At 41.1% G+C, this 144,179-nt stretch overlaps 1 protein-coding gene across 1 annotated transcript; it reads right to left on the bottom strand.

Moving 5' to 3' along the window:
* Positions 1–36,997: 36,997 nt before the first annotated feature.
* KLHL14 (kelch like family member 14) lies at positions 36,998–136,421 on the bottom strand. The gene is made up of 9 exons (XM_045781888.2): positions 135,944–136,421; positions 132,970–133,962; positions 105,871–105,992; positions 59,402–59,491; positions 51,818–51,896; positions 44,662–44,852; positions 44,422–44,580; positions 41,495–41,652; positions 36,998–39,144 (listed from the first exon to the last, which is right to left on the bottom strand). The coding sequence occupies exons 2-9, from the start codon at positions 133,917–133,919 to the stop codon at positions 39,004–39,006; spliced, it is 1,890 nt and encodes a 629-aa protein (XP_045637844.1). The 5' UTR covers positions 133,920–133,962; positions 135,944–136,421; the 3' UTR covers positions 36,998–39,003.
* Positions 136,422–144,179: the final 7,758 nt, after the last annotated feature.

Raw genomic sequence — 144,179 nt, 5'->3', positions numbered from 1 at the left:
CTATAGAATAGATAACATCTAAGGAAGGACTGGGTGAGAATGACTGGTTGAAGCTCTCATAGGTGTATTCCAGACCCCCAGTGCTAGATGTGGGGGCGCCCAGACCCCTGGCATTGGGGAATAAGGAACTGCTGATGGACACCTGGACCTTGCCTCCTTCTGACCATTTCCTGGATGCCAGAGTGGCATGTGCACCAGACCACAATGGTCAATAAAAACCCCCAGACTCTGAACAAAGATGAGATTGTCCTTTCCAAGTCTCTCAGACACTCCGTCTGTATCTTTTTCTTTATCTTCAGTGCACTGCTTTCACCTCCTGCTAGCTCGCGTTTGATTTCCATCTTGCGTGAAGCCAAGGACCCTCTTCGTTGGTCCTCCAGGATGCCATCTGGGTCCTCGGACCCCACCTGCCTGCATCAACTCCACCTGGATTTATCCTTTTAGTAAATGCTTGCTTTTTATATAATAATAGCCTTTTACTTGGCTGCTGCACATTTTTCTCGTTCATAGATTCTTTTGTCAGTTTATTCATCCCAATTTAATGGTATTCATCACATTTGATTTGTCATATGTGGTTCAGTATATTATTAATATAAACAGATTAGTGACCATTGTTGGTCACTAGAATGACAAACTGGGTTTATTCTTTTGGTCAGTTGATAGGTGTACAGTGGCTGCCTAGAGAGCTAGGTTGAGATTGATCTTGACGGCATCTGTGCTCTGTGGGGAAGAATGCCACCCTCAGTTATGTCTATGTTGGGCCTTGCAGAGGAACATGGCTGCAAGAGAGTCCTGCACTAGTCGACTGTGTTTGCCTAATCTTGCTGAGTTTTAATTTCCTAATCTGTAAAATCGTAATAAAATGACTACTTCATGGGGTTTTGATAATGAAATGAGTTAATACATGTAAAGAGCATGGGTCATAATAGATATCCCATAAAAGAGGCCATTACAAACGAACTGCTGGCATTTGGGATGGGAGACTTGGAAGAACCATTGTCAAAAATATTTGGGGGGTGCCTGGGTGGCTCAGTCAGTTGAGCATCTGCCTTTGGCTCGGGTCGTGATCCCAGGGTCGTGGGATCAAGCCCCACATGGGGCTCCCTGCTCAGTGGGGAGCCTGCTTCTCCCTCTCCTTCCCCCATGCTCATGTGCTCTCTCTTTCTCTCTCTCCCTTTCACAAATAAACAAATCTTTAAAAAAATATTTGAAGATGGATGAGAAGATGAAAATTTTTTGTGTGATAAGTGAATCAGGGCCAAAGGCTAAATATTATACAAAGGGGAATCACACTAATACAAGGAAGAACCTTCTAAGAAGCAAACCTAGACAAGCAATGTAATGGGTTTCTGTGTGAGGTAGTGAGTTTCCTAACCCAGAACGTATTCAAATGATTCCCACTTTAGATGGGAGGTTGGAGTCTATGACATCAGGAATTCCTCAAATTCAATTATACTGTGAATTCACCCCAGTGACTTTTGGAAAATCACCCTCTCTGTTCCTATTTTACATTATCCCCCGTGATGACCCATATTTCAAAGGACTTAGATTTTCATAGGGACTCATGGGATTTAAGAGATTACCATCAGGAAAACTCATCAATCCTAGTGTTCAAAAATCAACAAACAGAATGAAAGGACAGCAGATATCCATTTCTTTTCTTTGTTTTAAACGGAGTAATAGGTGCTTTCCTTACCCAAGGGCTCAGGCACTGAATATACCCATTTAAACAGTCGAAGGTTGACACTACTAACAAGAGGACATTCTGAAAAAGCACATCAGGACATGGCAATTGAGTCCAGCAGCCCCAGGAAGAAGCACATTACTGTGGCTGGATGTTTCTGGTACAGTGATCAGCAGTGAAATGATTAACAGTGTTGGCATTTAAGTGATCATAATTAGGTTTCAAAGTTAACAGCCCATTGAGATAAATAGTGGAAGTTCACACCTCTCTCAGTGCTATTGTTTATCAGACTGTCAAGTTGCAAGTTCAGGAAGACAACATTAATGTGGCTTTGGACACTAATTGCCCAGAGCCAAGTTACATCCACCTGGGAGGGTCCTGTGGGTATTTGTTCAACTAAAATGTCAGAGAATATGCAGAGCTGGGATTCTGCATTACCTAACAGCACACGACACTGCACTGATATTTCAACGCAGAGAAGGCGAATGATACGGGAATATGTTTGGTATACATCTCCTGGCCTCATAATCCACTTGCCTCAGTTTACCCTCTCAAATGGCAATGAAACTGCTCACTGGACAAAATGGCTTCTGACAGGGATAAAAAAATTAAGTGATTTAAACAACAGCAACAAAGAACTCTTTGCGCCTCTGACTTAGATTTCATAACTCCTGTTATTATCCTAAAGGACTGATATGCACATTCCGTCAATAGAAGAGCATTGAGAGCATAATTAAATTAATTTTAATAGAATTATGAATTATTTGTTCACAGTTAAGTTTACACGCATGATTGCACGCTGCCTGATGCTCAGTAAGGGTGGAGATTGTATAGTTTCAGTTTGCAAATTATTGATTTTTTTTTCAAAGACATTCAATAATTAAAGGCAGCAAAAATGGAGAAAAAGAACTAAGCTTTAAAAAAGAATATGTTGCAACATTAGAGTAGGGGTTGTCTTTTCATGAAGTTTCTTAAAAAAATGAAGACATTGGCGGTTTGTTAATACAATCCACATGAATATAGTTACTGAACATCACTAAAAGCTGGCGCCATCAAGCAAACTGAAGGAAAACTGAATGTTAGGACTTCCCATGTCTTACCTTGTCACACTGAACAGTTTTTCTTTGCTTTGGTTTTTTTTCATCCCTCGACCCTTCAGGTTAGAGAATGTGGCATTCTCTTTAACAAGGAGTGTGACCTGGGGGCTTAACAGTGGCCACGGAAAGATGAGGGGCCCCAAGGCCCCAAGGTGTGAAAGGGCAGGAGAAGAGGAAAAGAGAGGCATCAGAGAAGAATGGAAAAGAAACACAGAAGCAAGCCAACAGGGGAAGGAATGAAGAGCAGCTGAGGCGATAACTAGGTGCGTATCATCAGTGACCTCAGGAGCCAGGACCATTGTTTCCTTACATCTCAATGAGAAACAGATGTCTAGCTTCTGCTTCTTTGAAGGTGTTCTGCCTTGGGAACAGCTTCATGAAAGAATTATACCAGAAAGAAATGGCTGTAATCTTTCTGAAAGAGTAGGAGGTATTTCCATCTCTTACTGTTGAATTTTCCAACTGGCATACCCTGATGCTTAAGGTTCTGAAGCCAAGGAGTAGAGGTTACTTCACAGACCTCTGAATCTGGATGGACTGGAGGGCAGACCCAATCAGTGGAGTTCAGCCTCTAGTGACTGGGGAAAAAAATAAAAATAAAAAATAAATTTAAAAAATATTGTGTTTTATTGTTATGTAAATAAGAGTAAACTCCCTGAGGCCAAGCACTGTGCCTTATTGATTTTAATATCCTCGGTTTAAGCTCAAAGCCTGGAACATAGACTTTTTTTTTTTTTTGGAAGAGAGAGAGAATGCACAAGTGGGAAGGGGCGGGGTCAGAAGAAGAGAATCTTAAGCAGGGTCCACGATGAGGGGCTTGATCTCATGACCCTAAGACCGTGATCTGAGCCAAAATCAAGAGTTGGATTTCATCTGACTGAGCCACCCAGGCGCCCATATAGACTTTTTTTTAAGGGTAAATGCAGAATTTGTGGTGGACACTTTATTTTTTTTTAATGATTTTTTATTATATTATGTTAGTCACCATACAGTACATCCCCGGTTTCTGATGTAAAGCTCGATGATTCATTAGTTGCATATAACACCCAGTGCACCATGCAATACGTGCCCTCCTTACTACCCATCACTGGTCTATCCCATTCCCCCACCCCCTCCCCTCTGAGGCCCTCAGTTTGTTTCTCATAGTCCATAGTCTCTCATGTTTCATTCCCCCTTCTGATTACCCCCCTTTCTTTATCCCTTTCTTCCCCTACCGATCATCCTAGTTCTTATGTTCCATAGATGTGAGAAATCATATGATAATTGTCTTTCTCTGCTTGACTTATTTCACTTAGCATTATCTCCTCCAGTGCCGTCCATGTTGTAGCAAATGTTGAGAATTCATTCTTTCTGATAGCTGAGTAATATTCCATTGTATACATGGACCACAACTTCTTGATCCAGTCATCTGTTGAAGGGCATCTCGGCTCCTTTGTGGTGGACACTTTAAAAATACATTAATTCACATCTTTTGTCAGGGGATATTAAAAGCCACTGGATAATTATACTAATAATTTTCATATCACACATTAAAAATCATTCATATTTTTCTAAATCCTTCCATAGGACTTTTAGGTTCTTTTGATCCCTGTTGAACTTCTTGCCATTTGAATGCACGTCAGTGTCAAGAACAGGAAGAAGATGTACCCATAACATAAACCACGATACGATGGTCAATTTTATGTGTTAACTTGGCTAGGCTAGAACCAGTTATTTAACTCAAACACTAATCTGGTGTTGGCATGAACAGTGCTTCATAGAGTGACTAAAATCTATAATCATGTTACTTCAAGTAAGGAAGATTATTTTATATAATGTGGGTGGTTCTAATCATAAAGTGAAAGCTTTAAGAACAGGCTTCCCTAAGAAAGAAGGAACTCCTCCTGTGGATAACGCCATCAGCCCCTGGTAGGGAGCTCCAGCCTGCCCTTTCGGAGGGCCTGCACCCCATTCCAAACTTGCCCAGTCAGCTGCCAAAAGTCACACGTCAATAAATCTCAATGCCGCCAATAAATCTCTTAAAACCCCCCAGCTTTATTGAGATATAATTCACATGCCAAATAATTTACATATTTAAAAGTGTATAATTCAACGGTTTTATTATATTATTTATTATATTATTAATTTTTAAAACTGTGTAAAAGACATATAACAAAATTTGCTGTTTTAATAATTTTTAAGTGTACGATTCAGTGGCATTGACTGCATTCACAATGCCATGCAATCGTCATCACCATTTCTGAAGCTTTTTCATCACTGCTGACAAAACTCTAACCATTAAGCAATAACTTCTCATTCTCCCCTCCTCCAACTCTTGGTAACACCTCATCTACTTTCTGTCCCAGAATAGGCAAACTCATATCTGATAACTAATATCAGTACTTCATTCCCTTTCATGGCTGACTACTATTTCATCATGTGGATACAGCAGGTTTTGTCTAATCCTCTGGTGACGGACATGAGTCGTTCCCATCTTCTAGCTATTGTGCATAATGCGGCAATGCACATCGGCATACAGTGCTCTGCTTGACTCTCTGCTTTCAGTTCCTTTGGGCATATACCTAGGAAGGAAATTGCTGGGTCATATGGTCAATAGAATATATATATATTCGATTGGTTTTCCTTCTCTGGTTGAACCCTGGCTGATGCAAAGGCATGGGATAGGGGAAGAGAGAGAAAGAACCTCACCCATTTGCAGATCTGAAAGTAATCTCTGGTGTATGTGTGCTGTATTTGCTGCAGTTGAAACATCCTATTTTAGATATAGCATTGTTAATACAGTTGAAGCTCTTACAATCCCATTCTTCACTCTTCCATTCCGTACCCCTCCTCTTGGAGGGTAAGGAACATTCTACAGCTGGTGCATACCATTCTGATCCATGTGTACATATTTTCAATATATGTAAATGAACAAACTGCTGAGCATCATATTTTGAGTTTTAGAAATTTACATAAATGACATAATACTTTATCTTTTTTGTAATTTATGTTTTTCACTACTATAATATATTGAACATCCATACAAATTTATACATGTAAATCTGGTTCATTTATTTTAACTTCTGAATAGTATTCCATTGTAAAAATACATCATTATATTTCATACACTTCCTATTGATTCTAGTTTTTCACTATTTCAAATAGTGTAGCAGTGGATCCTTTTGCATGTTTCCTTATAAAAATGTGTAAAAATTTAGGTTGTCATTGAAAATGGAAACTTTCTTCTCTATCTGTGTCTAATCTGATGTTTATGATATCCTTTGGGTTTTTAATTCCGAAGACTACTGTTTTTGAGAAGTTTTATTGGCTCTTTTTTCAAAGGACCTGTTATGTATTTTCCTATCATTTCATTATGATATTTCCCGTACTCTGTATAAAGGCAGCGATACAAAAAAGAAGATAGCTAAGAAAAGAAAGAAGGTAGGGGCGCCTGGCTGGCTCTGTTGGTAGAGCACTTGACTCTCAGTTTCGGGGTTGTTAAGTTTGAGCCCCATGTTGCGTTTAGAGATTACTTAAAAATCAAAATCTATTTTTATTAAGAGCAGATTTTTTTAAAAGATTTTATTTATTTTGCTTGAGACAGAAAGAGAGAGAGATCCCATTTTAACTGCCCCCTTTAAAGGCTGTATCTCTAAATATAGTCATGTTCCAAGGTACTGCGATTTAGGGCTTCAATATATGATTGGGGGGTACAATTCAGCTCATAACAAAAAGGATAATAGTAAAACCTATTGCATATGATTTGGAGGAGAAGAATTGAAAATATATGTATAACTCATTTAGTACAACACCTGGGACCCAATCACCTAGATGAGAAGAAAACCTGAAGGCCTATAAAGGAAGTAGAGAAGAAAACTCAAGATTCACTTTCTGAGTCATTTCTTCTGGAACACATTCCCTGACCAACCTCCTTGCCTGCACGTGGGTCTCTGATTTGCTCCGGTCCTGTCTGCCTAGTTCCATTATGGCACTCCTCCTGGGATTGTCTTCCAATCGATGGAGAGCTCTTCGACTCAGAGATCATGTCTATCTTTATATCATCAACATAAAAGCAGGACACATTGCACAAGCATATTTATTGAATAAATGAATGATTGTCAACGTTTTACTGAGACAACACAGTGACTCATTTCCACCCCCCCACATTATTACAGCAAATGTATACATAAATGAGGATTTAAGAATACTAAAAACTGCTTTGATTCTTGGGTAATTTGAATCTGCTTTTATTCGTTGAAGTTGCTGTTTCAAGTTTCCCCTGTTGAGTAAGGAAAACCTGGTAAGTTTGAGCAGCACGCAATCCACACACGGTTATACTTCCTCAATATTTAGCTAGCTTTCCCTTTCTTTCTCCCACTGCCCTGGAACAAATGCTGAATTTTAATTTTGTGATTTTATATCTAAATTTTAGCTTTAGCCCGTTCATAGTTACAAATATATATTCCCCCCATGCCCACCCCCAAAAAAAGAAACATCAAAACTCAAAACAAGCTCTATGTAAATTTGCTTTCTCAATTTCATGCACCTGAGTTAAATGAGGCTCTTAAGAACGAATGCAGGGGCGCCTGGGTGGCATAGCGGTTAAGCGTCTGCCTTCGGCTCAGGGCGTGATCCTGGCGTTATGGAATCGAGCCCCACATCAGGCTCCTCCGCTATGAGCCTGCTTCTTCCTCCCCCACTCCCCCTGCTTGTATTTCCCCTCTCGCTGGCTGTCTCTATCTCTGTCGAATAAATAAATAAAATCTTTAAAAAAAAAAAAAAAGAACGGTTGCAATTTGGTTAATGTTTTCCTCCTGATGCAGAATTTCAATTTGGAATTGTATTTCTGAAAAGGTGGTACAATTTAGGAGGCTGACTAATGTAGGAGGCCATTTAATATGATGCTTTCTCTATTAAGGAGAGTAGGAGGGCTTCTTCTGGGGTATTAACTATGCCAAAAGTTCACCGAGGTCAGGGAGCAACAAATGTCCTTGACACTAGAAAGGTCTGTTTGGAAATCTGAGAAGTATTGAGAGCCCTAGTTGTTGTTTTTAATGCTGTCAATGGGTGACAGAATGCTAATTAGTCAGATTAACTAAGTGGTTGAGTCATACTGTAACCCTTCTTAAAAAAGAGGCTCCCATTTTGAGATGCTAAATGAGGCCATAAAGGCAGCCAACCATACCATTTTTGAAAGATAAGAGAGTACCAGTGAGGCTGTTAACATAGCAAGCGAATTAAGTTTTGTGAGTGTTGTGTGTGCTTGTGTCTGTATATACCTGTATACATCAATACACATATAGATGGAAGGGCCAGTTTTCATATGTAACAAGCACTTAAATGAACCCTGCAACAAGCTTAGGTTTCAAAGATATTTAATCAGATCAATTTATTCTTTAAGGAAAACATATTCACAATTTTTATTTGAAATAAAAATCCTAAAACTTAAGACTTGAACAATTTTCCTAAAAATTGTGACTTTGGGATTTTCAGCAGAGGGGCCAGAATGGTGAAAGCAGGTTCTGAGGCAGGGCTGGGTCTCAGATATGGGAATTTTAGGGTTTGGCCACACTTTCTTGGGAAGGTTATCTTAGCAAGGATTTCCTAGACATGCTTCAAGAGAATCCAAACTACGTAATTGTGTATTTTACGGCTGTCCCCCCAACTTCTCTCAAGGGCTTCCGTGGTTACCCACCCAAACAAAAGGTCTCCGGCCAGAATTCCCTCTGGAGGGGTTTGGTGGGCAACACTGAGGTAGTGTTCGTTCTCCAGGTGGGACTATGTTTCAGTTCCTCCTACTCCCAGCAAGGTGGGCGGGTTAACAGGACCACCAATGCAGAGTTACTGATGCCTCCTTCCTGGAAAAAAGAGATACACAGGAGAACTTGTGAAAGTGGCGCTTTGAAAGGAAAACGAAGCCAGCGAGTGTTCTCAGTCCTCCCTGTGTACTGACAAGCAACACTGAGAAACAAATGTGTTTGCTTAGGATGACCTCCATATTTCTAGCACCCTCTTGGGAAAGGAAATGCTTTCATTTTTATCAAAAGCAAGTTAGAGAAGAAAAAATCATGGAGCAGGGACACGCGGGTTTTGATGAGAGCAAGACAGCAGTGTGAGCTGCGGGAGGACGTCTTATGGACGTCTCTCCTGAACCCAGGAGACAGAGTGTGGTTGGTGAGTGTCACTTCACTGACCTCCTGATATGACCTGGTGTGGCCTGGAGCATCTGCAAGTTTCCTCTGACAGGAGGAAAACAAGGGCCTGGAGAGAAGATGCACACATGCCCCACACAGATGCAATTGGGAGCTGAAAACAAAACAAAACCCAAAACAAAACCGATTAAATCTGGCTGCTGTACTATGTACTTTCTCGTGCCGTGTTAAGCCATTTGGATTCTGCTGTTGAGTTCACTGGGGTTTGAAGCCAACATGATTTTGAATAAGGGAGTGATATACTCTGATTTTAGAAAGATCGTTCTAGCAGCCAGCAGAGTGAAAAGCTGCAGCAGGGAGCCCCAGGCTGAAGGACCAGTGGGGAGGGAGTTCACGTCTCATAGGTCAGGGGTCTCTGCCCAGCACCTGCCCGTATGCAAAGGGTGAAGCCCATCCCAGCAGCACAGACATTCCTGGGCGCTGCCCTGTCTATGGCATCCGAATCTCTGGGGATAGGGTCCAGGAAACTTCTCACACTCCTTCCAGTAGATTCTTACACACATTCAAGTTCGTGGACGCTTCTGGGGAATTGCTGCGTTCTTCTCTGGTCACCTGCGTGGGTACCCGTACCTATCCCTGCGCTCCTGCTCCAGAGACCCGTACTCTTCAGGGTTAACTTTCCATCCTAATGCAATGAGGGAATGCTTTTCAGCGATCAGGGTTCCACTTGGAAAACCACAACTTCCAGGGAATAAATCAGGCCACCTGGGAATAGTTTAGTCTCTTTACTTGAGAGGAGTGTTTCATCAGCTTTGATTCATCAGAGGATCTGGCCTGCATAGTAATAATCATCATTTCGATGACAACCAGCATTTGTTTAAGGGGGGATGGATGATGGCAGGCTATGGAGGTCTGAAGTGTTGAGCAGCAGTAACTCCTCTCTCTTTGTCTTTGTGGGCTAGGATAATACTAATCATTCTCTTCTTCCTTCCCCTCGGGGCTCTGCCTAGGCAGTAAAAAAGCAGACAGCAGCCCGGTGGGGGTGATTTCAAGGGTACAACAAAGACCTCTAGGAAGGCCTAAAATGCTGCCCTTCTGCTGTTGTTCCTCAGGTACTGGTCACTGTGAAGTTCTAGTACTTTCTTTTATTATTTAAACCCTAGTTACTTAAAATGTGAATTTCCTCTGAGGGGGTTGTAATTTTGGAGTGCCTTTGACTGAATTTGAAGAAGACCCCAAAATATGTATGTCTTTACCTTAACATATACTGTAGTACCAACGTTATATGTATTATGCTAATGCACAAATAACAATGAAAACATAAATGTATATAAATTATATACTTTTAAATAAAATAAGCCAGCTTCATCGATTCCTGCTCTAAAACTGGGAAAATCCATGGATGGGCTCCAAAAATGGTCAGTTAGTCCCCTGAAATTGTATGCAAAATTATAAGCACTTTCCGGAGAGGGGGTTTCAACTCAAAAGATATTACATAATCGCAGGTAAGGGAAAGAAGGATCTACAAATAGGATTTTGTATGGGGAGTACGGGAGAAAGACACAAATGAAAGAAATGAAGTTGTTTAATGAGCAGATAATGTAAGTTAGACACTGTCTCTGAGACTCCAACTTACCTTCTCTCACTTGACTGCTGCGAGTCTCGCTGAGGTAGGCATTACTATCTCTATTTTATAAATAGGCAAACTGCGACTCAGGGAAGTTAGATGATCGCCTAAGGTTTACTCCACAGGCAGGGGATGTATCTGAGATTCGAAGAGAAAGAGCAATGGGCACCTGGAGCTAAAGGGCTTGGAACAGGCGGCTTAGGGACATCACAGAGACACTTCCTGCTGGGTCTCCAAGAAGGAGGAAGCACCGCACTTACCCAAAGCTAACCCCTCCGGGCTTGCCACTGATTCTTCTTCTTCCTGCCTCTTCTGGGACCGTCTCTACCAAGTATCCCCTCCCCTTCAGTCTCTCCTCCTGCATAGTGGTCCCCAATGCAGCTCCTCTCAACATGGAGGGTCAGCGTGGAGCATGGGATGTGTCATTAAAGCAAAGCCAGAATTTCTCTACCCTGTTTCATTCTCTCCTTCCCAACCATGAGCTATTCTCAACCCTCTGCATCTATTTTCTACCCTCTTGCCTGTAAGCAACTTTAGCGTTCCCTATTACAAACAACACCACCACCACCACCACAGCGTCTTGAAACTGACGCATGTCTCTTTCTCTCAGTCTCCCTCGCTTGGATTCTAAAGCACAATTCCATCCCTTTAACTCCGGTGCAGAAACACCATGGAAGTACAAAGCGTACAGTAAGATAATGCGTTGTCTGCCTATCTTCCTCCGTCAGTAGACCGTGAGGATCCGGAGTATGTGCTGTGTTGTCTCTCTGGGCCTGACGGAGTGCTGAGAAGGAAGCATGGTAACACAGGACAGTGAAGGAACGGCTGGATTCTATCGTCGACAATTGCAAATCAAACTCCATACTTTATAAGATGAACAACTACCCTGGTGTGCCCAGAGCGAAGGGGTTTCTCAGGCTGTGGAATTGTTAGTGCCAAGACCGGGCCGCGTTGGTCCCCCTAGGCCTTAACCTGACATTCCAGACCCAGTGCGATCTGGCCCCCAGAAGCTTTTCCAAGCTCAATTTGCAGTACGTCCTCTCAGATATCCTTATGTTTCAGAAAAGAAAACAAAACAAAACATGTCCTTGTCGTTTCCTGAAGGTGGGTCATTTGCTGAACCTGTGATAAGAACGCAGGGCCTCCGCTGAGCAGCGTGAGAAGATGGGGCGCTATTTTGATTGTGTTTCGCTCAGTGTGCAGATGGAGGTCATTTAAGCGGAGCTGACCTGGATTGTACAGAAACAGGTATAGTTGGATGAGGTGGGGGAGTGTGGGATGGTTGAAAAGCAAGAAAGGGATCTGGTGTAGTGCTGGGGTTCTCAAGGTGCGGTTCTTCAACCAGCAACGTCAGCATCACCTGGAAAGTTGGTAGAAATGCAGATTCTCGGGCCCTATCCCAGCCCTACTGAATCAGGCATTCTGGGGGTGCACCTAGAAATCGGGGGGGTTGTTTGTTTTTACAGAGGGAAAGAGAGAGAGAGGGGTGGGGACAGAGGGAAAGGGAGAGAGAGAATGTTAAGCAGGCTCCATGCCCAGTGCGGAGGGGCTCAATCTCACAGCCCTGAGATCATGACCTAGCTGAAATCGAGAATCAGCCGCTTAATGGACTGAGCCACTCAGGCGCCCCAGGATCTGTGTTTTAATAAGCCATCGAGGGGATTGTGATGCACACACAAGTTTGAGGGCCACCGTCTGGTGACACGGACAGCTTACTAAAACTCGAACAACCTGGATTGGAGTGCGGGTTGTCAGGGATTATCAGTGAGACCGTGGGGCCTCTGCTTCTCTCTTAACTGAGGGGGTTGGAAAGGATCATCTCTGAAGTATCATCCTCTTTATGCAAACTTTTTCGTCATGAGTACCCACTGATGTATTAAAGAAGCATTCTTCACGAAATGAAGGCGTTCGTGAAGATGTGAAGGCCAGAACATAATTCCATCGTGCCACATCGGGGCAGGGCTGGGATTCATTCTCATTCTGGCTCCAAGAACCTCTTGGAGAAGAAAGTGGCTGTTCTGTCTCATGTTTGAGGGAATGGAAGTACCTTCTTCCAAAAATCTCTGACTTGCTCTTCTTAGCCTACATGCAACTATAATCCTTTGTCTTACCTTGTGTCAAAACCCTAATTTAATTAACGATTAACAGTCTACCCACTGCGTGCCTGTTGTGCTGGGTGCCATGCTGGCGGGGTGCTGTGAGCTGACTTAGGCCAGTAGAATCATCCACAGTAAGCCTTTTGGGGGAAGATAGTGTAGCCTCTGATAGTGGAAACTTGGGAGGGTTAAGATCTCTTAGATTGGGACAACCATGACATCAGGTTTTAATGACTGCAGGGCTCAGATCGAATTCTGCTGCTTATACAAACGTTTTTTAGCCAGGAGACACAAAAAAGAGTCATATAACCTGTACTGTGAGCTTGATAAAGGCCCAGCTCTAGGTCCCTTCGAGTGCAGCAACAGCTCCTTGCATGGATGGTTCACTAGAGGCAGAGAGGCGGTGATTTAGCGGCAGGATTCAGCTAACATTCCAGCCAGATTCAGAAAAGGAGAAGCCTCTGAGTCAGCAGCTGGACCCAGGACAATTTCTGAATCAAGCCTCAGGCGCCGCTCCTAATTGCACAGGCTGTTGGGCTCGCTGGATTCTCATGCCTGTTCACGCATGAGTGGGAATGCCTGTGCGATACTTCGCTCGATACACACATCTTGATCACCACTCATTTCACCAATGAGAAATCATCGCTCAGATCCATTACTCTAACAAAGAAAGTCTCTGGAGCTGATCGGCCTAGTGCCTCATGTGGAAGCTGAAGTTTCCATTATAGTCTTTCAAATTCCGACCACCCTATTCTCAATTAGGGCACTGGCCTCCCTCCTTGCAGCGAGAGAGAGACTACCTAATAAACCCTGTTGATGGGCAAGTATTTTAAAGTAAAAGCAAATCATAGGTAGCATGCCTGGGAAATACAAAGAAAGGTAAGAACAAATTTCATAATGTGTGAAAATGATGTTAGGTCAGAAATTTCTGGTTGAAGGTTGGTAATCTCCTATGACTCGTCCTTGAGTGTCTCTAAATACTTTGTGCTATCTCCTTGGGTTTTTTCCCTCCATTTTTGCTGCGGTCCTTGAATGCCCCACCCACATCACCCCATAGACACTGACCTTTGTTCTCTGCCTGAGACGATTCTGTCTCAATCCTTTCCTGGCTAACTGCTAGTCATCCTGATAATCCTATCTGAGATATCATCCTAAACAGGGAGATCTGGACTCCCCAGATATCCCAGATTTCCTCCAAGGGCTTCTTCACAGCCTCTGCTAACTGCCTTCTGAACGCTGTATTTGTAAATCCTCTGTTAATTCCTTTGTCCGGGTCCCTAGCTTGGGAGCTCCCTAAGAGCTGGGGCTGGACCTTCTTAACCAACAGGACAGAGCAGAAGGCAGCAGACAGCGCTGTGTGCTCGGTGACATGTGACCTTGAGAAGTTTTCTTGGGAGGGCGATAAGGTTAACCTACAAGAGAATAATGTCCCCAGTGGACAACACAAGGCACGTTACAGTTAGATGCTCCGTGTTGAGGTAGTCTGCAGGTGCCATGAGCAGTTAGGGATAAAAAAATGAAGGTGAGGCTGATAGAAAGTCAATCAAAGACATTTTAGAGATGGGGATCTGAGCCCCTATCCTAAGTCTCCTGGTCCTAAGAGACTGCGATTCACCCTCTAGGCTCCTGGGGACCAGTCCCTGAGGGATTGTGGGGCTCCGACTGACCTCAGAGAGAGCTCTGGGCCTCAGCAGATCTGCACAATGGCGACAAACAGAGGGATGAGGAAGGAATGACAATAGCAGTTACACCAATTAAAATAGAAATGATATCAGCTGGGATCACTCAACCAATTAGCATACAATTTAGTGTAATAAGAAATCAGAGAGAGGGAGAAGGGGAGAGAATGAGAGCAAGAACACATGTGCCTACCAAGAATAAGAGAGAAAGCAAAAGACCGAAACTGCTGGATTTCAACGTGGGGGAGCTCTCTCTCATTTGCCAGCAAGAATTGCACCCAAGAAGGAAGATAACTGCTTCTCTGCCATTTTGGAGCCCAGCATATTATCTTTTGGCGATTTTGACATCTTACTTAGGCCTATGCCAGTCTGATTTTAGGAAGAGTGTACATTATTTACATGAAAACAAATATGAGCATTAGGAGGCATTTTTCCCCTGCGTGCAATTCCTACTAAAGAATTTACATTCTTCTAATTTGCTGCTTTACTGCATCACTTAGTACCCGCCTGAGATGAGCACAATGTCCTCCGTTAGGAAGGTGCTGAGCAAATTTACCCTTTTTGCACTGAATCGTTTGCTCTCCTCCTTGAAGCCACCAAACTCTTACTCACTTGAAATTCCCCCTTTCTAAGCATCCCTTTTGTTTTGTAGGTATCAGCTGGTCCCCCAGTCACGATGCGGGCTTGGGGAGATGCGTGATTTTGACGGGGCATTCTCCGTGTATCGTTGCAGTATTTCTCTCTGATTGAAAACGGCCTTTGCAATAACAAATGCAGAGGCATGTGCTTTATTTATGTTGCAATTGATGAATTCTTTAAAATGGGGATTCTGGTTGTATTTTAGCAACACACAAACGTGGATACCATATGGCGAGCTGCTTCCTGCGGAGTTCGGATAAACATCATGAATAGCATTAATGTAAACCACATGTATTAGCGGTACCCCCCGCCCCTCAGCTCAGCACACTTCCAGACCGAAACTGAACCGGAAAAGTGGGTTAGGAGACCAAACCGTGAACTTCTGTGGTGTCAGGAGACCGTGGTGGGTTTTCCTCGAGGAGAAGGAAGACAAATTTAGAGCACATAGGAACACTAACATCCGTGCTTTTTGCTTATTGCATGTAGAGTTTTACGACTCTGAATGCTCCAAGAGGCAAACTTTGGAGGAAGCTTTTGGTGTGATTGTGGACTTCAGTCACTCACAGGTTCTGTTAAAATTGAGATAAATACAGAAAACCATTGAAGGTTTTTGAGGCACCACAGGCCCGTGCACGGGCAGCCGTGCCCTTCACACTTACCCGAAAACAGTAACTCATTGGCTCAGGAAGAATTTTTGTGTTTGAGGACAGACTGTAGAGGTGACACTGATCTTTCTCAGGACAGAGCAGAGGATGGTGGAGAGCCAGCTGGGTCTCCTGTTAATGGAGACCGATCTTTGTAGCTAAGCTTTATTTTCAAATACCAGCAGGGAGCAAACTTCTCTGCTGTGTTGTTTTTGCTCAACATTTTATGGATCTAATGTGGCTTGGCCAGATTATTATAATCTACAGGGGCTGTACCCATTACTGCAACCTAGTTTTTCTGAAGTTTGAAGTCTTTTCCATTGGGTTTGTTCTTTCCCCGTGTCTGTGTCCTGCTGGGTATATCTCCCACAGATATAGGGAGATGGGAATAGGACATCCCTTGCCCCCCACTTGTCTATTCCTCTCTGCCTTCTTATTTATCGAGTCTCTCTGACGTGCCAGAAGTTGTGTTGCCTGCTTCCCATTGTTCCTGCATTAGCACCATTCTTGCTTTGAATTTCACCTCTTCTGTTGAGTTGCCACAGTGCCCATGGAAAGGAGGACTTCCCATCCCTTTTCTTTTTTTGCCACCTGCCCCCACTTTCCTTTCTCAACACCACGACCTCCCAGGGTCTTGGCGATGCTAAAATCCATGTTGACCAGACTGGCCATGAGTTAACTAATTGTTGATGCTATGTTAAGGGTATGTTGAGGCTTATTATACCATTTTTCTACTTTTATGTAAACTTGAGATTTTTTCATAAGAAAAGTTAAAATAATCCATGTTGATGACCCTTCTGCAAATTTCGGTCTTACAGTTCCTGCATATGATCTTTACCGCCACTTCAGCTACCATGGGCAAGGCCACATGTTGGACTGACTATCTCTCACTCAAGATCTCAGGTCATGAAATTTCCTTATCTGAACTCACTTTCCACCTTCCCTTCTCCCACCCCATTCATTGACTGAATTCATTACTGACCAACATCCAGATCTCACATCCGTTTCACACACTCAGTTCTCAAAATCCATTTGTTTTCATTTTGGCTTTAGTTAAGTTCCTGCCTGGCCTAGGTCCCTTGGATTGGGCAATGAAATTACTCCCGTATCAGCATACTTAATTCCCTATCCACCTGTCTTTATATGGTACCTGTTTTTCCCATCTTCATCCCATGGAAGCCCCACTACACATTTTTTCCCTGTTTACTTGCATAGCAAATAGACCCTAGGCCACATTACCCAAGTCAGTCTATATGCCAGAAAATAACAAACATGCCTTCAGGGAATATCTTATGAACTTTCATCATTCCTTTAACTCACATCCTAGCCATCTAGAGGAGCACGGTCCACTAGAACTTTCTATGGTGATTGAAATGTTCTGTGAATCTCTACTGTTCAAAATGGTAGTCACAAGCCACATGTGCGATGGAGCCTTGAAAGATGACTAAGAAACTGAACTTTAATCTTATTACATTTTCATTGATTTAAATTTAAATAGGCACATGTGGCTAGTAGCCACCGTGCTGGACAGTGCAGCTTTAGAGCTTTGGGACATTGCTCTAATTTCAGCATCATTGTTACTACCTGGAGAGTCTTCCTGCCAAAGTGATATGTTTCCTTCTCTCCATGAGGCCAGCCCTTCTGTATGGTGACTCTTTTCTCCCTTTGTCATCCCTTTGTTGCTGTCCTTGTGGTAGACTGACTTGACACTGGGCACAAAGATGGAAGAGTCTGGGTTGTTCGCCCTCGCTTAACCCCCCTTCTGCCAGTCCATCCTTGATGTTTTATATCAGCACCACATGCCTGGAATTCCATCACTTCTTTCCCTGAACTGGCCTCTGGCCAGTTTCCTTGCTGCCATTTTTGCTCTCTTACAGCCCATTCTTCACCCAACAGATAGAACGAATGCATTAAAATGAAATTCAGAATTCCTCTTCTCCTCTCTTGCCATTTCAGGGACATTACAAGTGCTTTAGCCCAGAATGTTCCTCTTCTGCTTTTTGCAGAGCTAGCTTCTTATCCTTCAACTCTCAGCTTAAATGGTATCTTCTTAGAGTGGTCTTCTCTGTCCAGGCTAAAGAACATCCTCATTTCACGGTCTGTCTCTGGTTTTTTGTTGTTGTCATTGTCGTTGTTTTGTTTTGTCTGCCTTGTTGTTTTTTTTTCCTTTGTAGCATTTGTTACTCTTTTATGTGTTTGTTTAATTATCCTTTCCTATGGAATGTCCAAGATATCAGGTTCTTGCTTCCTTTTCATTGGATTTCTACTATTTAGCATGTAATAGATACTCATAAAGAATTGTCAGATGAATTATTGAATCATTGACATTTTCTGTCTCAGAGAGCATGATAGGCTAGCCTTTTCCTTAACAAAGTCTGGTTGATGGACCAGCAGCATGGCACCACCTGGAATTTTGTTAGGAAGACAAAATTTTGTTGAAAATGTAGACCTACTATATCCGAGTATGAGTCAGAGCAGCCCTGCTTTAGCAGACTGGCTGAGAGAAAAAGTGGGCACCTCTGTGAGCACCCTCTGTGTTCTACCCAGTAATGGTGGTTTCTCTAAGCAAGAGGAATAAGAATTTCTCTCCAACAACAGAAATGTACAGTCTACTGACCATTCCCTGGAAGTGGGGCTACAGTTTCCATGTCTAAGTGTGTTTGCCAGCTGCATGGGCTCATCTGAGCCAGGACTGCCAGAGTGCTGATGAGGGAATCATGGGTTAAAGTCCTGACTTATTATTTACTGGCTGTATAAGGTTGGGCACTACCTCTCTGGGTCTGTTTGACAGGGGCATTAAAAATATAGCCAGGTGGCACATCCAGGCTATGGAATATTATTCAGCACCAAAGAGAAACAAGCTATCAATCCATGAAAAAACATGGAGGAAACTTAACGCTCATTACTAAGTGAAAGAAGCCAACCTGGAAAGGTTCCATATCATATGATTCCAACTATACGACATCCTGGAAAAAGCCAAACAATGGAAAGAGTAAAACGATCCATGATTATTAGTGTTGAGGTGGAGGCAAGGAATGAATACGGGGAGCAGGGAGGATTTTTAGGGTAATTAGAAAACTCCGTATGATGCCATGATGGGTACATGTCATTTGTCCAAACTCACAGACTATACAACACTAAGAGGGAACCATATGTAAACTATGGACTTTGAGCGATGGTGATGTGTCAATGTGGGTTCATCAATTGTAACAAATGTACCACTCTGGTGAGGGGTGTTGATAATGGGGGAGGCTCTGTGGTTTATTGGGTGGGGAGTGAGGACAAGGGATATATGGGAATTATGTGCCTTCCCCTGAATTTTCCTGTGAATCTAAAAGTGCTCTAAAAAATGAAGTGTGAATAATAAACAAACAAACATAGCCAGCATTTATGGAGTGCTTACAATGAACCAGGCACTACACTAAATGCTTTCCTTGAATTCGTACTTCACACTCACAGAGCCCTATTAGATCCCTTTCTGTGATCCTTATGTTGTAGACAGAGATTTGGGGTTTACAGATGCTGAGAATTTTGCACAAGGTCACACAGTCAGTGAATGACTAAGCTGGATGGCTAACCCAGGCCTACCTGTCTGTCCCCTGGTGCTCTGCAGCTCTTGGATGATGGCGCTGGAGGTTCTTGTGATAGCCCAGTGAAATGAAACAGTGTTGATCAATGATTAAGCTCTGTGTAAATGCTGGTGAACATAATTTGGAGCAGGACAACTAACAAGTCCCCCAGCACATGACCGTCTTGTACATATGGTCCCTGGCAGGAAGTGGCTCCCCTATCTGCTGGTGTCCATGGACCTCAGCCCCTGCAGGGGAGGTGCAGCGCAGTGACTGAAGGGATGGTAGCCTTCTCCCTGTGCTAGGGAGAAGATCAAGGTGCGAAGCAATGGGAGAACTGCTGTCCTCCAGGTCCTGCACACGAGCTTGAGATTGGACCCGTGCAGGATTCTGACTGCTCTGTCAATCTGCCCCTTATAAATGGGAGGAGAGAAAACCGGAGTTAGCAACCAAAGTGCTCAGGCCCCTACAACCAAGGTCTCAGATGCTCACTGTGTGTATTCTTGCACTTCTGTCATCTCTGCAAGCAGCATGGGATCAAAAATGTATCCCCTTTTCACACCTGGGGAAACAGAAGTAGAAAGAGGTAAAATCGTTTGCCTGAGGTCATGGACTTCATCATTGCTAGGAGCAAGGACCAGGCATTCAAACATTTCTTTACTCCAAATGCAGAATGTTATCTAATAGATGCTTCTGCAAAAGAAAAAAAAAGGTGGTGTTTCAGTTCTTTTATGCTAAGCTCCATTTCAGCGTTTCTTCTGATGTATGGCCTGAATTCTGCTTCAGTGGGTCTTGTTCAAAACTCATTTCTTTGGTGAACCAGCCTCTAATCTCATATGACCACAGGCTCTCCTTAGACCGAAGCTCCCGGACATGGTCTTTGAAAAATGACATCATAATCCTAAAAAGAAATGAAGGAAATTGAAACCAATCTTTGCGACGCACTATTTTTGTTTGGTTGCTTGTGCTATTTAGATGAAGAGGGTACTGGATAGAGACTATATCTTTTCCATGTTTTATACCATGCTTAATAAGTTCTCAGAATATAATAAATGTTTCACAGGCCAATGAAAAATTCCAAAGCACATAACCTACTGGGAGGTTATAAAATTATTCATGGCTGACACTGATGAGAAGATCAGAGTTTTTACCCTACAGGGAGAAGACACTGTGACACCAAGAGAAGCCAGGAGTTATTCTTGGGAAAACCAGATGTATAGTGCATTTCAATGCAACGTGTTTTCAGAAGGAATGTTAATAAGCATATACAAATGTACATAATAACAAGGTACTAATTTATGTTATCCTGTGATCAAACTATAGTGGGTGCTGGTTATTTATCATGTAATGCACTGATTTTAATATGGATTTTAAAAGAGGACCTTTAAAATGCTATATTGCTGATTAAATGAGATAATATATGTAGAGGACAGCATATGTATATTAACTATTCTGTAAATCTAAATTATTATTCCTAATGATGGAATCATTTCAGTTGCCTGAATAAGTGAATGGGCTTTGTGAAATTACTGGGAAATAAACGTGAAGCAGTTGACAAATACAATTTGAAATGGAACCATCCACACTGTGACAGTTACATGAGGTGTTGGAGATAAGGTTACCTGGAATAAATGGTGGGAGAAAAGATTATCTGGAATAAGAGGGAGGAGAAAGCACTTTAGTAATGTACATGGATGTTTAAAGCCACCATTTTTGAACATTTTCTTCCTTATTTTATCTGTTGTAATATCCTGGTATCGATATTCATTGCAAATGAAACCTTTTACTAATGTGTGTGTATATGTGTATTACTGGAAGGTTTAGTACTTACGTATACTGAAGAAATTTAAGCACAACTATGGTAGAAAGTCAATATACAGAAATTTTGAGGTCAGTGAAGGAGTGGGCACCTGGAGCTACTGGGAAGCAGAGGCTATGAGGCGCTCAAAGCCAGGTCAGTGGTCAAGGCTGGTCAGAGCTAGGTGGCAGCAGAGTGACCTGGAGTAGGATGTGTCCTCAGACAAGAATGGGGCAGAAGGATGGGATCTCAAAGTCTTGTGAAAGAGATTGCTAAATAAATAAATGTGAAGTGCTAGGCACTATGATGATGATGATGTGTTTTGAGTATCTACCAGGTATCTAGTATATATTTTACATGAGATTACATGTACCAAGCATTTTATCTTTTTTTAAGATTTATTTATTTATTTGAGAGAGAGAGAGGGAGAGAGAGAGCATGAGTAGGAGGGGCAGAGGGAGAGAGTGAGAGAATCTTCAGCAGACTCTGAGTTGAGCAGGGAGGTCTACGCAGGGCTCATCTCACGATCTGAGATCATGACCCTAGCTGAAAGCCAGGGTCAAATGCTTAACCAGCTGAGCCACCCAGGTGGCCCCGATGTTTCTTTTTAAAGAGAATGTTTCCATTACATTGCTGGACCTCACAGTCTGCATATGTGAAATATACATTAATAAAATTCACTGCAGGGGCACCTGGATGGCTCAGTGGGTTAAGCAGCTACCTTTGGTTCAGGTCATGATTTCGGAGTCCTGGGATTGAGCCCCGCATAGGGCTCCCTGCTCAGTGGGAAGCCTGCTTCTTCCTTTCCGTCTGCCTCTCCCCCCTCATGCTTTCTCTCTTCCTCTCTCAAATAAATAAATAAAGTCTTAAAAGAATACAATTCACTGCAGCTGGAATTTCAACGTTAGACCCTTTTGGATGGTAAAAGAAGGTTAGACAAAAACTTGCAGATTTGCATCAGTTTATTGCTTAGAATCTACTGTCAGTTTTCTTTCCCAAAGTAATTCACATGCTAAGTAAAAGCAGTTTAATAAAAATTCAGGTTCAACTATATCATCAGTAGACTGGATGACTAAGATGAGAGGCTGACCCAAAACAAGGCAGAAATTTCCAATGAGTCTCTGTTTATTATGTAATTTACAAAGAGTAAGAAGAGCAGAGTCTTTCTGGGGTGTTTTTATTTGGAGATCCAGGGAAGGAGAAAAGGAGATTGTCAATATTTTTCCTGTAGAAGAGTTCCTGTCCCACTAAACACAGAAAAGATTGGTCATTAAACAAGCTTCTTTCTTTCTTTCTTTCTTTCTTTCTTTCTTTCTTTCTTTCTTTCTTTCTTTCTTTCTTTCTTTCTTTCTTTCTTTCTTCCTTCCTTCCTTCCTTCCTTCCTTCCTTCCTTCCTTCCTTCCTTCTTTTTTCTCATGTCTCATGAGTAAGCACAATGCTACAGGAAACAGTGGAAGTTAATGTTGAGATTACCAAAATGGTGAAGAAACTGGTTTTATCTCATAGTCGTGATGACTGGAAGAATGGCCTCTGTCCTGATTCTGCTTACACTTTCTTCTTCTGGGTTCTGTCTCTTTTCTGCACTTAGTACTCCTTGTTTCTCTCCTGCCCTTCCCCCCTTCCTTTTTCCTCCTGATGCAGCTCTGCCTGGCATCCATTTTCATGCTCTCTCAACCCCTTAGCTTCTTGCGGGAAGTAGGATGAGAGATTTTGAACTTCTCTTGGCAGAAAGAAGCATGCTTTCTGAGCACCTTTTCCCACCACTTGACTCAGCAGCTTACTGGGGCTTGTTTTAATATTTTTCACAACCATTGTCATGCAGGTTACACCACTGCATTGCTTCACCAAGTTGGGCTCTGAGCAAAGAGATATATTTTAAAAATGGATATGGTAAGACCTACCCTGGCAAAACAATTTAGCACCAGACTATTTAATATAACACGTATCCTACTGCTATATACAAATGTCTAAATTACATGGTAAGATAATTAGAGATTAAAATTGTGACTTCAAGATAATATGTGCAAAATAAAGTGGAGTAAAGAGTGATTCACTTGAGAGCAGAATTACACCATTACCAGAAAAATTAAATTCTAAACCTTGAGATTCAGTTTTCCCCGGTGGGGTTCATCCTGAGGGCACTAGTTTCTCTTTCAGTCGATTTCTCCTCTTTCCTGTTCAGCGTCCTCTGAGAAATCACTGTCTTCAGGTAGTTTGCTAGCAGGGCCAGTCAAAGTCAGGTGTAGAAATTAGATCATCAAAGATGGGGCTTGTGGGTGGTCTCCCAAATTCTCCTCCTGTGTTCCTTCCAGTACATCATGTCATCTGTAATGTATACTTGGTTTGGAATATAATCAAAAGCTTTAGTCTTCTCCACAGGTGCAAGTATGCACCCACACAGGGACAACAATCTTTTATATACAAATGCACATAGTCCATTACTTCAGGGTATACACAGGTTTACCTTTCTGATTTTTTCACACACACACACACACACACACACACACACACACACACACTGGTTTGTTACCAGGCTTCTCTGTACAGGAGCTATCATGATTGAATTAGGCAAGGAAGGACAGAAAGTCCCAGGTGATCATAAACACTACTTTGAAAACGTGGACAACCCACTTACTATTAAACAGGATTGACAGCAATTATTCAATTATTGGGTTAACTCCCCAAAAGAGGATACCTTATATATTTTCACCTTTGCAGATTAGTTATTTCATTCATGAATTCTTTCTATCAGCTTAATATGCACCAACATAACAGAGCCAACAATTCTCTCAGATAACTTACATTTGGGTTTAGGATGTAATGCCTATAATGCGTATTTCCTATTCTAGTTATACTTTATTTTTGTTGGTGTGAAAATTAGTTTATATTTCTTGAGCACAAATGCTGCTTGAAACTAGAGGAAGGTGGTCCTGGATTGTAGTGAGTGCAATGGGAAAATGAAGTGGATACAAAATTTGCCTCGGACAGAAATTTCCTCTTTTTGTGATGGTGGGAAGGGTACTAAGGAGGACTATAGGAACATTGATAACTTATTTTTTTTTATTACAAAACATGAACTTATTCATCTGATTTTTTAATTATAAGAACATTATTTTTATTATAAAAACTTATTTTTCAACAATTGATTCTTTAATTATAAGAACATTATATTTATTATAAGAACTTATTTTTCAACAATTGATTTTTTATTACAAAAGTAGCACATACCATATAAAAAAGAAATACAAATAAGCACATCTAAAAATTCACCTCAGTTAAAAATACATTGGAGTTAGATTTGCAGTGAAAGATTTTTGCCATGTATTAAGAATAGCTATCCCAGTGGAGGGACTGCTAATATGGTAATTTCATTTTTATGGTTCCTTTGGAGAGAACCAGAAAGTTGCTTTGAAAAAGTGTTGAATTAGCCCTGTGTGGGAGATAACTGGAAAACACCTTTAAAAGAAGAAAAAACAAAACAAAACCAGAAACTATGAAAAACCTAGAAGTGGAGCACTTGGATCGTGTCCCAAATTGTTAAAGCTTTTTTGGTTTAAAGACGCGACCTCGTGATGGTGGACAGCACAGTTCTGGAGCACGCAGCCACATACCGAGCTCTACCAGGGCTTCATCCTCCAACAACAGACTGTGACGCTAGGACAGCAGATCAGCAAACAAATGGACACGTGTATATTTTAAGTCACGATAAAATCTTCAAGATATTTTTGTAAAATATTTCTTTTTTTAAACTTTTTTTAACTTCAATTGGCTTTGGCAACAACTCACCCAAAACTTTCCACTCTTTATTCTATCAAATGGTAAAAAATGCAATCTAATCAACTCCAGGCAGACTTCGCACTCTGGTTTTCTCACACTTTCTGATTTTTGTCAATTAGATGTTTTATGGTGGGATCATTGTAGACTTACCAGGAGTTGTAAGAAATAATGCAGAGAGATCCCGTGTACCCTTTACCCAGTTTCCCGCCAATGGTAACATCTGGCAAAAGTATGATAGAATATCACAACTAGGACACTGACAATATAGTCAGGATGCAGAACATTTCTTCACTGCAAGGACCTCTCATGGTGTCCCTTCCCTCCTTAACCCCTGACAACCACTCATCTATTCTTTGTTCTTTGCCATTTTAAGAATGTTATTTAAATAGATTCACATAGTAAGTAATCTTTTGAGATGGCGTTATTTGCTCAGCCTAATCCAGTGGAGATTTATGCAGATTGTCCCATGTATCAGTAGTTCATTCCTTCTTATTGAGTCCATGTCATGGATATACCACAGCTTATTTAACCTTACCTCCTGTGAGACATTTTGGCGATTTCTAGAACTGGGTTATTATGCATAAAGATGCTGTAAAGATCAAATTTCAATAAAAATAACAAATAAATAACAAATAAAAATAACATAAAAATAACAACAAATGTTAACTTTCACTGAATGCCTAATATATTCTAGGCAGTGTTCTAGAAGCTTAACATGTAACTGACCCAATGTCTTGGTTTGCTTGCTAAACTTGCAGTGGTAAAACTGTAAAGATCCCAGGGCAACTGGGATAGTTGGCCACCCTGTCACATCATTAATTCCAAGCGATCTGTAGAGTAATTTACAGCCATTAAATAATAAAACATTGGGACTTATGAAAATATTGTCCTCAAATAGTAAGAGTACTGAAAAAATTTCATTAGCTGTCCTAAGTACTGCTGAGTCCCCAGGTCTTCACTAAATTCCTTTCAGGGCAGCAAGTTCTTTAAAGGTGCTATTTAAACGACAAAATCTGTATTTTCTCAAACTGTACAATAGGCCAGGATTGCAGAGCACTAAGTTTACTTCTTTACTTGGGAACAGAGTTGCTATTTGTTGAGGTTTCTCAGGGTATTACAGATATTGTCTCATTTAATTCTGACAACAAACTTTTGGAGTAGAAATTACTATTCCCATTTATAGATGAAGAAATTGAGGCTCAAGAGAGTAAAATAATGTACTTTAAGTCACAAATAAGTGACGAGCCCATGAACTATGCCATTGCATTGCCTTTGCCCCTTCTGAGGATATAAAAAGCTGTCTCTCAAAGCGTAGAGAGAGCTGATGTGAAGAGGATGTGTCTAATGCATATGTGCCGGGGTCTTTCCAACCAGAATCCCACCTCCAGGCTTCCCCAGGTGAAGGGAAGATATCGATTATTCTCTGTGGTCCCTCACTCCATGGTGGCATGCATTAGGTTCTCCCAAGGACGCTCTTGCTTTCTGCTCTGGAAGCAGTGTTTTACAGCAGGCGTGGAAGCTTGGGGTAGGAGGTAGGGATCTCAGCTTCTACTCCATCAGACGACTCCAATTTCCATGAATGTCTGAGGGGAGATGAAATGTCTCAGCACCCTCTTGCCTACAAATTCCCTTTGAAGATCTCCCTCTAATTAATTTACAGTCTTTGCTTTCAGAAGTGCTTGAAGGTTACAGTCACTGGATCAGTAAGCCTCCTTCTGAGCAAGTCCTCTGGGGATATGACACTCCACATATAGAAAATGTGGTGCAGCAGCCATAAAAATGAGCCACTCAGATCCTCTGCTGTGGGGAGGCTGTTTGACTGACAGCCCCAGCTGCTGTGCTGTGCTCTGAATCTATTGCTGCGTTTATGCTGGAGCCACACTTCCCACAGATCGCTTCCAGCCGATGACAGACTGTGAGGGAGATGCTAAGACAGGCTTGTTCCTACCAAATGGAGAACTTTCCTGAAGAGTGCTTTTTGCCTCTAGAACTTCGCACTGGCCGTCTTCAAACCTTAGACTTTTGCTGTAGTCTGAGAATCTTCCTGCCCAACTTTCCTTTCTTCCCTCTCTCCTTCACTGGGGTCAGACCTGAATTGCATTCTCAAGGTTCCTGTCTCCATTAGTGCCCTCCCCTTTTCCCTAATGGGCATTTTCCTCATTTCCCTTTCACGTCTACACCTGTCTTGGTGTTTGCTTCTTAGAGAATCTAAACGAACACATGTTTGTGCTTAATACGTACTGTCTTCAGTTTTGAAGACTTAGCCCAAATTTTCATTTGAAACAACAGAAAAAAATCCATTTAATATCGTGCTATATATGCCATGGGTTCAAATTTTAGATTGTTTGATTTAATGCCAGGTATCTGAAACTCAAACTTTTTTGGGGGGAGCAGGTAGATTTGAATCAACAGAATATTTGAAGAACAATCATTTTAGTAGAGATTCCTGGGATAATTTCCCAAGTTTCTAGCTCAGTTTACTTGTATAAATGGAAACCCAACCATAAAGGAAACAGAACAGAAATAGAAGAAGATTGATTTGGGACTCTGAGGCCAGATATGCGGCTCCTAATTTATCTCTTTCTCTTACTAATGATTTTTTTAAAAGATTTTATTTATTTGACAGAGAGAGGGAGACAGCGAGAGAGGGAACACAAGCAGGGGGAGTGGGAGAGGGAGAAACAGGCTCCCAGCAGAGCAGGGAGCCCGATGCAGGGCTGGATCCCAGGACCCTGGGATCATGACCTGAGCTGAAGGCAGACGCTTAACGGCTGAGCCACCCAGGCATCCCACTAATGATGGTCTTGAATACAACCCTTCATCTACGCTTCCTTCATCTGAAAATGTAAAATTAGTCATTACACCCAAGAAAAAAGTATTATTACTCCCATTTTGCAGATGATAAAACTAAGGCTGAGAGAGAAGAATTTAATTTGCCTAAGTTAAGCCAGCTTGGAAACAATGGAATCAAGATTTGGATAGGAAGGTCAGTGGCTACAGCCGTTGCTTTTTTCATCTAGTTAAAACCACATCCAGTGAGCTTTAAGGTGTTTCCAATTATCAACTTTATGGATTTATACACTGAAATTAAAAGATAACACTTTGTCTGAATTCATATTTTAACTGTGCATGGATTTTGTGTTAGCGAACAGCACTACCTTATTGGGCGATTTTGGTTTATTTTTCATTGGCTGCTTTACTGAGCCTCATCAAATGTATTTGCTTTGCAGAGCTGCAGTGGATTAATTCTGAATAAGTAATTTGGAAATGTTTTTATTCATTTCTGTGGAAACCATCTATTTGGATTTTCATATATCAAGATCATAGAGATTTGTCCCAGTCCAATTGCAATCTTAGTTACAGCAGTGCCGGCTTACATATTAAGGGCATAGTTTTGCTCTGATGGCCCTTCAGAAATCTGTAATTGGTGTGGAACACTGACACTAACAGAATGTGTCTTATGAGGTCCTATGAGTTAGGCTTCTGCAGATTAATGGAATCTTTCTTGATGGAACAAGCCCTTTGGAATTTATTAACACTATCTGCCTCTCCCATTAACTACTCACTTCTCATACAATTCATTTGGTCTGCCTCTCCTGGCATTTTGGAGTCAAACCTGAATTTGAGAATCTAACTGGTGTCTGAGGTAATATATACCAGACATATTCCTTGACTTTTTACCCCCTGACAGAGCTTTTTTTTTTGGTTTTGTTTTCATTTGGGGATGAATAAAACTTCTTTATATATTTCCTTTCTACAGAGTAAGTTTCTTTTTATTCTTGGAATATGTCATCCTCCTTTATCTTTACTTTATGCCCTCCAACTCCACCCCCAGTTTTAGGAATTTGGGGGGACATAGTACCTTTTTATCCTAAACATTACTGAGATAGATGTGTTTGTGTATGGGTACATGTTGGAGGACACGCAGTGCAGACCTCCTGAAGACTAGGAACCATGTTTAAAGAAACAGTGCTGTGGCGATGGTTTAAAGATCTAAGAGTCATGTTAGAAATTTAAGCCACAGATATAAATTCTGGGAGAGCTTATAATAAACATCCAAGATCACCTTACTCTGTCTCCCTCCCTGTTTATCTATTAGCTATCTTTTTTCTGTCTCCTTCTTTCTTTCATATTAAATTATTTTTTGTACAAAATCATTTCTTAAAACACTGATTAGTTACAACTGATTAATAATATGTAAAACAACATCTAATGTGCCAAATATTACCAACCCAGAGGTGCTAAGCTTGCCCATTTTGATGAACTTTTAAAATTCTGCTTATGTTTATATTATACCTAGTGGTATTATAGCTACATCAGCTTTCTTTTGGCATATTCTTACATTTAAATTTTGTCTCCTGTAAGCATCATACAATGAGTTTTTAAAAACCAGTCTGACAATCTTATTCTTTTACTTAGAGTATTTAGTCCATTTATCTTTAATGAAATTACTGATATATTTGGTTTTATATCTCCCATAATATTATTTGCTTTTTATTTGATCTGCTTTGTATCCTCTTTTCTCTCCTTTCTTGCTTTTTCTTGAATTAAGTATTTTCATTATACCATTTTTCTCCTATTCATTTGTTAATCTTACATTTTTATTATTCTTTTGATGGTTAACCCAGAGACCACAACACATCACCTTGACTTATTACAAATTATTATTTTACCTCTTCCCTAATACTGCTAGAAACTTAAAACATTTGAACTCTATTTACCACTCCTTCTTATCTTTTGAATTATTCTTGTTATAGAATTTAGTTATTTATGTATTTTAAATTTCACAAGAATTTGCAATTATTTTGTATGGTCAATATTCATTTATAGTTTCCCACATATTTATTCTTTCATATGTATGTATACTTTTTTCCTATTATTTTTTTCTTTCTGTGCCTCATTTGGATATTTTCTATTAATCTTTCTTTCAGTTTACCAATCTTGTGTTCTGCTGTATCTAATTTGTTGTTAATTCCATTCATTGAGTTAATCTAAGATACTGTATTTTTTTTCTTTTTAGTTTTAGAATAGCTATTGGATTCTTTTAAAATTCAGATTTTAATTCTTTGGAGAATTTTCCGTCCTTTCATTTATTTTTCTACTTTTCCTACATTTTATTTGATATATTGATAATAGGTATTTGTTTGCTAACTCAAAAATCTAGATCAGTAGTGTGTTTGTTTTCTCTTTTTGTTCTGTTGATTATAGGTCATATGGTCTTGTATTTTTTCTCCTGTCTAGTAATTTTTGACTGAATGCATGGTTTTGTGTATAAAAGAACTATAGAGGCTCAATATAATTTTATTTGCCATTAGGAAACTTTTCGTCCTAACTCTGTTATTCAGATAGAGTGAGGAGGTGATTAACTCAATTCATTCAGGGATTGAGCTTGGTTGGGGATCATTTCAGGATATCTTAGTCTACCCTTGGTTTGTTCCTATTCCTAGGGCAGTCTCTCCCAGGTTCTTGGCTGAGAGTCTGGTCTTTGTAACCTCAGGCTGAAGTCTGAAGAAGATTCAGCTCTTCCCTCCAGTGGCTTTCAGCTTAATTTTTTTATCTTCTTAACTTGTACAACTTTAAAAACTCACAAATGTCTTAAGGGAATGAGGACTCATATATTTGAAACAGTTCTCTTTACCTGGCAAAGCTTTAATTCCTAAGCACTGTGAGATTATGGATACTTTCTCCTGCCTTCTAGGAGTTTTTGACCTAGTTCACCATTCTCCTGAACAACACCAGAATTCCAAATGTTTCCTTTCAGGGAAAATTGGTTGTGTGTTTAGGATTCCTCAAGTTTTCATTTTGTCACTCTAGTTCTGGATGACAGCTAAAAGTTTGCTGGTTTTCGTTTCCCACAGCACAGATTCTCTGCCTGGGCCAAGGGTGATCAACTTGTGGCCAGGACTTGAAAATGTCCCCAGAGAAAAAAATTACCGGCCATCATCAGCTCACTTCAGAACACTGTTCCCTTCTTTGGAACTTTAGTTCATTTAGTCCCAATTGTTTTTGTGTTCTCTGATGCCTTGCAAAATATTTTTAAAAATTAACTTATTCACTTTTTGTTAGTTGCCACAGTGAACACCTTTTTTTTTGGTAATTTTTATTTTTTATGTTAGTCACCATACAGTACATCCCCAGTTTTTGACGCAATGTTCCATGATTCATTATTTGTGCACAGTGAACATCTTAGCGTGCTGTGGATTACTTCATTCTATCTAAACATGAAAAGATCTTGTCCTCACACTTCTTCATCTTCTTCATCATTATGCCACCATTCTGTACTCGACTCTGGAGATGATTATAATATCTTTTATCTAGCAGTTTTCCATATGAAACCAACTTAGTTGTTATTTACTGTATTTTCAAGAATTACCTTTCAAACATTAATTGAAAAGAAAAAATTCGATTTATTTTCTACTTGTTCTTTAAGACTGACTTTATATACTCCCTCTGCCCTAGCCTTCTCTGATACCCTTGGTTGGACATAAACTCTTCCTTCCAGGAACTCCCACATCACCTTACTCATATGTCTTTATTGCACATATACTTTGCATTATAGTTACCTGTATTTATATTCTTTATAGGGCACATCACAGAGCTTTGTCCACAGTGAAAGGAATAAATGAGCAAAAAACTGACAGCATAATACTGGAGATAACTCTCTGGGATACCAAAAGAGTTATTACCTATTCATCCTCATCATTTGTGAAGAGATCCCCTAAGAAGGAATATTTGTGAATGTTTTCAGAGCTAGAGGCCAGAATTATACCAGTACTATCTCATTTGTGTACTGGGGCAAAGACTTTCATGATAGTAAGGTTTTAATACAACTGAACAAGGGTTTTTGCATTAAAATTTGGCTTTCACAGTCATTAAATAGAGGAAACATGGTTAATATGGCAAAGACTATTAGCTTGCCCACACTTACAGACAGAGGCTATTGTAGAGTTTGTCATATGGATAGGAGTCAGAATTGTCTTTGAGAAAATCCATGTACAGCTTACATTTTCAAGATTATGAGCATAAAATTTCTTTTTTTTTAAAAAAAGATTTTATTTATTTATTCGACAGAGATAGAGACAGCCAGTGAGAGAGGGAACACAAGCAGGGGGAGTGGGAGAGGAAGAAGCAGGCTCATAGCAGAGGAGCCTGATGTGGGGCTCGATCCCACAACGCAGGGATCACGCCCTGAGCTGAAGGCAGACGCTTAACCACTGTGCCACCCAGGCGCCCCAATGAGCATAAAATTTCTGAGTCAGAAATGACTTTGCTACTTCAAAGATTCTAAAACCTCAAAAATCAACCTCTTCCCATATCTTGAGCACAACTATGGGCAAGGCACTGTGGGAAAACACAATATTTCAGACATTATCCATTCTACACCAAGGGGGTTAGTTAAAACAAGGGACAAGTATGTCATATAATGCCATCGATATAATAAAATGTATGATTGTTGCTATATGAACAGTATAGGTAGTAAATATTTTAAGGATTTAAAGGAGATGATGACCACCCTAAGTAAGGCCTATCAGAGATTTGAATTATATTTTCTCATCAGACATGTAGCCTCAAGGGCTTTTGGTTTTGCAGTTCTCTCTTTTTTTTTCTTTTTCTTTCCTTCCTTCCTTCCTCTCTCTTTCTCTCTTTCTTTCTTTTCTTTCCTGTGAGTTAATTTAACATGGCCAATCATGTTGGAAAATAAGTGAATACATTTAATAGGGCATCCTAGCCCAGCTGGTTTTAATAGTATGAATTGCTTTTAAGAAAAACTTGTAAGACAAGTAAAGAACTTCCTGCCAAACTTTATGAATGCCATCTGGCCTGAAGTGGGATGTTGGTGGCCTAGGTCCATTCACAAGGAAAATACAAGTTACCACAACTATTCTGGAAGAGCCTGGAGGTGGGGGGCGGGGGAGCTGCAGCATTTCTCATCAGAAATGTTAAGTGAGGAAGAGGACTGGAGATGAACCGAATAAGCAATATCTCTGGAGAGCCAGAGCTTTTCTGTATTTCAAAGTGTTTGTTATAGTGAAGCAATATTAGCAGTGAGTGGAACTTGAACTGTAGAGAGAAATTGGTGGGAGGAAATCAGAAAGAACACATAAGTCTGAGGATTTTGTGACACCAGCACATAAATCAGAATTTGCCAATGCTTGAATGTTCGTTCAGCACACTATGAAATTACCAAAAATTACTATAAAGACCACCTAGTCACATGGAAACATGCTTGTGAAATGTAAAAAATTTAAGACGTCAAGGTATAAATTCAGTTGCATAGAATGCAAAATGTCAAATGAAAAAAGATGGATAAGATCAGACCCCAAAGATAAAAGTTATTGGGCTGTATGGTAGACTAAAGGTATTTTTCTTTTTCTCCCCTGTATTTCCCTAAGTGGCCATAATTTGATTATATTATGTTGATAATTTAAAAAATAGTACCTTTATTCAATAAATATTTTATGGCATTATTTTTTTTTCAAAGACACATCGTATATTCTCTCTACCCTCAAGGAACCCTGAATCTAGTAAAAGGGTAAGACATAAAATCTCACAAACAGTACGGAATAGATAAAGTAAGAAAGCCATAGTAAGTCAGATGAAAAATATCACACAAGACTGCTGTGATCATGAAGGCTTAATGAAAGCAGTGGAGTTTGAACAGGACCTTGAAGGACATGATTTTAATAGATAGTGTTGAACATGAAATGGCATTCTCTGTGGAGAAAACACACAAGCAAAAGGGCAAAGATGGAAAAGCATAGCTGTGTTTGTGGAAAAGCAAGGATTCACATTGCTCAGTGAACATAGTAGTAAAGAAAAATGTGACCTGGAAGTGAGGCTGAGGCCAGGTTTTAAGGAATCTTGGATGCCAAGGGAAAAGTTAGACTATGTCATAGCATTCCGATAGCTAATCTGTGTATTTCACTTTGGAGTTTACCAGCTTTTTTTTCACATTCTTTATGTGAGATTTTCATGATAATGTTTTGGATAAGAGATTATCACTCCATATACAGATGACAAAACTCAAGTGGGAGAAGCTCAATGACCTCCCAAGGTCACAGAGCAAGTTCCTTTTGCCCACTCTTGCACTTCCCTGTAGTTAATACACACCAACAATGTATTGTAATTGTTCCTTCTCCCCTCCAGCACATCCTCTTCATCTAGGGCAAATGGAGACATTCACTCATTGTTCCTACATGACTTCAAACGGTTGACTTAAGAAGTTTCTTTGTTGGCAGAAGATGGTGGTCAGAGGATGACTTAATTTTAAAGCCTTGGTTCGACTCCTAGCTCCACTACCTATCAGCTGTCTAACCTCATCAAATAGTTTACCTTTTCTGAGCATAAGTGTCCTGACCTTTAATATATGAATAATATTTACCTCATGGAACTGTGCAGAGGAGTAAATGAGAAAACGTGAATAAAATGCCAGCATAATACCTGATTTATAATAAGCATTAAGTCAGTGGAAGTATTATGTTGTTATAATATTGTTGACATAATAACTTTGAATTAATAACTAAATCCTATTTCTTTTATTCCTTTTTTCCTAATTTAGTTCAGTTTTCAAATGTTTCTATTTTTTTTAAAGATTTTATTTATTTATTTGAGGGAGAGAGCACATGAGAGACCACAAATATGGGAGGGGTGGGGTAGGGGGAGGGAGAAGCGGGCTGCCCCAAACGGGGTTCCATCCCAGGACCCATGAGATCATGACCTGAGCCAAAGGCAGACACTTAACCAACTGAGCCCCTAAACACCCCCCCCAAATGTCCTGGATTTGAGTGACTTGATTGGAAGCAAGAAGCCCGCCATCTCTGTAAACGTAGGATGACTTCATCCCTCAGCCAAATGTTCCCCCCAGCCCCGGCCCACCTATGTGTCATTTTGTTGTATATAGGGGATTTGAAAGGCCACAGAGGAAAAGTCAACCTAATAAATAAAAAACAGAAGGGGAGGTTAGAATCAAGACCACTTTACCTGAAGTTATATAATTCTTTGTAGCCTGAGGAGTAGACAGTTCTACATGTTAACTCACTCCAATCATCTTGTTTTTAGCATCGTTAGTGAGCTAGAAGCGCTGAGGTAATGTTACTCCTGCTAATATTAAGAACTGGCATTTACTGAGTCCTTAATATATGCCAAGCAATAAACTAGACTAGAATAAGCCACTCACACTTCAATTTGTAGAAGGCTTTGTTCTTATTCTCATGTTATTGTGTTGCATTCTTGGAGTGTGTTTTTCATATTCATCTGTAGAACTAAACCTTTTGTTATTGCACCAAGCCTGTAAGCTCAACCCATGTGGAATACCTCCATCAAGAACCCCACCCAATACTTGGCCAGTATTTACTGTCTTACCCGGAGCAGCACTATACAGGTACAAACACACAAAGAAAACACACTACTTAGATATTTTCTTTTTATATTGACCTTTCCGCTTCTTCTCATTGCTGTTTTCTTTCTCTTTTTTTCTTTTTCTTTCTCTTTCTTTCTTTCTTTCTTTCTTTTTTCTTTCTTTCTTTCTTTCTTTTTTTCTTTCTTTCTTTCTTTTTCTTTCTTCTTTCAGATTTATTTATTTTAGAGAGAGAGAGAGCATGAGTGCAAGTGGAAGGACAGGGAGAGAATCTCAAGCAGACTCCATGCTGAGCATGGAGCCCATCACAGGGTTCGATCTCCTGACCCTGAGACATGATGTGAATCAAAATCAAGAGTCTGACGCTTAACCGAGGTCTGAGCCACCCAGGTGGCCTGCCGTTTTATTTTCTATCACAGTTTCAACATCCTCTAGGTCAGATGCTTCTGGGAAGTCAGGCTGATCTGTCATGATCTTCCTGTTACCTCGTCTATAGGAACTCAGTCTACCAAGATACCCGCCAGTGTGTTTCCATTGGCTTTGAGATGCTTTGCCAACCTTATTTTAGCTCACTTGCTATTTCATTTAAAATACTTCAACCTAGAGAACCAAGTTTAATAAGAACTCTGGCATTTATAGTGATGCCTTTGGGATATGTTCAATAAATATTTGATACTAATAATGTCGATAATGATGACAATTTGTTAGGTGATGTGTAAGTGTCAAGCAGCTGGAAAAATATAAATTTGGCCCTAATGGGGAGCACAAACACAGATACTAACTTTAGGCCTACAGACACAGCTTAATTAACTAAAAAACCTGGTCCCTATGCTCACTCTCCCAGTTTTTGCCTGAATAGTTAGGGAGTAAAAGTAGGCAGTTCCTTGGGATTAGGAAAAAGACACGTTTTTGCTTAACTGCCCGTGCCACCTGGTCAGTACTACAGGTTTTGGGGATTCAGGGCCTTTGGAAGAAGCCCTGCAACAACTCGCCAGTCAGCTCAGGAGAAGATGGTAACGGAAGCTACCACAGAGAGCAGGCATGGAAGGCTGGAGACCCAGTAGAAGAACACGGAAACCCCCTTGCTTTTGCTTTCATGGAATGCTAGGAGGGATCAAACGGTCCTTTAATTGTGAGTTTAATCATCAGTAAAGGTCCATTTGGCCGGGAAAAGTTAGTAAATTCTTTCCAGCTTGCAGGCTTCAGGAAATAGCTTCCAACCCTTCATAGCTCTTTTCCCAGAAGGTTGCCAACTTCTACCTTCAGCTACATGCCTCAGTATTCCCTACCGTCTCCCACAGCCTCTTTCCTGCCCCTGCACTTCCTTTTCAGATTTTAAAAAGAAAATACAATTCAATGTATTAATGTTTTAAGAGCATTGATCTAATTAAGTGCGTGATTCACTTATTCTTTAGAAAGTGTGCAAGTACTGTTTAATACCTATGGTGCTTCTAATAATCTACATATTTAATTATTAGATCTTAGTTAACTTATGCCTCATCACAGCCCTCTTGCAGGGGATAAATCTGATTCTACTCATGATTTTTTTAAAATTCCTTTTTTTTAAAGTCAGCTCCACACCCAACGTGGGGTTTGAACTCACGACCCCAAGATCAATAGTTGCATGCTACAATGACTGAGCCATCCAGGCGCTCCTCTACTTGTAACTTTGAACTCACAACATTTCTTTCAGAAGCATTCCATAATTTTTTGCATCGTTCATACCATATGAATTTACCTATTGCCAGGAAGCTAAATAAACTTGCAAAGCGCATCAGCAGAGTAACAATATTTAGGCCCTTCCATATTGTAAACCTGTGAACAATTCACCACAGAGATTTATACGTGTGACTTATAGGTAGGAATAGGAGACAGTTGAATTAGTACATAAAGTTTTTATTTAAAGTTTTCCCCTTCCAAGCAAGCTTCATTTACACATTCTAATACTGTACAAAATTTACAATTTCTGTGACTTCTGTACTCACTTTTCATTTCTAATAGTTTGTGCCTTTCTGAAATACAGAAAGCTTTACTTATAGTTCTCATAAATGCTCTTATTTATTTTGGCTAGAAATAAAAAATAAATGAAGAACAAGCCTAAGGAAGGCGAATCTCCTCGTCTAAACTGGGACTTTCAGAAGAAATGGTAGCAGTTGGCGATCAAAGGTTCTGAAGCCGACCTTGTTCTCTTCAGGACGCCAGCTAGGACAGTGCCCTGCAAAGCACCGTCACTTTTTCTTGCCTTCTCTATATCATAGGTTTTCAAGGAAAAAGAAATGAAAGTTGATTGCACTGGAGATATATGTATATATATATATTTATATATATTTTTTTACAACGGATCCTTTGGATCTGAACATACAAATAAATACAAAAACAACAAAGATTGCACTTTACTGTAGAAACGGCATTAGATTCCAGCACACCCATCTAGCTTGACATGCTCCACGGTGAAAGCTTATCACCAAGGCATTTTTAATCTGTGGCTTCCCCACATTGTTGTTTCGAACGACACATTTGTTGGGGGATTCAACAACACCTCTGGCTGGTGAAAACTATTTTAGGCTGGTATTTACTCCTAACTGTTGTTGTTCCAGCTCTGAAGGGCTTGACGATCAAATTCATGCTCCTTCCGGTTTTGCTTTGTTGACCGGCAGCACTGAAAAACTATGTCCTGCTCTCCCGACCTTCTGCTCCTAAATTCCTCTTGCTTCTAAAACAGCTAGCAATCGCTCACCTAACTGAGCTCAGGCATCTTTGGTGATAACAAACAAATGTGATGAGTTGGAGAAAAATCAGGGTGAGTCGTGTGCTTTTCTAGAGCCGAATCTAGAGCCATTTCTAGAGCCAAAGGTGAGGAAGAGGGAGAAATATTTGTTAAGAGCTATGATTCATTCCTGTGGCTCTTTTAAGTTGTGTGTCTTAGGGACAGAGAGACAACTGAGATTGTACTTAAAAGAAATTATTCTTTCTTTTCATCCCTGAATTCCTGAAAGCAATCTCCCAGTTTCATTATGGGTTAAGTTTGGGTCAGATGTGTTACCCAACAGAATCTCTTCAATATTGTAAGAGCGACTTTGTCAGTCCTACCTTTTGAAGGAAATGACAGGTGTGTTCACTACCTTTTTATATACTGTAAAAAATGAGAAACCATAAGCCTCTGTGGAATGAACAGTGATGTAATATATTTTGTTTTAATCTTTCGTATAAAATTGAGGACACAGATTATGACCGGCTGGCCTGGAACCTACGGGGCAGAAAGCAATTGCTACAAGAGCCAACATCTTTCTCTTCTCTGATCCCATGAGGTGCTCTAAGGGGCAGAAGGTAAATGGAATGAAGGTCTATAGAAACAAACATGTTCCTCTTTAATCTTATATGATTTTCTATAACCGTGTTGCCTATGGAGTCTGTGAAGTAGCCACAGGTTAGGAATATAGAATCAAGTGGCGATTTCTGTAATGCAGTAGGTATTTTAGCGGGTCAAATTCTGAATCAGTCATGAACACAATATCCCCAAAACTCCAACACAGATCACATGCAGGTAGACTACAGTGCACAATACTGATCGTAGGTCTCTCTGGGGGCGCTCTTCGGTGTTTTATCTTTCTCCTTTTGAGAGTTAAAATCCACGTGAGGAGTTTTTGTAAAGCTGGGACAAGTTCAAACCAGTCTGAAATGGAAGAGTCTGTCACCACAGGAAGTTTTGTGTGATCCGAGTTACAGACACGGTATCTGTCCAAGAACGGGTCTTTTTCTTCTGTAGTTACTTGGAAATATCGTTAGAAACCAAGGGTGGGTTTCGGCAGTTGTACCATTAGAATGCACTGTTCCTAGTATAATCGTGATGTCACCCGTCATTGTCTCCTAGAATGTGATTCTGTTCATTCCAGGGTTTGCTGGTGTTATTTGTTGTAAGGTACACAGGCGGGCAGGATAACCGTCGCACAGGCGGGGCCTGCCAGTGGTTCCGCTACATCTCCTTCCAGTTCCATCCAGGTGCCTTTCTCCGGACAATAGCATATTGTGGATGACTTGTAGGCCCCCTGTAAGGGCAGAGCAGGGGGCATTTAGGGAAGAATGTTCAGAGAAGTGCAATGGCGATCTTACTTATCACATGTACATCGGAAAGAAAACACCAATTCTCGGCTCTTGCTCAAAAGTTCCAAATGAAAGCTGTGGAGTTTAAACTGTTTCATTTGAAGGGAAAATTTGAGATTCACAAGATTTCAAAATCTGTGTGTATGTGTACGTGTGTGTAATTAATAATAAAAGTCAAGTGCCTACAACACCTCAGTGATCAGCAAATCCTTTAAAAGAACTGACCAAAAATTGGATCTTTATCTAGCCAGTTTAAGTGAAAAAAAAACTCATCCTCAATTTTCAAATAATTTCAGTAAATTGGATTTGAGATTGTTGCCTCACTTTTCCATTTTTATTTTACTACTGTAGAGAGAGCTGGCATTCAAAACTAGCTTAAAATAAACTGGAAAAGTGGGCTTGCCAACTTCTTTGCACATTGATTGACTGATTGATTTTCAAGTGGTCACATGAGAAATAAAAAATGTCTTTAATGGTGTTTCCTTTGTCAACGTCTGGGGGTAGTGCTTGTGTAACATTTCCCTCCCAAAACTGGAGGCGTTTGGTTTTTATCATAGGCAAAAATCAAAACTTCCAACCAATCTAGTCATTAGTTTTTGAAAGCGTACTCTTATAATACCAACCCACAACTAAGAAAATATAAAAACAGTCATCATTTAAAAAATGAGTATGTAGACCACACAGCCCTACGTGTCTCCTAATGTGATGTAATTCCAACTACATGGTCACCTCCTCAGGTGTTCTTGACAAAAGAGAAAAAAAAAAAAAAAGAAAGAACAAAAGAAATTTTAAAGAGAAAAAAGCTGAGCTTAATTATTAAGTCCTTATGTCTAACTCTCCATTTTATAGGAAATACAGAAGACAGACTATTTTAAATGACATCACAAGGTAGTCATTAGTCCATTCCAGAATGTCAGCTATTCTCTATGATAACTAACTGATCCTGGTGTTTTGTTTTTTTTCCCCTACAAGTTAATGGTATGGAAGAAGAAGTAGAGTGGGGTAATTTTCCAGATTGCAAGAGATGGATGAGATATAATAACCAAATACAAGTGAGACTGTTGGATCCTAACTTGAACATATCAACTTGAATATACATTTCAATAGGAAACATTTGAATATAGATTAGATACAAAGGAATTATTGTTAATTTTATTGGGTGTGATGATGGTATGTTTACATACATGAATAATTTTTTTTAAAGATAAATCCTGAAGCATTTAGGGCGAAATAATATGATGTCTAGAACTTGCTTCAGACTGCTTCAGACTGCTTCAGCCAAAATTTTTAAAAGAGAGGACAGACGTGGGGCGCCTGGGTGGCACAGCGGTTAAGCGTCTGCCTTCGGCTCAGGGTGTGATCCCGGCGTTATGGGATCGAGCCCCACATCAGGCTCCTCCGCTATGAGCCTGCTTCTTCCTCTCCCACTCCCCCTGCTTGTGTTCCCTCTCTCGCTGGCTGTCTCTCTCTCTGTCAAATAAATAAATAAAATCCTTAAAAAAAAAAAAGAGAGGACAGATAAAGTATGGCCAAATCTTGATGGATGTGGAAGGTGGATGCTGGGTTAACCAGAGTCCAGTGTACTCTCGCTTTCTGTGTGAGCTTGGACATTTTCGTGATAAAGACTGGGCAAAGTGCCAAGCAATGGCCCATTATATATCCTAAAGAGAATTTGTGGATATTTAACAGTTTCTTGTTTTCAGACCTCCCTGGTCAGAAACTTTTCGGACAATTCAAACGATTTGACAAACTATGCAAACAATTTCAACAGAACGTTTGTAAAACCACTTCAGTCTCACTTTTAGTTGGAAAGCCAGAATCACAAAAGCATGGGGATAGGAGAAAAGTGGAGAGCAACCACATTTTGGGATACGGTTGATCAGAAAGCAAGCTAGCTGGACAGCAACCACACTGATTCTTTTTTATTACTTGAAGTAACTTACGGCTTGAATACAAGCATGATACTCTTCAACTTTTTTTTTAAGATTTAATTTAATTAATTAATTTAGTTGAGAGAGAGCAAGAGTGAGAGAGCACAAGCAGAGGAGGGAGCAGCAGAGGAAGAGGGAGAAGCAGGCTCCCCACTGAGCAGGGAGCCTGATGTGGGACTTGATCCCAGGTCCCCGCGATCACGACCTGAGCTGAAGGCAGATGCTTAACTGACTGAGCCACCCAGGCGCCCCCAAGCATGATACTCTTAAAAAGGTTTTTGTGTAGATGGTAACACACATGGGGGGACACACAAGGAACGAACGAAGCAGAAAGAAGGAGGGTGAGGTAAATGTGGACACATACCATACTCCAGCTGTAGCCTCCCACAAGGTAGATGCTGTCATCTAGCACCGCACAGCCAGGACCACTTCGACCCTCCAAGATGGGAGTTTGGAGAATATTCCACTGGTCACCTTTTGGGTCATAGCATTCCACTAGCATTACATCGAGGTGGGAGAAACCTAAGTGACATAGCAAAATGCAACCACATAAGAATAAACTCTCAGTGTCCTGATGCAAGGCTAGGGCTTCTTTTTTAAAAAGCTCTAGAACCAAGAAATAGACAATTGTGTCTTTAAAGAGACAATAGTATAAATTTACTAGTGAAATTGGGAGACATGTTACAGAGACCTCAAACAAGCAAACTCTGGGTATTTCCAATTAATTCAAAGCAAGAATGTCTGACTTGATGTCATTGGTAAACGTTGATTATATGGGGGTAGTTCTTAATTTAAAATGTTTACTAAAACCTTATTAAAAAGGATTAAAATAATGAAAAGCAAGCATTTTATAGAGTGCTTATGATAAGCTGGTTGTCTGCCAAGTGCTTTATGCAGATGAATTCACTTAATTCCCCTCAACCACCCACTGAGATAGTCATGCCATTATGTTCATTTTACAGATGAGAAAACTGAGGGACAGAGAGAGGGAATGACTTGAATAAGTCACACAGCCAGCAAGTAGACAGGCTGAGGTTGAAACTCAGGCAAACAGGCATCGGAGCTCATATTCTTACAGACTAAACTGTACAGCTTTTCCTAAAAGAATATTTAACTCTCTCAAAATGTTTTAATTAACTAAAAACATGGTGTTCAGGATCTTTTACCTTTTTAACACTTTATGTTTATAAACAACTATGATGATGTGAATGGTTTCCAATATCTAGTAAGGATCAAGGTAGAGTAGGGGGTGAACTTCGGCTGAGGGCTTCTCCTCTCACCTCTGATGAAGTTTCTCAGTGGCTGGGGCAGTAAGAAGGTTGCAGAGAACAACTTAAGTTCTTGGACTCCACTGGGGCCCTGCTTTTAATTTAGGAAGTCAAAAATCCATAGGGGGAGAGCATCATGGTCCCCGAGCAGACCAAATCCTTAGTAATATTTTTCTTCTATTTAAATGCATGCAATGGATATTTGCTAGCTGACAATTACAATGCATACACTAACTTAATCAACCTACTGCACTCTTTAAAGTCATTGAGAAGATAGACCAAAAAGTAAAATAATTTTCATTCTGGAGGAGGTGGACAAATTATTTCAGGCCACTAACTTCTTACGTAAAATAAATCACATAGCTTTGGGAATAGTAGAATGAAGGGCTTACTGGAATTTTGTGGTATATTCATTTCCTTTACTATTAAGATTATTGATGATAATATACGTGAATGAGGCAAATACCCAGTTCTGAAGTTCTAGTGCCATCACGGGGGGATACGTATGCCTTCTCTGTGCCCAGTACATATGTTATATACGTCGACTGTAAGCCTCACAAAAACTGCAAGGAAAGGATAATTATCCCTCTTTTATAGACATGAGGTTGAGTGCCTTGAGTAAGACCACAGAGCTGCGAGTGCACAACTGGGACCCAGACCCATACCTCTAAGCCATAATGCCTCCCTGAGCCAACCTAATTTGATGTGTGTGTGTGTTATTTCTCATTTAGGTTTTCATTCCCCAAACCTCTCTGTTCTAGTATAACCTCAAACATTAAGAGTTCCTAGAATGTTTGTCATTATTATGCAAAAGAAATGAGCAGAAATCACATTTTAATGTAGAAAGCTACAAAGTTAATACCGTATACAAATATTTTGATGGAATGGTGTATGGATTGAAATGAAGGAGCACTAGTGAGAGAGAAAAGGAATAAAACGGGAAGCGTTACAAGCAGCGAAGACAATCTCCCACTGAGGAGAGCACGAAGACGAGCAGCTTCGATCAGGATACTGACATTTCGGACCGAATATGGACTTGGACATAGTTACATCAACATTACGCCTGCGTGGTCTTTATTACCTTAGGGGTACATATATATACGAGGAAAACCAGAAAGGAATGTCGACATCTACCCTATTCTTTAGACGGCTGTACTATGGAAAAATAAATGCACACATGGGCCTTAGCTACTACACTCGATGGCCTGTTTCTCGTTTGGTTCAATTCCAAGGATCATGGCAGGTCGGAGCTGGAGGAGATTTCAGAGATCATCTAGACCAGTTTCTTCATTTTCCGGTGAGGAGACTGCGGCCCGAAGCAGTTCGCGACTCTTCTTAACACCAGAGTTCTGTGTCCCTGTCGCACCCTGTGTAGTGCGCATGCGCATAAAATCACACGCGCACAGAAACTACAGGAAGTTGTCATCGACATATAAGGAGAAGGAAAGGAGCCCAAACAAAACCCTAAAAATCCCATGTTTTAAATATTTTTTATTCATAAAGCAAACAAAGAATTCGAGAGTCCTAGAAGGTTTGGTATTCAACTCTTCAAAGAAATAATTCTAAATTTAGACATGAAATTCTACGAAATGTTTTCTTTAAGAAAAATCATGTATTAGCTTCTTTGTGCAGCTGTGACTGAAGTTCTTTATGATTACTACAAAAAACAATTTTCTGGAAAAAATTTATTACTATAACTTTGGTGATAAGGAATAATTTATTTTACTGAATTCGTTGTTACAACAAATTGTTTGTGCTTTTCAGTTATTAATGCTCTCGTTTTTTACTTTCTATTGACATCATTATTCATTTCTTTAATGTGTGTGGTAACTTAAAAATAATCCTATCTGCAGAGGAGCCAAAAAAAAATGCCTGCCCAAGGGTACAGCTAATTTACAGAGTTGGTTTTATTTGGTCAACTGGTTTTTTACTTGGTTAACTATGATTATCTAATGAGAAACCCCCTTAGCAAGAAACATGAGATGCAAATGATATTGTGATCTAAGGAAAAAAAAAAAAAGACCTTTCAAATGATTTCCTCCAATTGCATACAAGCGATCATTCATTACAGCCAAAGTGTGGATGGCGCGTTTGGTGTTCATATCTTGTTTTCGAGCCCAGACATCCATTACAGGGTCATAGCAATATAGCCATGGGACATATTCCCCGTTGTGCACACCCCCTGCGAATTAAACATATACATACAAGTCAAGAAAGTGCCTTGGAACTGAACTTTGTCACCGAAAGTGGAGGAATGACTTGCCTGAAATATATATTTTCCCATTGTGCACCGCTCCTGCGTGAGCTGCCAGAGGCTGTGGCAAAGAGGACACGTAACGCCATTCGTTTGTTTCTAGGTTGTAGCACTCCACGCTGGACAAATAGCCAGTTTCGTTCCTTCCCCCAATAACGTATAAATGTTTGTCCAACCGACATGCATAGAAACTGGCTCGTCTACAAGGAAAATAACAACCCACCATAAATCACAAAAGAAATTCAGTCAGGCAAGGGAGGTCCATCCTGCCTTAGAAAGGGTTGCAGGGATTTGGAAATCACACATAAATCTGAGGCCTTTACAGTAATCGTATGCAATGCTCACTCCGTTAACATTTTGGTATTCAAGTAACAGTAGAGGAGAAATTCACCAACTCTGTTTCAGCTCCTTTTATCTTGCTTTTTTATACACTGTTAAAGTGTTCACTAATGTTTGGGATATTTGGTACCTTGTAAGGATATCACAGCTCAGTAAGACAAAGTGAAAAATGAGGTAGATAATGTAACAATAATAAATTATCTTGACATTCACTTTTTTCATGGTCCTTCAAGGGTCATTGTTCCCAATTTATAAGAGAACTACATCATCAAAATTTTTCTTCAATTATCATTTTTTTTCCTTCCCAGTACTACTGCAAATAGAGAAACTTTTGTGAACTGAAGTTAGTGTTGAAATTTTGCTCTTACATAACCTATTGTAGGAATTTCAGTGATATGGCTTTTGGTGTTGTTTCTTACAAAGCTACAGGATAGTTTTTAGTCTCTTCTCAAGAGAGGCAATTTATCAAATTTTCCCATTATGCCTTCAAAGGCCAAAGACACCAGCTGTGTTGGAAGGACTGGAGACAGGGAGACCAATTCTGAGGCAGACCATAAGATAGGAGTGAGATATTGAGGACCTGAATTAGAGTTTTATGGAAGACATACAAGGGCTGATGCCACAGATTCTTTAAAGGAAGATGTAAGACCTGGGAACTAGTAAGACATGAGAGCTGAGGGAGAACACATGTTCAAAGGGGACTCAAAAATTTGGAGTTAGGATGACTGCGTTGATATGTTGAGCAAGTCCCTGACCCTTTGTTTCTTTTATCTCATTGCTGCTACTGGAATAATATACTTTATGGGGATAACATGTGGTCCAATACTGAATAAGTTCAGTTGGTAAGTGCCAGCCCCTCAGAGAATGTAATTTGTTTGATGAATGTGCGGTCTTCATAAAAATTAGTGCCAAGACTCTTGGGCAATGTGACTAGCAAGATCAAGAGTCCTAGAGGTTTTTTTCAGGAGATTTTCCAAGTCGTGTTTACAAAGTGCCGCCACCTCTGGGAAGCAGTATACAGCAGCTTGATTAAGTTTAGTCTCTGGAACAGATCGCCTGGCTACATGATTTCTTGGATGTGTGACCTTTGACACGTGACTCAATCCCTCTCAGCCTCGGATTGCTCATCTGTAACAGGGGGGTGTTAATGGCACCTTCCTTACGGGGTTATTTGCAAATACATATGTAAAATGCTGTCCTAGTGTCCCGCGTTTGGTTCATGGTTTGGAACCATCAGTTAACATTACCCAGCTAAAACGGTTTTAAAAAATCAGCCATCAAGATGTTTGCAAGGAAACTTTTCCTAGTAATATTTTAAATAACAGTTAAATTCTTTCATGTTTAGTTAGGTGATTTATTACCATATGGGTAATGGTATATGTTATAGATGGTGATGTATTCCGTTTTTTTTTTTCATTTTTTCCAGCTTTCTTGAGGGATAATTGCCAAATAAAATTGTAATATATTTCAAGTTCAACTGCAGTGATTTGATATATGCATACATTGTGGAAGGACTCCCACAATCAAGTGAATTGACACATCCATGACCTCACAGAGCCACTTTTTTTTGGTGAGAACACTTAAGATTTACTCTCTTAGCAAATTTCAGATGTGCAGTACAATATTAACTACAGTCATTGTGTTACACATTAGATACTCGGAACCTTTTCATCTTTTAACTGAGAGTGTATACCTTTGACCAACTTCTCCTCATTTCCCTCATCCCCTAGCAACTAGCAACAACCATTTGTTCTGTTTCTGTAAGTTTGACTTTTTTTTTTTTTTGTAAATTCCACATATAAGTGATACCATGCAATATGTGTCATTCTCTGTTTGGCTTCTGTCACTTTGCAAAATGGCCTTCAATTTCATCCATGTTGTCATAAATGGCAGTATTTCCTTTTTATATGGCTAAATAAGATTCCATTGTACATATACGCCACCTTTTCTTTATCTATTCATCTGTTGATAGACACTTAGGTTGTTTCTATATCTTGGCTATTGTGAATAATGCTGCAATGAACATGGGAGTAGAGATACCCCTTCAAGATGTTGATTTTGTCTTCTTTGCATATAAAATCAGAAGTGGGATTGCTGGATCATATAGTTCAGTGTTTTTTTTTAATAGTCCTGAAACTGTTAGCATCAGTGATCATTTTAGAGCAAAATTCTGGCTCTGTTTGTTTTCTTCTGTATTTTCTTGATGCTTTTGAAAGAAATATGTGCTGTGGAAAATTCAGAAGGATGATGAAGAACAACAATGATGGGGAAAGGAGGAAGGAAAATAAAGAGCAGGTGTGGGATTTCTTAGAGTAAGTCTTGTGAACTGGGCCCTCTGGGTCTTCTGAGGGGTCCAGGAAGCTCTGAAATTACAATACAATTATAACAAAATGTTGCATATACAGGTTTTGCACATGTGCCTTTTTGGAGAAAATGTTTGTTTGGAGAAAGTTATTTGGAAGAAGCTTTTAATCAGATTATCAGAGTAATCATTAATCTAAACATTTTGGGATTTCCTATTACAGAGAAGTAAAAACCCATTTAAATATAATATATGTTAAATATAATATTAGGTTATAAACATTAGGTTAAAAACAGTTGCAAAATTAAGTGCCCACAGATGTCCACTGCTTCCTTCTACTTCTCCAGCCGGATTTCAGTTGTTCTCTCATTGAATATGATGGGTCCCAGTTGTCTTACAAGTGCTTTTACCTTCTGAGTTAAAATGTTTCATTGAAAAGACTGACATGTCTACAAGAAGAGACCGAAGGAACACAGATATTTCTTTGCACCGTGGACACAAGAGTACGTCACTATCCCTCTTCCATATGATGATTCTAAAACAAGTCTTAGAGCCTCTGAAATAATTTTACTAAGGGGCCATGCTTAAATAATTTGAACTACGTAGGCTGTAAGGTGCTGCGTTCTTCTCTGCGCTATATACTGGTCTAGAAGAGAAAATGCCTGTTAGTCATGACAAGTATAAAAACTCTCCATTAAATACGTTTAGATAATGAGGAATAAGAGCAAGATTTCCTCATGGTAGTGTGAACTCCTTTCATCTAGTCTAAATTGTTCTCTCACTTTTTCTGTCCTGGTTCCTTCCTTCCTCAGTGACATTGAGTGAGCCTGTCAGAACTTGCTCTTTTTTTAGCCAAGATTTTCTTAATTTGATGCTTCATGTGTACTCCTGGCTTTATCCACACAGTGTCACTGTTAGGATCTAAATGGGAAAAAAAATCAGTAGGTTTCACTTCCTGACAAAAAGTGTATTTTTATGTAGAAATTCCAATAGTGAAGATTCTGAGCCTCGGACTTACTCCCTTGCATGCCCAAAGTGAGAATTCATGAAATGCATTATAGGAGGACTGGATAGTTAATGGTCTGTCAGCAACTGTGAACATTTGCTCCAGGCTAAAATTTTACCATACCAGGTCTTTCTTGGGAGTGTTCCCTGCCCCTCCTCCCCACATAAAGAACATAGGATTAGGCTATTTGGGGCTTTTTTTTGAAAAGTAAATTCCAGATTACTGAAGATTTTTAAATGGGATTACACTATGTGTTTCAAATTGTTCCTTTCTCCCTCCTCCAGCCCTTCCTGGCCCAACGCCAGAGGCAATATTCAATGTATTGTGATAAGTTAAAAAAGACTACCAGCAACTTCTACAAACATACTTTGAACCCTGCGTGTTGTACAGGTCTTTACTAGTTCTTTCTGACCCTTTGGGTGGTCAATTTATTTCCCAAAGCATGAGACTGAATGACTACAACCTTATCTCGGCTTGAATTCTTGACTTTCACCATCAGGTTAAAAACGGCAACAGATTTTTCAAACAGAATATTGTTTCACATTGTTTCTTGTAAGGATTCTAGAAATGAAATTTCTAAATTTGGAAACAATTTTTTATGTATTTGCTTCTAGCTCTTCTCTTACTTTGTGAAATATAAACTTCATCGTTGGTGCTCTCCAAACTGCTTTTTCTTTTTCATCTTTTTTTTTTTTCTAGACTAGGTAGGGGGTAAGATTTCCATATGAATAATACCCAAAATGTCTATTTTTACTGGAAAAAATGTGAAGTCACCAAAGCATTTCTATTGATCCTAGTTTCAATTTTTAACCTCTTCTTTTCACTAAAAAATCAAATCCTACATCTGAGACCAAAACAACTCAGTAGCATTACCTTTAAATTTATATTTTCCTGCAATCAGTTCATAGGTAGCAGGGATGCAATTCATCAGTTAGTTGAGTAAACCTAGAAGCAGTGTGCCCATCTCCCTGTTGAACTGGGTGGGGGGGGGTATTCTGCACTTTTATTATAACACTCCTTGGGAAGCTATGATTAGATAAGATATCCTAGGAGTCTGTCCAGCCAGCAAGAAGAGTGGGTTACCCCAGAGGTGGTTTTCAACATGTTTCTATTATTCTCAGTTTGGTAATTTCTCAGCATAACCACTTCTCAGCTGTTTGGTAGCCACTAAAGGAAGGAGGGAGGTGGGAGAACTTCTGGTGAGCCTGATTCATGATCTATACAATGCAGAATTAACTCATTCAAATGTTTCCAGAAACTTCTTTTTGGATCTGAAGGGTGTCTCATATATTTTCTTCTTTATTTTTCTTCTTCGTTTAATCACCAATTAAGCCACACCGGTCACTGATCCTACTTGATACTTAGAATAGAGGCTTGGCAATGACAGAAAAATTTCATTTTAAGTTATGGATTGCTGCCTGGATCAACCAACCCATAGGAGATCTGGAGCTAGAAGATTGACTGGGCATTTGTGAGATCTGCCTTTTCCCACTCAGCTCTGTAAGGAGCTCTTTATTTGGTCTATCGAGTTGATTGTTCTAAATCTAAAAGAAAACTTCTCTTACTAGGGACCTGACATGATATACCATAATGACTTAGAAAGAAACGTTAAACAGTCCATCCTGTCAACGGTGGCTGCCGGGTGCCGACAGACCATGGCAGGTCTTTTTATCAGGTCAATGAGCTGCTAAAAATTGTCTAAGTAGGACCCTGCCATGATAGGCCATAGTGCCTCAGAGGAAGTCATTATAGAATATCAAGTAAACAATACACATTTAAAAAAATTACTAATTAGGTTTTGCAGCAATACTTCTCATCCTTAGGGGCTCTACAGTGAGATAATTGACCGCGACGTGAGTTATGCCTCCCAAACCGAAGGCGTGAAGGTTAATTATCGTGGTGTGCAGCCCCCAGCAAAGGGGCCGTGGAGATGAGATGCTGCCACTTCAAACCTATTACTGGTATTTATTTTAAAAATATTTGTTTAAATAAAACTTTCTGGAATGGTTTTGATTAAAGGGTAAAGTGATGCAGCCACAGTAAGGGCAACCAAGAACTAACCCCAAAGGGAGAGAACCAAGGCGCACTGGAGAAAGGCCTCTGGACGCTGCCAGGCACACGGGTGTGCACCAGAGGGGGACGGAGAAGTTTGTCAGTTTTGTTAACTGACCTAGGATCATTTCTCGAGGTCCCTGTGAGCTACACGGTCCTAGAAGTGTCTGTGGTCCTTATATTGTGCCTCATCATTTCCAATGTATAATTTTTAGTTTCCTTAAAGAGGGCTTTACTCTATTTATAGGGAATAGAGCATTTGACACGGAGTTTTCTCCTTGCATTGACGCATACTGCCTTGCCGCAGTAATGCACATTTTTGAATAAATGATATTACCCGAACACTTCCTGTTCACTTGGAATTCATGATTAAGGATCTAAGTTGATCTTAGTGTAATCTAATTGAGTGTTTATAAAAGAGATGTTAAGGTGAAGAGTCATGAGGGAAACAGGAAAGAAAATCATTGCTTCAAAAATTCAGAGCAGAAGAAGAAATAGGTTGCAGCTTATTGCTATTATATTGGATACTTGGCTCAAGAGGGTGCTGAAGTATTATTTGAAAAGAATCAAAAGCTCAAAATTTATTAATATTTTTTCAATGCTTTTATTTATTTATTTGACAGACAGAGCCAGACAGCACAAGCAGGGGTGCAGGGGAATGGCGGAGAGAGAGGGAGAAGCAGGCTCCCTGCTTGGGACCCTGATGCGGGGCTGGATCTCAGGACCCTGGGATCATGACCTGAGCTGAAGGCAGATGCTTAACTGACTGAGTCACCCAGGTGCCCTGAGTGCTCAAAATTTAGCACAAATGGGAATCGGCATGGGCATGTTAAGATGTGGCCTCGTGTAGGTAACAGCAGGAGAGGCAAAATCTGTGTGAATGTAGTAGCTGCTTGTCCCTTGGCAGCTAGGAGATGGGGGTGAGATAAACACCAAATACATCAAAAATGAGATGACAGCTTGCAAAACTATTTTTTTAAAAGCTAACAAAGGACCTGTTCTTGGATGTATGATGGGAGGATAGTTGAGAGGGCAAATGTCAAGGATTTGAGTTAGTGAGACTTGAAAATTTAATACTGCAATTTCCACTTCAAAATGGACACCATTGTAAGGGTGGTGTTTTATATTTCATTCATCGGATTTAAGTCTATTATCACCGAGAAAAGTGGGAGAGGCAGTGCTATTTTAGCTCCAATCGCCAAAAAACCAAAGCAATGTAATAACGGAAGACAAGTCAACAATGTTTTTCTTCCTTCATTAGGACCAATAAATTGACCTATTTTATTATTTTTCTCCATTGAGTTAACAAAGTACTTACTCTAAATTGGCCAGGCCAAACTTTGCATTTTGACTCATATATCTTTCATTGACTCCATTTAGCATAATTTATCACAGAAAACCATTCAGCACCCATGCTTCCTGCAAAGCTGCTACAAATATTTCAGACATAAGAAATGAACACTTACCTTTCTTGCATGGGTGGAAGTTGTATCCAGCTATTAAATCGAGGATCATATCGGCTGACAAAATTTGTACTGTGTTTTCCTGTAAAAATATATTTGAGACATTTAAAACTTCGATTCCTTTGTTGTTTTGCACATTTAATAGTGTTTATAGGATGTCTCTGTTCTCAGGTGTTAACACACAGACGAATTAAGCGCAGGGACTACCTAACACAGTCTGAGAAGCAGTAAGTCAGGGAAAAATAAATGTGCCAGCTCAACGATTTTCTCTTTTTTCTTCTCTTCCCCTCCATTTTTCCTTTTCTTTCTTTTTTCTTTTTTGGAAGGAGTCAGCATAAAACCATATCAGCCATGAGAATAAAAGCAAGTATGTTTATCAAACCAGTTTTGCCGCACAATTAGGGGACAAATTTCTGGGTTTTGGTATTTCTGTGTTTTAAAAGCATGAAGTTATTGTCTGTAAATAATCAGTTCCAGAGACTACCTTGTGTGATATCTCTGGTGAGAGCCCTTTTTTTAATGATCCAGGAACCTCGCAGTGGTTGAGTCAGCTCTCTCCCCGTGGAAATAACAGCGATCACTAGAATAAGAGTTTGCTTTAGGAAATCGGGTTTAGCCTACGCATGTCACGTTAGTTCTGTGTGTGTGTTTGGGGGAAGCACGGTTGCAGGGACATGTGCTGACATGGGAAACAGGAGTCCTCAGAGCCGTTGAACCAGCTTATCCCCTCTGTTGAGCCTTGGAAGCACAGCAATGCCTCCAAGGCATTAAAATGAATCTTATTTTTCATACAAATTGACACCAAAGCAAGAAATGGAAGCAAAAGAGTGCCTTCCGTTTTCTGTGTAGCACCTGAGGTGACGGTTTTCTAAAGCACTTGAAGTTTTAACTCTGAAAGTCTGTTTCTGTTCATATATGTGTAACTAAACATTAAAATACAGGTATCAAACTTCGCCGCAGGAATAAACAGGTGTGTGTGTGTGTGTGTGTGTGTGTGCAGTATGTGTGCACATGCTCACACAGGCGTGTATATCCAACACAATTATTAATTGCATACATATATTTTCAGTATTTATTATATGTCTTATGTGTTCTAGATTCTGAGAATATATTGGTAAACAAGAAAGGAAAAGTCCCAGTTCTTGTAAATGAATAAAGAAATATATATTTTCAAATAGAGATGAATGCTATAAAGAAAAATAAAGCAGGGATTAATGGGGGGAGGTTAATTTAAAAAGGATCATTTCCTGCCTATAGAAGTCTTCTGCCAGCCATGCAAATATCTGCAGAATGAGCCTCTCGCATAGTGGGCCAGTGGGTAGAAAGTCCCTGGGGTTGGCCATGAGTTCAAAACCAGCAAAATGCTGGGGTGACTTGGACAGAAGTCAGAGGCATAATGAGGTCCAAATACCATGCGCCTCGTGGACAGGTATAGGATTGTTCCTTCTAAGAACAGTAGGAAGTCACTGGAAGGTTTTGAATAAATGAGGAACATGACCTAATTTCTCTCTTACAATATCACTCTGGCTGTTTTATGAAGAACAGACTGAAGGGGGCCACTCTGGGAGCAAGGGAGCTGTCAGGAAGCCATTATAACAGTCAAGGCAAGAGCTGATGGTGGCTTGGATGAAGGTGGGGACATTAAGATACGGCCAAGTTTGGGAACTATTCTATGGACACAGCAGATAACATTTTCAAATACACTGAATATTGGTATGAGAAAAAATAAGTAATTAAGGATGGCTGCCAGAGTTTTAGCCTGAGTTAACTAGATGGAAGGTCATAAAATTTGCTGAAGTAGGGGAGACCAGGCAAGAGCAGTTTGGGGGTTGGGAAGAGAAACCATTAGTTCTGTTTTGGACTTAACCTTGAGAGGCCCACAGGATCTCAAAGTGGAAGTGTGTGGTAGGCCACTGGCTAAATGAAGATGCAGATGCAAACTTTAGAGTCTTTGGTCTAGAGATATTATTTAAAATCATAAAATAAAATGAAATTAGGCAGAGGGTATGGACATGGAAGATGATGGGTTCTGGGACTGAGCCTTAGAATACAAAAAGAAAAACCAGCAAAGGAAAGGAATTGTCAGAAATAGGAGGGAAAGCATGATATTTTGGAAGCCATGTCAAAGAGTGCTTCAAAAAGACGAGTGAACAACTGAAAACTGACCAGAGGATTTGGCAACATGGAGGCTGGTGGTGGGCTTGACAAGTGGTGATTCAGTGGACAGGTAGGGGACTCCCCAAGAGAGACGAAGATCTAAGAAAACAGATGCAAGAGGAAGGCAATGCCTCTTAGGACTTTTGCCATAAAAAGGAGAAGATGATAGCTGGAGGATGCAGCATCAAGACAAGGTTTTGTTTGGTCCTTTGGTTGTGTTTTTAAGTCCAGAAGTACTGGAAAGTACTTGAGCAGGCAAGAGGAAATGAGAAATAGGCCTTAGATTGGAGCAGGAACAATAATAGGAGGGAAGAGAAAATATACGGGTAGCAATGGAGGTAAATGGCACTAGACTTGGTAGTGGCAAGATGAAGATTGTGTCTTCTGATTGCTTCTATTCTCAATGAACTATGAAGCAAGGCCATCAGCTGAGAGTGAGGAGGGAGGTTTTGGAGAAAGAGGCATGTGAGGAGAGAGAAAGCATGAGATAGCTAACTTGGAGGGTGGGAGGGAAACCTAGTGGGGTTGGCTAGTAGCCAGTATGGCTCATCAGTAGCCGGTTTTCTCCATCCACATGTAGTCATTCAGGTACAGGGAGGAGGGTGAAGAGTGTTGGGTTTAACCAGGGCCAGGGCTTTACCAGGCAGGTATAATGGAAGGACAGATGGACGCAAGGGCTGTAGGTATATGTGCTAATGTGATTTCAGGGATGAGTGACATAAGGCCAGTGAGGAGGGAAGTAAGGACATCAGAAGATGATAGACAGTGAGAAGGTGGTAGGGTAGAGCGAAGGAGGTGGCATCTCCAGGATGAGTAGATAGCGGCCACATGAAGGGGCAATGGGTGATAAAACCTGACATCCTTTAAAGTGGTGGGTTTTAAGGTTGTGGAGTGACAATAACGACATAGTAGGAAGACACCTGCCTCCAATAATATGAAGTTCTGGGTGAGGTGGGGGAGCAGAACCCAGTGCCCATTAGAGGGGGTGGCTGGGAAAACAGTACTCTCAGAAGAGTGCCAGGTTTTGACTAGAAAAGAATGGAAGTGACCATTCAGAAGGGAGTTTAAGGGTTCTGGGGATTTTGTGGATGTGATACCAGGAGTTCCAAGGACCTTGTGAAAGGGTCTGGATGGTGTGATTGGGTGGTAAGTTAAATTTTATTTGGGGGTATACAGAAAGAGTTCCAAGAGTGAGAATGACCCAAAAGATTTGGATTCCACAAAGGGAGGTTCCAGCTCAAGGAAGGGTTACATCTAGAGTCGGTTTATAAGGGAGTTTTTGTAGAATTTGCAATCATTTCACTCCAGAAAAAAAATATTCTTGATAAAGTTTCAAGCACATAAGTTTTATGAAGGTGAAGGCTGGTAATAGGAGTGTAGAGCATACCTGCCATATGTTAGAATGTTTCTCTGTGAAGTTTGGTTTAGAATTTCCATTTGGAGGAAGACATCTGCCTCCTTTCAGGAATGGGGCAGAGTGCCTTCTGGTAGAAATGAACAATGTTTGCTTTGGTTGTATTGGTAGTGGCCTTCACTTAGGGAAAAGGCTAACAGGGACTGGTGGGATACGGATAGAAGATGAAGAAAGAGTTTCCGGGGGCAGGGTCAATGGTGGGAAAGAGCGGTGAGGACAGAGGACTGGGGAGAGAAAAAGAAGGAAGGCATTCTGGAGTTGGCAAAGGATATGTGGAGGGGATAATGAACCTCAGAAGAAATGAGCGTGGTGGCGAAAGGAAGGTGAGCTGAAAAGGAGTTATTTGTTCCTTCCTTGTGGCTTCTAATGGGACTCTACCAGCAGCTTGAAAGTGGTTGGCCATATGCAATGGGATTTTGGATTACTCCACTCTTTGAATTTCTTCTCATCTTTTCCTAATTCTTTCCCAATTTCTTCTCTTTTTGTGACAATACCCTGTCACCAGACACCATCGTTGACAATTCCTTCCTTAGGTGATAGGTAAAATGCAGCATGGGGTGGCAGTTTTCAGCCATTGGTGAAAGGGAAGAAGGGGGAAGGAAAAGAAGTCTCCTCCAGGCAGTGTTGTTGGGAGTCAATCATCAGTAAGGGACAAATATAAATTGGTTTTCTGTAAGCTGGGGCAGTGACAGAATATATGCATATGTATTAGAATATTATAATGCATTCCTATCACTGATGACATGAAGGGAGTTAATAGGATTTAATATCTATAGCTGACTAGAAAAACAATGTATGTATCCTGTTTAAATTTCCAGTGACTAATATGCATTATGATTTCAAATTTCGGTCTTGTAATCAAGATAATAGATAAATGAGGTTATATTTGTATTTTATGAGTACATACATGTTTTATGAGCATGTATTAAAATTTACAATTTTGTATTTCATTCAAAGACATGCATCTCAGGCATCATTTTCATAAGAACTGAAGCTTAACTTAAAAGAGTTCATCTTTGGAATGGACATATCCAAAGCATTTGAATTCATGGATTTTTCATTTTTCCTCCCTGGTAGCAATGAAATTAAGGTTATATATTATCATAGGATTGCTATTCTTTATAAGTTTTGGTATTAACTGCTTACTTTTTAATTGCATAAGGTATTATAATATGAAAATCCCACATTTTTGAGATGCTTGAGTTCCTGCATGGTTTTCTAAATAAGAAGTGATAAAGAGTTCCTTGGGAATAAGAACCACTTTCCACTGTGATACAATACTGACTTAATTTCACAAGATCAAAGGCAAAAACATGACTGTTATTTAGTATCTAACAAAATACATATGTCTGTGTGAGGGGGAAATGTTATACAATGGGTAAAGACCAAGGCAGACAGATCTAGGGTGGAATCAGCCCATCTTTGTGCAAGTTGTGTGTCCTGGCAAGTTCCTTCACCTCTGCAGGCTTAGACTCCTCATAGTAAAACTAGAAAAATCATGGAACAGGCCTCCCAGGATGGTTGTAAGGATTAAGTCAAATATGCAGGTGAATGCATAGTGAAGTCCTGGGAAATAATTAGTACTCAATAAATACTACTGTCCATGGTAAAAAAGGGCCAGCTATGGTTGACCAGATGGTTGGAATCTGTCTAAGCGATTGTGGTAGAGCTGTGTTTGGTACCTAGCCCAGATACTTTGACCACACTGGTGCTGTGTTCCCCAGGTTGCTCATGGCATGCTGCTCCCTCTCTGCGGACTTGCTCTCAGCTGTACAGGCCATGTCCCTGCCCACCCTCCCCCTGGGCTGGGGGAAGGCCTTAGCCAATGACTGAGTGATTGACTCAGGGGTACAGAAGACTGGCCTGCCTGCCTCCTGATGTGACCAATTCTCCTTTGTTTAGGAGAGCCAAATCAATGGTTCATCAGCATTTGCCCAGACCTATACAAATGACTTCACGTACCAAACACATCAGGGACAGAATGACGCAGCTTTGCAGGTAGGACTCCCACAGCTCTAAAAGGGGGTTTAGTAGAAAAAGAGCTGCCAGGCCCATATTGAGAGTACACGTATAATTAAAGTTTTACTAAAATTCAATTCTGAGCCTCCTAGTAGCTAAAGCAAAAGAGGGGAGACACGTTAAATCACACAAATGCATCAGTGGCAATTGTCCAAAGCACACAATACCTCAGTGCTACGGTCTGGCAAGAATTTGTCACATAGGTCTTCACATGGGGCATGCTGAGAGGTGACAGTGACAGGTGTCCTGAAGTAAATGCAACGCTGTTTCCTATAGTCTTTTCTTGCAGCATATTCATTGAGGGCTTTCAACTGAATTCCTGTTCCTCTCAGGGGCGGGGGGACGCAAACCAGTGAGGTCCAATGGCACAGTTTTATGGGAGTTGGAATTAGCTCAGAGATAAAAGCTCGACTCTCTAGACCAGAGGAAGGAATATGTCCATTACGCTCCTCCCTATCCACCCTCCCCCACCCAATCCCTCAGCTATGCTTGATAAGACACGGAACAGTAAGCAGATGTAGGTTCTTTTGAGGAGGAGGGGGCATAACCCAGGGAGCAGGTTTCCGGTGTTGCTGAAAAGGTCTGTCTCCGAGGAATGGGAAATTCACAGTGTTTTGTGAACACCACGTGATCGCACCGAGCCTGGCATTTTCACAGAGGCCTGCTCCACCTGGGAGGGGAGGCGGGCTAAGAGAGCATAGTCCCCAGAAACAGGACTTCGCAGCTTTCTCTTGTCACATGTTAGTTTTGATCTGGCCTTCAAAAAGACTCTTCTGCAGATTTTTTGCTTAGGTAAACCTGATGGCTGTGCACCGTTCACTTACAAAGGCTCTATTCAGTTCAAATCACTTCGGAGGGAGAACAGGTTAAACAGTAAATGGGGAGTTTACAGTGGATTGTACATCTGCTAGCGTTTTCTGGGGACACGTCAAGTCTGTCATTGCAAAGATACGTTAGAGGAGAGATACTAAATATCCCTTTTGTTCCTGTTCTAAACCTGATTCTACAAAGCTCAGAAACTGTCCCCTTTGGAAGGCTGAAGGAGAGGAACCAGCAAAGCTGCAGGGTTTGAGAGAGAACGTCCCGTTCTCCTCGAAGAAGTGTTCGTGGAGGGTGGCCTGGGTTGTTTTCCTGGAAGATTTTCGAGAGTGAACAGATGTAACAATTTCCTATAATTTGCTTCGGTGCAGATGCTGAAAGAGAGCATTCACAATAAAATATATGCAGAATATGTAATTTCACTTGGATGTTCTGGGGTTTTAAAGTAAAAATGTGTACCTGCAAGCTGTTTTATGGTTTCTCGGTCATAATGATCTCTGTTACACAGAAGGCTACAACCGCAAGTCCTCCTTCATGTGCAAGCCTTCCAAAAATACCTTGATACCTTTGTGTATTCGGCAAGGCACGGTGTTCTCCCTGTGTTGGCTTGGGAAGTGTGTTAAAAGGTTCAATTTCTCGTTGCGATAAATTAATGCAGTAAGCACATCAACAGGGAGGATGGTGGATCGTCTTCGAAAGGAGCCCTTGCAAAAGGTGCAGCCACCTGAATGGGTCTCAAGTGACGAAAGCTGCAAAAGAACCTCAACTAGGCTTATGAGTTATGACCGCAGATAAAGCTTATTTACGGAAACTGCATTGTTGCACTGATAAAACGGGAGAAAAGTGGGGGAGAAGGTGGTGAGAATTCTTAATAGCTGCAGCTTGCTACCTGCCTCTAGGGAGTCTGTGCTTCTGCTCGCGGCGGTCCTCAGGGGATGGATAAGGAGAGGGGCTGGGGCATCACTGCGAAGCCAAATCCCCAGACAGTCAATGAGCGAATGCTCTGCTGCGTACGCCCTCCGCCAGCTCAATGGTTGACCCTCCCTCCAATTGTCAGCCCAATTTACCGACTGTTTCATTTGTCCCTGTGCACAGAAATATATTTTCCACAGTAAATACGAAACGGGCTGCTACCGGCGCCTTCCACAACACACATACTTGTTGAGTTCAATAGTTACCATTGGGGTTCCATTGGTCCTCTCCACCCAGCACAAACAAGAAGTTTTCTACCTCCACGACGCAGTGGTGGGCGCTGTTGTACGGCATAACTGGAATTAAGGGGGGGGGGAGAAAAAGACGCATGAAATTCTCCATCTTAGGACTCGATACCGTGGCTCACTGGTTATTTGCTTCCACGAAAGGGCATAAAATGTGAGAGTAAGTCGGAAGGAAGAAGAGCGCATAAGCAGCAGAGCGGGGCACCCACCCATCCACAGTGGCTCAGCTGTGTGTTCCCAGCAATTTCAAACCCAACCCCTTTTGACTAATTTTACATAATGTTATTCCGCAAATTAGTCAAGAACAACCTGTCATGCTGCTTTCAATTCTTAAGTTCTCCTTACCTGCCTGATGATGGGGATTGCATTCTAAAGCAAGGACTGAAACTCCCAAATGGTCAGGGCTGGGGTTACTTCTTGGAAGAAATAACCCTGCATACACTTGGAGCCATGAAGATGCTCTGCCCAGACTTGGTTTGCTGGCAATCTTTCCATAAACAGACTCGGGGTGCTTGGGAGCTTTCTATTCCACAGCAATGAGCAAGCTGAATTTCCATACAGTTTTAAGTTTTTAAATTAAGGTCCTGCTGATTTAATGCCTTCTCCAAATGTATACGCTTAATCTCCTGTACAATGTCATTAGCAGCACAATCACACATTTTCTATCTATCTGCTTAGGAGCTCTTCTGGAACAAAGATAAAAACTGTCAGGAACATCACAAATATCCACTCTCTTGGTCTCGTGCCCCCCCACCACACCCCTCCCCCCGCCCCCGTCTCTGGCCCCAGTGTGCTGGCTGCGAGGAGGGCGTGTTCTTCAGAAACCCACCAAAGCCAGGTTTCTCTGTATTTGTCTGTTCTCATTTACATTTTCTTTCGGGGACACGCACAGTGAGACGAGGACAGCCCTGTCACCCCATGTGCAGTGCAGTGCTGGTCTCTGCTATTATCATATCATATGGCAAATGTAAACTCACACAGAATTAGTTATCATATCACATGCGGTGGTTTGGACCCAGTGACACCAGTAGGAAAAATGATGTCCTTGTTCAGCTCATCATATGGGCACCTTAAATCTAGGTGAGGACAAATGGGGAGGCGATGTGCATGTTCAGGCAGGGAACTTATTGCTTGACACGGATCAACAGAGCACTTAAGAAACCAGTGCAGTGGGAAATCAATATGAGTCAGGGCCAGCTCTTACTTTGTGCTCTTTTGCCAATGCCAAAAGAGAGAGAGCCTATCTTATACCCAACTTATTTTGGATGAGATAGATCTCTCATTTCATTTTGCTTTTCCTATCTTTTATTTTTCTCAGGATGCACTTATGCTGGCTAAGATATGTAAATACGATGAATAAGGAACAGGCATAGCCTTGAAATCTATAACACGGCTTCCGAAAAGAGCAAATCAGATCATTTAAGCTTCTTACTAAAGGATTTAGGAGTTTGGGTTTATTTTATTAGTTAGTTATTTTTTACTATGAATATTCATTGTTTTTGAACTTCCATCTGTAATGTCAGGAGGCCTTGGTACAGAAACCCCTGATTTCTGTGATGATGTGGACATTGGATGTGGATTTCTGTGGTCCATTAATTAGGTCACTGACTTAGGGGGTCATGTTGGGGATGTCCCTTTGCCCCTCCACCCTCAGTTATCTCTTTGGAAAACGCTTTTTAACAATACAGCTCTGCAAAGCTACCATATAGTTTCTCAGAATCCACTGGGGCAGAATATATGTTGAGTTTGCTGACCAGCTAAGATGGTATAGGTTTTGAACATTAAAAAAAAAAAATTAATCATTATTGTTTAGATTAGGATGCTAGTTCCAAAATAGCAAACAGAAGACGATGCTACTCAGACGTGATGTGTACTGTGCCTGTTGTGAACAGCCCGGTGCTACTCGGGTCATCATGGTGTCATCTGGGCAGTGTAAGCTCACGGCATCGATTGTCATCTACGTGCCTCTATTCACGTGGGATGTGAGCGTGAGAACAGAGGCCCTGGATGATAACTGACTTACGTTATGACTGCCACTCTTTCGATATTTAAATTCTTGGCCAGCCCAGGGCCCAAGCCTTATAAATAATGAAAACCTATATTATCATCTTTTTAACTAGAAGTCCAGTTTGATAATAAAGCACAATCTCTGAAAATATAACAACACTTGCGTTTTGTTCTTGCCATTTATTTGCTCCCATTCAGGCAAGCAGAAATTAAGCGAAGGAAATAATACATGATTTATTCTTAAGCCTCTTTTTCATTTGATTACCCCTATTGTTATGCTTTATGCAAACAAATGAAACGATTGCACTAAACTATCAAAACCTTCAAAATAAGACAGAAGCTCTTTGAAGTCCTAATGTAAAGGCTACTTGAAGGCATTCCCATTTTTTACTCTTGTTTTTAAACCTTATATGCTATATTTCTTGGCTGAGTTTTTTAGTATTCTCATTCCTGAATTATTGTCTTTTCTAAATTATTACCGTGAATCGAGAGGCTATAAATACACACAAATAACTCTTTGAAATTATTCTGAATGTGAAACGTTCCAAATTTATTAGAAAAAAAATCTATATTAAATCAATGTTCGAGTTTTGCAAAAGACCTAATTTGACTTCTGATTAAACCTGAAGCAAAACAAAATAAATCGGGCAGTGAGCGGGTACAAACATCTGTTTAAAGGGCACTAGGTACGGCACGTATTGATTACCTTTTAAATAACAAGGTATACGCGCCTGACCCTTTCCAGATTTCTCGAGAGGGGCACGCCGGCCTTGCCCTCCCAGGCAGGTAGTGGAGGAGAAGTTTGTACTCAAGCTCATATACAGCCCAGTGCGAGTTTTTAGCGTGTCAGTCAGTGAGTTAGAGGGAAAGGGTAAAGAGAAGCTAATCAGGATGAAATGAGATTAAAGGCTGTCTAATTTTACAGCAACTGTGATCCATCAGCCACTGTGAAAGTGACAGTGGAAATGAATGATGGAGACAGACAGGTGGGGCTGTACATTTCACTGATTTATCCTCAAATGCACTGGGCCTTATTTTATTGAGTGAACATGACCGCATTTATCATGACTGTCATCTAAACCCACTTCCCTCCATTTAAAAAGGTCACTTTACTCAGAGGGAGTAGGAGAGAGGCACTTTCAAATCAGATTTAAAATCTCATAACATGTGTTTATAAGGCCCTTTGTGAGAATTCTACACTTTACTAAACAAACTAGAAGTTCCAGAAAGAAAAGGGTGGGGGGAAGCCAGAAAATTGAAAAAGAAGAAACCTTTGGTCACCTGAGGGAACACATTCATTTAGTCTCTGAATTGGAAGCAGTTTGTACCATGTTTCCCTTTCCAGCCCCAAACACCTGATATTCTATTCTAGTCTGGGACATTAAATAAAACATTTACATTTAGTATTTTTAATTAAGAAAGTGGGAAGCAAGTAACACTATAAAATAAACTTGGCCAGGATATTAAGTCACAGTATTTACTCTGCAGAATGACTAATCCATCACGCACTCAAGAGATGTGAGCCATTGCTACAAGCGGCCACAATTATTTATATGCCTGTTAATTGTTTTCTCCTAAGTGTAAGGCCACAAAAAGAAATCTCAGTTACACAAATTCTTTTACCCCTCCCTGTGCCAGTGCAATAAAGTGTCCTAGAGTGTTATGCACAAAACTGGTTTTCGTGGATATGACAAAGGAGAGTCAAACCTTCAGAGTATTTTGTGGTCCTTTTCATACTACTGACCACCATTTACCGAACATTTACCACGTGCCAGACACTTTCAGGTGCTACAGATACAGGTAGAGAAATTAAATACGTACTTGTATTCGTGTCTAGTGTCTATATTATAGCCCTGAAAATAGAACAACACTCGTGTTTTTTCTTGCCATTCATTTGTTTCCATTCAGGCAAGGAGAAATTAAGTAAATGAAATCATAGCTGATATATTGTAATACATGATAATATGCAATAGGTGATAAAATAGACCAGTTTTTTATTTACCTACATCTTTCACTTAATACAACTCACTTCAAGGTAGGCATTACTCATTCGCTTTATTTCTATAAGGAATACTGAGGCCTTGAGAGGTCAAGTCACTTGTTGAAGGTCACGCTCAGCTAATGAATGGCAGAGAGAGAATCCGAACACAGGGATAACCGGATCCCAACCCACGCTCTTGTCCATTTCACTCTACTGATTTTCAATAGGTATGTTCATCCAACCAGCAAGTAATTACTGAGTACCTGTGTGTTCAATGAGGGTGCTCTTGAAATTTCTATGTAATTTTTTGTATTGAATCATATTTTAAAAGTTTATTATTTTCATATTGAAAGGAATCCTTAATTAGAGCAAGGGCACCCCTATAATTTTTTAATAAATGCAGATATTCCAATAGTTGGTTTTCTTAAAATAAGGTATGGTTGACAGAGCCAGTGTTCAGAAAAATACTGAAAAAATCAGCCAGTTAAGGATGGGTAGAGTCTATTGGCGGATAGTTTTTATTTAAAAAAAACAAACACCGAGGTTATATTTTGACCTTGTAATCAGATTCAAAGTATCTTGGGTACAGAGGCGCTTTTCCTGCCATACGAAACGTGCGGGGGCTTGTTGTATTCATGTAGGTCTTACTCTGTTAGAGATCCACATTACCCTGTTTCCTCCCATATATGTCTAAGGAATATGCATCTCTTCCAGCAGAAAGTATAGGTATCCTTTCCAACCACACATTTTCAGGAACATCCAAAGAAGAGACCGAATAGGGCTATGCTAAGTTTATAGGATTGCTAAATAAACGGTTGTTGAATGCTTACCATTTTGCTGTAATGCTTTTGAGGGCCTTGGTTTTCTATTGGCTTCAAACACATAAGCTTGCAAAACTGTCAAATATGAGATAATTCTTAATTTATTTTATTTTATTTGATTTTTTTAAGATTTTTTATTTATTTATTTGACAGAGATAGAGACAGCCAGCAAGAGAGGGAACACAAGCAGGGGAAGTGGGAGAGGAAGAAGCAGGCTCATAGCAGAGGAGCCTGATGTGGGGCTCGATCCCATAACGCCGGGATCACGCCCTGAGCCGAAGGCAGGCGCTTAACCGCTGTGCCACCCAGGCGCCCCTCTTAATTTTTTTTTTTTTTAAATAATGCCCATGGTAAAAATGCAATCTTATTGAAAGTAAAGCTATGCAGGACCAGTAAGTTTTCCTCCTATCCCTGCGCCTCAGCCTCTCAGTTCCTACCTTAGACGCTATCACCATTAGCATGTTCTTGGATTTCCCTCTCAAAGACTTTATATATAGAAGTCCTTTCCTTTAATACAAATGGCCACGGCCTACTGTGGGCTTACTGTTTAGTATCTTGCTTTCTTTGTGCTCGGGGATGCATTCACTTACTCTTTCTCTGCCAGTCAAATATTTGTTCAACTGTTACTCTGTGCCAGGCAGTGTTCTACCTGCTGGGGAGGTCATGGCAGAAAGGAGCATCGAGGAACGTTCTAGTCAGGGGAAGGACATAGCACACATGTACACAAGTAGGCACTTTTGTCTTCAATGACAGGTGCAATGAAGAAAAGTACCGGAGGGTCAGAAGAGAGAGAGAGTGATGTGGGTGGGTGGGGGGGGGTAGCTAGTGGTCGGGGAAGGCATTTGTGAGTAGAATTTTGAGTCCTCTCAAGCTGAACGAGTGAGCCAGGGAACCATGCAAGGGAGAGGTGTAGGGATAACAAGGACAAAGGCCTTGAGGCACATGCGTGGAATGAATCGAGAACGGCAGGAAGACCAGCACAGCAAGATCTGAGGTGAGGTCTGGGGGAGGCCAAGGGCAGGGCAGGTGCAAGGGTGCAGGCTTGGTCAGAAGACACCACTTGGATTGTCCACTACCTCATTTTTTTTTTTTAACGGCTGCACGGTGTTCTGTATGTGGGTCCTATACTGTGTTCCATTCTGAATTCATTCAGCAAGCATTTATTCAAGCTCATTATGTGCAGACACTTTTCTGGTTGCCGATAATGCGGCAGGGAACTAAGCTCTCATAGAGCTTACATTACAGGGGAGAGAAGTATGTAAACAGACACATGATGAACAGGAACACGGCCAAATGAAAATAGATGATGTAAGGAGAGAGAAAATGGGATGATGTGTTACGGAGTGAGCGCCTGGTTACTGCTGTAGCCGGGGTGGCCAGGGAATGGCATTTAAGATAGAGTCTGAAGGGTTAGAGGGAGGCACCGCTATGAAACGGGGGCAAGGAGTCCACGCAGAGAGACCCTGAAACACAAATGAACCGGATGTGCCTGAGAAGCCCAGAGCGGCCTGTGTGTCTGGAACGCTGAAGGTCAGGCCAAAGAGCCACGGGATGAAGTCAGGAGGCGGGCAGAGGCTGGGTAGAGGGGTCTTCATAGGCCAAGGTGAGTGGAGTGCATTTCATTCTTAGCATGATGGAAAGGCATTGGAGGAGTTTTAGGTGGCTGAATGATGTAATCTGATCTCTGTTTTAAAAGCATTACTCTGGCTCCCGTAGATGGGGGAGGGAGAAAGGGGAAAGAGGGAGACCATGCAGAGCCCCCCTCTTGTGGTCTGGACGGGAGATGACGGACGCCCGCCCGATCAGGAAGCAAAGCTAGGGATGAACAGCAGGGATGGATTGTGGAAGGTTGTTGCTACCAGCGGTGCTCTGTTGTGTCCTTGGAGGCACACGATGTGCACACCTGGGAGTTCATCTTTAGGAATGATTCCTCCAAAGGAAAGTTCTGGGCCCAAGGATGGCTGCATTGTAGATTTTGTTAGATGTTGTCACACTGCACCCCTCTTTACATTTGTTTGCCGATATGGTAGGTGAACGATTGGGTTCGAGTTAAAATATAAATGGGCACAGACAGAATTATGCTAGAGGTCTTTTTTATAAAAGACTTTATTTTTAAGTGACCTCTACATCCCATGTGGGGCTTGAACTTACAACCCTGAAATCAAAAGTCTCATGCTGTACTGACCGAGCCAGCCAGGTGCCCCGAAATCGGTCTTTCAGATATTTTTTCTGTTGGGTTTTCGATTTCATGATATCAAAATTTATGTTACCTATAATTATGCGATTTCTGTTTTTGAAGTGTTCTTTTCTATGGAATTATCTAGACTGGCAAAATAAAAATGGTATTTTGGAAGAATGATGTTGCTAGAATGTATATTTGTGAAATATTTACTCATTGAGGCAATTATTCAAATAGCATTTATGTGTTGTTGAGAACAAATATAACCTGAAAGAAAGATGCCCCACTTCAGTACTACTGAATGAGCAGTCCTTGCCATAGGATCATCGGGGAATTTTTAGAACAATTTCTTCAACTTTACAGTAAGTGTAATTGAGAAACAAAATAACTAAAAATTTCCTAGTTAGTTTAATACTACCCTCTAGTCTTTCTGCAAAGACCTAGCAACTTGGCCAGTGATTCCCTGGAGGTAGAAACAGATGCATAATAAAACATTTTACATGAAGCAGGGGCTTGATAGATGCTGTTGAATAAATAATCCACAGAAAAGGCCTTTCTTTTTTTACTTTTTTTTCTGTCATATTTGGATTGTACTCTCTCTGCAAACTACCAATAGTAGTTTGTATATTTGGGGATGACTGGATCACTAAGGACAATTAGTCTGGAAAAAATTAAGCCCTGTAAGAAATGTACGTGGTCTGAATCCAGTGGTGAGTTGGCTGAAGTTCTGAATTAACCCAAAGGTTACCAACACTTTCTCCCTCATCCCCAACTTGTTCTGAGCACACGGAGCCAGGTTCCCATAGTCCCACTGGAGACAAAATTTTTGAAATGAATTCGTGATACATAAATCTGAAAAAAGTGCATATGTATTAGGTGTTGGACGCTGTGCATGAACCAAGAGAGCTTATTTCTTACAGTTCAAAATTGTATCTAAGGGAGAGTTTTCCTGACAATGAGTATTGCTTTGATACTTCCTCTCTTGCGCAACTATGGTACTAAATTCATGCCTTTATTGTACACTTGCCAAATCACGACAGTATACTACGATTGCCTGTCTTATGTTTGTTACCACGAAGAGATCTGTGAGCTCCTTGAGGCCGGACTGTGTCATCTTTATAGCTTTATGCCTCGCACGGTGCCCAATACATAGTGCTGGGTCAGACTCGGGCACTAGCCTGAGCTCTTAGACCTAATACATTAGTTAGAAATATTAGTGAATCGGGGTGTCTGGCTGACTCAGTTGGTTAAGCATCTGCCTTCAGTTCAGGTCATGATCCCAGGGTCCTGGGATCGAGCCCCACATTGGGCTCCCTGCTCAGCAGGGGAGTCTGCTTCTCCCTCTCCCACTGCCCCTCCCCCTGCTCAGACACTCTCTCTCTCTAATAAATAAATAAAATCTAAAAAAAAAAAAGAAAGAAATATTAGTGAGCCAATAAATGTTAGTAGCATGAATGAATGAATGATAGCTAAGAGAGACTGTGGAATTTACTTCTTTGGAAGGTGTGCAAAATAGGATGGGTCCCAGAAGATGTGAAGGAGGGAGGGACTGAAGGAAGAAAGGGGAGAAGTTGTGCCTTAGACCAGATTCTACGACTTCTAGGAGAGAAGTCACCCTGTGAGCAATACATATGTTTTAAACGAAGGAGGTTTGAAAGTTCCTCAAAAACTGTGACATTTAGGAACTTTAGGAACTCTTTAGGAACTATTATAGACCTAATCGTGCCAAGGTCAAAGGCTTCAATAAATCCTTGCTGATTTACAGTTCTAGCTCTGAGCACTTTACCTGGGGAAGCACTAACAGCCAGCAGAGCTGAGGGGACTTGAAATAGGACTTCTGTTATCTATTTAAGCAAAACTGACTTCCGAAGTCTTATTTTTATTTTAATTAGAATATTTTTACTAGTATGTTCCTAAATTACGACTATGTTATTATAATATCAACTATTTCATTTTGGATACTTCCTGGCATGTTAGTTAGAAGTTAAACATCGTTTCATTTTCACTTTTGGAAACTGAAACATCTTTGGGAATAAAAACTACAATCTCTTCCAATGATTAGTTTTGTTTTGTTTTTTTCCCAGTTTTATAAAGTGTTGTGTTTTCAGGGGCAGGTTGATGAGACGTGCTGGTGCTTTGTTGTTTGCCCCTTCCCTCAAGCCCCTTCCTTCCTTGTTACCTTCCTGATCTGATCTTCCTGGGGCAGTGAGAAATGGCACATTTCATTCAACACCTAAAACACCTCACTAAAAAAAATAGTAAACTCTTCAAATGAGTTAAAGCAGCAGAGCAGCACATATTGTTTAAAGCTGTGAAAATAAGACTCTTGATAGAGGTCAAGGCAGCTAGGGCTGTTTACACTGTGGATGGTCCAGCAACAGGGTGGCAAATATGTTCGTGAAATAAAGTCTCTTAGATGATGGTCCCCTAGTTGTCCCAGATTATTGAGGGCAGGAGGAAGGAAACGGGTGTGGTCTATTTAATGAGGATTTACACAGAGTTTTTTGATACAGATCCCATAAACTCAACATTGAGCGGTGAATACTAGTGGTTCACGTTAAAACCCACGAGATATCAAAAGGTCTATTTAAGGATTACTTGTCTAGCAACTGACTTGTTCATTCATTTCATTCAAAAACATGTATTGAGGAAATAGTAGTTATTGTGCCAAACTCCGGGACACCATTTTTTTTTCTTTTAGATTTTATTTATTTATTTGACACAGAGAGAGAGAGAGCATAAGCAAGGGGAGCAGCAGGTAGAGGGAGAAGCAGGCTCTCCACTGAGCAGGGAGCCCGACTCAGGGTTCAATACCAGGACTCTGGGATCATGACCTAAGCCAAAGGCAGACACTTAACTGACTGAGCCGCCCAGGCGTCCCTCTGGGGCACCATTTCTGTATTCCAGAGCTCACATTGAAAGAGAACATACAAACAACAAGATAGGATACGTAGTGCTCTAGGAGAAGAGCAATAGAAGCACCGGGGAGGAAAGGACTAAAACTTCAGGGAGAAAGAGAGGCTTAAGCTAAATCATAAGGCTAAAAAGGCATCTTCCAGGTTGTCACAGCTGCAAAAGTCATTATCAGCAAAAGGAACATGGATTCTACAAATATTTATTGAGTTCCCACTATGTGCCGGAACTTGGACTAGGCACTAGTGATACTATTTTTATTTTTGTGAGATTACTTTATAAAAATTGATTATTAAAATTAATTTCCAAAATGTTCTTAATAGTATGATCCTATTACTACAATATCAATTGTTTTGTTGAGGCCAGAGGAAATGTGTTTGGGAAATGTGGGAATGAATAAAAGGGATGGACCATTATCTATACCGTCTTTTTAGGCAGCTGTCCTATTGCCCAACTCAGATTCCCTCTGGAGCACTCTCTCCTTTGACAATCCAGCAGTAATGGCCTCTGCTCTAATTAAATCTCTCCCAACATTTAGAGTCACCTGATATTTCCAGAAGCAGTTGGTAGGATTGTCAGAACTGTGAGCAATACTTCTGTTCCTTTCAGGCCATCCCTCCCCACATTTGCTCTTGTTGCTTCCCTGTGTTTTTATGCTATCATACTTATTTGACTTCAAAGGATATTTCACTGCAAAGATTCGGAGGGATTTGCTGTACATTCCTCCCATGACCATTTCATGGTGTGTGCCTGGGTCCACTCACACAAAGTCGTGTGTGTGTCAAATCTGGGAAATACTAGGGCAGTTGAGCCTAGCAGTGACGATTATACTAAGTCAATAGCTTATAACACAAAAAAGAAATTAAAGTGCAGCCCGTGATCTTTGGAGATGAGCCCATATTGGGTGGTATTTGCACCTAGAGCCATCTTGAGAAAGTTCTGAAATCTGTATTGCTGGGAAAAAGTGGAGACTTGTAGCTGTTCAGATCTAAAGAGAGAAACATGTAGGGAAATATGATGAATACTGAAGTTGCCTTTGTTTTTTTTTTGTTTGTTTGTTTTTTGGCACCATTTTTTACTGGCAAAACTAGACAGCCATTGAATGCTAAGTGATATTTACTTATAAATATATTTATGAATGTGCATGAATATTTGGCAATTTTCCTGTCTTAGAATTTAGGCTGAGACCCTAAGGCTGAAGCTAATCTAAAGATATATGCCAAGCCATCTATGCAGGACTAGCTAAAAGCGACCCCTAAACTTGTTCTGTCTAGTAGTATGTGTCTGCGCCCGCACACACACACACCTATGCACAAACATGCACACCCCTATTCAGCCTGTATATACAATGACATGGAAGACTATTAGCGAGTGGGGAATTTTCCTTAAGAGAGTGTTGTGGAAATTTGTTGGCGCCTTGGGCATTTTCCATCTGCAGGAGAACAGAACACTCCTCCCACCTTCACCCCAAAGACAAAAACTGGTGGAAGATTCTTGGGCCAGATGTTTCTGCATCTCTTGGGGCTTGGCAGGCACAAGGAGAAGTGTGAAAGCAAGAAGCTGGTGGAGCCGGCTGTGATGGGACTGTGGAAGGAGAGAGCTGGGGCACCTGCATTTCTGGATTTGGTGGGGCAATGGTATCTAGTACCTTCCCGCATGCTGAGCTGATGTTGGCTAGAACAGCCATAAGAGGATCCTCCACCCAAGAACATGAATTGCCAGGCCAAGGTGACCCTGATAGAAGCCATGTGGTGGATAGCCCGTGGTTTAAAGCAAAGTCTTAGAATAGAACCCAAAAAGACATGGACTCTGGGAAACAAACTGAGGGCTTCGGGGGGTTGGGGGAAATGGGATAGGCTGGTGATGGGTACTAAGGACGGCACGTATTGCATGGTGCACCGGGTGTTATATGCAAGTAATGAATCATGGAACTTTACATCAAAAACTAGGGATGTACTGCATGGTGACTAACATAATATAATAAAATAATATTATTATTAAAAAAAACCAATAAAGACAGCTCATCAAAAACAAAGTCAGCTTTATAGCATTTGTTTCTTGAAAGCCAAGTTCTAAAAACACTAGGTAAATAGGAACTTTTCTCTCCGTGCCTTCCCTTCCAGTTCTGTCCCTGGTGGAACCAGATTATTCAGCGTGGCTGATTTTTCCTCCAGGGCAGGTCAGCCTTTCTCACTCCCACATCAACATCAGTGCAGGAAAGGGCGAACATAGCAGGCCTGAGACTGTTATCCATAGAAAGGCCTGGCCTTAGAAAGACTGGCCTTTGGCTGATGCCTGGGAATTTAGATTTCAGGATTGTTCCCACTACCTTAACTAAGAGTGGCTATTTGTGCTCAAATTGAAAACCAATATGGTTTATGCTGAACACCTGCCTTTCTTCTGGGAATATGGAATTTTAGATGTCTACCTGATCAGCTGCGAATACAACCTTTGGGCACTGAGTCTCTAATGAGCTTTGCTGGTGGACAACATTCCACAGGTGCTGCTGTAATTTCAGGCTGGAGGAAATAAGAGTGTCCTGTGGGACTCCACTGGAGAGGACTCTTGGAAGCCTGCCCCTGGTTTCCTCCAGACTTTGTCTCATGCACCTTTTCCCTTTGCTAACTTTGCTTTATATGTTTTCACTGTAATAAATCATAGCTGTGAGTACAGCTGTATGTTGATCCTGTTAGTTCTTCCAGTGAAGCATTGAACCTGAGGGTGGTCTTGCAAATCTCTGATACAGTAGGAGACAGAGAATCTGCCGGTGTATTGAGAGGATGAGGTTTTGGTTTAACATCCCAGTAAAACTGAGGCTGCTCTAAGAACGTCCTGAGGTATAGCCCCGGGGACAGATGCCACAGCCAACAGAGAGGTTTGGTTGGAAAAAATCACGCTGTTTTTAGTTGGCTCTAGATGTGTGAAGCTCTTTCAGGAGACTGATTATGGATGCATGTGCTTATGACAAGACTGCTTCTGGACTCCTGAAGAACCCTTTGGGCTGGAGAGGCATGGGTTCCAGATGTCCTCTGCTTGGAATCAGTGTGTAAATCTCTCCTGAGAACCCACCAGTGGCCAACTCCGTCCTGTCAGAGGTGCCAGAGAATTTGTCAAAGAAGTTAACACTATGGCCCTTTTTCATTTCCTCAGAAAATGTACAGTTCGTTGAAACACTAAATAGACATATTTGAGACCACTTGGAAGGACTACTGCAGTGGTGTAGAATTGTGCCAAAGAAATCTAAAGAAGGAAGAAGTCCCTGGGCCTTGGCTGGTGTGCTACCTTCCCTTTCTCTCCAGCCATCGCATCCTTCTACATCCTCACAGGGTGCCCTGCCTTGTCTTTAAAAAAACTAGAAAATGCAAACTCCTTTCATCTAGCTGGCCCTTCCAGCTATCCTTAAAGCACCCCACTCCCTGGGCCACAAAGCTGGGCTCACAACCACAGTGCTGGACACAATGAATGATGGCTCAAGAGATGGTCCCATGACCCAGCCAGTCCCTCAGAGGGGTTTTCATGCTGGAGCTGACAAGAAGAAATCTTTTCTTTCTGACTACAGATCCTGGACCTGCTGGTGGCAATAGAGGAGTAGGTCTGAACAAAGGAGCTTGTGTAGTGAGGAGAAAAGGGACTTACAGAGAAAGAGTCCTGATAGGATTTCAAAATTTTGTTTTGGAGTCATGTGTAAGGCCAGTGCTGACCTGCCTTCCTGCTCAGGTGGTCCCATAAGTTCTCTTTCTCCCCTCGACCTTCCCAATATCCCCCTGCCTTCCTGCTTTCATTCTTGCTCTTTTTTGGCTTAGTCTTCACAGAACACTCACAGTGATCCTTCTTCTGAGTCAAGTCGGATGACGACACTCACTTCTACTCAGTCTTTTCCTTACTTCTCATCATCCTTAGAATAAACGTTCAAGTTTTCAGGATGGCCTACAAAGACCATATGGTCTGGGTGCTGGCCACCTTGCCAACCTTTTCTACCATTCTCCCCTCACCAATGGTGCTCTGGCCATACTGGCTTCCGTGCGATCTCCCCAACACCACAAACACATTCCTGTTTGAGGGACTTTACACTTGTTGTTCCCTCTGCCTCATATGTTCTTCCTTTGTGCTCTCATGGCTCACTCCATCACTTCACTCAGGTGTCTGCTAGAAAGGGACACCTTCTCTGACAATCCCATTACAAAAGACCTCCCTTGTCATTCACCACTTGTTTACCCTGCTTTAATGTTCCTGACAGCAATTGATAATGCCCATCATTATATAGGGTTTTTATTTGTAAACAATTTCTATACTAACAAGTAGGCAATATACTAGCTGCATAGTTCATGACTATCATGCCCACCACCAAATCTCTGGTGCCTAGAACAATGCCTTACACACAGTAGGCGCCCAATAAATACTTGTCAATGACAAAATAGTTTAAGTTATACTGAATTAGATTTCTGTAACTCGCAACCAATACTTCTACATTTTGGATGGAGAAAGTAAAGCAATTTGGTTAAGGTGAAATAGTAATTCAATAAGCATGAGACTTCGGCTACTTGGTTCAATATGGGAGACGCATGTGCAATTTGCCTTTTAAAATGGAAGATGGTACAGTGTCATATGGATCTAGGTTTTATATCATTTAACTGTGTGCGCTTAGGCATCTCGATTTTCTTCATCAGTAAGATGTGGATTATAATATCTACCTCAAAGGGCTATTGTGAAGATTCAGTTAAGTTGGGTAACTTATGTCAAGCACCAGGCTCGTGATAGACAAGCTATACAAGTTAGCTCTTTTTTTGTCCCCTTTCCTTGATTCTTCCACCAAATATTTTTACATTGTTTAATGTTACAAAAGACAAAACATTTCCAGATAAGCAAAGTTCCATTACTTGTGATATTAACTACTTAATAAAAGCATGAAATTGTTAAAGCATGGATTTGATAGAGAACTGACTTAAAATACAGTTTTGATGTATTGAAGTCAGAACGTGTGGTTCCCAAAAGATCACATTTGAGTATGTGGCTAGGATGAAGGGGCATGGGTCCCCATATTTTCAAGAGTGATATTGGAGGTGCTTAAAGTGGTTTAAACTCCCTTCCTAAAAACACACACTGCGTGGTATAACAGATTTCATTTGGTTTTTATGTAATATATATTACACACCTACAGTGTGCAGTGTGTGAAACAGAGAACACAAACATAGTCCCTGATCACGTCTGAAAGAGGAAAAATTTACATACGTACATAACGTACGTTTACACATCCGATAGAGGAAAAACTTACAAATGTACACACGTACATTTAATGAACAACAGACTATAGTTAATGATATGAAAGAGGTCCAAAGTTCAGAGAAAGACAAGGCAAATGAAGAGTACATTTTTTAGTTGTCCTGGAAAATAACAGCTACAGGTGGATGTGTGTTGGGTGTGGGAAGGAAGAGTGGGAAATGATCCAATGCAGAGGAAAAACATGAAGAGTATGAACACTTTCAAGTGTCCACCCAGAAAAAGTAAGACATAACCACATGTAAAGGCTAAGAGGCAAAGAAAATGGGAGGGTGAGATAACAAAAGAAAAAAAGAAAGACCATTAATGAAATCATATCAATAGGTATAAGCATTATTTGTGGAGGGAGAATAGGCAAGAAAATTTTTATATGCTAAAGGGGAAAAAGAGAGGGAGTAGCCCTAATAACTAAGAAACTAGACATAATTGTAAGCAAAACTGTCATTTAAACGTGACTTCCAAATTGGATTTGGATTCTCTTTTCCCTCCTAGTAATAAAATGGGGAGTAATATTACATCTGCCCCACAGAATGATGACTACTGAACGTACTGCGAGCCAACAAAGTTTGAATCATTATTTAGCTCAACAAAATAGCTAATGAATTGTCTTCTTTCCTCAGGAAGAGTATCTGAGCATCAAAGGCTAATAGAAAGGCCTCAACCATTAAAAGCCTGCCTCTTTCTCACTGTCCTTCAGAGCCCTACCCCTTGTGTCTTCATTTCCTCCCTGATTCAGCTTAGATTTCATTGCTCACCTTCCTAATAATTTTCTGGCATACATACTCAACTCTCTTTTTCCTTTCTCTACTTTTCCATACTTGCAGTGCTAAGTCAAATCTTGGTTATATCCAACCTTATGTCAGTACCCATACAACTGAATGTGGCTGGAGACATTCATACCACCATGTGAACAGGCCTTGTTTTATTTTAGTTTTTTAATTAATTGATTTTTGTTTGTTTGTTTGCTTAATTTACCTTTTGTCTTAGAAGCTTAAAAAGATATGCAGGAAGGGTATGTGCAAGGAAAACCTCCCTCACCTTTCCCCCACCCCACCCCTTCCCAGAGGCAGGTGTACCAGCGCCTCCCACCATCCATTTTCAAATCTATACGTTAAAGGCTAGGTTTGGATTTGTTTCTTGTAGTAACCAGAATCATGCTACATGTGGTGTTCTTTGATGTGCTTGTTGAAGGTGTTCCCAACCCAGCACACTCCTTTTATCCATCACAAATTCCACAGAATTAGTGTCACCGTTTGGATTGCTTCATCTGCTGTTAAAATTTTGTCTACTTGTGTGCACAAATTTGAGTACAGGGGCTGGAATTTGAGGGGGAGAGTCTCAGTTTGAGTCTCTGTTGATCTGGGGTGAAGGTGTGTGGACTCGGTGTCGAGCAGGTGGCAGACAGTGCGCACTGGCTGGGGCAGGAGGGCGGCCGGACTGTAGATTTGGGACCAACAGGCCAATGGCATCATGTGTGACAGGGAAGTGGCTGATTTTGCTCCTGGTTTAGAACAGGCCTCATTTTAAATTCACGATATTGTTGTCTGAAATTCCTACCATGTTTCCCTAGACCATTCCTTATTCCATTCTTTTAGGTCAAGGGTTAACAAACTGTGGCCAATGGGCCAAATCCGGCCAAACACCTATTATTGTAAATAAGTTTTATTGAAAAACAGTCACACCCATCAGTTTATATATTGTCTATGGCTGCTTTCATGTGACAATGGCAGAGTCGAATAGTTGTGACAGATACCTAATGACCATCAAATGATAAAATATTTACTATTTGCTCTTTACGGAAAAAGTTTTCTGACTTCTGTCCTAAATGATAATTTCACATCTTCTCTCTCCAACTCTTTAACATCTGCTCCTTGACTTACTTTTAGCTGATAACCTTGTTTTCTGTTTCACTAAGAAAATAGAAACATTTGGAAAAGAACTCCCACAGGCTCCCAGCATCATACCTACCAAATGGCCTGCACCAGTGTACCTATACTCTGCCTCTGCTTTTGCTTCCTTTTCTTATTAAGGACGGATGGGCCGTCCCTGCTCCCTTCTAAAGTCAAGCCCTCCATTCATGTACTAGCTTCCATTTTCTCTCAACTACTCAAGGATATTGTCCCAGCAATTTTATCATGTCTCGCATCATCAGTTTTTCCCCTCTTTATCAGATCTCTCCTATCCGCAGAGAAAAATGCTGTTACATTGCTACCTTAAAAAACTTCCTTGGATCAGGGCGCCTGGATGGCTCAGTCATTTAAGTGTCCGACTCTTGATGGCTCAGGTTACCATCTCAGGGTCCTGAGATCAAGCCGCAACTGACGGGCTCTGTACCCAGGAGGGAGTCTGCTTGAGATTCTCTCTCTCCCTCTGCCCCTCCCCCATCTTTCTCTCCCTCTTTCTCATAAAAATAAATAAATCTTTAAAAAATTTCTTTGGATCAATATCCTCCACTTCCTACCTATCTCAATTCTCTGTTTCTCTTTACATAAACAATCCTTGAAAGAGTTGTCTTTATGCAAAGTTTCCACTTTTTTCCCTTTCAATTCCATTTTAATCCTTTCCACTTAGGCTTTTAGCTTCATCATTCCACTGAAACAGCTGTTGTCACATTAACATCCATGATGTCACTTCTCAGTGCTTGTCTCACAGGATCTGTAGCATCTGACATAGTAGGTCACTCTCTTCTCCACCTGTGTCCTTCTGGGCAACCATTCTCTCTGGATCCTCCTTCTACCCGATCAGCTGTTCCTTGGTCCCACTCCTTACTGCTTCCTTCTCATCTCCTGTCTGTAAATGTTGGCATGCCCCAAGAGCATGCCCTTTAAATCTCTTCTCACCTCTATCCATACTCACTACCTTGATCTTCTAGCCACATGACTTTACAGCTACACTTGGGTATGAGGTGGGCTCTCCAATGTAACACGCTCCAAATCAACCCTTGGCTTTCCCCTTCCACCACTCCCCTTTCCAACCAAGTCAGTGTCAACTCTGTCCTTCCACTTGTTTAGGACAAAAAAATTGAGAGGGCCTCTTTGACTTCTTTCTCTCATATTATGTTTGATAAAATATAGTATTTATTCTTCTTGGGATTAAAGACAGTCTTTTAAACTTTTTCTTTGCCTACTCACAAATAGATAAAAATGGATTATGATATATATGCTTTTCTAATCTGCTCTTTTTCACTGTGAATATATGGTAAACTATTCTCATTTCAATGAACAGAGATCTTCATTAATAGTTTTTAATAGTGATAAGCTATTTTTTTGTATGGATAAACTAAAATTTATTCAACAATCCCTAACTATCAAACACAAGTTTGAGTCCAATTAATTGCTGTGATAAGCAACACTGAAGTGAATGTCTTTAAACATAACTCTTTAGAGCAAATTCCTAGAAGTAGGGCTGCTGAAATCAGGGCTATTATATTTCTTTGGGGGGGGGGGGGGCAGAGGGACAGAGAGAGAGAGAGATTTTTTTTTTTAAAGATTTTATTTATTTGAGAGAGGGAGAGAGAGAGAGCATGAGTAGGAGAGGGAGGAGCAGAGGGGGAAGGAGAGAGACAAGCAGACTCTGTACTTAGCATGGAGCCCGATGAGGGGCTCAATTCCAGAACCCTGAGATCATGACCTGAGCCAAAATCGAGTCACAGGCTTAACCAACTAGCCACCCAAGCATCCCAGGATCATTATATTGCTTGAAAATCTTTTTATGTAATAAATTACATAAATATAAATAAATATTTTTTCAAGATTCTTAGGTGAGCATGATATACTAATATTTATTGATGAAAATGACATAAACTATTGACAATTTAGTAATGCTCTTTTATTAATTACATTTGAATCACAGTTGTTGTTTTTTTTAAAGATTTTATTTATTTATTTGACAGAGAGAGAGAGACAGCTAGTGAGAGAGGGAACACAAGCAGGGGGAGTGGGAGAGGAAGAAGCAGGCTTCTATCGGAGGAGCCTGACGTGGGGCTCGATCCCAGAACGCCGGGATCACGCCCTGAGCCGAAGGCAGACGCTTAACAACTGCGCCATCCAGGCGCCCCTGAATCGCAGTTTTGAATCTAATGTATGCAGAAGACATCCCAGATCCCATTTACAGAGAACGAGCCTTGCGAGGGTGGATTCAAGGGCCCTTTGCAATGACTCCGTGGCTCTCCAGGAGTTCACAGACTGCCAACCACAGCTCTGGTTGATGATGATTTCGACATGCAGCTCACTTAGCATATGATCACAAATGGAACCTATTTCCTCTTTCATCCTAGTTGCTCACTTCGTGATATAACAAAGTGTTACAGTAGTAATATTAATTCCGGTACTAAGCAGGCAAGTAAAAAGTTCTCATTAAAGCAGAGTAATTATAGATACATATCAGGGTAAAGTAGGATTTTAACTGTGGGCTATTTAAATTAACTTCCTAGATTGAATCTTTTTATGTGCAGTGAGGGCTTCCCTCTGGAATTCATGGCAACCACTCCCGTGTTCTTCAGGCAGTCGGAGACATGCTGAAGGAAGGAGTGTCTGTTAATTGCCATGGCGCAGACACCCATTACCGCGTCCTGCTCAACCTCGCCTTCCTCGGACTGCTGCAATTTCGAGCTGAGCCACTAGATGGTGTACACTGTTCTTTGCTTGCCCCCCAGAAAAAGCCTCAAGAACTCTGCTCAGAGATGGGGCTCTAAGGCCAGCAGAAACAAAGAGAAAAAGTACACAGTAAGACAAAATTAAGAGAATCTCTTAAAAACTCTAGTGTTCATCTATTTTTTTTTGGATGCAGATCACTCCAAGCTGGAGAATAAGATCAATGTTATTTTCTTTACTTCATTTTTTCTCAAGTCATTCCAAATATTTGAGATGGACCAAAATCTTGCTTTGATTCTCTAGCGTTCATAGTAACCTATCGTTAAACTTCACACCTCGGTGCTGAAGGCAATATCGTTTATTTTCTCTTTTAAAACTCATATGGACAAATATTTAGCAGTGCTATCTTACGCTAATAGTATCAAAGACAGGTATTTAAAGTAGGCCAGATTGCCCAATAATTGAAAGATCTGCAGAGAAGTCCTGTGGTGGGTATGTGGTACAGGTGTAATGAATTAGAACCTAGTGCTGCCCTTGTGTCTACAAGCAACGTTGATCCACGCATCGATATAAACTTGTACTTCTCTATTTAGTGTATACATAGTTGGAAATATGATTTGATTTTCTTTGCTTTTTTGGGAATAATCACACTACATTTTAAACCAGTAAATAAATTGCTTTAAGAAGCAAATGCTTGAGGGGCGCCTGGGTGGCACAGCAGTTAAGCGTCTGCCTTCAGCTCAGGGCGTGATCCCGGCATTGTGGGATCGAGCCCCACATCAGGCTCTTCTGCTATGAGCCTGCTTCTTCCTCTCCCACTCCCCCTGCTTGTGTTCCCTCTCTCGCTGGCTGTCTCTCTCTGTGTCAAATAAATAAATAAAATCTTAAAAAAAAAAGAAGCAAACGTTTTAGAGAAGTTGAAAGAATAAAGACCTTTTCCTTAAAGTTCTCTCTTGGGGTTTTACAAATGCAAAGGCATTGAGCTGTGGATGACATTTTTTTTTTTTAAGTAGCCTCAACATGTCTTTTACTCTTTATTGAAATAATTAAAAAAATAGTAACCTGCTTTCAGTTAAGAAGCAAACATTTTAGTGAAGAAAACAAACTGAGGGGTGCTGGAAGGGAGATGGGTGGGGGATGGGCTAGATGGGGGATGGGCATTAAGAAGGGCACTTGTGGTGATGAGCACTGGGTGTTGTATGGAAGTGACGAATCACTAAATTCTACTCCTGAAACTACTATTCCGCTATATGTTTACTAACTGCAGTTCAAATAAAAACTTGAAACATTAACAAAAATTAAAATAAAAAAGAGTCTTCCCCCTTCCTTAAAGTACTCTCCAATTTTTACAAATAATACATGCATTTAAACCATGGGTGATCCTTTTATGATTAAGTAGTTTCAACATATCTCCTACTCTTTCTTGTCATATTTACCTAGGTCTTCTGTGAATTATAGCTTCTCACCTCAAGTAGCAGTTAACTTTCTGCATCTTTAACAGTCAAAGATGACTGTAGCCAATCGATAGGATCATCCTGTGTAGGGAAAACAGTCATCAAACCAACAGGGCCTCGGAGCTGACAGGGACTGCTCAAAGTTCATTTCCTCTATACAATAATGAGACGGAAAAAAAATCTCTAGGTAGATCTTCAGTTGGAAAATCTAAAAAGTCAGTGAAATTACTAAAAGGCCTTAACGGTGCTTCTGAAAACAGACACTAATTTTATGTTCTCATTTTTTGAATTACATTCATCTGACATTTAGAAGTAATTTTAAGGAAAAATTTTTTATTAGCTGAGAGATGAGATTTCTTGGACTAAATGATAAATGATGACTATATTTTAGGAATATAGTCAACTCTTGATTATTCAATGACCAGTGGTCTGGCTCATATATTATTCCAGTATTATTATTTCTTCTGTTACCTCCTTTCAGCCTGTCCTTTGGTTATTTAATCCTTCAGAGGTGGGTAAAGCCAAAGGGCAGTGGTAAATGTGAATAAATTGATCATGTATCAGCCATGAAAAACTTTGCTTTTTTGGGCAGGGGTGTGTAGTGAAAGAATAGGATAAGGTTATTTAAATTCTATAAATGGTGAAGTTTTTAGTTTGACTGACTTTTAACAATCAATTTTAGTCTTTCACTTCATATAATTAATATTTAGAAATTGGGTTTTTTACATCATTTTAGATCTAGTTCGTATCTAAATTTTTTTCAAATATTACTTTCATAGACATGAGCCTTTTACATTATACCTGCTGAAGGCTTTAGGTTTAATTTAATCTTTACATATTATTTGTCCTGCTGTCCTCATCTGCCCATCTAGGCTGGGCCCATAAGAGCAAAATCAACTCAGGTTGAGACTGAAATGGCCTCTTTCTCCAAATTCCCAGTGGTGGTCAAGGTATTGGACCAGGGGTGCCTGGGTGGCACAGCGGTTAAGCGTCTGCCTTCGGCTCAGGGCGTGATCCCGGCGTTATGGGATCGAGCCTCACATCAGGCTCCTCTGCTATGAGCCTGCTTCTTCCTCTCCCACTCCCCCTGCTTGTGTTCCTTTCTCGCTGGCTGTTTCTATCTCTGTCGAATAAATAAATAAAATCTTTTAAAAAAAAAAGGTATTGGACCAATAACTCTAATGCATCGTGTTGTATATATGGGTCACAGTAACTTAAGTGAGGACTGAATATTTTGGTTCTATTTGGCCCATTTTGCATGAAAACGTTTTATGAAAAATTCCTGTTGCTGTTGTATAATGGGCAATCATAAGGAAAGAACAATCCGTTATAACTGCAGTTTGTTGATAGATTTAAGTAACTGGAAAGAAAACATGTGGAAGTGAGAAGGACAAGGGGAAGAAGTTCCTCATGGTTGCCTGAAATTTGGTCTTACAATTCATGGTTCCTCATGGAGACAGAGGATGAATTGTAGAATTAGCCTATGTGATACAGACAAAACACTTCAGACAAAACAGAGGGCTACTAGGAGACAACCAGCTGTTCTCCTGAAAAGCTGGTATTCATTCATTCCTCCACTTGTTTCTTCAACAAATATCTCTTAATTGAATCTTACTCTATACCAGGCATTGGACATACATAATCCTATTTTCTTAGAGTTGAGTCATTAATTCTCTTTTGACTCCATCTCTTTGCCCTTTCAGATGTCAAGGATACTATCTATTTGCTTAATGCTGACTTCACAATTTGTATTTCTAGCATTTTCTCCCATCATAAAGACTAATTCCAGTCTTCTCTGGATACCTTCCCTTAAATATCTCCCAGTCCTTAATTCTTCCTTTGTTCATTGGTATGCTCACCAAAGAGTCACCTGCAATGTACCAGGCACAAGTCTGGATGTGGTGAATAGAGACAGTGCAACACAGATGTTTAAGACTAAATCTATTCACCTCTAAACTGTATCTTCTTCTTGGTTTCCTCTTCTGAGGAAAGGCATCCGCTCCATTCGGCCAAGCCAGACCATCTCTTATCTCTTACTGCCCAGCATCACCACATGATGTTTAACTCTATTTGTAAAATGAGTTCTAATTTTGCTATTCTTTCATTGTTTTCATAGCCGATGCTCTATATCAGGCCCTTATTATCTCCTGCCTGGGTTATGCAATAAAAGGTTACCTTGTCTCCAGTCTCTCCTTTTCCAATTCACCCCCAGATTAGCTTTTAAAATACAGGTTTAATTATGTTATTGCCCTGCTCAAAGATTTTTTGGTGACTCCCCACTGACTGTAGAATAAGATCTAAATGGTTTTCACTTGACCCCTTACACCTGCTCTCAGCACACCTTTCAGCAGTTCCCAACTCTTTGTGACTTCCTCGATTTAAAATGCAATGTCACTTTCAGCTTTCGTTCATATCGTACTCTCTCTGGCCAGAATAAGAACTCATCACGCTTCTGCGTCACTTGCCATTTTACATGGGACTTTCCCATGTACCTTCTGTGAGGTAGGCAGGGATTATTTTCTAGAGTTTAGAACAGAAAGAACCAAGGCTCTGAACATGTAAATGGTTTACCGAGGGTCTTATGATTAGCCAGAGAGCCCAGATGCTAAATGTCAATAAGCACTACCACCAAAAAACAGATTAGATTGAGGTGTCGCATTTTTACTGAATAACATGAACTTGGAATATAGGTTCCCATCAGCATTTGGTGTCATATATTTTATCCAAGAGCCTCTTTTACACTGAGAGCCAATTCTTAAATTGAATTTATTACACTGATCAGAATTTTTAAAAATTCACTATTTTATAGTCACAGTAATAAACTCCACTCTATTTTTTTTTTTTTTTTTTTTTTTTAGAGAAAAGGGGGGTGGCCAGAGGGAAAGGGAGAGAGAGAATATTAAACAGGCTCCACACCCAGCACAGAGCCCAACGTGGGACTTGATCTCACAACCCTGAGATCATGACCTGAGCTGAAATCATGAGTCGGAGGCTTAACCAACTGAGACCCCAAGCACCCCATGCTCCACTCTATTTTTAATCCTGATGTATTTTACAGTGATGTAGCTATATTCAACAATATCACTGCAGTTTAGCTTTCATGAACACTTCGTCAAAACAGCACCCACTAGTTTCATCAAAATGTATCATGCGCTGTGCTGCAATCTGATGGAAACACACTACGTCAACAAATATTTAGCTAGGGCCTGTTTTGTGCAACTATGGCAGGCACTTAGTACACAGTCCATAGGACAGAATACATTTTCAGAGCTTGCCCAAATATTTGGACTCGAACTATAAATATGTTTATGTCCCTTAAGTCCACTATTCACAGATCTGGATAAACTGGGCATTTCTCTCACCATTAACACCTATAAGCATTCTGGGCCTCACTACTTGACATTATATATATGTATATAACATCACATACATATGTATGTACGTGTGAGCGTGTATATATATGTATGCGTATGTATACCTCACACAGTACGGTGTAACCTCACCCACACTCATCAGTGTATCAATAAGACGTGAAGGTAAAGTGGCTTTGGCATCTGTGAGTTTACTGACTGCCAGGGTTGCTTCAGCTGCTATCGTGGTTCAGACACTACTCGCGCATTTCTTCAATAACGACTACATATGCTTGACACAGTGGCTATAAGAGAAACAAGACACGAGATTCTCGCTTGCAGTCTAGGAAGGCAGACATATAAACAACTACCACAGGAAACAATAAGCTTTCTAAGGTAAGTGGGGCAAGGCTGGGTGACCCTGCAGAGGAAGCAGCAACTATTTGCTAGAGGTGGGGCAGGAGTGACCTGGAACCTGGTCAGGAGGCGCATGGCTAAGTGGTTGCATCTCTCTGTGCTCCCTTAACACCCCACCCCTACATTTGTCTTGGCCTATCATAGTATATCCAACTGATGCACTTGTATTTCTATTTATCCATTTATTTATTTATGAACCAATTCACCTGTGAAAATTGTGGAGACCTTAATCATATGGGCCATGTCTTATTTGTATCCCAAAGTCCTAGCACAGAGCTTGAAGTAGAACAGGTGTTGCGTGTGGAATTAGAGCTGAAGAGCATCCCACACAGAAGAAAGGGCATGAGCGACGGCCTAGGTGTTAGAAGGGACTACCTTTCAGGGACCTGCGTGGGGTCTGGGAAAGCTGGAGGAAAGGGTGTAGGGTGGGAGACACAATCTAAGTGAATCTGGGGAGGCAGGCTTTAGAAGCCATGCTGAGGAGGCGGATTTCATCTGGCGTGTTCTGGTGATTCATGGAAGATTTTATACTTATGGGACTGACAATAGGAGTGGAGAGGAAGAAATGGATTAAAACAGAAGATAATAATGACAACAGTTATTGGCAGAATGAAGAAGGGATTAGAGGAGAAGGACAAGTCAGGGATGAAACTTAAATTTTCAGATCGGGGAGATGAAGATGTCATTTACTTCAATACGGAACAACGATGATGGGTTTGAAGGCAAGATAACAATTCTTAGGCCAAATGAAGATGTTCAGGAGGCAGTTGGAAATACAGTAGTCAGTTTTAAGAGAGAGGTCTGGGAAGGAAACGTAGATTAGTGGTCCCTCACCAACCATCATGGATGCCACACGCAGGATGAACATTCGGGATAAGAGGGCTGGCATGATGTCTTGCCAAACACTAGTACCTAAAGAGTAACTCGAAAAGAGGCATCCAGGGAGGTACCTGAGAAAGTACGTTCTTCCCAAAGCCACATTTTCAGAGTAAGAAGATGACTTCACCAGATAGATGTGACATTCATCGAGATGAAGGATATAATAGAAGTGCTAGGAGGACAGAATGGATGCTCTCTGGACCAAACTCATCGCCCAATAAAACCCTCCTTGTTCTTCATGATTTCAGTACCAGGCCCACCAGGCTTCCTCACAAATTAACAATTTAAAAATTGTCATTCCTCTCCTCTTCCTCAAGTTCTTCTTCTTTTCCTTTGGAAACACCGGTACTTAAAGATTCTTCACGTTGGTTTTATTAAACGGAAAGGTGGGAGAATGGTGACGGCACAGTAGCAAGGTGAAAAGTAGAGTTGCAGAGAACAAAGTGAGTTCTCTGAAGAAAAGGCTCTCTCCCCCTACATTGGCCAGCAGTGTGCTAGTGCTCTGAGACTGGCGAATTTTAAGCCACTCTAACAGTTATGCCCTCAATTCCATGCCTCTGGACACTTTGGTAACATTAGTAGACAGGGGACAACAAAAGTGGCAAAGTCCATATTTAAAATCCTGCCAACAGAAAGCTTGGACATTTCTTGGTAGTCTGCAGAAGGGTGCACACCTCTGGGCGGTCTTGGAGCAACGTGGGTTTGCGGCAGGTGTCTGCCAGCCCTGACGCCCTGGGGCCATACATCACAAGAACGGGCAGAGGTAAAAGGTAAGAGGTGAGCTCCTCCTATTGGGAACCATCTATTTAAGGGATAAAAGAAAGGAATAGAATGACTTTCAAACTAGATTTTTATTGAAGTTAATAATACTCATTAAGAATGATTCGTTATTGACATCTACATTCACTGAGCATTTGTTCAGGCTTGATTCCCATAAAATTTACATTTTTACCTGTTTTTTGTTCACTCAAGGGACGGCCTCCTCTCCCCCAACCTTGACACATTTGTTTTAAATGGCTAATTAATCAAGCTCTTCTTTTTCACATGGCTGGCCTTCCTCAGTTACCAGTCTAAAAATCTTCATGTGGTGAAGAATGTTAGAACACTTAATTCTCACAAGTTTAGGGAAGCCTTCTCTAATAGTCTCTGTCTCAGAGCCCAAGCACAGTGAACTCACTTGCCTGACTCACCCATTTCGATCCGCAGTTACCCATCTGACCTTGAAAAAGAGACCAGATGACTCTTCCCGTAGGACCCTGCCAGTAATAGCTTTTCCTTCTACATTTAGGAACAATCGGGAGGCCTCAGCACAAACCTATGACATCTCTCAGATACATAGTGCCTTTGCTTTATCAGAAACAGAGCCTCAAGTCTAACATGATAGGAATGACGATGACAAAAATGCGAGAGGAAAATGTAACTAAGAGGAACGTGGGAAAACGGAGAGGAGCCAATACAGGAGTGATCTGTGCTCTGTGAATAAGGAATTCACAGAGCCCAATAGGGAACTACACTACTGAAGACAGTGGTCTCAGTTCTTGCTACAAACACCAATAGTATTTTCCAGTAAAGGTGAATCAGACCATTAATTTTTACTTCATTTTTTAAAAGATTTTATTAATTTATTAGAGAGAGAGCAATAGAGACTGCATGAGGTAGGGAGGGGCAGAGGGAGAGGGAGAAGCAGACTCCTTGCCGAACAGGGAGCCCGACGTGGGGCTCAATCCCAGGACCCTGAGATCATGACTTCAGCCAAAGGCAGACACTTAACCGACTGAGCCACCCAGGTGCCCCCTAATTTTTACTTTGTACCATTAAGGTGTGCAAAGCACAATGCTGTACCGTGGACAATGGCTTCCATTCATAAAAAGAATCATAGGGAAGAAGAAAAGTGATTCATCTTTTAAAAGTCAAACAAAAATTCCTGGTTATTCTTACTGTGAGGGATGGGCCTGGGATAATGCTGGCTGCAGGCTTGACCTGTTACTGGTGGACAGGCTTGGTGGCATCATGTCACTGCCCCTTTGTTCCCTGCCTCCACTCCCAATTTGCTTATTTGGTAGTGAGCCAGTTAGATCCAGAAGAAAATATAAAACAGTTCAAGTGTTAAGGAACTGGGGGAAGCTAAAGTAGATATTATAGTTGCAAAGAACTGAAAACGTATCTGCATTTTGACATTTTCAATCATCAAGTTTGGTCTATAATAAAAGGCAGCTTAAGAGTAGTGAGTAGTGGGGGGGCGCCTGGGTGGCTCAGTCGTTAAGCGTCTGCCTTTGGGCCTGATCCCAGGGTTCTGGGATCAAGCCCCGTGTCAGGCTCCCTGCTCTGCTGGGAAGCCTGCTTCTTCCTCTCCCACTCCCCCTGCTTGTGTTCCCTCTCTCGCTGGCTGTCTCTCCCTCTGTCAAATAAATAAATAAAATCTAAAAAAAAAAAAAAAAAAAAAGCATAGTGAGTGGTGGGCCTCCTCTGATCACCCCAGCAGATCCCTTCACCACTCCCAGTGACCCTGCTCAGTTCTCCAGGTATCAGTTGTACTAACCACATCTAGGGGCTCCCTTTCCTCTGGCTTCTGGCTGGATTTGGTTTCAGAAGACTGGCGGGAGGAGGAGAGGAGGGTCAGGGTATATCCTCCCCTGGCTTCCTTCTTCTGGGTCGGTGTGGGCTGCATCTTTTGTCTGTATAAAGATCCCGTTAGAGAATCTCTTCAACACAGCCCCTCTGCCCTGGTTCTGCTAACTTCTCCCTCTCTTTGCCTTCAGACCTGGGTGGGAACAGTGCCCCGCTGTATTGGCATCGGGCATAGGAAAGGGGAGCAGCTCTTATGTCTGCTTCCTGCTGGAATCCTGTGTTATTCGTCAAGTATGCTTCAGCTTTAATACGGCACCTCGTGGGTTCTCTCGTCGGCAAAATTTGCAACAAGGAAGGAGTTAATAACTTTCCATTCAAAATGGCTCCAGTGAATTAAAAGCTTCTGATACATACTTTTCTAAATAATCCAGTTGGAAAAAAAAAATATCGTGTTAGAAAGAGATCAAATAATGTCAGTTACAGGTCAAAGAACTCCTAATAAGGTTTCATAGAACATGGCCTAATAGAAAGAACACTGAAATAAATTAGGTCAGAAGCCACAGGTTTGAGTCACAAATTCATCAATTATTGCATGACCTTGACAAGTCACTTAACCACTCTGAACTTTAGTTTCCTCATATGTCAGACAGTGATAATAATGCCTGACCTGTTTATCTCACAGGGTTATTCTGGGTGACTCAATAATGATAGACTTGGACGTGCTTTCCAAATGTAATGACTGGGTAGGGATATGATGAGGATTGTTATGAGGATAAAATGTATCCAATAAATACACTTGTAAAGTTCTATTATCCTGGAGAGCCCTCAGTACATACCTACTCTGAGCCTTAAAATCATACCGACAAGATAAAAGCAGTATGACGTTGAGTTGAAGAGGTAGAAGACAACTGGTTAGTTTCGTATTCTGGCTCCACCAGGCTATCTTGGAAATACTCCTTGACCTTGGTTTCCTCATTAATAAATGGAGAAAATAATGATCTCAACCTCACGCTGTCACTCTGAATAGCCCATGTAAAGCTTGCGGCACAATGTCTTACACAAAAGTTCTCCATCTATTTAGCCTCAAGCCATAGAGGTTGAGAGAGAGCATCTCAGCGAAGACACGTCGTACGGGGGTTAAGCATCCAGGTTCGGGAATAAAACATTCATGCCTTTTAATATCAACTGTAATTTTCGACAAGTTATTTTGTTATCTTAAAACTTAGTTTTTTTTTTTAATGATTTTTTATTATATTATGTTAGTCACCATACAGTACATCCCCGGGTTCCGATGTAAGGCTCGATGATTCATTAGTTGCGTATAACACCCAGTGCACCATGCGATACTTAAACCTTAGTTTTTAAATCCTTGTCAGGGTAGTTACGTCTGCCTTAAAATGGGATCTCAGTAAGAAGATGTATGCAATCTGTTCAACGCAGTGCCGGCCACACAATAAATGTTCAATTAAAATGTTCATGATCATTTTGGTGTTGCTAAAATTGAAACTCCCTTCCTTATCTTTTTATCCTTTACTGCTTTTGCGTATATAGTCTGCAAAGAGGCTGGTTTACATAGCAGATACTTGCAAATTCAAAGATAGAATTAAGACAAGCAGAAAAATGTAACTGCATACATTTAAGGGCTGGCCATATCTTTGAAAGGCTGACATTGTCTCAGCGCAAGCAGTAGATAACCTCCTGGAGGACCCAATGGCTGTTGAGCCAATGTTTAGCTACTCTGGGGACTGGCTTGTGGCGCTGGCGAGAGTGAGAGGTAATCCCCGATTCAGCCTTTGCCTACTGTCTGTGGGCTGTGTCCTGTGAGCCAGGCAGGGGAGTGGAGTGAATCAACAAGGTAGATATAATGTCTGCTCTCCTGGTGCTGGCAGAGAAAGTGTTTCATTTATGTTCAGAGCAAAGTCTACCTCCAAAGTTGAAGGTGAAGGTCACGAAATACCCCCTGGGGGTCAGTATGGTTTGTGATTCAATGGTTTGTGATCTGTGGAGCGAGATTACCTGAGTTTGAATCTTGGCTTTGCTGCTTCTTTTTTTCTTAAATTGATTAATTGATTTGAAAGAGAGAGAGAGAGAGCAAGCAAGCGAGGGGAAGGGCAGAGGAAGGGGGAGAAACTTCAGCAGACTCTGCACTGAGCGTGGAGCCTAATGCGGGGCTTGATCTCAAGACCTGAGATCATTACCTGAGCTGAAACCAAGAGTCAGACGCTTAACCAACTACACCACCCAGGGGCCCCTTGGCTTTGCTTCTTACTCAGGGCATTGGACAACTATTTTACCTCTTTTTTTTTTTTTTCAACGATTTTATTTATTTGACAGAGAGAGCGCGAGAGCACAAGTAGGGGGAGCAGCAGGCAGAGGGAGAGGGAGAAGCAGGCTCCCCACTGAGCAGGGAACAAGATGTGGGGCTTGATTCCAGGACCCCGAGATCATGAACTGAGCTGAAGGCAGATGCCCAGCCGACTGAGCCATCCAGGCACCCCTATTTTACCTCTTAAAGCCTTGGTTCCTCCTCCATAAAATGGGAGTAACAGTGGGCCTTGTGCCATGGGATTGTTGTGAATATTGAATGAGTCAATGCAAGTAAAGGGCTTAGTCAGTCTAAAAAAATGTTAGTTATGAGACCATAAATATTGTTTTACCACCAACAGGTATGATTTATGAATAAAATCGTTATGTCCTTAGAGTGCAAAGTTTGGCAAATTATAGGTTGCAGGTGAAATCCGGCTCTCCACCTATTTTTATAAATAAAGCTTTCCTGGACCAAAGCCACACATATTCATTTCCGTGTGAATGATGCTACGGTGGCAGGGCTGAGTAGTGGTGACAGAGACCTTATCGAGACAAAACCCCAAAGATTTACTATCTGGCCCTTTACAGAAAAAAATTTGTTGACCCCTGGATAGACAACTACTACTAACATATTTTTTTCTCAAAAGGACAAGTTGTGGTAGAAATTATTTATTCTGGGAAATGTGTTTACATTCATTTGTTTGCATTCTGTCAAGTGACATGTTATATGCTGCAAACAAGTGAAACTCAGAAGACCTCAGAAGGTACTGCTTTGTGCCCTCCCAGCCCCCATCAGTTCTGCTTAAGGAAGCAACATGCACGAGGGTGATGCTACTAACCTGCTTTCGGCAGAATCAATGTGCTGTTATTTTCCAGCAGTGTTAATGGATTTGTGCTGTTCCGTCCGCTCTTTCAGACGGCTTGCATTACCAACAGTCACAGGTGCCTGTATGAAGCGGTAGGGCACAGCCCCCGCTTGGAAAAAGAATTCCCTCCGCACAGAGCCAGCAGAACTGTAGAGGGAATTGAACTCTTATCTTTGGCTTTCCTCAGATCACGGCACAATCAGGCATTGGCCATCGTATTTGTCAGTGACTAAACTTGGAAAAAAGAACAGAAGTTGCCTCTTAAAAAGATATGTATTTTATGTTTCTGTTTTCTTTTTGAAAACAGTATGGGAAACCTAACAATTTTCCAAAGGTCAGGAAAGGTTTTCTGTCTAGTGAAAGTGCTCAGTAGTGCCCCCTTCTGGCTTCATCCTGGACTCACATCTACTAAGCTTTTCAGTTCAGGGTCTGAGACCAGATGGCGATGAAACCCTGATGCGGAGATTAGCAAACGAAATGGACATTAGAGATACACATACAAGAAACAGGAGAACCGTCCTGGGTTATTTCTGAACTAGATCTAGAAACCCATTTACATGTATTTGTGACAAACACAATGTAAGATATCAGACCTTGCAAATTTAATAATAAGATTGAAAGCACATTACAATGCTCCTTAACCCATCTGCACATAGATCTTTTGATCATCACTCAGGTGGGAAAAAAGGACTTGGGTTTTTGACAAGAATAAAGACAAAAAAGAAAGCTCTGTCATTTAAAAAAAAAAAAGAAAGAAAGCTCTAAAGTGGAAGAAGTAATTTAATCCTAGAAAATGTTTTTGTGCACACAAGAGCAGCTACTGGTATTTGGTAAACTTAGTGATTACAGTAATGAAACACTTCAAACAAATTTATGACCAGACAGGAACCGAAGATCTGAGATTTACCAACACGCTTCAGACGAAGGAGGCCGTCCATGTCGTTAGTACAAGATGAAACAGACGAGCAAGAAGGCAGACACACACAGCTTTTCCTTCCTTAGCAAACCATGTCTTGGCACACAGATCCTACAATTATGATTTCTGCCAGTGGAGAGGTACACACAGAGAGCAGTGACAAGAGCTGCAAGTCCCCTAGAAGGGAAGGTCATCTCATTCTAGAATGATTTTCCCTAGGAATAACTCAATACAATATTCTTCCTTTGATCTTTAATAACAAAGGGGATAGTGGAAAGTTCAACAAATATGCATATTTATGATATTAACATATTCAGTTTGTGCAGAGAATATTCCATGTTATCCTGCAGAAAGTGCTGAAGTGGCCTGTCCAGTCTTGCTTCACCTTTAGCTCTTTCTATACTACACACTCTGTTACTACCCCAGTAATGAGAACCAGAAGAGTGCAGGCTCTGGAGCTTTAGCTGGGTACACATTTTGGCTCTGCCATTTACCGTCTGTGTGACCTTGAGCAAATGACGTGAGATCTCTGTGCTTCCATTTCTTCATCTCGAGTCGAAGTAATCGTAGTGCCTAATACCCTAGTGGTGTAAGAATTAAACGAATAAATGCTAGTGAAGTGACTAGACTGTGTGCCTTCCACATAGTTGTGTCTCTTTGTTTTGTTGTGCTTTTTCCTTATGTGTGTCATTTGCTAGGGGTAGTGAGGTGTCTTCCAAAGACATATGTTTAAGTCCTAACCCTTAGGAACTGTGAACACAAACTTCTTTGGAAGTAGGGTCTTTGCAAATGTAATCAAGTTAAGATGAGGGCAGACTGGATTAGGCAATGACAGATGTTTTTATACAAGAAAGGAGGGAGAGATGTGGACACAGAAGAGTGTCAGAGGGAAGGAGTCCGTGTGAAGACAAGGCAAAGATGGGAGGAACGAAGCTACAAACCAAGAAATACTGAGCATTGCCAGGAGTCGTCAGAAGCCAGGAAGAAGAGAGGAAGCATTCCCCCCTCCAGTCTTTGGAAGGGCCCTTGGCTCTGCTGACACTTGGACCTTAGACTTCTAGCCTCCAACAACAGGAGACAATACATTTTGTTGTTTTAAGTCCCCTAGTTTTTGGTATTTTTGTTATGGGAGTTCCAGGAAATGAATACACCAGTAATCTAAGATGCAAAAGTGGGGACTTGCGGAAGAAGAGAATGAGACATTAACAGGTGAAACTCAGTACCTAGAAGGGGGCTCTCGCATGTGGTTCACTGGGTGTTCTTTGAATTTAGTGATTTCATAGGGTCACCTATTTTTTTCCTGGTACAGAGGGGAATAGGTTTGGACCAGCGAGGCTGGGGTGGCAGACAGCTTTCCAGAGGAAATGCGAGCATCACGAAGCTTTCTGTCATCTAGAGCCGTGCTGTTGTGACAGAAGCCGCTTACCACGGGAGGCGACTGTAAGTGGAAATTTATTAAAATTAAACAAAATCCACAACTCAGTTTCTCTGTTGTAGCCACATTTAAAGTGCTCCATAGCCACATGTGGCTGCTGTATTGGCCTCTGACGTTTGAAAGAACATTTCTATCACTGCATAAAATTCTACTGGACAACGCTGCATGATATTTGTATTGTTAACAAGATTTATTTGGGAGGCAAGTAAAACAAGTTTAGACAGGTTGTGTAGAAAAAAGGAAAGTGTCATACTCTTGTAATACGGGTAAAAAATGTCATCATTTATTAAAGAAAAAAGAAAAAGGCTAGGGTAGAATCCATACTTGGACAGCTGCTCGCAAGGCAAGTCTCACTTGCTGAATGGTCTGCTGTGTTCTTCATAAGATCATTTACATCACTGCTTTTCTGTAGTTTGGACAAAGGCTACTGTACTCATTCTTTTAGACCGAAAATTAGTACAGCTGAAAACTTGCCTCCATCCAATGCCGGGCATCCCCATGGAAAAGTATGGCATGCTTTCCCTTCATCTGGTCGAGGTACACCTCGTATAAAATTGGTTAATATTTTGGTCCCTTAATACTGAGAAGTAAATGCTACAAGGCGACAAATGAGATAAAAAAAAAAAAAAAATCTGTAAGCCACAATCTCTTTCCTCCTGTTCCAATCCAATCAGACAGATGCATAAATTGCTATAAAAAATACCAAAAATAAAACTAAAAACAATGACTGAATCATTTTTTTTAATCTCATGTACTCTGTGTTCAGGTAGCAAGAAATTTAATTCCAGTCGGACCAGTCTCCTGTGATTTTTTCCCCCTTTTCAGCTAAGATATTTTTAATGCTCAGAGGCATTATAATAGAAAAGCATGTATTTTTGCTTGGTTTATACCCATCATCCTTACCATTACAACAAGACAAAAGCATTAAAGTAAAATTAATCATGTCAGAAGATTTTAGCAAAAACAAGTGAGACCATGCATAAAGCATCGCTTTGTCTAGTGTGAAGTCATGCTCTGATTAAAAACATATAATGAAAGCGAAAGCGATACATCATTGCCTTAGCAGTAGGGTTTTCTGAAAGCACTTTGCGGTTCTCGACATAAAAATGTGGGAAGATTTTGGTCTTTGAAATTCACAATGATTATTGTTCTAGCTAAATAACTGGAGTTCAATCTTAATTTTTTTAAAAGAAATTAAGACTTAATGACCAAACAAGGCATGCCGGTAGGATTAATAATTAGCACACGCTGTAAGGAGCAGTACAAGTCTTGGCATCCAGACACAGAGGTAAGAAAGTGTCTGCTCAGCACTCCCCTTTCAGCAAAACCATTGTTGAAGCCAGCTGAATGTGCCCAGGCTCTTAGGGTATCTTCCGTGAAATACAACCGTTTGCTCCATCAAAAACAGTGTAATTAATAAATACAAAGGTGTGGTCAGAGTGATCATTCCCCAGTCAGGAGGTCCTCTTGTGTATGATACACAAAACCAATTTCTAACTGGCCAGATGGTCATGAAATACAGATTTACTTCCAAACTCCAGTGCAAAGTGATCTCAGGGATCTGAGAAGGAACAGTTTGCTTATTTGCACTTTGCCTTAATTACTCCTTTATTTTGATGGAGATATTTGCATATAATAATCACTCACCCCAATTATCTTTCCATTTTTTTGTTGTAATTTTGAAAGTCATTTCAATTCTTTTTTAAATGAGTTCTCTCTACATGATAAAAACCATTTTGTTCTATGGGAATTATGTGTATCAATGCAATTTTCATCTATATACATGTTTGCATATCTATATTATAGATGGGTAGTAGTTTACATATATATAATAAGCAGTAGAAATAATGAAAATCACATAAAGTCAGACATAATTACACTATTTGAGGGGAGGCAAAATTTTTAAAATTCCACCCCAATACATTTGGAATGTATTTTTGAACATTTCCTTTAATATAGAGGCATCCAATCTTCTGTGAATAAATATCGGTCCTGACGATGAAGTCACACCAAGACAGGAACAGACAGACAGAGGCATGGAGCAGTAAGCTATCTCTTCTAACTCATAACTGTTTATAGGAAGAGTGAGGATATTTTGCATATGATAAGAAGAGTGCACCACATTATTCTCTGAACCTAAGGGTGCATGGTTTGTAATCATTAGGGCTATTAAAGAAATATTTTTATAATCCTTCTGAGAGTGTGGGAGGATTGCACTTTTTCAGCCACTTTGAAGTTAGGTGTGACTAGGTGACTTATTTTGCCAATAAAATGTGCTAAATTCACAGGAGAAGCTTAAGAAGTCAGAGTGAAATTGTCCTCTCCCTTGCCAGGCAATAGTGACAAGTCAAATTGTGGAGCTGTCATGAACCTGAGGATGGGAATAAGAAGTCAAACAGAGATCCCAGCAAACCTACCATAGACAGATGACATGAAAAGAAATAAGCCAGTAAGATTTGGGGATTGCTGGGGCGCCTGGGTGGCTCAGTCGGTTAAGCATCTGCCTTCAGATCAGGTCTTGATCCCAGGGCCCTGGGATCGAACCCACATTGGGCTCCTTGCTCGGTGGGGAGTCTGCTTCTCCCTCTGCCTGGGGCTCCCCCTGCTTGTGTGCTTACTCTTGCTCTCTCCCAATCTCTCTGACAAATGAATAAATAAAATCTTTAAAAAAAAAGATTTGGGGATTGTTGTTATGACCCCTTAGCCTAGCCTCGCCTAATCTGACTGATACAGGCTTTGGAATCAAGAAGGTGCACAGTGGCTGACCACAGGAGGGTGGGAAGATGGACGTTCATGTTACGGCATGGAATACCACTAGGGAAAACTGCTGTTTGCTCTTACTTAGCAGATTGCTTATTTAATAATCCTCCACTGCAAGGTTGGAAGACAGAATATTGACAGTGTGCCTTGGCTGCTGTTGGTAGCACTTGGCAAGATTTACAGTAAAGAGATGATCTCACAAACAAAGTTGGCCCTTTTATAAGCAGAAGTGGAAGGAATGGGGGCGCCTGGGTGGCACAGCGGTTAAGCGTCTGCCTTCGGCTCAGGGCGTGATCCTGGCGTTATGGGATCGAGCCCCACATCAGGCTCCTCCGCTATGAGCCTGCTTCTTCCTCTCCCACTCCCCCTGCTTGTGTTCCCTCTCTCGCTGGCTGTCTCTATCTCTGTCGAATAAATAAATAAAATCTTTAAAAAAAAAAAAAAAGTGGAAGGAATGGAGTCCAGAAATCTAGGAGTGTGTGGCCTTGGAAGAAGTAATTTTTTAAATCTCATCTGGTAAGAGATTTCGGTTTTGTATCGTACACAAAATGAGGCGCATTTTGAGCAAAATAGGTAAATTACAACTCAGCCGACGAAGACCAAGTTAAAAATACGGCTCTCACAGCAGGAAGTTCACCACATTCGAGTATCTCAGAAGAAAGTTTCAATAAAGGGCCAGATAACCAATAAATTTTTCTAACTCAGGGAAAAGAGTAAAAAGAGAGCTTTCCCACTGAAGACGGATAAAAATAGAGTATTAGAGTGTGTATGTGCTCGTGTGTGAAAAGGAGAGAAAAGGGGGGGGAGAAGGAAAAAGCAATCTAAGTATTATCAGAAAAGAACTGTGGACATGGTCAGTGGCCATGGAGTGGATATAAACATAAGAAGATAGCTACGTTTTCTAGGGAGTTAATTGCCAAAAGACCCACCAGCCTGGATTAAAAGAGGCTGTGGAAATTAGAGACTTAAATGTCTAGAGACATCAAAGGTACTTAAAACCTCTTCCACTCGCAGGAAGAGCATAGTCGCAGGTTTACTTCAGAGATGTCCAAAGATGATAATGGAAAAAGAAGAATCTCCCATAAGGTGGCTCCAGGGACCACGGAGAACGAAGGACAAGAAGCAGAACTAGGGAGGGCCCTCATCAAGGAACACGACGTTGAATAAGCACCGTTCAAAATGTCTGTTTGGTGGGATTGCTAAGTTGCTATGCTCTTTCCAAATGAAAATACTTGTTGAGCTGATCCTGTCCCTAATCCATCACTGAGCATGATGCAGGAGGAAACAAGGTCGTTTGATTATTTAGTTTGTTTCCAGATCAAGACCAAGAACAAACGAGCCTGGTACTGGGATGATTGTCCATCACTCAGAGATCATCACTGAGCTTGACGATTTGTGGTGATCTCCCTGTGTGGAGAAACAAGGGTACTTGGAGCAGGGCAAGGAGAGTACATGGACTATTCAATGTCCAGTAGGACGGATTACAGTAGGCATATTGCTCTGTTCACCAGATACTTGGAATCTCTTCTTCCTGAACCAGGGGAAGATGGCACTTCCCTGCCCCCTTAAAATGGGGTGTGGTCTTGTGATTGAGCATAAATGCTAAATGTCACTTTTAATTGCCAGTGCAAGACACTGTGGCACATTCTTCCCCCATTGTGTTGATGATAGAGATACATGTTATGATGCAGCCCCATACGTTTGGATCCCTAATTGACTCTGATGAACAGGTGCCCTCCGCCAACCTGTGTTGGACACATAGCACGAGTGAGAAATACATTTTGTGTTGGCTTAAGCCCCTGAGATTTTGGAGTTGTTTCTTACCACAGCATAATCTAGCCCACCCTGACTGATACACACAGCTTCATGCTAGAAATAGATAGAAATTTCATTCTGAATCAAAGGTGTGTCTTCTTTCTCAAACTCCTGATGATAAAAGCAGAAGGCAAGATTCAATCTTTTGCTTTCCTCTGTTTGGCTATATGCGAAATAGACTAAAATAGAATAAAAGTTTTTTGAGGAACAACTATCTTCCAGATACTGAGTCTACAGCCTTATTTGTATTATTTGATTTAATTCTCACGATAACTCTAAGAGGTGGGTAGAATTGTATTCACTTTGAGATGAGAAGGATCAGAGTGAAAGCAGCACACCAAGGGCTCACAGTCAGCAAGTGCCTGGGGGTGTATTTCAATTTAGATCTATCTGTCCTGAAAGATGTGGCTATGTGTGTGTGTGGGGGGGGGGGGGTATTGTGCTTTGTTGTTTCATTTTTGACATTGCTTCAAAGACAGAGTTAAAATGTCAAGAAATCTGCATTGAGTTATGGCTTGTCAATAATATTAAATGCAAATTTTATCACTTACATATCATAACTTGCAGTTTAGTCCAGAAGCCGAGATAATATTCTTAATCTCTAGGAGTAGGATATTCATTCAATTAACCTATACTAGTTTTATTCTCTGAATGTGGTACTATGACAAGTACATTGGATCCATTCAGCTTTTCATGAGCGAAATGGGTCAGCACAGATTAAATCCCATTCATCTGCTTGGATTCTTGACTAATGGCACTTGCGGGTGAGACAGATTGGTGTGGTACGTGAGGCAGCACTGCTTGATGGAAACACAGAGACCAGTGTTCTATTCCTCATCCTGCCACTAAATCATCCTGTGACTCTGGGAATGACACCTCCTCTCCTTCAGTCACTTAAAGGAAAAGCCAAATTTGTGAACCTGCCATAGAAGAGCCTACATGGTCCAGTTTCTGCAAATGTCTTTAGCCACGTGTCCTATCTTTCTGCCCCCTAGTCTTTGATTTCAGCCATGCATCTTCTTTCCACAGGGTCTTCGTACCTATTATTAACTAACCTGGAGCAATCTTCTTTTCACATCTTCACTTGGCTGACTCTGTCTCATCCTTCAGTTCTCAGCTCAAATGCCTCTTCTTTGGTGACAATTCTCCAAGAAGGCTAAACTAGGTCAGTCTCTCCATGAGGAGATCTTACACGGCCTTCACACCTCTATGCTCTCCTCCTGATCACGATCACATGTTGTTATTATAGACTACGATCTGGGATTGTTTATTAATTCTGGTTCCCTCCCTCCCCCAGCTCTAAGACTGGTGAAGGCATGATAATATCTGCTTTGACTCGGCCTTGTTTTCCCTGTATTGAGAGCAATGGCTGCTACGTAGAAGATATCAATTACATTTATTGAATGAATGAAATTAATGTGTAAAATGAGAGGGCTGGGCAAGGAGATCATCTAATCTCTGGGTATTCACATTCATTGGCTTGCCAGACTTAGTCTGCACTTTGCCTAGGAATGACACACAGCACATTTAAGCAGCAAATATGACTCATACCCCCTTTATACCAGACTTAGTGGCAAGTACCACAGCTTGTATGTAAAAAAAGCATCGGAATTATTTGTACACATGCTGTTCTCTGGAGAAAAAGCAACTGCTATATTCAAGGGAGGTATAAACCAGAAATAAAGTCAACTAGTTTTTCCAGGCACCCAACTTCCTTGAAATACAGTATTTTGGAAGTGACCACCACACATATTTTTTTTTAAAAATCTATGAAAAATCCACTAATGCACTGGTGCATGAATACACAGCAGCAAATAATTCAAGATATATAGCAATGTGCAGCCATGTATCTCAAATTAGAATTGAGCTCATTGAAGGTAAAATTAGATGCTAACATATTTAAAAAGTCCAAACACAATTCTCTCTCCTTCTTTGTCCAAAGTCATGGAAACAATCACTCCATGAACCGAAATAAAAAGTTCCAAGCTAAGAGAGGACAAATGTCATGCTATTATATAAAGTCTTTAGATCACTATGTTTTCACTAACACCTTTCAGTTCTTACTTTTTTGGGGGGAGGGGCAGGGGAGAGAGAGAAAGTGAATCTTAAGCAGGCTCCACACCCAGCAGAGCCCAAAGTGGGGCTTGACGTGGGGCTTGATCTCACAATCCTGAGATCATGACCCTGAGATCATGACCTGATCCAAAATCAAGAGTCGGACACCTAAGTGACCGAGTCACCCAGGTACTCCACTCAGTTCTAATTCTTAAACTGATCTCAACAATTCCTTGAAATAGTCCCATATAATATGGTTGTTGGTTAATCCTCCAGCCCACCACATACTTTCCCAGCCTTGGGCTCTCCTAGAGACACACAAATTCATTTCAGTTTCTAGAAGGCACCAACTCTGTCTTGCCTTTTGGTATTCCCAGTACTAGACCCTATTACTAAAACACTTTTTCATCCGCTTCTTTGCCTTGATAATTCCTACTCATTTTCTCAACTTTACAGAAGGTCACTTTGAGGAAAGCTTCCCTAACCTTTCATGTTTAGATTAGGGTCCCTTTTCTGTGCTCCCATAGCGCCCTGAGCCGTCCCGCTCGATTCCTTAACACTCTCTATTGTAATTGCCTCCTTAGGTTCTTGAGAGGAGAGGTGATCTTATCCACATTCTACCCTCCCACCCAGCACAGAGTGGTATTCCATAATTGCTTGTTACATGAAAGAATGAAGTCTGTAAATAAGTCTAAATTCTTCCCTGGGCAATTTCAGAGTCCTTCTGGAAGCACCTAATTGTTTTCTGAGATTCTCCAGCAATGAGAAATGCACTGTCTATGGATTCTGCATCCCTGTTTAGAAATGAAATGAAATTAAATAAAATTAAATAATTTGTGGGGTTTAGGTTTAAAGATAATATAAATAAAGGAAACCCACAGGTATAAAACCCTCAATTGAATTTCCTTTTCATTCTTTCTAAATAAATAATCATAAGAAATGATTATTAGCTTTTGACTAACTTGACTTTCCCTCCAACATATCCTCAAAGAAATAAACTGAAATTAAGAAACATAGGGGCCAAGGAAAGAAGTCCGGGTGAAAGTATCAGTGTGCAGGCTTATTATTTCCTGAATAATCAGCAATTATTGGGTATCGGATATGATCAAACCTGTATTTATCTCTTGGAACTGAACTTCACTGTCTTACATAAGATTTGCTTTCTTGGTACTATTCCTTCAACATTTATGGAAAGTATATATATATATATATTTTTTTTTTAAGATTTTTTTTATTTTTCAGAAAGGGAGAGAGCGCATGTACAAGCAGGGGGAGCGGCAGGCCGAGCAGGCAGAGGAAGAAGCAGGCTCCCTGCTGAGCAGGAAGCCTGACCTGGGGCTCGATCCCAAGACCCTGGGATCACGACCTGAGCCAAAGGCAGATGCTTAACTGACTGAGCCACTCAGGGATCCCTGGAAAGTATATTTTAAAAGACAGAATGAGGGGCAGCTGGGTTGAGCAACCGATTCTTGATCTCGGCTCCAGTCATGATCTCGGGGTCATGAGATCAAGCCCCATGGTCAGGCTCTGCACTGGGCATGCAGTCTGCTTGGGATTCTCTCTCTCCCTCACCCTTAGTCCCTCTCCACACTTAAAAAAATAAATAAATAAAATAAAGAGTCCACCAGCCTCTGATCTTTGTGACTCTCTTAAAAGAAATCAATGACACTCAGACCCAGGACCCCTCCCATGTGGATGGGATCAAATTTAATGTCCTCCAGGGATCAGAGGAGACAGCCCAGGAAATCTCCACGCAATGGTTTCCTGTATGTCCTGCCACTGAAAAATACAAGGCCCCCAATCCCTGAACTACCAGGTAGAAGACGGAGCCACAAATCAACTGAAAGGAAGAGGAGAAAAAAGGCCATTTCCCCCTACCTCCGGCAAAGGGAACTGAGGTGGCCAGAAGAAGGAAGATGCCTTTCTAACTTAGTTCTTCTAATTTTCATCTTAACGTTATTAAAGGGAAGTCTTCATGATTGCTCATAGAAGGCAGTAACAAGCACCTAACAAGTAGAATGTCTCATCCGAAATGCAGAAAGAAGGAAGTCAGCCCCAGGAAACACCTTTCCCCACCAGTGAAGGCCTCGGCCAATGGGGAGCACGAAGAAAGTAGGCTCCTCAGTGCTGTCCCTTGCAGGGGGGTGGGGGGACGTAAGGGACCTCTACATGTGGACTTCATAAAAACTTTGATGTGTTATGAAAATGTCTAAAGTAGCCACGGGAATTGTTTCGTTTTATCTGTGCACCAAGGATTTAGGGCCTGCAAAGTGCAGGAGGCATGTTTTTTGCACTGGCCATTTTAGTATTCATGTCTCCTGTACTGCTTTCTAATAAGTTAAGAATGAAACGGGAGACTGCGTGCAGGAGTGAGAAATGCAGGGAAAGCAGTACTGTAAAATAAAAATGAACAAAAGTGCATCTCAACTTCCCTTCTATTATTAACAGTCGAGAGAAAAACAATGCCAATTTTACTGTTATTACTTAACATTTTACACTGACAAAAGGACTTTACAGTCATTTGTACATGTGATTTCTCAATACTTTCTCTATGAGAGACCACAGAGGTCTGTCGCTACTCTCAACATTAATTATATAATGTTATATTAAATGATTTTTCCAAAGAGGCGGATAAAAATGCAATCTGTGTCAGCATGTTACCAAAACAGTCTTTTCAGTGAGAATAATCGTTCCCTTTGCCGTTTGGGTAAACCAGACCGCGGACTGGCTGACGGTTGGAGTTTGTTTTCTTTATGTGATGTACATTCACTTTCTCCCTTCTACCATCCTCCTCCATTCAATTTATTATGATTTGTGTACCCCTTAAGCTGTGATTCTAAAACATAACATAACAGGGTAAGATCTAGAGAAAGTGATGACGGCCTTTCCTTTGCATTTTTCTTTGTTATATAATTCGTGTAAGCTGTGTGGCTGCCGTAGCTGGGGATCTGTGCTCTTGCCTGTGGAATGCCATCTTTCTCGAAGGAGCGTCTTTATGAGACAGGCTGAGAAATGCATGCTCAAGCCACGTGGGCAAAGGATTCTAAGATTCAGAGGCTCTAGCTAACCTCAAGGTTTAGGTTTTTGCTGGTTAGCGTATTTGCTTATTCGTATGGAAACAGCCATTTAATAAACAAGCAGGCCCCAAGCTGGGCACTGTCTGCTAGCATTAAACTGTCATCCACCTCTTCCTGCCAACAAGTTTAGCGGTCCTTCAGGGTCAAAAGAATGGCAGTGGGAAGCTCTGAGATCCCTAAAGCTTCGTTGGATTTAGGGAGAATTTGGATTTTTTTTTCCCCTATTCCAGTGAGAAACCGTTCTTCCTTTATTGTTACATGGCCCAAACAGCATGGAAATCTGTCAGTGACCTATTTATTAGTCAAATAAGATGCCTTAATTAAAAAGTACACACCAACAGCAGAAATCATCCAGATAAACTGTCTCTATCTCTCCAACAAACCTGAAAAATATGCCTTCACTTGGGGCCACGTAGTCACAGCCCAGCAGGTAATAAACTCTATTTTTTAAAGTACAAGTCCCAGTGAAATGAAGAGTATAAGCGGAGTAGACATTTATTTCAAAGCTGTAAGCATGCCTGACTATAGAAAAGAGGTTCAAGATCTTTGAGTATGCTCCCATTATAAGAACTTTTCTATACATTCATGTCTTTATTTCCTTCCATTTCAAACCTGGTGAATGGAGTCAACCGACACTTATCTCTACTTCTGAATCTATAGATTACCACGTGCAACATAAGAAAACTATGGAAAATAGTTTCCTGGCTCCGGGACTGTGGGTCCAAGTACTATATCTGTCGCAGTGGAATTTGTCTCCCCTCTGCATAGACAGCTTGAGTTGACTGACGCCTCTAGGGTAGAAAGATCCACACAGTCCTCGTGCTGAGACCGCTGGTGGTGATATAATAATGGCCATAACACCTGGGATTGGTTGAGCTCACGCTATGTGCTAGGTGACTTATAAGTAAACATGAAGAAGCCATGACTTGGGACATTGACATGCCTTGCTCAAGGTCATAGACATGGGTTTGAACCCAGGTCTGACTGATTCAAGTTCAGGCCTTCTTACCACATCCTTCTAAGTAAAGAGTTAAATCAGGCAATGTGGAAATCTGAGTAGGGTGACCCTATGTTCCAGTCTATACGTATTGTCCCAGCATAATCAGTAGGTCCCCAAGTCATGCTCTAAAGTGTCCCCATTTGGAGAATAAATTGGATGATCACTCTGTCTCTGAACAAGGTTTAAAATGAATGTAAGACTTTTCTTAGGTATTATTCACGATGCTTTAATTAATCTTTTTGCCTTTAATGAAGGGCTTCAAACCAGTAGCAGATTGGGCTTTGCCTGGTGTATTTGGGAAAGCAGATGGATTTGTGAATGAGTATCACTTCTTTGGCCTCTGTGAATCTTTGTCTTTCCTTTCTCTTCTCTCCTCCTCCTAGCATCAGTGTCTTATTCTGTGGAGGCTTTCTCTATTGATCAGTGTCAGATAATTGATTCTTTGGTTTTACCTTTAAAATACAACTTGGTCGCTCATTCAGATGTTCAAATCACTATTAACGGTCCTTTTGTCAAAAAAGGGAAGAAAAACCATGTTAAGGATCTCTAACTTATTTTTCTTCCTTCCGTCTCCTTCAGCTTGCTGCCATCATCCCCCCACTTCTTTCCTACAACGGTAGTGCATGGCTGTCCAGGGAGTTTCCTCGTGGCAGATCCTGGACAATGCTACTGGCAGTCTCACCGGGGTAAGCCAGCTCCGAAATGTATTATTTCAAGCACCACCTCACATGTCTTTGCGCCTCTTCTGCTCTTATGGGCAAACTGTTGTCCTGTTTCTATTATTTTAAAGGGCTTTTAGTAAGAGGAAAGGAAATGATTTTTTAAAAATCTGATAAAATATATAACTGCTTAAAAGACATACGCTATAAGAAAATCTAACTTTCTCTTTTGTCGGTTTTAAATGTATGGCTTTGATTTATGGATCAAAATTACTCGTTTATTATTTTATCTATACAGCTCTGGGCAATTTTGACAGTTAAAATTTAGTTTTATTGACCAGTGCAGCCACTGTGCCCACGAGGGGACTGGTGCACACAGCCTGCTGCACTCAAGAAATGATGATTTTTGATTCCATGACTGAGTCAGATTGGGAATCATAACCGATATAACAATAAGTTCCCAATCTCAGGGCCCAAGGCAAGAGGTTTGCTGTAAAACACAATCACCCTTTAAGGAGGGGAGGAAGAGAGTCTCGGGTGGAAGTCTGCAAGCACAACTGAATGCAGCTGGGATAGGCCACGGATACCCGTCCATCCAAACTGTGGAGCTATTGCTCTTGCTCTCTTGAGGGGATTGTTTCCCTAAGACCCAGTTTCACAGACTAGAGACAAACGAGCAGAAAATGCCTAAAAGGCAAAATGAATGTTAGTTACAAAGACAATGAATGAAACACCCCTTCTGATGTGAGAAAATTTACTAGGGCTATTAACCAACCTTTCACTTTTCGATAAGCAAAAAAAAAAAAGAACAGAGGCATGTGTTTCGGAACACCTCTGTGACCACCCACTCTCTGTCACAGAGACGCAAACTCACGCAGTGCTTCTAGGCCAGTTTAATTTAGGCCTATTCGGCTACCAAATTGGCCACCTCTGCAATGTTAATTTAGTCTTTTACTCTAAATCCCCTGTGATACATAAACAGACCTCCAAAGGGTAACAAATCAATAAAATGTCTAATTTGATTAGCCATGTTTTCAAATTCATCGAGACAGCTCTAAGCTGAAATAAATAGGTGGGTAAATAAATAAAGAAGGGCACTCACTTGTGAGTATTTTCCACGTCTTCTTTTCATCATCGTAGTACTGAACCAAGTTGCTGGGGAGCCGGTCCGGCCCAGGAGGCAAGCCTCCGACCAATAACAGCATTTTCTTGTTAGAGCGAATTCTTCACCCAAAACAAAAGAGGAGATGAATAACCACATTATTGTAGAGCCTTTTTAGTGGCGACGAAATCATAACCATCAAAAGAATGTTCCTTGCTTGCAGATTTCTATTTCATTTTTTCCTGTTTCTTCTCCCATTCATGTCTCAACAATTTTTTTGAACCAAGCAGAAAAATGATCAGAAGAGCAGCATATCCCCATACTCATGGAATAATAAGCTCCCTTTATGCAATTTGTTAGAGGTTCATTCTAGAACGACCTTTTTCTTATATTATCCCTTTAAATCATCACTCTTTACAGCTGAGTACACATGAAATGCTCTGGAGTTGTACTAAGGTTAAGCATTAAAGTTGCATGTCAAAAATCGTATTAGTCAAAATCATTATTATAAGCCATTCTCCACTCAAAGAACCTTGAAAAAATTAAGGTTATGCAGAGAGTTTGTGAGCCAACTCTTTAATCACCCAGGGAACTTCGAACACCAGTTTGGTACAATTAGTAGCACAGGGCTCACCGGGGTAGGTTAGCCAGTATCAAGGAGACTTTTTGTTTGTTTAATTTAGCTGAGACTTCTGCCTTCATCTCCTTCCCAGCGCCCCCTCCCTTCCCTGCCCCAGCCGCCCGCCCCCACCCCCCCATCCCTGGGCACCACTGGCGACACAGCAGCACCAATTGGTAAAAATGAGACTGTGAGGCTGTTTTGAGCCTCCCGAGTGGAGCCCTGCCAGTGCTTGCCACTGATCCGGCGGCAGGAGCCTGCTCAGCTGTGCGAAGTCACTCTAATTCCCTCCCTCTGTTTTTCTACCTTCTCCCCCAGGGGGCAACCACTGAAAGGAGTGACTACCCACCCATCAAGAGCTGGCAATTCGCTGCTATTAACCGTGACTGTGATTCCCAGTCTGCCTGGCAGTTCCTGAGAACAGGCCTGCAACGTCTCATATGCAGTAAAAGCTGTACGACGCACCCTGGCCGGCACACTCGACCTGATGGATGTGTGATCCCAGGAAGGCTAATGGATTGAGCGCACTCGTGATTGGAGCAGGGAGGGGAGGCCCAGACCCCCGCGAGGGGCCTGCTGATTTAACGGTCGCTTTACATATAATTGAACTTTTCATTTACCTGAAAGGCTGAAGGTGGTGGTGGAAGAAACGGAACAACCACGACTGAAGGAAAAAAGTCAATAAATACAAAAGGGTTCCTCTGACATATGATCGCAACCCGCGGTGGCGGCTGGAATCTGTTATTACATAGTCAGCCCGTCGTTCTGATTCAAGGACGCTCGGCAAAGTACGCCCTTGTGGAGAAGCACTGTTTGTTGGTTAAGAACCTAACATTCGGAGAGTTAACTTAATACAGTTAATGACATTTCCACGTGAAGGAAGGGAACAGGAGAATTCCTTTAATGAAACTCTGGTGCCACTGAATGCATTGTATATGCCTCAGTAGAAAAAACACCTTCAGGAGAAACTCCTATCAGGGAATCATGGATAGGCGGAGTCGTACTTCCAGAAGGATGCCTAATGTAATATCAGCTTGCAATATGAATTTTGTCACGAACAAAAAGCCCCCTCGGTTCTTCGAATTTAAAGTACTTTGGAACTGTACCCATATGCCTTGTAGCCCAGTAGTTGTGAAACAAAACCGGAATGCAATGGCGAAGAGCTCCAGACTATGATTTCAGTGATCGGGGTGGGTTTGCTAAGAGGGTGATGGAAACTCAGTGCAGTAAGCAGCTTTCTTTTATTTTGGAATGAGAACATACGTAATTGATGTGCCATAGAATCTCCTAAATGCACGGTTACAGAACTAACGTAAGACGATTTCATTATTGTCGTTTTAGTCCAAATAATCAACCACTGTGTGAGTATAAGACAAGTCAAGATGAGAGCAAATACTCTTTTTTAGGTTGCTGCTACCGGGAACCTGTGGAGACCGTTTCCTGTTCAGCTGGAAGGCGCCAATCGTGGCTGTGATGACAGGACACCTCTGTGTGCTGCCAGACTGCGGTGGGGGCAGGTAGACCAGTATCTATGGTTACACAGAAGAGGAAAGGACTCAGGGAAGTGGTAGTGTGACCAAAGCAATATAATTAAATCTCTGTTTTAGTATTTAAATAAAGGTACTGCTTTTAAAATGTGTTTCATGAATGACAAATGGAGAGAAATGAATGACTTAATGACAGTCGTAGGATTGTTCCATTAACTGATAAGGCCAGCTTCCCCGGACATATCCACATTGGTGATTTCCAACAGCAATTTAGATGGACCATCTCTGCAGATGAGGAAAGGATCTAGAGTCTTTGTTCTCTCTGCCCAAAGAGCCACTCGCTGCCATCTGTCCTCCAAGAACTGGCCTGAGACTACCGGTACCTAAGCCACTGAACAGTTGGCAAATGGTAACAACCTTCACCCCTGCCAACAATGACATGATTCAAAGGGCTAGCTAGCATAGCGGCAATGAAAGCCTCCACATAAACTAAGATAAATCTCTAAACCACCCAGCCTCCTCAGGGAATGTGATGAAGAATTACATGGAAGGAAAGGAAACTCTACCTACCCTCATTGGTTGTGTGTTTTCTGCAACGGAGTCATGTTTTAAGGTCATCATGTATGGCCTTGTAGTGAGTGAAAGCACATTTTAAATCTTCATTACTATATTCGTATTATCATTCATGAAACTTAGTATGGCATTTCCCTTGGATTATTTTGTTTCTAAAGTTGTGTCACTCAATTTTCTAACTCAGTATCGATATTATTTAAGTCTAAACAAAGTTTAAAACTCTACCTTGTGATGGTGAATCACATAGAAACCCAAAATAGGATAAAGCATGTGAGGAGTAGCAGAGGGCAGAAGAAAGAACGCATAGACTCACAGAACACACGTGAGTGTTTTTCTCCCCATTTTCTCCATTGACTTTCAAAACAGCCTTAAAGCCACAGAAATAACTCCATTTTACAGGGACGTTAGAAGGCTTCCATAGTAAAATAAAATGGCATAAACAGTATTTAGACTCAGGCCTCTGAATGCGACCAGGCCTAGGATCTTTCTAAAATCAAATTTATTTTTTTAACATTTTTTAACCTGTAATTTACCATAACTTCTGATTAAGACCCAGATGACCAGGATTCTAGGACTAATTTTCTTTTCCTTTTTTTAAAATCAAGGTTTTATTTATTTATTTGAGAGAGAGAGAGAACCAGCAGGAGGAGGGGTAGAAAGAGAGGGGGAAGCAGACTCCCTGGTGAGTGGGGCCCACCATAGGGCTCGATCCCAGGATCCCCAAGATCATTACCTGAGCCGAAGTCAGATGCTCAGCTGTCTGAGCCACCCAGGAGCCCCTCTATGGCTAATTTTCTATTCAGCAGAGTAATTTTGTGTAAATTACTTGGCTTTTTGGAGCCTCTGTTTTCTCATCTTTAAATAGATGAATAGTATCTGACTGGTTTCTTCAAGGGATTGTCATGAGGATTACATAAAATGATGAAGTGAAAGTTCTGTGTAAACTCTAAAGTAAATTATTATTTTTTTTTAAAGATTTTTATTTATTTATTTATTTGACAGAGAGACAGCCAGCAAGAGAGGGAACACAAGCAGGGGGAGTGGGAGAGGAAGAAGCAGGCTCCCAGCGGAGGAGCCTGATGTGGGGCTCGATCCCGGAACGCCGGGATCACGCCCTGAGCCGAAGGCAGACGCCTAACAACTGCGCTACTCAGGCACCCCTAAAGTAAATTATTATTTATCTGTAGATATTGGCAATACAATGTGGGCTTCATTTCAACATACCAAACCTGATTAAATAGTTAAAAAAGAAAAGTAATATTTTTCACTGAGATTCTTACTGAGTTCGTGTATATAAATACAAGCTAATTAAGAGGACTTCACTCCCCAGTTGTTATCTTATATGTTCATAGAAAATTATCACTTTAATCATATTGGATATCTTTTGAGCCTTATTAGAAGAAAATGTACATCCGGACAATACGTAAAACTGAACCTTTCTGGACCCAAACAAAGGGCACTAATAGAGATCCCTCTACATTTCTTGTTTCTTAAGAATAAAACAAATGAGAAAAACCATCACATATTTTACTTTGATATAAATGCAATGTCAACTATTCAATTACTCCTAGAAAGTAATACACGTGAATAATTCCTGTGGAAAAGCTTCCATTCTTTTTACAATGTGCAATTATAATAGTGACACTGACAATAATGACAGGTAATAATGAGTGTGTATTGGATATTGAAACCTCTGATTATCATGCTATTTATTTGACGTGTGTGAGCTTCAATTTGGAAACACCATGATAAAAAAAGATGCCCTGTGAACCAGGAAAGTAAAATTAGGAGAATCTGAATTAACTTGCTGAAGGGGGGTTTCAATTATTCTTTTCTAAATGATTCCAGCAGAGCCTTACAGGTTTAATTTTAGATTAGGAAAAAAAATCTACAGGTGTAGCCCTTTTGCAATAACTAGAGTTCCTTCGTATGGCTACCTGGTATACTTTCTAGAAGCTCTTTCCATAGGGAATCAATTTAGCCAAAGTGAATATGATCTCTACCGATTTGTTAATATTTTTAAAATACTCCCTTTTACTCCTCAATTTAGCACCACCTAGACCAAAGTAATGTGTTTAAAAGACAAGGAATTAGAGACAAAGTGCTTAGCATATCACGATTAATAACATTATTTAGATGCCTTTGATTTGGCTTCCCAGATTCTTGCCGAGAAAAATATAAGGTTAAAAAGGCGATGGAATTTGAAGGTCTCCTTTGTTCCATCTCAGTAATTGCCCAACATTTACCATGTGTCACATTTGTGTGTGTGTGTGCGTGCGCGCGTGTGCGTGTATGTGTGCATGTGTGCTCGCGCGCATATGTACTTTGGTTCCAGGGATGAATGATTGAAGGATGACCTAAAACCTCCTGGTGTAAACAAATTTTTCATCATACTGGTGTTCTAAGTACGGTAAAGTCTCATTTATTTATATTTCAGTGATTTGGAACTTTAATAATTGGGAAACAGGCCAGATAAAGTTTACCTTTCCATGATACATGGGAAAAGTTTTCATTAACTAGATTGCAAGGAGAGTTTTAACCTGTTGAAGAAATCAGGTGGTCTGCTGGCAGTTTAGACTAAATTCATTTTACAGATTACAAATCTTTCTCATTTATTTATTAAAGAAAACATTCTACAATCTTCGAAGAATCATTAAATCAGAGAGTTAGAAGAGAACTTTGAAGTAATCTAGTTCGGTGATCCCCCAGCCTGGTGAGTCACCAGGATCATTGGGGGTGATTACAAAATTTAGATTCTTGATCTAGATTCTCGGGTGCCCACTCCCAGAGATTATGATTCAGTTGGGATGGTGCCTTAAAAATCAATAATGTTTCACAGTCTTCCAGTTGATTCTAACAAGCATATAGCCAGGCTTGAGGTCACTGACTTTGTCCCCCTCTCCCTATAACGTAGAAATCTTTTAGTAGTTTTTTTCGTAGGTAATTATTCTCATCAATTTGGCAATTTATAACAAAATGGACTTTGGTTTTTCAAATCCACTTTATTGTGGAAAGATGTTGGATAGTTGTGTTAAAGATATTTTTTTTTACCTTATGCTGAGCTGAATATCTATCTAAGTTTTCTAGAAAAAAAAGAGCAAGTGCCTATCTTTGGTAGCACTTCAAATATTGCAAGATAGTTGCCCTATGTCTTCTCTACTCTGTGTGGAAAATCATCATTTCTTTCTGAGAAAGTTTCCATTTTCCCTACCATCATACTCACCTCCTTTGAATATCTCTAGACTATTGTTGTCCCCTTTTTAGGATGTGACCAGCATTGTACACAAACTAACCAATATGATGTGATATGATCTATATTTACATATATGTAAGGATATATATAATATATATTTTAAGGCTTTCTAAAATTACAGTAGTCTTTTAGAGGTCACAGTGCAGTGTTGGGTTCCTGTTCAGCTTCCAGAGGACCATGAATACAGATTTTTTTTAAAAAAACCAAATGTTTTCAAGCCAGGTTTTTTCCTATCCTATACTTCTTGTGGTTAAATATTTTAAACATCGACGTGTGGCTATTTTTAAACGTTTTTATATCCTCTACTGACTTAGATATCTTGTTCCAATTCACTTATTATTTAGCAGTTATTAACTGAGCTCCTACTATGTTCCAGGTACTGTTCTAAACACTAGCGCTAATGGTGGTAACAAGAGGGACAAATTCCTTGTCCCTCATGGCACTTACTTCCATCCTAGAGGGGACATCTATTGAAAACATCATGATTCTTGAAGCAGGGAGCCTGGTTGTTAAGTTGTTAAGGGTATAAGTCCTACAATTTGGGCAAGACCCCAGGTCTATTTTATTTTATTTTTTTTTAGAGAGAGCAAGTGAGCAGAGGGAGGGGCTGGGGAGAGGGAGAGAGAATCCCAGGCAGGCTCTCTGTTCAGCGCAGAGCCCAGCAGGGGCTCAATCCCACAACCCTGAGGTCACGACCTGAGCTGAAATCAAGAGTCAGACACTTAAGCGACTGAGCCACTCAGGTGCCCCTAGCTTTAGCTCTTTTGAGATGCATGACCTTGGGCTAGCCTCTTTCCCCGTTTTAGCCTTATTTATAAAATAGGGATAACAACAGACTTAAGGCATAGGGTTTTTTAAAAATTAAATTAAATAATATATGCAAAGTGTTTATAGTAGTGCTAGATAAATGCTATCATTACCATCCTCCTCCTTATTGCCATCATCAGTGTTTTTAGCTATTTCTTTGTGTAATTTGCAGGTTTGACAAGCTAGTGGCCTATGTCCCCATCCCAGTTTTATTACTTAAAAATAATAGTACTGTATTTCCATTGTTTAGATATTTTAATTATCCTAACTTGTTCTCTCTGAAACAATACTAACTCACTGGGGTTTTTACTCTAGAATCCCTCATATATGGTCTTTAGGAATATATAGTCTTTTTTTTTTTTTTAAACAGAGATTTGATGGAAAAACTAAGCGGTTTTGAAGTGGCAAAGTACACTGGAGTATATAATCATTTTCCCATCCTCTAAAGGCCACGTTAATTTTAATGTAAGAGTCAGCCGGACCTGGATTTAAATTCTCTTTCTGCCACTTCAGAGGTTTTTATCCTTGGGCTCGTATTCCACCTCTTCAAGACTTAGTCGCTTCATCTGTAGAGTGGGAATGTCACAAGGGTTAAGTGTAATAAGAAAATAAATGGTTGCTACTTGTGAATAAAACCACCTTCCAGAGCCAGTCCTTTAACAAATGGCAAGTACTTTGTGTTGATGATGCCTTGGAAATGAGTGTCTCTGCCTAGTGAAGGGAGAGAACAACTGATACCTCTGACATAACCCAGTAGGGAGAAGCTGGAGAAGATTGAAAGGTTATGACTCATTCCCAATACTTTCCGATTTCAGTGGACTTCACTAAGCCTATGATGGCTCGGCCTTTTACACGAGCAGTGAGTGAATGGGCAATTTCACATCTGGTCTGGGGGGCAGGAAAAGCTAGGGAGATGCAAGCCCCCAGGGATTCCCAGACGTGAGGATGGGTTTGGGATTTCCATAGACCATGAGACTGGTGGGGTTTGGAATAGTTTTTACCAGATCTGGGAAGCCGCGAGCTGACATTTGGGTTGCATATGGAAAATATTTATGTAGTTCCTGTGGTAATCAATCGATAAATGATTGTTATTATTATGCATAATTATTAACCTTATCAATCACTCATGTGAAGATCACTCACTGGAATTTGGCTTTTTCTTATATCGCTTAGAAGTCTTTCAGAAACCATAGGTTGTGCCACTTATAAATAGCCAGAATCTTTACTGCATAAGTAAGTTTCACCAAAATATAAAACCATTGGGTTTCCTACAGTGGTGTGGAGCCAGATCTCATTAATAAGTTCAACCTGCTCACTCTTTGGTCTGCTCTCTCTCTGTTGAGGATGTCACCAAACCTTATCCAAGTCACCAAGTTTCACAATAATCTTGATTCTTCTTCCATTTTCTTGCTATCTTCAATGTTTTGCCAAGTCCTATAGATTCTACAGCTGTCATGTTTCTTCAGCCTATCTCTATATTCCAAACTGCTGTTAGCCTGAATCAACTGGGTTGGCTCTCTCCTGAGCTGACGGAGGAGTGCTGCCCCTGCTTTCCGTGCTCCTGCTCCCGTTGAATCGACCCTCCATGACTTTGTCAAATGAATTTCAGCAAAGCCTGACGTTCATGATCACCTACTTCAGTCCTCTTCTTAAAAACTATCATAGAATTCCCCATTACCTATCGTCTATAAGGGGCACATTCTCCCCACATTATAACTTCCCCTTTCTCTCTCCTTCTCTCTCACAGGTAAATGCCTTGCTTGCAATTTTCTTCAGGGATAAACAAGTTTCTCAGTTAAGGTCTGAAAAAAACTTGAAAGAGGAATTTCAGATGGAAACTGCTTAGACCATGGGGAAAAGTAAGCAGAGGAAGATCCTGAGTGTTTGGCCAGGAGGAGACTTTGAAAATCAGCTAGCCTTCCCTAAACTTCCAGCTAGAATGGTACCCAAAAGTCCCCAGAGGAGAGCTGCTACCCTTTTCTTAAATTTTTCCAGAGAAGTAAACTCCCTTGAGAATTTGTTCCAGCTGATTTGCTGTTGTATTTAGGTTTCTTTATCATAGCTGTTCTTGGTAATTACACAGCAGCTTTCATCGGAAGAGCCTTTAAATAGACCTGATAATGCCTCTCTGAGGTGGGTAAACACAAAGTATCATTATCCCCATTTAACAGATGAAAGAATAGAGGAAAAAGGGCTTGGGCATCTCTTCCGGTGCCTCAAGATGGGTTTTATTTCCTCTATCTCACAGAGGAAATGTCTCTAGGGTTTTCTAGCAGCCCCCCCCCCCCCGGCCTTCTGTGATACTCGGGGTCAGGAATAATTGGAAATGCCTTAGCTTCCCATCTTCTGACATTGGAGCTGCCCCTCTTCCTACCTCCACGAGCCTGGCTGTGTGGTGACCAGAGAATGGTCAGTCATATACACTACTCAGTTTTTCTAAGATGGAAGTAACTTTAAGATTTATTTGGTCATATCCTAAAGACAATTCATGCTCGCTGAGAAAAAGTCTGACTATATTTACAAGCAAAAAGGACTTAGTATACAGTAGGTAGTCAATAAATGCTTCTTTTATGAATGAAGAAATGGTAAACAAAAGAACGAATAGGTGAAAAGAGTCACTGGTAATCCCACCTTCAAGAAATCATTACTGATCCTTTATCATCCTTTTTGTTTGTCTTCTCTCATCTGTTTTAAGGTCCAGTCAGTGAGTGTGGTAAGGAGTCAGAAGGCAAAAGGGGAAGAGGGAAATCCATGTTTCTGAACTATAAGGTGGAGGAGTCAGAGGGTAATACTTTGGGCAACGGTCTTACTGACAAACACCCAGATCTAACCTGCCACCTTCCTCTGCACTGCCCCAAACCCCTTCGTCTTTTATGCCTACTCAAGCGTGTCCAAATAATCAGTCTTGCTGTTGGCACACCACCACATCCCTGATTTTTACTGGATATCCCTATTTTTCTCTTTGCTCTTTAGGATTATTAATGTCTCACAGAATGGGAGCTACCCATGACAGAGAGAAGTTTACCACATTTCAGTTATTAGCACAATGTAAAAACTTCGTGATATTTGCCATATCCAAACACTATGACATGATTTAGTATTTTATTTAAAAGTGCTCACTTAAATAACATTTAATCCCATTCTACCTTAGTGGTTCTCAGTGCTGCTCGCTCTTTAGAATCACTTGGGAAAGCTTTCACAAAGTATCTAGGATGGGGGCAAGCTCTCAGAGATTCTGGTTTAAGGACTGAGGGTGGGACTCAGCATTGTTTTTTACTTTGTTTTGTTGTAAGCTTTCCATGTGATTCTAACGTGCAGGCACTACTGAGAATTATTGCTCTGAGCAATCACATTTATGAATGATGGACTTCATGGGTTAATTGTTTATTTCTAACACATGCTCACACATAGTAACAGCTAACCTAATTATTATAATACATTTAAAAAATGGTTTTTTGTGTGCCATCTGAACTTGTCTCACATCCTACCAGAGGAAGGCAAACATAGTTGAGGACACACTATAGTAAGTGGAAGAAGTCAGGACTTTAAGGTCTGAACCTGTGAAAACCATGGTACATTCCAACTCTGCCACTGCTTATGTGTTTGGCTGTGAGAAGATCCACCTCTTTATGGACCATAGCTTCGCACGTCGCAACTGTAAGTAAGCATCTTCCCGCCCCCTCACTCCTCGCCCAAGCTCCTGCAGCATGCCGGGTTCTTCCACAATTCCTCCCTCGCACGTACGAATGCCAGGTGGATTAGGAAACGTGACCATGGCGTCCCGTGTGTGGAAGGGGGAGTTTGCTCTGCCTTTGCCATTCTCCTCTGGGACCGAACCGGTAGACCGGCTAATGATGGGAGAGGTAGATATGACAAAGAAACCTTCATCTGAATCCACAAAATGTAGGCCTCCTCCCTGAGATCCTAAGCCTTCAGGGCCAGAACAGGTCCCCTGTACATAGCACCTCACACTCCATCCTTGGTCCTTTGCTTCATGAGGACCATGGCTCCCAGCCAAATTTATACTCACTGCATATCCCCCGTCCTTCCACACCTCCCAGATTAAAGCTTCCTTTAGTAACTAGAAGCAGTTGAATATCTTCTTCGCTTGATTACCTATATAATCCCTAATTCTAATACCTAGTACTTAGTGCCTTTCTTCTGAAGAGCATAAATTGCAATGGAAATAGCATCTCATTAATCCTTCCCTGCATTCCTGTGAGGAAGTTGAGTGGCAAGTATTACCTCCTAGACTAATCCTCATGCCTGCAAGTGGGACACAGGATCTCACTGCTCACCAGCACAGAGGCTTGCTACCGAACGAGCTGGCAGGGACAGCCAATGTTTGTGCGACAGGAGAAAGCTCTTCTTGCTCAAGAGAGAAGTGGTTCTATGCAGCCTGTCACCAAGGAGCCATTCCAGCTCTGTGTAGCTTGGTGACAAAAGGAGATAAAGCGTCACTCTCACGCTAGTGCTGGACTCGTAAGTAATGCTTGCATTTACACTCCTAAGAAAGCTCAATTATTAGACCATGCTGCCCCCTGAGAACTAATCTCATTATGGAGACTTCTCTCTCTCTCTTTCTCTCTCCCGCCCATCTGGCTGGCTTTTCGAAGAGATAGAGTGACTTCCTGACCTGGGGAAACTGGTACCTGCCACACAAGAAAAAGTGCAGAAAGACACGAGATCCCAGAATAATGTTGAAAATTCAAGTTCAGGATAGCACAGAGGCGGCTAAAATTACTTGTCTCTGAGGGTCTAGGACCTAACAGTCAAAATGAATATATTAACAAAATCAGCATTCCAAAGAAAGTCCAGCCATCCTGGATGATGCCGAGGGGGGCCATGGCCAGATCCTACCTCAGGGTCTAGAGCCTGATTTTATCCATTACTCTTAACTCCAGGGAGACATTTCTCGTGGGGAAACTAGGAAGCTCGTTCTGAGGAACCGGAGCCAGCCTCCCGCCACGCAGGCTGTTTCCAGTTGGAGAGTCCCTGCAGGAGTGGCCATGCGGGAAGACAGTGAGAAAAGTTGGTTAGTAACCGAATATATTACTCCAGGCTTCTCTTGGAATATTCATGGCAATAAATAGGCGTCCACCTTCAATTCAAGCAAAGGGAGTTTCAGCTGATACCATCTAAATGGGCCCAGAATTTGATTAGAGGGGAAGAATAATCCTATGAAATCATCCTGGGGTTAAGATAAATGAAGAAGGTTACCCTTACTTTTGGGTAGATAGGCAGCAAGGGACTGAGGCAGGCCCGGGGTGTGTGTGCTGTGGAGACAATGAGGTGTGGCTTGTGGGATCCAGCTTAGGGACACCCCGCTGCTGTGGGTGAAATAGGAGTCTCTTATCCTCCTCCTTTTTTCCTCTCCCTCCCTGTGGGGAGCCAGTTCTTTCTGTTCTTTGCTGCTTCACCAACCCTGGAGGGGCTAATGCTGAAGTAAACCCTAACTCCAGGGCTTTGCAAGAGGCTAAGAGGCTCCCCAGTGTTCCCGCTGGAAAGGGCATCTGGGTGGAAGCCTCCCAGACCCTCCCAATCAACCAATCCATGACAACGTCCACTTCAGTCATCAGCTCTTTCCCAGGCAGGAGCAAATCATCCTGGGGAAATTGACCACATTCTCTGAGGCTGAATTGTGGACACTCTACTGTGTGGCTTGCATTATTCTGAAAATTCTCTAGTGCAGTAGGTACCCCAATTCCATCATCAGGAAATAAATCCCTTAGGAGTCTGGTAATTCCAATAACTTTCCCCGCTACGCATTTCCCCCTTTCTCATGTCAGTTTATCAGATTTCCTTTAAGTTTGCAACATATTTCCCTCAAACTTATCTCTCAGTAAATTACTGTTAGCATGTTCTCCCATTTTCTACAGATACGTAACAAATTGGAAAGCAGAAGCAATTTTTTGTTTTAGTCTCATGATTTTCAAAGTGTGGTCCAAAAACCACCCGTCCCAAAACCACCTGGGATGTGGCTAACTATGCAGGTTCTTGGGTCCACATTCCAGATCAAGTTATTTAGAATCTCTGAGGTACGGCTAGGGAAGATATATTTTATTAAAAATCTCTATTGTTGATTTTTTTTTTAAAGATTTTATTTATTTATCTGACAGAGAGAGAGAGAGACAGCTAGAGAGGGAACAGAAGCAGGGGGAGTGGGAGAGGAAGAAGCAGGCTCCCCACTGAGTGGGGAGCTCCATGTGGGGCTCAATCCCAGGACCCTGGGATCATGACCTCAGCTGAAGGCAGGTGCTTAACCGACTGAGCCACCCAGGTGCCCTTCTATTGTTGATTTTTAAGAGAACTACTGATTTAGGCATTGATGAGGCGGAGGAAAGAGGATATGTTTCTCTTCCAGCTTTGTATTACTGGAATAGATAGCTATTAATGTATTGCTGACTTGGACCATTGCTCAATTGCCTATATAACTTTGCCCTATAGGCCTAGTTGAAAAGTAACAATTCAGTTAGCTTCCCTAACCTGTTTTCTGATTCCTGGATCCTACGGTATAAACTGGCTCTTGCTATAAACTGAATCGTGTTTTCCCCCAAATCCATATGTTGAAACCCTACCCCCCAAAGTGACTGTACTTGAAGACAGGGTCTTTAGGAGGTAATTAAGGTTAAATGAGGTCATCAGGGTGGGGCGCTAATCCCATAGGACTGGTGTCTTTGTAAGAAGAGAAAGAGACACCAGAAATCTCTGTCTCTCTGTACACAGAGGAGGGCCGTTTGAAGACACAGAGAAGGCTGTTGTCTGTAAGCCAGGAAGAGAGGGATCACCAGAAACCAACCTTGCTGGCAACTTGACCTTGGACTTCCAGCCTCGCAGAACTGGGAGGAAACAAACTCCTGTTATTTAAGCCATCCAGCGTGTTATTCTACAATGGCAGCTCAAGCCGGCTAATACAGCTTTCCTTAGAACCGTCCAGCCAACAGGAACGCAGGGGCAGAAAGAGACCAACGAATACCATGCTCACTTTTGGGAACTGACACTTGAGAAGGAGCCTTCTATGGTGAAACATGCATAACTACCCTGAGAAAGGGTTTTCCTAATTTTACCACAAAATAACTCTACTTTATAGCAGCCTTCCATCTATACTCTATACGGAGAATTTAGAATATGGGGAGGTACGCTCCTTATCTACTCCTCTGTTTGGTGTTCAAGTCCTGTACGTATGCAGTAAATGTAATGGGTAACAATGTTCCAGTGGAGGAAGGGCAACTAGGAGGGATAATAACAGAGAGAAGTGATTCACATCCGCTTTTGTGGCAGACTCTAATTAGTGTCTATAAAGCCATAGACATGAATTTCTCTGTGCTTTCACAAATTTTAAATGTTTCTTATGCTTTGAGACTCTGGAGTTTCCTTGCCATAAAAAAATGTGGAACATTTTCCAGACACATCTTTCTGAGTTGAGAATTATTCTTTCTAGGTCAAAAAGACTATCATTTTCTGGAACTTGGGCTCTCAGTTTGACTAGGCTGATGGAAGGCTTAAGGGGCCCCTCTCTGCACAGTGGGTGCCCCTTCCTTGGAATAGGGTTTTACTTAGACTACTTGCTGCCGGTGTAGTTTGCTGCTTTCTACATCCGGAGAAAACACAAACCTGGAATTTATTTGAGTGCATTAGAGTGATGTTTACATATTTCAGTTTTGCTTTGTCTGCTTTCTCTCTCTCCAGATTTTGAATATAAGAGTGTCTGAGTGACAGCTGAAGTTTGTTAGCTTCCAGAGATACTGAAGTGACTGCCTAGAATTAGTATCTTGTCTGTGTGAGTACGACTTCCACAGAGGGAAGAAGATGCCTGCCTTTTAAACACATATACAAATGATTAATTTAGAGAGGTTACCTGCTTTCTTGGGATGTGTTGGCAGTGCATACTAGAAACTATAAAATTATCCTATACCTTTGATAACACTTTATATCTAGATAAAGAAATCCACATCAAAATTCCTACCACTTGGAACCCAGACCTATGACACGAGTCAGAGATCTGGAGTAGTCTTTGTTATGTAGTGGAGACCGTAAACCTTAACAGAAAGCAAACATTTGATTGTTCAAAGAGATTCATAATCAAAACAGAAATTGTCCATCCAGAAGCATGAACATTAAGTTTGGGAAGCGATTTGCTGAACGTTCTTCCATATGCATACACTCACCGAACAGCTGTGAATAGCACCTGACCTACTAAGGGTCCTAAGTGTAGTTTCTTGTCAAGAGTAGCAGGTATTTTTTATCCCTGAGGAAAACTGCAAGGAGACTGTAGCAAAGGAAGATGAAAGTAGGCAAGTTATTATGTCAAATTTAGCTTTTCCAGGGCAGAAACCACCTTGGGGGTACGTGCCGTGAAGCCTTTAGCTGAAACCCATGATCAAAAATCCTGGGCTGTACTGTTTCCTGCTGAGCCCCATAAGGAACACTTCTGCATCGCCTTCCAATTGAGAACATCTGTTTTGCAGGGGTTTTTTTCTTTTTACGTATTTTTTCTTCTGCGGTGGCTATTTTGAGTTCTCATTGTCTTGGCAACCAAAAAATTTCAACTCATTTCCCTAAAATAATTATTGTATAAACACAGTTTGAATAGAAATGTCTTCTGTACCTCCAAGAAAATTTAAATAAATTAATTAAGTAATGGATATATTTTTTTGAATAAAAGTTTTGCTAAACCGATCCAAACTATCGGTTGAGAAATATAATGCTTAAATCAACCTAAAGCCAGAATAATCACACAAAGAAGAAAACAAAACAACAACAAAATCGCCACAGATATTGTCTTCAGTCACACCCAACACCACGAGTTTTAGTAACAGACATATGTGTGTCATACAAAAGTATCTGGAGGGTTTTCCACCATACAATTTGCATGCATTTTCTTTTCATTTTTGTCAGCTACAGCCAATTCCTGCAGAAGATGGGTCCAGGCTGTGATCGAGGAGCACAGGAAACACCACTAAAAATCCCTGGGGCACTTGGGTGGCTCAGTTGGTTAAGCGTCTGTCTTCAGCTCAGGTCATGATCCCAGGGTCCTGGGATCAAGCCCCTCATCTGGCTCCCCAATCGGCAGGGAGTCTGCTTCTCCTTCTGCCTCTGTGCTCTCTCTCTCTCTCAAATAAATAAATAAAATCTTTTAAAAATCCTTAAAAGACTCATAACTCAATCAGAAAAAGACAAATAACCCAACTACGAAATGGCTAAAGGATTTGACTAGACATTTTTCAAAGCAAAACAAACAAAACAAGTGGCCAATAAGCACGTGAAAAGGTGCCATTAAGGAAATGCAAACCACAGTCAGCTAGCACTTCACAGCCATAATGTGGTCAGAAAGACAAAAAGCGTTGGTGGGGATGTGGAGAAAGTGGAACCTTTATACACTGCTGGTGAGAACGCGAAGTGGTGCAGCTGCTTTGGAAAACAATGTCACAGTTCCTCAAAAGGTGAAACATTTGTTCATTGTTCACTGAATACCGTATGACCCAGCGATTCCACTCCCACGTGTATTCCCAAAAGAAACAGAAACATAAGTCCATATACAAACTTGTACACAAATTGTTCATAACAGCATTATTCATAATAGCAAAAAGTGGAGACAACCCAAATGTCCATCAATTGATGGATATATAAAATGTGGCATATCCGTACAGTAGAAAGCTATTTAGCCATAAAGGAATGAAGTACTATTACATACTTCATCATGGATGAACTATGAAAACATTATATGAAAGAAGCCAGAAAAAAGACCACAAATTGTGTGATTCCGTTTATATGAAGTGCCCAGAACAAGCAATTCTATGTGTCTCTGGAGACAGAAAGTGGATTAGTGGTTGCCTAGGGCTGAGGGGGAGCAGAAGGGAGATGGGGTCTGATTGCTAATAGATACAGGGTCTTTTAGGGGGGTGATAAAAATGTTCTAAAATTAATTGTGCTGATGGTTGTACAACTCTGAATATACTAAAACTACTGGATTTTACACTTTAAAAGGAATTGTATATTATGTAAATTATATCTCAACAAAGTCATTCAACATGAATCCACCATGATTTCTCTAACTTTTCCAGTTGCTGACATGGATAGATCAAGAAGATGGAACAGACTCCAAGACTGGCCTAAGTTCTGTAGTTCATTCTAAAGTTCCTGCTGAAACATTATCACTATCAGAGCAGCACTTGGGATTCATGCTATGATAATCCAGCTCTAGAAAGAACATATTGTATGGACTTAGGAGTGCTAACAAGTGAACAGAAAAGCAAATTAGATATAAATAGAACTATTCTCATAAAAACAAAAGCTACCGATTATAAAGTATCCATAGCCAGGCACTATGTAAAATGTTGCACGTGCATTCTTCCAACATTCAGAACTGGCCAAATGAAGTGGGTATTATTATGTACAGTTTACAGATAAGCAGTCTGAAAATAAATTAAGTAAATCACCCAAAGAAAGCCGGCTTGTAAGTGGTCAAGGTGGGATCTGACCCACGTCTGTGTGACTTTCAGGTCTTAACTACTATGCTATAGAACTGTTTAAGACGTTTGCATTATAACATAACCATTTTATTTGTACCTCCTCTTATGCCATTTTCTCTCTTATTCATATATGTATATTTCCTAGCCTTACTTTGTAGTCCCTACCTACAGATGTCATTTTGGAGGGAACACTTGTGAAAACCTTAAAACAGGGAGATTACGGGGATTGCCACTGACGGTAGTGGTACAGTTGTCATGGTAACCAATCCACCCAACTGGTCTCTGCTACGAGGCACACACTTCTGCCTCTATATAATACACCAATATTGTCTGGGATCCTTGGCGGCATCAATGAACCCCTGTTAATGCATGTGAGGTAAAAAGTGCTAAGGTCCTAGTGTGCATATTAAAGCACTAAAGTTTTCCCTTCAAAGTTTCTGTCTCTGACTCACAGATATTACACTCTCTCTTCTAATCCTTTCCATTCGCCCAGGATGTTCTGGTGTGGTTGGTTTCGAGGGGGCCTAAAGATCAGGGCCAGACAGTGGTCTGCCGCTTTGTTCTGGGGAGGATCTACAAACATGATTATTTTCTTTCTGGGGAAAAACTGACCCTCCCATCCCAGCCATTCCTCACTCAGTGCCAGACCGAATTGCTGACTGTCCCGCTCCCATTCTCACATACAAAATAGACCTTTGGCTACTAGAAGCACATCTCAGAAATCACTGTATGGAAAACTGAAAGCTGGCACCCAGCAATATACACTGTCTGTGGATATACACGCACACACGTACACACCTCCATCTATCCCCATTTTTCTGCAATGTCTCTACATTCGCAAGGACTCTTCCTTCTCTAACATGGGTGCTGTCTCTCCTCCTCCTCCTCTCCATTTCACTGGCCTCGCCTGTCTTCAGAGGCACCTGAAGGCACATAAGGCAGGGAAGTGAAACCGACTGTAATTCTTCAGTTCACTTCTCTGCCGCCTCCAGTGAGCCAGTCTCCATACGGTGGCCCAGCTGAGCTCTGAGGAAGCTCCGAGTCCCTGCGCAGGTGCAATTTACCAACCCGCTCACAGGCGCACCGGGAGCCCAGCACCTGACATATGCATGTGACGGGCTTGGGGACAGCAAAACGAAGCGTCTAAGCTTGAGTTTATGCGATTAAAAAGAAGAGGGACTAAAGGCCATCATTTTCCCTTTGAAGAATTACAAATAAATTACTGAGAGCAATCAGATAGTCTAATTTTCCCACTTCCTTCTGATGCCCTTGTGTTCACCTCCGGGTTCCTTCAACTTCATTCATCTGGTCTGAAAAGTCTCTGACTAATTCTGTGCTTCAGTGAAATCACAGATATAGTCAACAGTTTTCTTGATAGGCAAAAGTGTATTCAGGTAAATTTTGCTTATTGTATCTTTGAAAATTAATAAGTTGATTTTAAATAGCATTTTCTGTGTATATGGTTTTATCATTGTCTCAGCCTATCCTTACCAAAATCTGGCAGGTAGAACTACAAATATTAATGCATTTTACTGCTGTGGGGCTCAGCTAAAGTGGAGCTAGGACTCCTACGAGGTTTATGTTTCTACCATACTATTGCTTATTTTCCCAGTTCAAATAAGAAAAAAAAATGCTGATTTTTCCACTATGGAATTCAGCCATGTCGTGGATAACCCTTAGCAAGGCCTACGACTTCCTGTTTGATTTCAACAACCCTTTCCACATAAGCCCTAGCCACACACACTTTCTCTCAGTTCCTGGAAGGTACCAAACTTTTCTCTGCCTGGTGCTCACGCTCTTCTCCCAGCTTCTGCTTTTCCTGGGCTCACACCTTCCTCCAGACTCATCACTCTGGAGAGGTCATCTGTCAAGGCTCATCTTCAACTTCTTTGCGGATAAAGTCTTCTTTGGTCTCCCCAGTGAGGTGATAGGACTCAGTTATGTGTTAGCGCATGGAAGTTTGCTAATCTGCAGCATGTATTACCAGTCTGATGGATTCGCGTCATTCTGTATCCTTTTTCCTTATACTGTAAACTGTGCAAAGTCAGCAATGTGTCTGTCTTGTTTAGCTCTGCATCTCAGAACCTAGCTCAGGGCTTGGTGGATGATATATTTATGTTCAGTGCAAACGTGGGGGATATTTCGCAGCAGAACTTCTTGTTAGTGGTATATTGCAATGCATCGTCCCAAGTTCCCACTGTGGGGTGGTGCAGTGGTAGGCGTGGATTTAGAAAAGCTGCCCAAGGTTGTGAAGGCCCCCTTGCTTCTCAGGTCTGCTGCCAGTTCCAATTTTACTGAAAATTAAGATGATTTTACAAGGAATGCAGCTGTATTTTCATCTTCTCCTATTGGAATAGCAGACTGTCCCCTTTGAACTCTGACACTTCTGAAACTACTGCATTACCTAGCACAAGGACACAGAGTTTTTACCAAAACATCTTGATTAACTCAGATTACAAATACATAATTGCTGAACTGAATTGAATTATAGGACTGAAGATACCATGATCGACCTTTTCTTCTCCTTAGGGAAACAATCTTTTTTTGTTTCTTTTAAGGACTGACTTTTCTTTCTTCAATGGAACACCATCAATAACCTTGTAAACTATATTCGTTGGGTATGTAGTGACTTAAATGCTTCTAAATTTGTACTTCTTTGTCCAACAATTATTGACCACCTACTCTCCGGGCTCTAGAATTTCTTTGTCCATCTTCCTGCACTGCTCGTCCTCTTTTTCTTTCTGTTTCAGATGGTTTATCTTTTAATAATTTCTTTGCCCATATTTCCTTGTATTTCCCTTACTGCTGCTTTTTCTTCTTTTTTTACTTATGATTTATTTTCTCTCTTTGCATCATAAACATTCACTATTTTTATTTCCCTACAATTGTAGGCTTTCTCTAGTATATATCTGCTTTAATTCTCATGTTGCAAACAGTTCTAACCCTATTTTCATTAATATTGTTTGTGACTAGATAGGCCATTTTAATATTCACAGTGAAATAGACATATTCACTGTTTCATCTATGTTACAACTGAGAGTCCTTCCTCTGGTTGACTCGTTCTCCTGCCCATATCATAATAGTGGTGTGTGTGTGTGAGTTTAAAGAAATCATCATTAGTAATTCATGCATCATGAATTATCTTGGAAGTTAATGGAAAGGACATAGCAATAAATATATTTTCTGAAATTCTAAGTGAATGACAGAAGGTATAAACATTTATGGCAAACAATTGTTAAAATGATTTTCTTGAAACAAAATATAAACAGAATAAATTTCCAATTAGGGTAACCTTATTTTATGTTATTAGAGTATACAGGCATTTTTATAATTCTGGCTTCTACCTGTTGTATTTATCACCTGTAAGTGTCACCAACATGAATAGCTTTCTATTGTCCTCACAGAAACAAAGCTAATACCACTCTAGTACTCCACCAGTGCACAGAAATCTAGGGAAAAAACCTCTTGGTTTAAATTCAAGCTCCTAGGCTTTGTTTTGTTTTGTTTTTTATTTTCACAATTATTTTTCATAGTTATATTGAAAGTTCTTATTTTTATTGATTTATTTAAAATATGTTGGCTCATTGTACTTTTAGTAAGTTAATTTTGTAGTGAAAAATCTCAGCAACCCCATTATATAGCCCCTTAATCTCAGAACTAATAATTAAGTCCGGTAGACCAACGGGAAAGAATATTAGCTTTCCAAAGTATCCCTCTCACTTCTTTTGTTTGGGTGGGTTTGAAGAAGCGTTAGAAAGTTGTAACTTTTAATCTCTTCTGTGATGTGGTAAAACAAAGATATGGAAGGTGTAGATTAGAGTTTGCTTTCTGTATAAGCCGTATCTATAATAGACACTCGCAACAAGGGAGCATTCTTCAGATGATGATAACCGACTCCCAACTCAATCCTATCCAGATAATTAGACAAAGTATTTATCTTCTCTGAGCCTCAATTTTCTAACATTTAAAAAGATGAGAAGAATGTTACAAGGACTAGAATATATAAGTAAGTAACATGTCGAGCTCATGGTAGTTACTCCACAGTGACAGTTACTATTGTGGTTGGTAAACAACATTGTGTGTATCAATCATCTTTAAAATAACCTCCACTTTTATTTCAACATTGGCTTTGTCAATTCACACTTAACTGACCAAATCCTAAGTGTCCACCTCAATTACACTTAAGACCAATAACAATTCAAATTGAACTCACATTTCTAGGTCAAGGTCGGGCACTTGATCTGCTGAGGGAGACAGACACATAAACCAAACCTACAACAGCAGGACTGCTCCTCTAGAGCTTACTCATTTTGGAGAAGGCAGGGAGGTACTATAGGTATACTGCATCCAGCTAGCTCACTTGGAAGTCAGGAGTCCTAACAACACATACCTTTGATCAAAGCAGCTGGAGATATAGGACAGCATTTAGAAAAATAATTGTTCATGTGTTCGTTTATGTGCTTTGACTAGTCAGCTGGATATACGCATGTCAATCTTAGCAATGTGCTAAATGTACCTGACTAGTTTCCTACTGGAAATCATTAAAATATCATACAAATGATATTTAAACTCTTCTGAATAATGACCAATCTAGTTGGTTCTCTGTATAGTATGCTTGAAAAAAAATGAGCGGCTCATTCACTTTTTAAATTAATTACTCTTTACTTTCCTGAGATTGCTACTTAAATTCTTAAGCCTTATTATGGGAAGTTGAAATTCTAATTTGGCATTGGTAGAATTACTGAGACTTGTAGTCTTTCCAAGCAGAGGTAGAAAGATCAATGGGATTCTTTCCACTAGAATAAGGAAAAAATTTTGTGTCCATTTTGTTCATAGATATATCCCAAGTGCCTAGGACACGGGTGGGCAAACTATGACTCACAGAACAACTCTGGCCTGCCTCCTGTTTTTCTATATGCGCCCCTCCCTGAACAGTTTTTACATTTTTAAATGGTGGGGGGAAAAAATCAAAAGGAGAAGAATGTTACATAACGTGTGAAAATTATACTAAATTTCAGCGCCTACAAGTGATGTTCAATTGTAACACAGCCGCGCCCATTCATTCACATACTGTCTGGGGCTGTTTTTGTGCTACAAGGGAAGACTGGAGTAGTTTTAACAAAGATCATGTGACGCGCAAAGCCAAAAATAATTACTATTTGGTCATTTTACAGGGGAAAAAAAAAAAATTCAACCCCAGGCCTAGAACAATCCCTTTCCTAAACTTCTTTTAAAGTCAGACACATTAATAGTTAACCCTCACAAGTTTCTTTCCAAAAGAAAAGTCTTAAGTCTATATAGAAGTCGAAGGACGATCACTAGATCGTATGCTAGCCTGGAGAGCCTCAGAGCAGGCAGCGGAACACTGTGGATGAGAACAGACTCCAGAGCCACACCGCCGGGGCTCAGACTTCGGTTCTACCCCTTAGCAGCTGTGCAACCACGGGCAACGTGCTTAACTTCTCTGTGTACCGGTTTTCCCATCTATAGAAGGAGGCTAATGCTGGTTCTCATCCCTTTTTCAAGAACTTACTTTTTAAGTTGTTTTGAGCATTAAATAAGTTAATGTTTGTACAATGCTTAGAAGATCCTCTGGTATGAAGTAGCTGTTGTCAATAAAATGATACATTTTTTACTGCATTTTTAAGTTAAGAAAATAGAGATACTTGGAAATTGGCTAAGGTAATGAGTGAACCTCCACGTGTTCATAAATATGGAAAAATACAAGATACGAATTAAAATTTGAACATGTCCACTTGTGTCAGTTAATCCTCTAAGCCAATGCAACACATTAATATCTACTCTAATTGCCTTTTGACTGTAGGATGTAACTATTTGGCTCCCATACCTGTGATATAATTTTGTAATCAATGGTCCTGTTTCACATAATAAACAAATTGTATTCTGAATGGTTGAGTAACTTCTGATACAAAAATCTAACTACCTAACAACTTCTAATCTGAGGGTATCAAATTGATATAAAGGGAAGTAACAATCTAGAGAATACATGGATACAAGATTAGTTTGCTTTGCTAAGGTTGTTATTCAGGCCTTAGGAAGAGAACCAATGGAAAATATAGTCCTACATTTAAAGAAACACTTTTTAAGCACTAAAGCCAGGAATCAAAACTGTGTATTAGGAAATCTAATGGCTTTTTAATCATTACAAGTCATTTTAGCCAATAGATAATTGTGTTCCTGATGTTTAAGTAGATTTTTAAATTAATTTATATGAAATCTTTAAATAGACTTTTTTAGAGAGTGAAATATTTATAAGGTAGCCTTCTGTCTTCTATAAAATATAATCTCTGGAAAACTACACTTCAGTGTAGGACTGTACATGGGACTGTAACAGCTGGTGGTTATATGTTTTAAAAAATATGATTATTTTCACCAATGCTTTTCTATTACAGGTGTTTTCTTGTAGAAGGTTCAATGGACTTTTGTTATGTGCAATAGTAATGTAGATTGAGGAACATATTAGTGAAGTGCAACACTGAAGCTTTCTTATTTTATAATCTTAATTCTTTCAACTTGCAATAAGTGTTTATTTAACTGTTACATCGTGTGAGATGCAATAAAAATGTAAGAAAGAAGTTAATGAATCTAGTCCAAATTGACTTATTAGAACAACTACTAAATTATGCACAAAAATTTTAAAAACACAAATAAGAAACTTTGGGGATTAAAGTAAACTTAGACTGTATGTTTTCTGATATTTACTTATTAATGTAATAAAACATCGCATGTTATGTTACTTATTAAATTAAATTTTCATGCTTTAGAAGCTTTTAAAAATGACTTTCCCAGAAACTTTTTCAAGAACTTATTTCTTAAGTTTCATATTTCTTGCAATAAAACAAAAAGAAAATAATAAGACTTTTAATGTCTTAATTTTTGTCTCCTCTCTTAAATTAGTTATGCATATATTTGAATATAAGATACTAAAAGTCTTTCAATTTTAATTTATTATTCTTATGCTTAATTTGCTAAAATAAATCATGAATCTGAGCATAAATAGCATACTCAGAAAGATTAAAGCAACTAGAGCAAAAATTAAATATTAATATGGATATTTATAAAGTCTTCAGGCTTGGGTTGTTTTATTTTTCTAGATGTAATAAAAATTCAAAATTATTTCATAATCCTTAAAAATATTTAAAATATTGTTATTACATTAATAGCCCTACTTTCTATAGATAATGTATTCTTAAATAAATTCTTTTTGAAGTGATTCTATTTCCTTATATTTCATACTTTTTCCAACAGATTAGTCAATTTTAGTTTTTCAACTCCTTGCCTAAATTTGAGGAATTCTTTCACATTTAGACTTTAAAAACTATAGGCGGATAAAGAGTAATAAATACAATGCATCTTCATTTAATTGTCTTCAATAAAAGTGATGCATTTGCAAAAGCAATTGTTTAGCACATGTATCCTTCTGTTAAACTACATGTAAGTCTGAGAGAACATTTTTATATTCTGCTGATGCTATAATAAATGGGCCAATATAATACTATTGGTTACAACTTACAGCATTTTTGTCTACATTAAAGTTAAGATCTTGATGGTTAGTCTGACATTCTTTCTGCAAATTAAAATTGGAATAATGTAATTAGTCCCCCCAAATTAAAATGCTACAGTTATCAATAATGGACCAAAAGCTAAATTATATTACTTTGAGATCAACAACAGGTTCACATGAACTGTTTTCTTCTCTGTATCTTCTGCTTTTAAAGAAAAATACAGCTTTCTTCCTACCGCAGAAGTATCAGATTCTTGCAGCATCCATGACACTTGTAAGCATTTAGTGGTCAGACACCACTACATATCCTTCAAATGATATGGCCCAGTGAAGCTGGAAGGTGTCGTCACGGAGCCAGGCAGCCTGGTATCTCAGCCATCCACCAGGACAGAACCAGCAGGCCCCAGCTGGTATGCTGAATCCAGACTAAGGTGGAAAACGGATTCTGCATTTTGAAAGTCAACTGTTCTTCTAACATTGAGCCCTAGAATATACTTATTAGGTAAAAGTGCATTGAGGGCTTCAGAAATTCTTTATAAGATCAAATTTGTAACGCTCATATCCCAAAATCACTCCTAAAACAAGTTAAGCCTTCATCTTATTATCCCTCTGGGCTTCTGAGTTTCTACTAGATTTTACATGTTTTTAAAAATACGAATAAATGTATGTTCAGGACTATAACTGTGTTGTTTGAATTCCTGAATATGTATAATATATGCTAAATTAAGTATACCTGTAGGTCATTTAAAAGTGATAAAAGTTAAGATAACAGAATATTAATCACCAGTGCCCATTGGTGTGGTGACATTTGCCCATCGCACTAAGTTTTGATCTTTAGACAAATGAAAAACTCTACAAAATAAAAGTACATCCCATGTTCTTATTCACACTTGGACTCCCGTGCTCACTATTCAAGCACATGGGGGTTTGAATTCTTGCTTGTGCTATTGTCCTACTGTCATTTATTGACACAATTCATTAACTCATCTCTCACAAATAGTAGAAAATCAACTTAGAAGGTTTCTAAGTCCAAGATTTCCCATACCCCTGTGGGCCTCACCTGAATACCAGTGCCTTACAGAATATCTTCCTTTTCTTAAAATATTTCTACCTGGGTCTAGTAGAAACATCACGACTAAAAATAAATATTTAATCCCATAAAGCTGCACAAAAGCGACCCCCCTCCCCCCACTGTATTCATCCTTCTGAATGGGAAAAATGCCATGATGGATTTTTAAATCATGTAACACTCTGGTGGATTAGGCTGGCATCTGAAATCATGATGTTTTATCATGAGAAACTGAGAAGATACTGCTTCTCTTTTTTAAAAAGAGAAAGAAACGCTCTGCTAGGGCTCATTAAAAGGGGTTTTAAAATTGGAGCCAATAAAACACGACTGTCGATTCCTACAGTTAAAAAAAAAATCTCAGCAACATTTTAAAAAGGCATCATTTCTCTCTCCCCTTTGACATGAAACCCTATTTGCAGCACACACAGACACATTCCGAAGAGCAACAACAAGTCCCCAACTTCTCCATGACTTCAGAGCAGGCACAAGGACCTAACTAGAGCCAGATGACTCTCCTCCCAATTTTCAGCTGTGCTCCCCTTAGAGTGGGAGCTGTAGGCATGATTCACTCCGACCCCCTGAACCCTCTTGCTTTGCTCTCCTCTAAAAGTGAAAAAGAAAGGCTTTCCACAAGACAAAAAAGTTTGCTTGGCTCTGCCATGCCAGAATTTCCAACAGTGACCCTCATAGGCAAAATGTTTGGGGCTCCAACTTCCAAAGGGAGCAGACCTCGGTCCCTAAACAACAACAACAACAACAACAACAACAAACAACAACAACGACAAACCTTGAGAGCCTGACAGAAAGAATGAAAGCTCTCCTCACGGAGCGTGCCCAGGACGCTCCTGCTCACCCAAGGCAGGAAAGAGGTGGAGCGCGGTGGGACTTGTCTTTGCAGAATCCTTTCCCTTAAGCAAGCTCATGTTCAGATTTGGTGGGACGACCGGTTAAGAGAGGGTTCCAGAGCTGCACTTGCAACTGCCCCGGCCTTTGCCCCACCTGCCTGTCGATTTCAGTCCCCAAGTCCCACATTTCTTGCTCCGGGGATGTTGAGAACGTGGGCTTTCCAGCGCTCAGGGATGCTGTTAGGCCACTTCCCCGTTGACCTTTCGGGGACTCCGAAATCAACTTTCGCCACACCATCTGACTTGTTTGTATGCGTTTGTTTTCAGTTTGCCAGAGCCTCCCGCGCAGCCCACCCATCTCCCCCCTCCCCTCTGCCCCCTCCCCTCCCTCCGGCCTTTCCTGCTTCCACCCCCCCGCAACCCCCGCCCTCCTCTTTGTTGTCTCCTACCTGCTGGCCAGGCTCTGCCTGCAGTGCTGCCTGAAGGGCATCAGGTGGTAGTTCATGGCGTCCAGCAGCAGCTTCTGGCAGACCGGGTCGGTGCGCATGAAATCCACTGACTGGACCCGCTCCACCAGCTCCGGGGCCGGGATGAGCGCGAAGCGGAGGCGCTTCATGAGGTCGGGCGCGTACTGCATGCGGGTCTCGCGGTCGTGCTCCAGCCACAGCACGGACATCTGGAAGAGCGCCAGCTCCGACTCCACGGGGGGCGGCAGCGAGTCCAGCAGGGCGCGCATCTCCTCGAAGTTGAGCAGCAGCACATCCTCCACCAGGTACTTGTTGGCCAGCTTCTTGGTCTCCTCCAGGCCGTGCAGCGCGGCGATCTTGCACACCTGCTTGTAGTTCTGCACCGAGATCTGGTCGTTGAGGAACTGCACGCAGAGCTTGGTGACCTGGGGGATGTGCAAGATCTTGCTGACCGACAGCACCTCCTCCACCGTGTCCAGGGAGAGGGTCACGTTGGCCGTGTAGAGGTACTCGAGCACCAGGCGCAGCCCGATGGACGAGCAGCCCTGCAGCACCAGGTTGTTGATGGCCCGGGGACTGGTCAGCAGCTTGTCGTCGGGGGAGGAGGAAGGAGTCCCGGGCTCCTCCTGCGGCGGCGGCTGCTGCTGCTGTGGCGGCTGCTGCTGCGGCGGCTGCTGCTGCTGGTCCTTGGGGGCCCCCAGGCCGTCCTGGCCGCCGACCCCTCCCCCGAGAGGGGGGTGACTGGAGAAGAGCGATCGGAAGTACTGCGAGCAGGAGGCCAGCACGGCCTTGTGGCAGTGGAACTGCTGGCCCTGGGCCGTCAGGGTCACGTCGCAAAACAGCTGCTTCCTCCACAGCAGGTTGAGGCCGTGCAGCAGGTTGTCGCTGTGGCTGGGGTCGAAGGTGGAGGTCCTGTCCCCGGATCTGGACATGGCGAGCTGACTTGGCGCACCTGGCTTTAAACCCTCCTCCAACCTGGCAGACAGGGGTGGGGGATGGGAGGGAGGGGAGAAGGGTAGTGGAGGGGGTGGGGTGTGGTCGGGGTGGGGAAGGGTGTGGAGGGGAGGGGAGGGCGAAGAACAACAATCAGTGTTCAGCTTGGCTCCTGCCCGGCGCGCCCCAGGACCCCGACCCCGGGAGTAAGGTCTGAAGGCACTGAATCCGTGAGCGCCACCAAAAGGGCCCTGTCTGGGGTCGGGGCGCCGGTTCGGCTCCCTGCTACTCCTCTCGCCACCGCCCACACACTTCGTCCCTCACTTTCCTAAAACCACCCTGGCTCGGCTCTTGGCAGCGACAGGGGTGGCAGCAGCGACGGCAAAGTGGCGACGGAGGCCGAGACACCTCGTGGGCTTGTGTCCATGCCGGGCCCGAGAAAGGGAAAGGCCGGGGAGTGGGGAGCCGGGGGTTCCCGGAGAGCGCAGAGGCGACCGTCGGCGGAGGTTCCAGGTCAACTTGTGCCTGCAGCTTTGCTTTTCGCAGTTGGTCCAGTTTGGGGGGTAGGAAAGGGGACCCGACAAGCGTGCGGGTGGGCGATTCTTAGCCCTCCAAAAGCTGGGAAGACCTTCGATTATCCGTGCTGCCCCGAGAAACTCCTAGGCTACTAGTCTGAGGTAGCAGATAAAGCCCTTTCTTCTCCCGGGAAAGTGCAGTGGAGCGCGGTGAGGACCAGCTCAGTGGACTCGGCAGAGGCGGGAGCTGTCCTTATCAATTCTAGCTCATTTCCCTCACCCCGGCCCTGCCTGCTTCCCTGCTTCGCAAACTGTTGGCTTCCCCGTCACCACTCAGTTTTGCTAATTTTCCAGAGACGCCTTTAAACCTGGCAGGAGAATCCTTTCAGGCCCCCACCCCCGGCTCCCCCTCTCCCGCCCCCAGCATTTCAAAGCGCGGAAGTTCAGGCGTGTGTCTCCCCTTCTCTCGCGGGGCGGCACCGGGGAAGACGAGGAGGGAGGAAGTGGGGCTACTGGGGTGGATTTAGAGCGGGAGCCGGGAGGCCCGGAGGGATTCACGTGAGAAGATCTGTCTCCTAGGCACCGGGAACAGTGGCTTTAACTCCAGTAACTGTGAGAAGTTCAAGTTAACTGGCAGGTGTTGGGGGAGGGGTGGGGGCTGTCCAATGGAGGGGGTGAGGTTCCGTGCGGGGTCTCTGCATCCCACCCAGCATCTCCACGCGAAGCCTCAGCGCCCCTACTAGCCCCTCGGTACAACCCCCAGCGCCCCCCCCCCACTCGGGCACCCCCACTCTCCTGGCCCTGGAACTACTTCTGTAAAAAAAGTCTGAACCGCCCGCATCTAGGCGGAGGACGACAGGATGGGGGAGGCGAGGCGAAATCGATATGCCAGGTCCTTAACCTGTAATTGCACCTTCCAGGGCCGAGCAGAAAGGGACCCTCTGCCCACATCCCGCCCGCGCGCCCGCCCGCCCGGGAGAGCCGCCGCCGCCGCCGCCGCCGCCGCCCGGCTCCGAGGGATCCCGCCGGACCTGCCCCTTCCACTGCGGCTCACTCTGCCCTGCCTGGCGCCAGTCCTGGATCGCCGGCTTCCTATTTATACCACACTGGGCTCCTCTCGACTCACTTTACCATCCCGTTCCAGGTGGACCCTAACCTCCCTCGAGCTCCCTCCCCCGGCAGGACCCCCTCCCCCACCGGCCCCCAAAGCTCTGGCTTTCCTGAAACATCTCCCAGAGTCTCTCCCTTTAAGTGGACCCGGTCATACCTCTCTCTCGCTCTCCCCGCTTCGTTGTCTCGCTCCCCCCCATCTTTTCCTGTTCCCCTTCCTTCTTGTGCTCCTTTGCCTTTCCCCCTCATCTGCTTATTTCTTGCAATAGTTTTATTCTTTATGAGCGTTTGCCACACAACTACCCCCCCCAAAGACTCCCTCCCCGTCCCTTCCCCCGCCAACAACCCAAAAGACAGAACAAAATACACACAAGGCAGACACAAGGCCAGAAACTTACCTGCTTTCAACCAGCTGCAAAGTCAAGGCTCACTTAAGCTCCCCCCCAAAAATCAATTGTCCTTCCTTTTTAAAGGTTTGCTCTCTCCTTGGGAGGGGGAAAACACCTTCTGGTTCCCAACTCCAGGCAGTCACTCTTTACAATTTATTTTGTCGTACATCATTTGATCACCATGAATTAGCAACAGCAAGAAAATGTAGGAGAGGGAGAAAAGAGAGAAAGAGAGAGGGAGAGAGAGGGAGAGAGAGGGAGAGAGAGAGGGGGAGCAGAGCTTTCTGCAAGAGAAGAAGAAGAAAAAATGTACGTGTGACAAATTATGCTACCAAGAAACAACACATCATTATCCTTGGGCCTGGGGCTCAGTGAGTCGTAACGAGAGTAATAGGAAATCCACGGTTGGGGAGAGAAACGGTCGTGCTTGGCCAGTAGAGAGAGACCATACAGGGGGATGGATGCTGGAGAGACTCGCAAAATTATGGCTCAAGGCTATTGTAAAAATTGTCGAGCGTAAATGACTGCGATTTCAAACATCTTTGGAAGAAAGAAGGGGAAAAAGCGAGCCCCCCCTCCCTCCCTCTCCCTCTCTCTCCCTCTCTCTTCTCTCTCTCTATAAAGAACCGTCAAGTTTTAGTGCGCATTGCTAATTAGTCAATTTCTCTCTGCCTTCACAGGCTGGCGACTTCGCTGCTGAGCTGAAACTGCTAATTTCTGTGACCAGCTTTTTTCTTAGCTGTGATCTGGATGAATGAGTAGCTGTCTCACAGAGATGACAAAAATAAACTCTAATCCCCCCCAAAATTTCCACTACATCTTTCTCATGCATAGATTTATGATCTTCAAGCGCTCTGTGCAATATGCAAACTTTTTTTTGTGTCTGTATATATGCTGTTGTTTCCAGATTTCACTACATTGGTATGCTGCTCCCCCCCACCATGAAATGCAGAAAATGTCTGATCTCAAAATATGCTAAGATGCCACTTTCTAGTGTCTTGGTATTTGGGGTTTGAGTCTAATTTGGAAGACACTAGCCCTTGCCTAAAAGGTGAGTGGCTGAGTGTACAAACTGAGGGTGGGGGAATTAGAGCTGGTAGACGGAATAGAGGACAGCCCTTCACTTTACATTTGTTTCCCCGCACTATTCAAGCTTTATGATCTTGTTGGAAAATATATTTTCTCTATCATTTTGTCTGGTTAAACAACCATCTCTGAACTTCTGTGTCATCTCTTCAACAGATAAGGGTTCAGAAATCATATTTTTTTAATTGAAAGATTTTCATTTTGTCAGATTTGTCTTTGAATTAAGAGTCTTTGATTTGCAGGAGCTAAAATCAAGTGCTAGGAAACCCAGCTGCAATTTCACAAATGTAACCTTTAAACTTTGGACCTCATCTGATATATAAGGATGACCACATAAAGCTCACCTTTTTGACCCTGCTTAGCATGCAAAATGAACCCCCAAATGATTCCGGAATTTTCACTGTACCAGGAATTCATGTGCATTTTGGTAGAGGACATGTTCTCTAGACTTATCTCATGATGTATTGCGCCCTTACATTTATAGCCCCGCATTTCGGTTGTCAGTGGGGGTTGGAGGTGTCCAAGAAAGAAAGAAAGGAAAAAAAAAAAAAAAGGCCAAAAAAAAAAAAAAAAAAGGAGAAGAAGAAGAAGGCATGCCCTTGAATAAAATGAACATGAAAGAAAGCTGGACAGGAGTTAAATTGAGTTTTCTTTGCTATTAAAGATATGAATATTATTCATTCTAATTTATATGTGCTCTGATTAGTAAACTTATTAAAATACACATCAGGGCACCACTCAAAGGCTATCTTTCCTCCTTCTCTTTTAATTTGTGAGATATGGAAAGACACCTGCTTAAGAGAGGAGGAGAAAACTGAAAATTCTTCGGTTTAGAAATAGGGAATTCCCCATTTAGAATAATAAACATTAACATGCATGTGGGATATCTGCTCTTAAATAAATGAGGAGGGATCGAACCGAAGCATTTACTCCTCACAAAGGCTTCCCTATCAAGGTCCTAGGTTATCTGAGAGTAAGATACTTTATTTAGATCTTGCTGAGATACTGTATTTCACATTTCACATTTATAATAAAAAGCTCAAATACATGGTAAAATAATAGAAAAAGATTTTTTGTTTAGAGCAGGGAAAGGAAAGGGAACAGATGATCTAAATCTTCTGGCTCTACTATTTGTTTTGCATTTTTCCTTTTTTGAATTTCCCTTATTTAGGTCTTGAACAGGAAGATTGTATAATTGTGATATAGTGTCTTTTGGGGGTTCTGTGCCTTAGCAATTAAGGCTATCAAGAATGTGGAGTATCACCAAATTCTCATACATTGAAAGTATAATTTGTAAAGTATGCTTTTGATGTTTACCTTTTATGAGGTTCCAATGAAGTATTTGGAACTAAATCCAAAGATGAATAAGAGTATTGATCACTTAAACTATTGCCATCTTCCCATGTTCTCATAAAGGAAGTAAGATGTGTTTTGAGATCTCAAAATATCTTGATTTTGAATTTCTATTTTTTTTTTACTAATAGGATATATTGATCGCTAATTATGACTACAAGGATCTTTGTTGTTCCCAAACAATATGAAAGGCACATTTCAAAAATTTTAACTATCTATAATTTTGATGCCTCTTTAACAATTAGAGTGGAAGGGGAAGAACAGGGCTGGGGTCTTGCAATTCTAAAACAGCTGTTGAAATGACGTAGCCAGGCTGTTTTCTTCTGGGTTTTAAAGTTACACTATTTGAGAATGTTTAGGATTTCAGAGAAAAAAAAATTACAATTACGGCTATTTTGTAAGCAATTAAAAATAATATTGATAATTAAAAAAATTCCTTCCTAATCTAGGTGTAAACCGGCATATGCACATGTCTCACACCTCCAATATCTTGCACTGGCTTTGACTGAAATTATTGCAGAACTCACAAATGATATGACACTGTTTACAATAAATCCCGTTATGAAAGATTCAATTTGCAGCAATCAGAGGCTAGCTACTAAGCGATTGGAAGTATTTGAATTTTATCCTACTTCACTGTTCAACGTACAGAAATTGCATCTGTGTGTTTGATCTGTCCTGCTGAGCGCTATCAGCAGCTTGCATCTCTGCCACTATTGTTTTTAAAATGGCAGGAAGGACGTGACTAGTGAAGAGCGCTCAGCAGGATGGATTTCACGTGGCATAAGAGAAGCTGGAATTGTCTTATAAAAAAACTAAATATGATTGTGTAGGCCTCTAATTCAAGCAGTCTTCATACTTCGACAGAATTATCAAGATTATTCATCAGTGAATCTGCATTTCAACTATGTACAGTGGCGAGATTCTGGAACTGCTGCCACTGAACAATCCAGTAGAGCTCTAGCTCGAAGTGGCGTGGTCAGCCTTCCGGGTGGCAGGGACCCAGGCGGGATCAGTGGCTCTGGTTGCTCAGGACCATCTCACGGGACTGGGTGAACTTAAGCTTATCTTCAGAACAGTTCCAGGAGTGTTTTTGCTGCTTCACGTGAAGGGGCAGCCACAGTGAAACTTTATTTTCCTCATTCTCGACTTTTCTGCTTAAGATATATGAGTGATCACCAAATTCTATCGACACCAAAGCCTGGCCTCTCCTGTGTTTCTTTTGGTTAGTAAATACTACTTCCTGTGGCCTGACCTTCATGATGGCCACCATTGTAAAATGGGTGAAGGGAGGAATTATTCTATTTTACAATAAAATTGAGCAAAGAAGGACCTCCTAGATTCCCAAAGATAGGGAATGGTAAAACCCAGAGAAAAATGATAGGCTTCTATTTGAAATCTTGGGTAGATATGGACAGAAATATCATAAAACCAGCAGCATCAGGAAGCTTCTAGAACAAAAAATCTGAAATAACAGTAAAAGATAAGAAAACGTACAATTGCTAGCATTTAGTCAAAGCCAATTGTTTACTTTTGCCCCAGGGTCAAGTCCAAGTCATTGCCCAATATTCCATGTTTGTAGGCTCTTGTTGTAGCTCTTCTGGGAAGTCTGTTGTTGGCTCCTTTCTGAAATACATCCCACTTTCACAGCACATCTTTAGGTTGTATCCTTGTGAGAGGCCTTGGTTCTCTACATAGAGAAATCCCACCTATTTCTCAGATTAAACTCAGATTCCTTTCCACTTTGAAACTCTTCCTGGCAGCTTTGACAGAATAATCACAGCTAATTCTTATTGAACTCATTACTTGTTTGGTGGACACTAGCCTAGATCCTTTAGATGTTTGTTTTCTTAATCCTTTTGCTAATCCCGTGAGAGAGCATGGTAGATTGTAAAAATGGCGCCAACTCTCTATCCTTCTTGGTATAAATACCCCATTATAAAGTGGCTCTGCTGTTCTTCCCATAAGAGTGGAGTCTACTTCTCCACCCCTTGAAAGTGAGCTTGCCTTGTCTCTTGTTTGATGGATAGAATGTGCCAGAAGTGACTTTGTGCCAATTCCACGTCTGAGCCTCAAAAGGCCTTGTATGCTTCAACTTCCCCACTTTGAATCTTGCCAGTAGCCATGTGAAAAAGTCCAGGTTAGCCTGGTGGCAGACGAGACACCACATGGTCCCAGCTGACGTGGGATGTATGAATGAGCCCGACTGAGACAGAAGAACCAATGTAGCTCGAACTTACTAAGGCACAGACCTTTGAGCAAAATAAATGGCTGCTGTTTCGAGCCATTAATTTTTGGGGGTGACTTGTTCCTTAGTCAAATTAGCCAATAAAGAAAGGTACCATCATTCTAATCTTACCAATGAGCAAAATGAAGTGCAGAGAAATCAGGTAAAATTTTCAGGGCCACACAGCTTTTCAAAGGTAGAGCTACGATCCAAATCAATCCAGCCTGACTCCAGAGATGAACCGTGCTGCTGCGCTAGCTACAAAATGAGTGCCTGCCTCCTGTGAACTTCATTCATTTATTCATCAAGCATACGTTAAGTATTTATTATATCCCAGACAACATGCTAAACATGGATGATATGATGATGAGTAAAACTGCATCCTTGCCTTCAAGGGGCTAACATTCTAATGGAGGAGACAGGCAGGTAAATTAGACACAGCATGTGAATAATTACACTGTGATAATTGCTCTAATAAGGGTATACGTAATGAACTACTGGTGCAGAAAGAACGGGCTCCTAATTTCCTTATAGTACTTATTACCTGTAATAATTTTTTGACATTTATTGTTTACCTCTTTGTATTGCTAGTTGCTTCTTTAGGTAAATGCATTGTATGATCTCAGCTAGATTATAAGCTTCTAGAGGAGAAAAAGCCTTGTATCTGATAAAATCTCCCATGAAATCCACAGCTCTGTACCTTGCCCATAATAGTTATTCAATAAATATATTGATGGACGATGAAAGATGAATTTTCAAATTTTTCAGGGTAACATCAGGACAAACGAGTTGGTATTTCATAATCAGGGACTGTGTTGAGCATTTAACCAAAGTGGTGTTAATCTCTTGATTTTACTGATCTACTGTCTAAAAATAAAAAAAAAAATCTTTTTAACATTGTGAAATAAACATTTATTGTTCATAGCCCATCGATAAGAGTCTGATAGGATCTTTTGAGCGTTTCCCTCATCCTTCACCTATGGCAGCCATCACTCAGCAATGTGCTTTAAAAATCTGAAGGGAGTAGTTACTTTTATGGAAATATTGATTAAACTACTAAACCAAGGTAGCGCAACACTGTGTTTCTAAGCCTGCATTCTGGAAGCAGACCACTTATACTTGAATCCTAGCTTTGCCACTTTCCATCTTTGCAACTTTGGGTAAATAACATTTCTCTGCCCAGTTTCCGCATCCAAGAAGGGGGATAATTATAGTACCTGCCTCCTATGGTTTTATAACGCTTAAATTTTGTAAATATTTGTAAAAGTGCTTAGAACAGTTCCAGACACATAGTGAGCGCCATGTGAATGCTTGTTAAATAAAAAAATACGCATATGTAGCTAAAGGCTTCTTAGTTTTTCTTTTCTTCTTTCTTTTCTGCACATTATGCCCAGAACTCAACAAATATGGGATGGAAGGAATAAAGACATCTGCTTTTCTCAGGTTTGCAATAATTCATACTGTTACTCAAGAGACAGCTGGTTACTTTAACAAAAGAACCACTATTTTTGACTTTGTTCTTTAGATGTTTTATGTTTCAGTTTGTTTTCCTATAGTTTAAAAAAACACCATTTTTTATCTTTGGGAACATTTGGTGTTTTATGTACGTGTCTTGGGTAATTGAGATTCTAAAAATGTAAGGTCGTTTATTATTAATAATAGTTTAATGATAGGTTGTTGAATATATGCCTGGCTCTGAAAAGTGGCTTTTTGGCAATAGGCCTTCATGCCAATGACTGAGATGACAGAGGAGGTCATTGGGCTTCAGCTTGTCTTTGACATTACCTGTGACCCTGGACAAATCACTTTTATTCTCCAGGTCTCAGTTTTCCCATATTTGGAGAGAGTATTTCCTTCATTTAACTAATATGGGGTTTCATTGGGATAAAACGAAAGTCAATGCTCCCCAAAGAAAGTTGGGAACTTTCCTCATGACTTGTGGAATAAGATGAAGGTTTAAGCAATACAAGAAGAAGAAAACAATCCTCTCCCTGAAAACTGCCCAGAGACTTGAGGCCAGGGTAGTTACTGAGTCATCTTCGTGCAAATAGTCAAAGAATTGTCACCTAAATTGGCAAATTATCCTAATCACCTTCCCCTTCCCCTTCCTTTTTTTTTTCCCCTCAAATTTATTTATTTATTTTTTAGAGAGAGAGATCAGGCGGAGGGGCAGAGGGAGAAGGAGAGAGAGAATCTCAAGCAGACTTCCCGCAGAGTGCGGAGCCCACAGGGCTGGATCCTAGTCCCTGAAATCATGACCTTAAGTGGAAATCAAGAGGCAGATGCTTGGGGCGCCTGGGTGGCACAGCGTTAAGCGTTTGCCTTCGGCTCAGGGCGTGATCCCGGCGTTCCGGGATCCAGCCCCACATCAGGCTCCTCTGCTATGAGCCTGCTTCTTCCTCTCCCACTCCCCCTGCTTGTGTTCCCTCTCTCGCTGGCTGTCTCTATCTCTGTCAAATAAATAAATAAAATCTTTAAAAAAAAAAAGAAAACCCATATGCTTAATCAATAAATATTATTGTATCATTACAAGGACATACCATCTTGAGTAAGGTCCAGTTTCTTTTACAGATGAGCTGTTTATACCTTTAAATATCTATTTATTTCTGCTCTCAGCTTCTTTGATATTAGTGCAAATTTGTCCAATTGTCCATTTTCAGAATAATTTTTCTTTGTTGCTCTCTTATCTTTTTCACCACACCCTTCCCACTTCTCCATCCCACCCCAGTACACCTAATCCTATTTCTACTTCTATTATGTTTGTTTAAAATATAATATTTCACAATATTTCAAAAAAGTTAAAATTGCTCAAATTCTATGGCTTGATATAGTTATATTGTTGAAGTTTTGTTTGACAGTTTGGATACATTTTGGGGGTTGGTTGGCTGAGGTGACATACAATTCAAGAATTCTGTTGGGTTTTATTTTATTTTATTTTTTAAAAGACAACCAACTAACTAAAGGATATATTTTCTCAAAATCTGGTGGTAACATACAGCCACTGCTAAGACAACGTGATAAATCTGGATTGGAAACTTTTCGTTTTGTCTTTACACATTATTGAGCTCAACATTAAAAGTACCATGGATTGAGATAAGGATTAATTTAAGTCCCCTGTGGGGACTTGAATCTCATCTGCAAGAACATTTTGTCCAGTTTTATCTTGTTTTATGTATATTAATTTCCTTGGCTTTCTAACAATAGTCAAAAGAAACCAAATGCTTCAAAAGGAAATGTCAAGAACACTCCTTTGTAAGTGTGAGATGGAGCTCTTTGCAGTTCTCATCTTCAAGAAAGGCTTTCAATTGTTAACTGCTTTCATAAATCTAAAATGTGTATACTTTTGACACAAAATTCTGTCGCATCTCTGAAGGGGTAAAAGTTGTCAGTTGAGTCTCATATGTAAATGCTTACTTGCCCATTTAATGAATATGTGCTATTGATGCTTGGGAAAAACTCAAGTATAATGATTTTAGGTAATATGTACAGTATTTAATTTTGAAGGTAAAATTTTAAATGTGTGTGTATATTTGTTGCTATTCTCCAAAGTTAGTATTCCTCAGCACGGGTAGCTGTCAG

The sequence above is a fragment of the Ursus americanus genome, chromosome 19, assembly GCF_024610735.1.
Source record: "Ursus americanus isolate L20-20 chromosome 19, mUrsAme1.1.p, whole genome shotgun sequence".
Taxonomy (NCBI): Eukaryota; Metazoa; Chordata; class Mammalia; order Carnivora; family Ursidae; genus Ursus; species Ursus americanus.
This window is presented reverse-complemented; position numbering and strand designations above follow the sequence as displayed.

Coding starts and splice junctions, on each gene's coding strand:
- KLHL14 (XM_045781888.2), bottom strand. CDS start 133,919: ATGTCCAGATCCGGGGACAGGACCTCCACCTTCGACCCCAGCCACAGC. Junction 41,653..44,421: donor TGGAGGAAATCATTTGAAAG/GTCTTTTTTTTT, acceptor TATGTCACTTAG/GTTTCTCCCACCTCGATGTA. Junction 39,145..41,494: donor GAGGCTACAGCTGGAGTATG/GTATGTGTCCAC, acceptor CTGCCCTTACAG/GGGGCCTACAAGTCATCCAC.